Source organism: Aethalodelphis obliquidens, unplaced genomic scaffold, assembly GCF_003676395.1.
Source record: "Aethalodelphis obliquidens isolate GAN/ISIS:26980383/991018 unplaced genomic scaffold, ASM367639v1 scaffold33, whole genome shotgun sequence".
Classification (NCBI taxonomy): Eukaryota; Metazoa; Chordata; class Mammalia; order Artiodactyla; family Delphinidae; genus Aethalodelphis; species Aethalodelphis obliquidens.
This window is the reverse complement of record NW_020837977.1, coordinates 1,262,207-1,406,385: the sequence shown is the minus strand read 5'-3', so window position 1 is coordinate 1,406,385 and position 144,179 is coordinate 1,262,207. Positions and strand designations below refer to the sequence as shown.

Sequence of the window (144,179 nt, the reverse complement as noted above, 5' to 3'; positions counted from 1 at the left end):
AAATCAATCAATGTGATACCCCATGTTAACAAACTGAAGAATAAAAAACATATGATCATCTCGATAGATGCAGAAAAAGCTTTTGACAAAATTCAACATCCATTTATGATAAAACTTCTCCAGAAAGTGGACATAGAGGGAATCTACATCAACATAACAAAGACCATATACAACAAACCCACAGCAAATATCATTCTCAATGCTGAAAAACTGAAAACATTTCCTCTAAGATCAAGAAGAAGACAAGAATGTCCACTCTCACCACTATTATTCAACATAGTTTTGGAAGTCCTAGCCACAGCAATCAGAGAAGAAAAAGAAAAAAAATGAATACAAATTGGAAAAGAAGAAGTTAAACTGTCACTGTTTGCAGATGACATGATACTATACATAGATAATCCTAAAGATGCTAAAGATCCAGAAAACTACTAGAGCTAATCAATGAATTTGGTAAATTAGCAGGATACAATATTAATGAAAAGAAATCCCTTGCATTCCTATACACTAACAACAAAATATCCGAAAGAGAAATTAAGGAAACAATCCTATTCACCACTGTAAGAAAAAGAAAAAAATACCTGGGAATAAACCTACCTAAGGAGGTAAAAGGCCTGTATTCAGAAAACTATAAGACACTGATGAGAGAAATCAAAGATTACACAAACAGATGGAGAGATATACCATGTTCTTGGATTGGAAGAATCAATACTGTGAAAGTGACTATATTAGCCAAAGCAATCTACAGATTCAGTGCAATCCCTAGCAAACTACCAATGGCATTTTTCACAGAACCAGAACAAAAAATTTCACAATTTGTACGGAATCACAAAAGACCCCGAATAGCCAAAGCAATCTTGAGAAACAAAAATGGAGCTGGAGGAATCAGGCTCCCTGACTTCAGACTATACTACAAAGCTGCAGTAATCAAGACAGTATGGTACTGGCACAAAAACAGAAATATAGATCAATGGAAAAGGATAGAAAGCCCAGAGATAAACCCATGCACATATGGTCACCTTATCTTTGATAAAGGAGGCAAGAATATGCAGTGGAGAAAAAACAGCCTGTTCAATAAGTGGTGCTGGGAAAACTGGACAGCTCCATGTAAAAGAAGGAAATTAGAATACTCCTTAACACCATACACAAAAATAAACTCAAAATGGATTAAAGACCTAAATGTAAGACCGGACACTCTAAAACTCTTAGAAGAAAATATAGGAAGGACACTCTTTGACATAAATCATAGCAAGATCTTTTTTGACCCACCTTCTAGAGTAATGGAAATAAAAACAAAAATAAACAAATGGGACCTAACCAAACTTAAAAGCTTGTGCACAACAAAGGAAACTATAAACCAGACAAAAAGACAACCTTCAGAATGGGAGAAAATATTTGCAAACAAATCAACAGACAAAGGATTAATCTCCAAGATATACAAACAGCTCATGCAGCTCAATATTAAAAGAAACAAAGAACCCAATTAGAAAATGGGCAGAAGACCTAAATAGACATTTCTTCAAAGAAGACATGCAGATGGCCAAGAGGCACATGAAAAGCTGCTCAACATCACTAATTATTAGAGAAATGCAAATCAAAACTACAATGAGGTATCACCTCACACCAGTTAGAATGGGGATCATCAGGAAATCTAGAAACAACAAATGATGGAGAGGGTGTGGAGAAAAGGGAACCCTCTCTCACTGTTGGTGGGAATGTAAATTGATAGAGCCACTATGGAGAACAGTATGGAGGTTCCTTAAACAACTGAAATGAGAATTACCATATGACCCAGCAATCCCACTACTGGGCATATACCCAGAGAAAACCATAATTCAAAAAGACACATGCACCCTAATGTTCACTGCAGCACTATTTACAATAGCCAAGTCATGGAAGCAATCTAAATGTCCATTGACAGATGAATGGATAAAGAGGATGTGGTATATATATATATACAATGGATTATTACTCAGCCATAAAAAGGAATGAAATTGGGTTATTTGTAGAGGCGGGGATGGACCTAGAGACTGTCATACAGTGTGAAGTAAGTCAGAAAGACAAAACAAATATCGTATATTAACGCATATATGTGGAATCTAGAAAAATGGTGCAGATGTACGTGTTTACGAGGCAGAAATAGAAACACAGTTGTAGAGAACAAACGTATGGACATCAAGGGGGAAAAGTGGGGAGGGGTGGTGGGATGAATTGGAAATTGGGATTGACACATATACACTAACATGTATAAAACAGATAACTAATAAGAACCTGCTGTATAAAAAACAAATTCAAAATAAGTAACTAAATAAATAAAATAGTCAAACTCATAGAAGCAGGGAGTAGAATGCTGGTTGCTAGGGGCTGGGGAGAGGAGGGAATGGAAAATTGTTATTCAACATATGTAAAGTTTCAGTTATGCAAGATGAAAGAGTTCTAGAGATCTGCTGTATGAAACTGTGCCTGTAAGTTAACAATACTGTATGGTACTCTGCAAAAATTAAGTTAACAATACTGTATGGTACTCTGCAAAAATTAAGTTAACAATACTGTATGGTACTCTGCAAAAATTAAGAGGGCAGTGCTCATGTTAAGTGCTCTTCCTACAACAATAGCAAAAACAGACTAAAAAAAAAAAAGAAGCAATGTTGTGTGGAATGCCATGATCGTGGATAAGGCATTCCGTAAGTCCATGGATGGTAGTTTTAGCAGAAGCATTATATGCAGGGAAGGCATATAATGTATGTATCCAGAGAAAGTGTCAATTCCAGGAAACTAATACACCCACCATATACACACAGTCATCCTCCATCCTAGAGATAATAAGCTGACCTATGCATGAAATCATATTGCCACCAAGGGCAGATGGAAATCTATCACCACATGATGGGCAGTATGGACCGTGGAAACTCTGAATGAGCAGGTTCCCTTTGATATAGAGTAGGAACATATTTCTGTAACTAACATTGCAGAGAAAAGTACATTACAGGAGAATTACTCTTTTGTATCTGGAAACTATATTCTATTACCTTAAAATTAACTGTTGAGTCAAATAGAAATTTCCCAGTGACTAAGAAAGATCAAATTCAGAAAAATGTCTTCATAAAAACAAGGGTTTACACCCAGGCCTATCTCTAATTTCAGTATATACTTGGACAAATTGCTTTTATTGGAATGTTTCTGTGACATTTCGACCCTCCCTTGAAAATAAGGATAATAGCTACTTTCCTTATTGTGTTTGTTTTCCTGCTTTGGGTGAGGATTTTCACAGGAAAATGTATGTAAAGCACTTAGCCCAGAGCACACAATGTAGAAGCTTCTTAAGAAATTATAAAAGATACAATACTCATTTGATTTCACAACAATCCTGTAAAGTAGTTTATAACTAGTCTCGTTTTGTGGATGAGGAGACTAAGGCTGAAAGATCAAATGCCTTGCTGAAAGTCAGAAAAACTGACCTCAAAAAGATGTACCACGGGGCTTCCCTGGTGGCACAGTGGTTGAGAGTCCGCCTGCCGATGCAGGGGACACGGGTTCGTGCCCCGGTCCAGGAAGATCCCACATGCCGCAGAGCGGCTGTGCCCGTGAGCCATGGCCGCTGAGCCTGTGCGTCCGGAGCCTGTGCTCCACAACGGGAGAGGCCGCAACAGTGAGAGGTCCGCGTACCGAAAAAAAAAAAAAAAAAAAGATGTACCATGATTCACATCCAGGTTTTCCTCCTTACAAATAGTGTTTATCATACATATACTGAGTGTGTGTGTGCTTTCAAAATAACTACAGACTCATCACAGAAAATTTTAAAGAAACACAAAGAAAAAAATTATCTACTGCCCTTATATTTCTCATATATAAGTTACATATAAATATAGATAATACTATTAATAATAATTATAATAATAGCTAAACTTTATTGAGTCCTTCTATGAACCAGGGCTTTTCTAAGTATTTCACATGGGTTAAGCCCACTTGGTCTTGACAAATACTGGAAAGGGTAAGTACTATTCTTATATCTATTTACCAATGAGGAATCTGAGCCTGGAGATCCTAACCAGCTTTCCCAAGGCCATCAGCCTCAGTGGTGGAGATAACCCACACCTGGATCAGCTGAGACTAGAGCCAGAACCCCTAGACATGAGGCTGGTAACCTTAGTACAGACATATTTTCTTACATTGGAATAATACTGTACACTTTATGATTTGACTTTCCACTAAAGTATAACGTTAATATTTCTTTATGTTATAAATATACTTCTATATAATACTGTTTATTGGCAATACAGTATTACAAGTTAGAAAAATGCACCATTATTCGGTCAATTCTACATTGTTGGATGCTTACATTGTTGTTATAACACTTTGAGTGTTGTAACACTCAAAGAATAATTTTGTATATACATTTGTACGTGCTTTGTTGTGGACATGATCCAATGTTTTCATGGGACAAATTCCTAGAGTGGAATAGCTGGATAATTTTTTTTTTTTTTTTTTTTTGCGGTACGCGGGCCTCTCACTGTTGTGGCCTCTCCCGTTGCGGAACACAGGCTCTGGACGCGCAGGCTCAGCGGCCATGGCTCACGGGCCCAGCCACTCTGCGGCATGTGGGATCTTCCCGGACCAGGGCACGAACCTGTGTGCCCTGCATCGGCAGGTGGACTCTCAACCACTGCGCCACCAGGGAAGCCCTAGCTGGATAATTTTTAAGGATTTTTGTTACAGATTCCTTGCTTGTATTTCAAAAAATGGTACCAGCCATCTCTCCCACAGGCAGTGAAGGAGAGTCCTCTGAATTCAGGTCTTCTGATTCTTGCTGATGTCATACTGACTCTGTGATAATTTCTGTTTAATCCTTCCACTTAGCGCCAGAGAATAGGTCTGAGTCCAACCCGCTAAGAGGCTTCTTCTGTGTGATGTCCTTTTTATTCAAGTATTATCCCCCATTTGAAGCACATCTATGTAATTACTTGCGTAAATCTAGAGGAATGAAACTTAACATCTCTTGTGAGATTCAGATGGAAAATCTTTTAGCACCTGATGCCAAAAAGGAACTTTTATTCTTAAGCCCAATTTCTTATTCATGTGTTTGAACTGAAAAGGGTAGAATGCAAACTTTTGAATAGTCAGTTATAATAGATAACTGTAGTACATATTCGGTAATCTGGATTTATTATTAATCTCAAGAATGTCTTTTTTTTTTTTTTTGACATATCAAATCGTCGGCAGAGTTGAGATTTATTGATTTAATTAATTTAATTAATTTATTTATTTTTGGCTGCGTTGGGTCTTCGTTGCTACGCGCGGGCTGTCTCTAGTTGTGGTGAGCGGGGGCCACTCCTCGTTGGGGTGCGAGGGCCTCTCACTGCAGTGGCCTCTCTCGTTGCAGAGCACGGGCTCTAAGCGCACGGGCTTCAGTAGTTGTGGCTCACGGGCTCCAGAGCGCAGGCTCAGCAGTTGCGGCACGTGGGCTGAGCTGCTCTGTGGCATGTGGGATCTTCCCGGACCAGGGCTCGAACCCATGTCCCCTGCATTGACAGGCGGATTCCTAACCACTGCGCCACCAGGGAAGCCCCCAAGAATGTCTTTTTTTTTTTTTTTTCCCTCCTGCCATAAGCCTCTATCCAGAAGGAGCAAAGGCACAGGAAATTTCCCAGGACATCCACCAAGCCACTCAACTCAAGGTTGATTCCAAAGCTCTCTTCCTCTCAAAAGTTAGAGCTTTGTAGTCAAGAACTCTCATTAAATATTGCAATATAATTAGAGACTTGTTTGATTATTTTGCTATATGAAAAATATTCTCATCACAACTAATACCTACACAAATCAGGAATTCCCTTAAATTTCTTAAATTTAAAGTCAAAAAGTAAGGTATCTGTTGATGAGGATAGATAATGGCAAGGGTAAAAATCTGGAAACATTAGATTTTTCACTTTGCTTCTATATAAGTATACATGCAAGCAGATCTACCCACTTGTTCCTATGGAGATTTTATATCTTTTTGCCTCTCAATGCAAAGATCAATACAAAGATGAAAGTGAGTACTTCAGCCGCAAGTAATGGTTCACAAACTACTGGTAATCATTTTAGAAAGAATGAAGGGGAAAATATCAAGGAAAAAAGATTGCTTTCGCTTTTCTTTTCCTTTTTTTCCTATTAAAGTAAAGGTAGATGGATTTAGGCACATCATAAACTGGGAAAGAGTATTGGACTAGAATTTGGGAAAGTTTCCTTGGGAATTTTTCTTCTTACTCTTAACTTTGTACCTTCAAAGTACCTCAGGACCCTGGGGAAGATTCTCAGGACACAGCACCATCTATATGCCAAAATATCTTTATTTTCACATTCTGTGCTCAAGTATTTCATACCATGATACTCAGGAGCCTGTTTCCTACAGCATGGCTGTCTCTAAGGCCAGACATGGAGGAGTTAAAGGAGGCCAGGGTGCAGGAACAGCTGGAGATAATTACTTACAATCAAAGGGCACTGCAGAAAAGCAGCAGGAACAGCAGGGTGAGGTGTTCTGCCTGGCTGGATTACAGGAGGCATCTGGACAGAGGCAACTGGGCTTAAATACTAGTAAGGGAATTTTGCACTGTTTGATCTTCTTTTAAGACCTAAGAAAGAGATTGGGATTGGTTTGAACCTGGTTTAAAAAGCCCAAAGGTAGACATTCCTGCCATAAACAGTTTGAACTCTTGTCCTGTAAATGAGGATATGGGAAAGATGTGTTAGGGCCAAGGGGGCTTTGCGTATTAAACACAAGATCAAGTTTTACATCTAAAATTCTGAAGGATAATTTTGTACTCCTGTTTTCCAACGTGGACAATTAGTCTAAAATCCTGGACATCTGACTTTGTTCTTTGTATTCTTTTTCCTAAGATCTCTACATAAAGCATCCCAACTTTCAACTTTTTTCATCAATTCACTTTTTCTGCAGTCCTATATTATATTTCAGCCACTGCCATTTTTCCTCACAGGGCCAAGATTCATGAGGCAAATAAATATTTCTTCAGCGAAAGAGTGTATTGTAGCCAGCACTATTTTAAGGAGATATCAGATCTCTGAAGTCTTTAAATTGGATTTTTCTTCTCAGATACATTTTTTTCCATTTAATAACATGTATAAAATGGATTCACTGCATTTTATTCAGTACCTAAACCTTGACTCTTAGAGGAACCTTTCCTTGATGAACTCCAATCCGAAACTATGATCGCTCTTCTTTTGATTTATCTATAATGTTAAGAAATAAGCTCTATACTTTACAACATTGGATACTTTATCAGGTAACCACAGAATTAAGCATACCAAGTAACTTGAAAGAAAGCATGCTTACTTCAAAGCTGATGGCATTAGATGTTATAAGATTAAAATGGAAAATTGCCTCACGTACAAATGCCTGGAGCAGGACTTATACAGACAGGATAAATGACAGCCTTTTCATTTATGATATGGAATTTGTGGGGAAAAACCTTCATGGTGGAAGTCAGAAACTTTTAGACACAAATGCACCTAAGATGTGTCCCCCTTCCTTAGAAACTTTCAGTAGTTACCCATTGTTTACAGGATCGAGTCCAATTGCCGTAGAATCCACAGCCACATACCATAGTATGTTTCAAATCTGCCTCTGCTGCCTCTTCTTCTCTTTCCCCATCTTTGCCCCGTATGACTATGTTCCATCTAGCCCTTTGAAACTTTTACCTTTGAACTTTTGATCCTGTAATATCTTCAAATTCAAATATCCTACCCTAATTGCACAACCTGGAAATTTTCTGCTCCAGCTTAAAGGCCTAAAATCTTTTCCTCCCCAGACTATCCTTTTAACCAATCAACAAGAGCCTTTCCCTTTTTATCCCTTTTTCCAAAACAAAATTCAATGCCTTACCCTCACTGGCCCTGAAGAATGAATTGATCCGTTATTGGTGTATACATGGTAGTATGTACATTTGTCTATAATTCATTTGTCCAATAAATCAGGCATTAATTCATTCATGCATTTGTTTTAAAAAAGTGCTTACTGAGTCTTTTCTGCATAATGATAGCCAGTCACTGTTCAAAATTCTGGGAATGAAGCAGTGAACCAGACAGACTGACGATCTCAGGGCTAACGATCTAGCTGTGACCTTAAACTTCTTATAATGTTATAATTAGACACTTGCCTATCTGCTCATCTTGAAAGATGGACAACTTCTTAGTAATCTTCAGTGTTGATCAACAAGGCCTAGTAGTGTGGTTCATATTTAAGTACATAATAATATCTCTAATTTGATGCTCACTGTGTTCTAAGTAAAGATTTCATGCTTTACATGAAATTTCTCCTAGAATCCTCACAACAGCCCTGTACATTGGACACTCATTGGGCCCAGAGAAGGCAAGAAACATAGTTTCTTTGTCCCACAGTTATTAAGTAACAGAGTCAGAAATTGAACCCAAGTATGTCTGACTCCCAGAGTCAAGTGAATGAACAAATGAATGAAAGCAATGTTACAGTCAAAGGTCGGTTCTTTGCCCAGTGCTTCAGGTAAGGTGGAGAGGCAGTCGTTGGCCTAAGGAACAAAAATACATGGAGTGAGAGTCTCCGTGCTTAGCGTGGAAGAGTGAGCAACTGGCTGCATGTGCTTGAGGAATTTGAAGCTTATGCTAAAAATGTATCTCTGATCTACTTCATCACTAAAGCTGAATCCCTTTGGACTAGTCAAAAGTGATTGGCTAATTAACTCCTCTTTCATCTTCTTTATAAAAAATATTTCAGACTGCCTAAAAGAAGAAAACAAATTTAACCAAAATAAATAAATAAATCTCGGTTCTTCTCACCCTGGAACGTTCTCTCTAGAATTGCCCATGTGAGAATCTGCTCCGTTTCACATTAATGGCTGCAGTTCAGAATGTCTGTCCTTTTGGCCTTTGAGGTTCCACATTGAAACCATTCCTAGATCTTCTTGGGAGGCAGCCTCATGATATTCTGAGAGGGACTGTCATGGCCTTTGAAATTCCTGTCAGGAGCCCACCCCCCAGAGGAAGTTTCTTCCTTACACACAGTATAATTTTCACATCAGATCATAACAAATACACTCTTTAAATTTGGTACAAATCTTTTCAGCTCTTTCCCTTTAATGCTGTTACAGACATGTAGAAACTGCTTATTTATATGGATAAGATTTTTAAATGTAAATAGTAAGGAAGAGGAAACACACTAAGCCTGTAGGCTGATAGATTGTTATGTCTGAGCATCAAAGTCAGACCAGTGTTTCCTGATAAATTTTGTAATTCTCAACATAAAAAGGGAGGTTTTTTTTTTTCTATATATCATTCCTCTCGTAGTCTCTATTTTTGTTAAACATAACTACTAACAATAATATAAAGAACCTTCCCCATTTTGTTTACAAAAGTGGGTACAAGAAAAGTTCTGGTCACTTCTTTGACTCAGTTCACTGATTATTGACAGAATATAGAATTCATTTTCATCAGTTGATATTTTCATTTTTGCCTTTAACTCCCTTACATGATTTATTGAATATAGTAGTCTTCAAAATTTTTTATGAAAAATAATTTTCACTGGGGGCTGGGAATATCCTATTTTGCCCTTGACTTTGTTTTTCTCTGTGACGAGTCATCATAAATGTAATATTCTGGGCTTCTCTCCATGACCTCATGTACTCCTTCCGAAGGAGAAAGCAACTGCTCTGGATGGTAGACCTGGAACAATTAGGCATGCCTACCTTTGTCCTTCTTTCTTTCCTTGTCTTTTGGGCATGGCTGTCTGGAGATAATAAGAGTTTTAGTCTGCATGAGTGTGAATAACTTTTCATGGAGTTTGAAGCTCCCAATCTGTCCGACCAGACACAGTGACTCTGGATTCAGGCGCTGGACAGACAGAGGGGTGTCATTTTGGGGCCCATCCAAACTTCAGCATTAGTTTGGAACATTAGATTATATTTTGTGAAGCAGAAGTTTCTTAAAATTTAGCTTAAGAAGGCGTTCTGAATAAAATGTGAAGGGTTGTAACTTTAAATCCTAGTTCTAAAATTCAATGACATTAGGCTCTCAAATTATAAACTCTCTTCTGCTTCTCCATCTGTATTCTTTGTATTGGAATATCTGCCACCACTTTATCTAAAAAACATAAAGGCAAACAGTGCAATTGCATGAGAGCCTCTGAGTTCTTAGATGTTATATAAATAATTTCTAAATGACATTACTATTAGTATTCCAGATTCAAAGTAAGAGGCTACTTGGTCTGAACATAATATTTGCTCTACTTAGACTTGAATTCTGAGAATAAAGAGTTTTACATCTGATTTTGTTGTTCCCTAATCTGGCAATGTGAGGAATGATTGAAGCAGGGGTTTACATGGGGCAGAGATGGGCAGTGATTTGTGATATGCTCTCAATAGAATATTTTTTCTTCCCTTTTATTTCCCCAAAGGAAATAAATTGTCAGACTTTGAGAAGGTGGGGTTCTAATAAAATTCTTCCTGCATTTCATCTGTTGTTGCTTCTTGTTCCCACCCTTCCACCCCTGCCAGTACCCACATGTTCATGCAGCAAAGACCAGGATTTCTGGAGATTACTTTCAGAGTTCCTGTCTCACCCAAAACACATATTCAAAACTTCTTCTGGAAAGGTTATCAGAGGCAGTAAAGGATGTAGAGACATTACTATGTAGGAGTAATGGGGCATAAAACCAAATATTTATTCTACCCACTGAGCACCAGCTACACAACTATAGTTTAGGCAAGAGCGCCTCTGTACCTGACTCTAACGGTGAATGTACCTTCCAGATTTATCAAATATGCCTGGTTTGGAGATTAGTTCCCAGTAGGAGATTCCTTCAATTGAAGAGCACTTTGAATAAGGTTTATTTGATCCTCATCTCATCTTTACTTAAGTCTGGTTAGAAAGTATGAGAATGTATTTTAAATAGAGCCTTCATTCATTTTGATGAGATAAAATGCTATGGTGGTCTTACATTGATGGAAAGATATTTATTTACATCTCTGTACTCTTTCCCTCTGAGAAAAGAATATTTTACAATAAGATTTAATCAGCTCATACAAGGAAGTTAGTTGTTACAATATCACTGCCTTAGTAGGTATTAATTCTTTCAGTTTTATTTCTAGATGACCCAGTTAAGACTTATGTCTTTTCACTTCTGAAGTTTATTACTTGCTCTGCTTCTTAAAGGTTAGCAATACATGGTATTTTTTAAAATTTAATCTTCTAAATGCATTTTTTAAAAATTCAGTACAGTAATAAGGAACTGGTTAAAAATTACAAAAATAGAAAAGTATTTAGTCATTAAAATCACATCATCCAAGTATGTTTAAAATGAGAAGAAAATTAGGTGGTATAAAATATTAAAAAAAAACAATTTATGCAACTTCACACAACTTTATTTAAAAACATGTATATATACATATATATGCTACATATGTATAAATTAGGAAGATAGACACAAAGTGATACAAATAATTGCCTGGTAAGTATATGTGATTATTCTTTTAAATGTCTTGGTATTATATTTTTGCTGTTTAACATCTGTTGAATAAATATTACTTTTGCAATCAAAATGTGGCATTTTTTGAAAGTCTGAACTAAAGAAAAGTTTTGGGGAGCTTTAAAAAGGCAGATTTCTGCTTCAGCTGTTACAAACTACATACATTTTGTCTCATGTTTGCTTTAGCCATGAAGCCACATAAAATACACATTAATAGAACTCTAACGTATTAAGTATTAAAATTTTAATTTAAATGTGTACCACATATTGCCTTTTCCACCAATTGTTTACTTAGATATTTTATAATGAAAAATAATGACATGGAGAAAAACCAAAAAAGAATTGGAAAAGAGGGTACAAGTCTGCCAACCATAAAACCAAAATAATTGCTGTGTTTCTGCCTCAGATTTGTCTCTAAATTTTTCTTCTCTTTGTTTATAAGAAAGAACATGTCCTTAGGTGAAACATAGTTTTTGTAGCACTGTGTATTGAAAGAAATATCTCAGGGGGGAATCTAACATTGGATTCAATAATCACTGTGTAATTCAATTTATCAACAAATGTGCAATTTGCCATTGCACTTAACAAAATATTTACCTTTATTTAAAGAACAGAGGCATAATGCTAAAATGAATCTTAATGAAGGGAAGTTTTTTGGACACAGGGAACTCTGCTCAATACTCTCTAATGACCTATATGGGAAAAGAATCTTAAAGAGAGTGGATATATGTATATGTATAACTGATTCACTTTGCTGCACACCTGAAATTAACACAACACTGTAAATCAACTTTACTCCAATACAAATTTTAAAAAAAGAAAAAAAAATTAAAACCATAGCTGCTTCTATTTTCTTCCAGTTTTGTTTTAAAATTTACATTTAAACTTAACACTTACGTGCACAAATAATTGTTCTCCTTTACACTTTACATTTATAATTAATACTATAAGATGCGATAAATTTAAAGTGTGTGATTGGCTAAACTGTGTAGTAGGGATGTGCACATTCTAATCCCTGGAACCTGTGAATATGTTGCCTTATGTGGTAAAAGGGACTTTGCAAATGTGATTGAATTAAGGATTTTCAGATGGGGAGATTAGCCTGGATTATCTGAGTGGGTCCAAAGTCATCACAAGGATCCTTCTGAGAGGAAGGCAGGAGGACCAGCTGGTAGTAGAGGCTGTGATAGAACAAATATATTTATCTGAGTTTCAGATAACTCCTCTCTAAAATGATAATTGTGAAGATTGAGATAATGCATTTGAAATATTTTGCAAGAGGATGGTGTATGCATGTATAAGCATACAAAATATGTCAGCATTGGGCTTCCCTGGTGGCGCAGTGGTTAAGAGTCCGCCTGCAGAGGCAGGGGACATGGGTTCGTGCCTGGTCCGGGAAGATCCCACATGCTGTGGAGCGGCTGGGCCCGTGAGCCATGGCCGCTGAGCCTGCGCGTCCGGAGCCTGTGTTCCGCAATGGGAGAGGCCACAACAGTGAGAGGCCCGATTACGGCAAAAAAAAAAAAAAAAAAAAAAAATCGGCATCATTTTTTAAGTAAATATTTTTAAAGTACATATTTGTGTTTTATTTTCAACTTTTAAAGTAAATATGTGTATAGAAATAATCAAAAAATATAATCAAAAAAATGTAAATCATGGTTGTCTCTGGATAATAGGATTTAATGTATTTCCCATTCTCATATTTCTTATGTTGAACATCTATATTTTGTGACAAAAAATGTTACTTTAATAAGTACTAAATAAAAAATAAAACTATATTTTAAAAAAAAAGGAGAATGGAGCTGTGTGAGGGAGGGGCTGTGAACCAAGAAATGCGAGTGGCCTCTAGAAGCTAGAAAAGGAAAGGAAAAGGATTCTTCCCTAGATCCTCCAGAAGGGAATGCAGTCCTGCCAGACTTATTCGAGCCCCGTTGAGACCTATGATAGGCTTCCAACCTCCAGAAGTATAAGAGAATAAATTTATACTAAGTCACTAAGTTTGTGGTAATTTGTTACAGCAGTAACAGGAAACTAGTACATGTTACCATGTTTTACCTTAATACCAGGTTTTATGATGCATATGTGTATACAGTTTATAAGTAGTTACACTTATATATTATCTTAAATAATTTATTTTAAAATTATTTAAATTTTATTTACAAATTAAAAGTTAAAGAAATGTTCACAGTTGAACATCAGTGATCATTATTTCAGTATTATATTTCTTTTGTATAAAACCCCCAAAACTTAATATACTAAGAACAGTCATGGCTAAAGAGGAAGACCAAGCCTTCCTTAAAGAAAAGAGCTAAATGAGGGAGAATAAGTGAAATGCCCCTTCTATCTCCATAAATTGGAATAAAAATGACTTACATGACATCTTGTTTAACGTAAAACAGTTAACCCTGTTTTTTACAACAAACCAGCGAAGTAGAGAAAGCATTAGTCCAATTTTATATAGGCGAGAGTTACATCATAAGGCTGTTTCATTCTTACTTGTATTGAACCCTTACTATGTGCCAAATATCATGATAGGTGCTGAGGAAATACTAATAACAACAACAACAATGTGATTCTATTTATTTATCATTTATTGAACACTTACTCTGTACAGGTACAGTTCAAGATTTTATTCATACATTAACTAATTAATCTATAAAACAAACCTAGATAACAGAACAGACATAGTCTGGCCCTGAAAGTAAGCACAATCAATTGTTAAGGAAGAAAGTGTAGACATATCATCAGATACATTTTCCTGCCAAGCAAGTCCCAGGACAGAATTAAAATCACAATTTGGGAATCACAGGGAAGATACAGGTAACCCAGTCTAGGTAGAGATAGGGAAGGTTTTTCTGAGTTAGTTATTCCTGAATGTAATCTTGAAGGCAAAATCTGTCAGTCTCTCTTGGTTAAGCAATATAACAATATCACTAAACACAAAAATCTCATGGCTTAATGCAGCAAAGGCTTAATTCTTTTTTTTTTAATTAATTTATTTTACTTTATTTATTTTTGACTGCATTGGGTCTTTGTTGCTGTGCGTGGGTTTTCTCTAGTTGTGGTGAGTAGGGGCTACTCTTAGCTGTGGTGCACAGGCTTCTCATTGTGGTGGCTTCTCGTTGTGGAGCACAGGCTCTAGGCGGGCGGGCTCAGTAGTTGTGGCTCCCAAGCTCTAGAGCACAGGCTCTATAGTTGTGGCGCACAGGTTTAGTTGCTCTGCGGCATGTGGGATCTTCTGGGACCAGGGCTCGAACCTGTGTCCCCTGCAGTGGCAGGCGGATTCTTAACCACTGCGCCACCAGGGAAACCCACAAAGGCTTAATTCTTAATTACACCACAAGGCAAGGTAGATTAGACAACTTTTCACAGTGCCTTTCCTCCCATAGTGACTCAGGGATCACAGCTACTTCCAACTTGCAACACCACATCTCTGAGTTCTCTCACATGGCTGGAAGAAAGAGATGGAGAAGGTGCACTGAGTCTTATCTGCCTTGACTGGTAAATAATACACCTCACCTCCACTCCAGATTACTGATCAGAGTTAGTCCCATAGCCCGACTCATGTGCAAGGGCAAAGAAGAATATTGAACATTTGGTGACCATTACTCCCTGCCATAGTCAGACAAAGAAGATTGAAAGGAAAGGGTTAGCAAAAGTACAGAGGGGAGAAACATCATCATCTGGGCCAGGTGGACTTTGGTTTTCTTGAATGTGATATAAAAGAAAGAGTGTAAATGATAAGAACTTGAAAGAACAGTCATGGCCTAGATAAGGAAAGGCCCCATAGGAGATGTTAAGACTCTTGGGTTTTATCCTATAGGAGAGACAGAGGCACTGAGAAATTGTAAGTAGATTTGAACTCTGGGGATTGTGGGCTAAACTTGAAAGGGACAAGGCTGAAAGCAGGAATACCAATTATGAGGTTATCAAATAGGAGAATACTCACCAAAACCTAGATGATATAATAGAGGTAAAGGAACTGTTAGAGGGAGAATTGGCAAGAATATAAATATGGACACCAGGATGAAGAAGTGACAAACAGCTTCCAGATTTCAACTTTGGGTAACTGGTACTATCAATTTAGATAGAGATTATTGGGAAAAGCCTATTTGAAGAGGACAATGGAGTAGTTTATTCCAGACTTTTTAAGGTTCAGTTGCCAGTGGGAAATCCAAGCAGAGTCCACCAGCAGGAGTTTGGATAAAGGTCTAGAGCCAGATCCAAGCTTAAGATGAAGATTTAGGAATCATAAAAGTTTGGATAAAGGATGAAACCACAGGAATAAGTAGCACACAAACTGTGAAAATGAGATGAGCAGTGGCCTTGGAACTCAACCCTGGGAACTACCAGCATGTAAAGTGTGGGGAGAAGAAAGGGTCTCATGAAGATGTAAGAGAAGGTACTGCCAGTTATATAAGGAGAAGAAGCCAAGGCAAGTTTCAAGAAGAGTGGGATCAACCATCTTAAGCAGCATAAAGAAATCCAACGGGATAAGGACTGAATTTTGTCATTGAATTTGGGGATTAGAAGCATCCGGTGATAGCCTTACTAGTAAAGAAATTGGCAAGAAAGAGAGATTGCAATGGACCCGGCAAATGCTACATAGTGGATAAACCAGCCATAGGGTAGCCACGTCCCCCGAGAAGTTTAGGGACTTGTTCAGCACCCCATAACCAGAGCAAAAGTTCAAGATGGGCAGAACTGAAATGGAGGCCAGGTCATGCAGCTGCTTAATGGCGGGGCAGGATATAGTCATATTCACCAGAATACCTCAAAAATAACTGCAGTCATTCACCACATTTTCTAATTTACATAAGAGTCTAGATGAGTTGTTGAAGGGAATTTTCCAAGCATATATTCAAACACACACACACAATAAGGCTTGAAGAAGTACAATGTTTAGGTGATTTACTTTAATGGGAACTGAGCAGAGCACAACAAACTAATAATACGCTACTAAATCCAAGTGCATTTTAGACTTTTAGGGAGTACTTAATGGGACCAAGCAGTCTTAGCAAGTTAAATTGAATGGATGTATTTTTAAACAGCATCCTACATGAACATAATTCTATCATGTGATCTTTTTTTCGATAAGCAAGGTGCTGAGCTAATATTTAAGCCCTTGCTTAAAGAAGTGAAATACTTAGAGGGACAAAGTTCCCACTGCCTCTTGGGGGTCACCGAATTCTCTGTGGCCCTAAATAAAGGAAAGACCCTGGTTTTCATAGCAGGCTCTGGGAACATAGACAAGCTGTATGGCTCTCACTTGGTGGGGAGTGGAGAGAGATAACGCTGACCATGAAGGCCGGAACCAGATAATGAAGGGCTTTATATATCATGCTAAGGAGTCTGGACTTTATCTTGCCGGTTAGCAGAGAGCTATTAAAGACTTTTAAGTAAGGGATTATCATGATCAGATTTCTACTTTCTGGCAGCTACAGTGTGGAGGAGAACTGAAGGAAGACAAAGACTGGAGGCAGAGAGACCAGTAAGTCCTGCTTATTCTCTTTTTTCCCCTCTGCCTCAAGATTCCCACATACCAAGCCTCCAGATGCATTTTTAGTGTGAACTTGCTTTCCAGGGACAGCCTCCCTGGTCTGGGTATTCATTCCCTGACTACTGACAATGCGTGCACGTGTGTGCTCTTGTGCACGCGCGCACACACACACACATATGCACACCCAGAGCATGGTTTTCATTCTGATCCTTCTTGGGCAGCATCAAAACTTCCTGTTCTATCCCAATCATCCGGAAGTCAGATCAAGGAACACCTGGATATATTATATGAATAAAGGACCTCTTGTCTGTTGGGAAGACAAGGAAAGTGCATGGGATTTGGTCAAGAGATGGGGATGGGGCCATATGAATGTATGAAAATTACAGTCAAGCTGCTTAGATGAATTTGCTGGAAAGTGTTTTTATTTTCTATATCTTTACAGAGCATTTCTCATGGAATACCTGGAAAGGTATGCAGAATTCTAAAAGGCAGTAAGAGAAAGAAATTGAAGAAGAGAGGGAATTAAAAATGTATGTCCACACAGTAGACCTTGAACAAGAAGTCTCTAGTGCGGAATCTTGTACACGGATTGCCACAGGTTAGCCATAGAAGAGATGGCTAAGGAAAATGGAAGATCACTTCCTCCAGGAAAAGAAAAGAGTAAATGCAGTAAAATATTTGCAAATAATGATTCAATGCAAGCAAGTTTAAAGGGAGGAGTAACAGAAATTATCTATGTATCTGGTTCTAATGGTGCAAGTGTTTCTAGGTTATTAACAGCAGAAGAACAACTAAATTACAGACAGTTAATAGCTGTAAGTCTTGGGAGGCAGAAAATAATGTAGCCTGAGTGGATTGCTAAAAGATATTATACTTACAGAAAACTTTAACTAATATCTATGTGGTCTTTAATGTTGGAAGTACCGTCTTTGGAACATTCTTTTTTTTATCCCTTGGAGAACAAAGTAGTATCTGTGGTTTTTTGTCTTCCTCACATTAAAGTACAGGAGAGAAATGGAGATGATCTCATCTAAACAGTGAGGTAGAAAGAGGGCAGGGTCATTTTATATGTTATTGAATCACTAAGACATTCTTGAATATTGCAAATTTGAAACGTGACTGTTAATCACGATGGTGCAATTCATTTCAGAGGAAACTGTGGCTTATGTTGGTGCCACTTTGCACATCTGTGAGAATAAGGAGGTTGTACAGAAACAATTGGTATCAACTGCTCTCTGCCGTCCTGGGAGAAGACACAGGGTCCATTTCTTACCCTGGTGACATCTGTGATGTTGTGAGCAGATTGGGTGTATAGGGGAAGCATGAAATGACAAAAGAGAACATCCAGCACTGAAGCTGCTGGTGGGCATCAAGGTCAGCAGGAAGATGGAGATAAAATGGCAAGAGTAAACTAGATTATGCATAGTGCTGGGATTGAAAGGTCCTCTTTCACTGCTCAAACACTGAAAGCTGGAACAGCTTTGTTTCATGGTGTCAGAGACTGATAACTCTCCTGTTCACATAAAGTAGAGCACTAATCCTCATAGAGGTTGCTTCCACATAGTTTATAAACCCTCTAACCTCAATAGCTGAGAGATGATGGGGATAAGCTGCTAGGTTTCAGAGTGCCAGATCTTTGGACCTGAAACATTTCTTACTTCCTTCCTTTCCTTGTAAGGCCAGGACACTAGGTCTTCCAAGTGTCTGTACTAATTAAATGCAGGTCTAGTATGCCAAAAATGTTTTGAATGTAAAAGATTAACGAGGGAGAAAACTTTTGTGAAAGGAGGGAATTGAGACAAGAGAAGCCCCTCCTGGTTGGCATGGTTTTAAGGGGGAGGTAATCTTGAGGTCTTAAGAACATGAGCAGTGCAATTTTTTTTTAAGAGACACTTGGCTCCAATGGAAAGGAATGAACCAACTATTTCAGAGACTAAGACAGCAGCCACCCATGAAGGCTCACCATGATCGTGGGTGACAGATGAGCTGTAAGTGGACTGTCTGAGTAAATAAGGACAAGATTAAGCCATTCTACATTTGCTTCTTCTGGCCGTGTTACCTCTTGTTTTGTTTTAGAGCTCACCATAAGGGGAACCCACTGACCATTTTGACCTTTCCTTCCAGATTTGGCATTTGGAGGAATAAATCAGGATTAGCCCTGCCATTAAGCTTCAGACATGGTGCCTTTAAGACAAAAGTAAGACCATTACTGGCAGTTTTAGCACTTGGGACAATATTGCATTGCTCATTTGGAACAGTAAGAATTAATCAGTAGGAGAAACTCAATGTTCCTGTGGGCAACAATGCTCTCCCCCAATATTTTGACTATTACTTATTCAATCAGCTGAGTGGTGGGAGGTAAGCAAGGAGACAAAGATTTGTGTTTTGGTAACTTGCCAGCACTCAGATGTCAGCTAGCCTTCTGAGAAGCAGAAAGATTTTTTTTTTTTTTTTACAAAAACATTCAGCAGTGGTCAGACTGATGAACATATTTGGAGACACTGAAATGAGGTAATAATGGCAACAATGTTATTTTTACAGCATTGGAAGAAAGGAGGACAAGTACCAGCTGCCAAACTCATTGGTCACATTGATCCCTAATAAATCCTGGGTGAGCCTGCCTAATATTAGTCATAAGAGTTAAGCCTGTGAATCTGTTAGGACTTAAGACACATTACTTTTATTTGGGAGGGTAAGAAAAAAACCTTCTGGCATACGGTAAGGGGAGGGGTAATTTAGTACGCTTTCTTAATGTTTTGAAAAGCAGGACTGAGGCAACATTTGTTTTCTTGGATGAATATCTTCTATTCTCAAGAGAAAATGGCAATCTCTCATCAGAGAAAAAAGGGGGAAGTGCACCTAAGGGAAGAGAAACTTTGGAAAAAATCTTTCTTGTTTCAGAAAAGATTAAAAAACAACAGCAACACATAATATAATTTCCACATACACTGAATTCCCATTTACTGAAGACCAACTAAGGCATCATCCTCCCTGTGGAGTCACCTTTCCTTTTCTAATACATTTAGCAATTGCCCTTCACAACTCTAGTAACAGTGCATTATGCTAATTTCCCTATTTTACAGATGAGAAAACAGCTGTTTACTGTGATCCAACAACTTAATACGGCCAACAAAGACCATATAGCTGGTTAATTGTCAAAGTGGGATTGTGTATCAGGCCTGTTAGAGCCCAAGAGCCTAAATGTGAGGCTAAATTATGGAAAATTTCACCTCTTTGGAGGTAGTAGACTTGGTGATCAGGGGCGCAGGAAATGAAGTGGCTCAGATCTGGAATCTTCCAGATCTATGAATTGAGTAGATCTGGAAGATCTATGAAATGGAGGTCATCATTCTTTCATAGAGTTTTTGTCAGGGTTAACTTACATAACATAGAAGCAATGTCCAATACACCACAAGTGCTTAGGGGATTTATATGTGCACACTACTATATTTAAAATAGATAACCAGCAAGGACCCACTATATAGCACAGGGAACACTGCTTAATATTCTGTAATAACCTAAATGGGAAGAGAACTTGAAAAAGAATAGATACATGTATATGTATAACTGAATCACTCTGCTGTACACCTAAAGCTAACACAACATTGTAAATCAACTCTACTTCAATATAAAATAAAAATTAAAAAGAAAAAAAATTTTTAAAGTAGCTGTTTTTTGAATGACAATTATTGGAATATGCTTATTAGTTTTGTTTACTCTTTGACCAGTAATACCCAAACTTGGGGCCTACTCTAGACCAATAGGTCACCTATTTCTGGGAAGAGACCTTAGAATATGAACTCTCATCCATCGTCACTTACGATTCTTAGGATCTGGCTAGTTGGGGACATCATGCTTTGGGATTTTTGGTTCCTCTTCTATACTCCGAACTAACCAGTTGCTTAGGTAATTTGTTAAAGGCCACCCCATGCCACTGCTCTCTCTAGATCAGCCCTGCAAATTACAAACCAATCTTTATTTTCTCCCTGATCTGTAAAGATTAGTGATGCTGTACCAGTCAGATAAGTGTCAGCTCTGGTTCTCTTTGGCACTGAATTATATGTGGTTCAAAGCACACATTTAGAGGAAAAATTGTCTGAGGCCTTCACAGTGAAAGTGCTTTTCTTAAACAGGTCTTGTGTTGACACCCAGAAAGCAAAGTCTCTACAGAGCTTTCCCCCCTCCCCAATCATCTGTCAATCTTTAAAAAATCAATTCAGAATTTACCTATTCCAGAAATTGGTACTAATTGCCCTTGATTCCAACTACTTCCACATTACTCTCAGAATTTCAATTATGAGTCTATAAATATAACTGGCTTTTGGTTACAGGACAAAAGTTCTTGATAATGGCAGTTTAGTATGTCTCTTCAACTAAACTCTATAGTCCTTGAAGGCAGGAACCATTTCTGTTGCATATTAAATGTGGATGAAGATATGGTCCCTGTCCTCAAGGAGCATAATATCCAACTGAAGAAAGATGCTGACCTGCAACTATTAAACAATATTTTCCATGTAACTAGATGCACATTATAGTGCTCTGGCTATTCCATGAACCCAACTGTTGACTAAAATACTACGTTCAGGAATGTCATCAGCTTGCTAAGGAGACTCACACCTGAGTTTCATAGAATGTTTGCTATTTTGGAGGGCCAAGCAAATCACTACAAATGTTTGGAGTAAATCAAAATGATATTTACTTTTATATATAATCTTTTTTTTTTTTTTTTGCGGTACGAGGGCCTCTCACCGTTGTGGCCTCTCCCGTTGTGGAGCACAGGCTCCGGATGCACAGGCTCAGCGGCCATGGCTCACGGGCCCAGCCACTCCGCGGCATGTGGGATCCTCCCGGACCGGGGCACGAACCCGTGTCCCCTGCATCGGCAGGTGGACTCTCAACCACTGTGCCACCAGGGAAGCCCTATATATAATCTTTATCTAGAACTTCTTCTCAAAGTCCACTCTTTTCTAGTCCATGAGCATATTATTCTCTAGACAAGCATTTTTCAACTGTAGCTTATGTTTTATTACTAGGTCAGGAAATTTATTTAGGGGCCATGACCATCATTTTAAAAACATGAAATAGAATAGACAATGTCATAGACTGTATACTTAATAAAAAAAATGAGTTTATGAAAATTGTTTTCTGCACATGTACAGGGTCACAGTGTAAAATGTATTTCTTACTATGACTTGTAATCAAAAAGCATTTGAGGAACAATGCATCTAGTCAGCACCCAGAGAACTGAACAGATATTCTTAGGAAGACTATAGAAAAGCTTGATGTTTGCAACATGTTTTCCCATTGAAGAGAATCACGTTATGTTGTGGTAATGCTTTCTTTGCTAAGTTTAAATCTAACCATGGAGAACAAAACATCAGTCATGTTACTGATAAAACTCTACTGAAGACCTGGCTTAGATAGATGGCCACATCAGGAAGTGGGCTTCCTAATGCTTCACATCAGAAGTGTTGGAGTTACATGTCACCCAATTGTATGCAGAATTAGATAACTACAGACCTCACTGGGATCAAGCTCCCATAAATCTACCTCATGATGGACTCTCTGCACCAGAGAATCTAAGGTGCTAAGATCAGAAGGCCACTCTCAGGAAATCTTAAAGTGTGACTCACAGGGAAGTCACAAAAAATAATTCCAGACTCAACCAAGTAGGTAGTTCTCAAAAGAATCCCCGGAAGCCATGGGAAATCACCACAGTTGTCTTGAGCCTCCCCACCTGTAATGGCTTGTCCTCCACTTCACATGAATGCTTCTCACTGTCCAAAGTTAAGGGTCTAAAGATCACCCTGGCACTAGTCCTACACCCATGAAAATTTGAAACACAAGCAAATTTCCAGGCCTTTGAAGCCTTATGCAAAACATTTTTCCTAGAAACCAGTACTTGATAAATATCTAGACCTTGTGACAGTTACGAGGAGAAACTCCTGGTGACTTAGTTGCCAATAATTCCAGTACTATGTGGCATTATGGCTTGTTAACATGAAATCAGTTGTGAGCACTCTCCTATTCTGAGCAGAATACAGATATTTATTATATTGTAGGGTGATGTGTAACAGAGAACAAATTTGACTCCATATTGGATCCGTTCCTTTAGTTCTAACCTTTGTGTTCTGTTGCCTGTGCTTAGTCATGCAGGCTCTGCACCTTTTGTAAAAGAATGTTGCCTATAGCCTGAAATATACAGGATAGCACATTTCTCAAGGCTCTGACCTTTAAAGGTGTAACACTTATCCATTAAAAAGTTGCAGAAAAGAAAATAGCATTTGTCTTATTGGAAGTTTATAGGAGCATTGTGACCAGACCTACATGGACAGCTGCAAGAACAAAGGATTCCAGCACCAAGAAGTTTGTAACAACTAGCCATACTCCCTCCCTTTTAGTGTAAAAGGTGCCTGAATTCTAACTTGGGTAAGATGGTTCTTTGGGACACTAGTCCTCTGTCTTCTCAGTCTGCTGGCATTCCGAATAAAGTCACTATTCCTTGCCCCAACATCTTGTTTCTCAATGTATTGGCCTGTCATGTGGCAAGCAGTACAAGCTTGGACTCCATAACAGATGCACCTATGCAAAGTCTCCTCTCTCAGAGAGCAGCTTCTGCAATATCACTCCCTTGTTGCAAAATTTAGAAATTCCCCAAGTCTTCTTTGAGTCACTTTTCCTCTCTGATCATAGTTAAAACCTTATTGTGCACTACCTTTCGACCTCTTTGCATTCCGCACCCCAGAGCTGAGTATACCACCGCCTCTGTCTAACCACACAGTCTCCATTCTATTTTTTAAAGATATTTTTAAGAGAGTTTTAGGTATACAACCAAGTTGAGAGGAAAGTACAGAGATTTCCCGTATACACCCTGTTCTCACACATTCAGAGCCTCCCCATTAACATCACTCACTAGAATGGTACTTTTTTTTTTTTAACCAACAATGATCCTACATTGACACATCAGAATCATCCAAAGTCCACAGTTCCCCTTAGGATTCACTCTTGGTGTTATACATTCTATGGGTTTGGACAAAAGTATAATGACATATGTCCATCATTAAATATCATAGAAAGTATTTTCACTGCCCTATCCATTCTATCTTTATGAGCTAGCGTTTCTTACTGCTGCTGATAATGGAACGAAGGCCCATGAATTCTGCCTTCTAGATTTCATTAGTTTTGCTTAACCTGAAGAATCACCTCCAGCAGATTGCTGAACTGTTGGAGTTTTGAGCGTCTGTGCCCCTCAAGGCCCAGTCAAGCCCAGTACTTTTGCCATGCTTCCTTCCCTAGAACCTGAATTTTCCTGAGCTCTTTATCTCATCAGGTCTTGAATAACTCAGGAACTTTAATGTCAACAAAAATATTTTCTTCTGCCATAACATTTTTTCGGGAGCAGTGGAACATGTCTCTTGCATTCTCTTTATCCTCATCCTCATTTTAGGGAGACTTAGTTGTGTTTTTACAATTAACTTACATTGCCCCTTTCTTTCTCTGACACATAAAAAGCTCACTCTGTTTGCTGGATCTTCCAATCTTCTTTTTAGATATTTATTTTTCTAACATTCTCCTCTCGGTTTAGCCTGGATCCATAACTACCTGCATACCTATCCTTTATGAAGCGTGAATTCAATGAACTGAGAGTCTTCCAAAAGTATATATCTTTCAAACAAATGTGTCTACTTCCTCCACCCCATCGCCACATTGAATAATCCTACTCGGGAAGCATTCTCTCATCAGATGACCATCGAACTTAGCACTGAACTTCAATATAAGACATAGTAAATTATAGTGCTCAAGAGTCCAGATTCTGGAGCTAAATGACATGAGTTTGAATTTAAGCTATTTTCTTTCTTAGCTATATATATCCTTGGGCAAATCCTTTAAGTTACTTTGCCTCAGTTTTTTTTATATGTAAAATGGGATCATTAACGTTCCCTCCCTTATGAGATTATTATAAATATTAAATAAACTCATAGGTAAATTTCTGAGATTAGTTCATGATACATAGCAGGAGGTATTATGTTATCTTCCCTGAAACTTCTCTTATTCATACATTTCCCAGGCATTTTACCTCAAGAGAGAGGTGATCACTGGTGCACCTACTAATTCCTTAAACATGATTCTCTAGTCCGTTCTTCTGATATATATCTAACTTTTATAAAGTTGCTAGTTGACATTTGATTCAAGCCTTAAGGGAGCAACTATTGGCGGTTTTAAGGGTATGCTTCTCCCTGGTTTTCTGGATCCAGGATCCTTCTGAGAAAATCATTCCAGTGAGCTTCTGGAGATCTTGCTGCCCTTCCTCTGGTTGTTTACTTTGAACCCCAATCACCCTTTCTGATCAAGTAACAACTAGAATACTCTTACCTAATCCTATCTATAAGGACACTAAACCTGGGTGTATCACCTCTCCCCTTTCTTATTTGTCCAGACTGACCTCCAAGGTATTGTTTTCTGCTTATTTTGGTCTACCCTCTTTTGTAAGAACTTAACCTTGCTCCTAAGAAAATCTCTGTCTTCCTCTTAACCAAATGTTCTTTATTTCTCTTTCATTTTCCCAAAGATCATGTTTTGATAGCTTTTAAAATCCAATCCAATTCTTCTTTGTTACCAGAACAAACCCGGTTCTTGAAGACAGAGTATTCCTAGCACAGACTTTTCTATTTGCCTTCTTAACTTTTGGGTTTGAATAAATTTCATTAGGTGGCTTCTCTACCTCAAGCAAAGATGGTCTATCCCTTACTTAATAAGGGTTCCTCTACTGGGGGCTATTCATTGATGTAGTCACTATCCCTCTGAGTCTGAACCTAGTTACCTGAAGACAAGGGGTTTGGCAGAGCTCTTTTGAGACAAACCATGTGATGCAAGGTGTGAGCCTTCCACACTTCACCCCTTGACAACTGAAATGCAGATCAGGAAAGACTATACCTGGTATGAAGCTCTGTTGCTCAAGCAGAACTTAACTGTTCTGAAATCTAAAGCCCTAGCTTGAAGGCCTTGTTGGGAAAAAAAAAAAAAATACAATAAAGCTAAAATCTTTCCATACAACCTGTGCCTAAAGAGCCCGCACAATGATATATTACAGAAATAATCTCTTTTTCTATGATATTCTAATCCTTTTCTGGGTCTCATCTGCAATACAAGGCCAAGCTGTCCCTGTGTAATTTGTGGGCAGCAGCAACGACATGTACATGAAAGCCTGACGGCCAGCTCGCTGGGGTCTGTCCCAGCTAATAACCAGTTGTCCCACTGGAAAAACAGCACAGATATGCTGCCTCCAAAATACCAGGATACAATTCTAGAAAACCTGGATCTACAAAGCACTAAATAAATAAATCTTCAGGCTGCACCATCAGAAGCAAAGATAACCACATTTCATTTTGGTACCTAAATATCAGTCCTTGTATCCTTCTTTCAAAGTTAATAGACTGTGCATCACTCCTTTGGTCTCTTGAAACACTCAGATAATAACACTCTGTAGCCATAGGAAGCAGATGAAGATCAAAATATTTCTTACTGATAAAAGCTAAGCTGGAGGCTATGGCCTCAGTGTACATTTTCCTAATTCTTCACTCCATAATTACACCCAGTCATATGGTCACAGTGAGCTGGGCCACCACAAGACACCCCTGTATGAGCCTTCTGACCATGAAGCTTAGCACCCAGAGGATAGAGATCAGAACATAGACTTTCCATAGGCAGGCAGCTTCAAAAAGAGAACCTGGAATTATTGCCTGTTCTTCTTCTAAGTTGCTGGTCAGAAAATCCCATGAGAAGGCATAAGTCAGTGAGGGAGTGGGACCAACCACGTGCATGAGTCTACATGAGATGTTCCCTCATGGGGACATGAGGCCAGGCTAACACTTCAGATTTGGATTTTAAATAATTGTCTTAATATTAAAAGACCAGGAGTCTGGCTGGATAGGGAATTGTTCACCAAATCCCAAAGACTTTTCTAATATTCTGCCCCAGTAATTAAATGTAAATAATGTAGTGAAAGGCAGGTTAACCATTTATTTTACACTGCAATGTTTCTAGGTTGGACAATAAATCACATTAACCATCTAGGGCTAATGCTGATTAATTTTTTCTTGCCCACCTGTAAGACTTTATAAACTAGAGTGTCTTTAATTCAAGTTAGAAAACAGATTCATGGGACTTTTCCAAAATAGCTTTTCCAGAATATTTTAGTAAGAGTTCAACTCATATGTTAACATATTTTAAATGTTTTTGAAAGTGCTCTGAAAACTGTAAGATATTGCATAAAATATGATGTTGTTTTCAGTAAGTTTAGAGTTTTACACGGTGTCTTTTTTCTAATAAACCATATCTATTTCTAAACGTGGATGAATTTCTGTGTCTCATCTACTGAACTATTCACTGTCCTGGTCAGAGATTGAACCTGATTAGGTTGATGGGATACACTTTCTAAAAATTCTTAGAACACAAATGGGAACCTCTGCTTTTTTGAAATAATTAAGAAACATCAATAATCCCAACTACCTAATGCAATTACTATTGTCATTTTTTGAACTTTCCCTTTAGACTCTCCCTCTATTATGTCATTTCTCAATAAAACAAATTAGTCTTAGGTACTTTTCATATAAGAGTATTTATTTCTCAGCTGTAACCATTATAAAATCTGTGTTAGAGTTGTATACAAGCCGATTCCAAAATATCTTCCACTTACTCATGGCTGGTAGGATCACATATGACTGGTGTTTCTCTTTTTCTATGGAGAAAGTTCTCTTTGTTCAGGCTGTCACGTGAATTACTTGGGCTCCTTGGGGACTGTTAGATGCTGGTGGTGATTAATGGGAAGTTAAAACCCGTCCCATGACACCTCTTTCATCTTCTTCATGGGTGAGTGTTTGAAAAGGTACATAAACATCCCTACCAAGTAGGAGTCACTCCCAACAATACCATTATCTGACATTGAACCTTACAATTTATAAACTTAGGTCAAAACATTATGTGTAATTTCATTTGTGCCATAAAATTATTCTTGAATAAATAAAAATGACTTTAGCTTGAAGATTTCCTTTAAGTGAAATTTTGGGTAAATAGAATGCATCCAAATTCTCTTAATCATCTTTATGTGCCCAGACCAGATTACTTTTTCCTGGGGCCTTCATTATAAGACAAGTCACAAATAAGGTGATCTTGTTAAAAGAGACTGGGGTCTGCTCACAGGCACATGTACATTCAAAATGAAAATATCTAAAATAAAACTTCTGGGTTCCCTGCTGTTATCAGAGGAATCTCAGAGGTGTCTGTAAGCCAAATAATAATGAAGGGGGAGCAGTGAGAGTGAGAGAGGGAGAGAATAACAAAAACGGTTTTCTACTTTTACGAGGTTAGCAGGTGTTAATCACTCAAGTCCCCAGGAAGCCCTCTTTTCCCTCCACAAGAGTTTGCAAAATAGCTTTTGTGTACATTTTACCCCTTCTACTGTAACCAGACCCTGCATCACTCTCACTTTTCTGTGAAGTGATTGACTGATGCTGCCATGCTGGTCTACCTCACCCACTGTTGGAATCAGTGATCATTCTGGTCCTGTTGGCAGGCCCAGGACAGGACCGTGCTATGACAGGTATAATATAGAAATAATGTAGACCCTAGTGTAAATAATTAAAGTTGTATTTTGAGCACAGTTTACCAGTGACATCATTTATCAATATCACTAGAATTCTTCAACGAAATTACAGCTTTATATGTAGAATTTAGATGTCTACCATTCACGGCAGTACATGAAGGATGTTTCTAGGAAACATAGGTACTAGATTCATTAACATCAAGGGGCAGGTCTTTTTATGGGCGGAGGTATAGTTGATTTACAATGTTGTGTTAATCTCTGCTGTACAGCAAAGTGAGTCAGTTAGACATACATATACATATTTTTTTATATTATTTTCCATTATGGTTTATCACAAGATATTAAACATAGTTCCCTGTGCAATACAGTCAGATCTTGTTGTTTATCCATTCTCTATATAAAAGGTTGCATCTGCTAATCCCAAACTCCCAGTACATCCCTCCGCCACTCCGTTTTCCCCTTGGCAACCACAAGTCTGTTCTATATGTCTGTGAGTCTGTTTCTGTTTCATAGATAAATTCATTTGTGTCATATTTTAGATTCCACATGTAAGTGATATCATATGGTATTTGTCTTTCTCTTTCTGACTTAGTTTGATAATCTCTAATTCCATCCATGTTGCTGCAAATGGAATTATTTTGTTCCTTTTTATGGCTGAGTCGTATTCCATTGTGTGTGTGTGTGTGTGTGTGTGTGTGTGTGTGTGTGTGTGTGTGTGTGTATATATATATCTCACATCTTCTTTATCCATTCATCTGTAGATGGACATTTAGGTTGTTTTCATGTCTTGGCTATTGTGAATAGTGCTGCTATGAACATAGGGATGCATGTATCTTTTTGAATTATAGTTTTGTCCTGATATATGCCCAGGAGTGGGATTGCTGGATCATATGGCAACTCTATTTTTAGTATTTTGAGGGACCTCCATACTGTTTTCCATAGTGACTGCACCAACTTACATTCTCAAGGGGCAGGTCTTGATTCAAATAACTGAGCCTCTATTCTCTTCTCCTTCTGCGAAACTGAACCCATTCATGGATTACTTTCTAGACTCAATGAATATAACCCTAGTTGTATTGTGCCTTTTGGAGAGAAGTTCAGAGAACAAAAATCAAGGTTAAAAATGTGAAGAGGCCAACTGTTGGGCAAGTATAAATTAGTGAATAGAGAAACAAACTGACGTCAGTTTCCATATATCAGGAGCTCTTACTTGTATCAGTTTAAATAAACATGATGTGTTTTTGATTTAAAAAAATGTAAATTTGGGGGGAAAATGTCAAAGGAAATCTTTGTTTTCTCTTAACTGATATTTTAATGTAAGTAAATTATACGAATGTAATATAAATAATTCCAGAATATAGCTATTTCAAAATGGTCTTCATATCATGTCTTATAAGAAAAAAAAAAGAAAAAGAGGTTTGAAAACAACTCTTCCAAACAGAGTTGAGGGATAGTGTATATGCTTGTCAGTTTTTAACCAAGGTTTATAAATCTGAGATGCCCATCCATAGATTACCTCAGTAGAAACTGATCTTAGAAAAATGCAAAAGTCATCCACACTCTTTTAATCTATATTCTTTTCTCTTCATTTATTCCTTTGTCTCTTGATTTCCAATAAAAGAGTACCCTAGACCTATCTCGTGCAGGGAAAAACAACATATGTTTATAAAGAGTTAATAGAACAAATTAAATTGCTATAACATATACTACTGTCTCAAACTTTCTGGAGGATTATTTAACATCAAAAACTTTAAAAGTATGCCCTTACTTTACTTCTCAGAAATTCTACTTCTAGAGATCTATCTCAAAGTTGAGATGCATTAAATGTTGGTTACTGCAGTATTCTTTATAAAAAACAAAAATTGGGAGCAATGTAAATGTCTGACAAATCAAACCCATCAATGTAAATTTGTTGTCCTGAATGATTGTTCCAAAAATGTAGAAAAACACGTAATGACATAAGGAAATCTTTGTAATATATTGTGATGAAAAGCAGATTAAAAACAGTTTGTACAGTATGATCTTATCTCAGTCTGTTTGGGCTGCTATAACAAAATACCATAGATTGGGTGACTAAAACAACAAACATTTATTTCTCACAGTTCTGGAGGCTGGGAAATTCAAGATCAAGGCACCAGCAGATTCAGTGTCTGATGAGGAACTCTTTACTTGTTCACAAACAAGCTGTCTTCTCCCTGTGCCCTCGCATGTCAGAAGGATGAGAGAGCTCTCTGGGGTCTTTTTTGTAAGGGCACAAATTTCATTCATAACATCTCCACCCTCATGACTAATCACTTCCCAAAGGCCCATCTCCAAATATTATCATACTAGGAATTAGATTTCAACATATGACTTTGGGGAGAAAATTCAATTTTGCAAAAGAAACTATATACTTAATATAAAATTTTATATTCATGGAAAGAACTTCAGAAAAAATTGTCTTTAAGTTTAGAGATTATGAGTAATTATATAATAACAATAGTAATTTAGTGAACAGTGTTCTCTGTACCAGGCGCTCTTCTAAGTGCTTTACATGCACTGTTTAATTTAATTTAATTCTCACAACAACCGGAAAGATGGGCATTATTGTCCCACTTAGAAGATGAAGAAACTGAAGCCCACAGAAATTAAGAGGTTTGATCAAACTAACAATGACAGACAGAGGCTTGAGCCCTGGCAGTCTAAGCAGAGAACACATTTTAAATTACTATACTATAAAAACATCCCAATTTTTATTCATTTATGTTTTATATCTTTGTCCAAATTTTCTAGAGTAAACATGTATTATTTTATAACCAGGAAAAATATCTAATAAATATTGTTTTAAAATCATGTTAGGCATTGTACGGAAAAAGAAAAAACTCCTAAGTAAGTGTAGAATAATATTTCTATTTCAAGAAATAGATCTTCTGAAACTAAATTGATGGATTAGAGTCTCCTTTAATTTACTTTTGGGATGCAATAAAACCATGTAACTGATGAAATAACAAATGACAACATTTCTGCCTTACTAATCACCCTTTTTTTTAATATAGATGATCAACCTATCCAAGAAACATGATATTTCCATAATATGACTGTGTCTGTGCTTGCTTCCAATTTTCCCCCTTCATTTCTCCTTTCTAAAGAAGTGTAAACATCTCACGTAGACATATGACAACTTGTTCTCCTTATAAGTAAGGAGAGAACAGAGTACAGAAAATGATACCATTGTGGAATTAAGCGTATCATCCTTCTTTCAAAAGGAATTGGTCACAATTTGCTTTGTTGGAACGATCTGTCCCTTGTTACCAATTTATATTGCTCTGTGGGACTGTGTTAGAAAAACATTATTATTATTAGCAGTAGTGATACTTGGCAGCCATTCAGCACATTTCATCAAAGACTCTAAGAGCTTAGCCATCCATCAAACTTGCCTTGGTGTGCTCCTGGGAGGAGGTGGTATTATTTCTGTTTGGAACAGAGGTTAAGTGACTTGCCCAAGGCCTTGAAGCTAGTGAGATTCAGAGTTGGGAATTAAACCCTGGAGACTTGACATCCAGCATCCCACTCTCCTTCCTGGAACACATTCCCTCTGCCTGTCTGAAAGATGTAGGGATAAATAAAGCATCTAATAGAAAAATGGCTTGCTCCCCAGCATGTGTTCTTATGTTCAAGCTCTTCTGCCATTAAATTGAAAAAGCACAAGTACTTTCATTCAGAACGTGAGCTGGTACCTTTCAGTTTTGGCACTTGTTTCATTCATTCCTTCACCGAATATTTATTTAGCAGTACCACACGTTAGACAACAATTTAGTTTTTGTGAGCAACACATTCATGACCTGCAGGGAGTTTTCAGTCTAGTAGGAAATAAAGACGAACAGATCATTATAATAATGAGTGATGTTGGTTAGTGTTTATTACTGTATCATAGTCCACACTTGAAATGTAGATCCTTCCTCTTTTGCTGTATATTATAGATTTTAATGAGGCAACATCTGTGTCACAACAATTTAAAGCCATATGTAGTATATGCACGTGTGTAAAGCATATTTGGTTCTTTGATTTTAAGTAAAGTATAAATAGATGATAATAATTCATTATCATTTTTTAGACGTTGGTAGCAAATAGCTACTAAGACACGTTAGAGTTAGAACATGACTCCTGAGAGGCAAAATTCTTTTTTGGTATTTCCTTTTGCTGTAATAAAAAAACATTACCAGATTTAAAAATCTGTTGTTGGATTTGAGCTAAATACTTCCTCTCAGAAGAAGCAGTTGCATGTAGTATTCCTGATAACTAATCCATACATTTTTTATTGTAGCCTCCTAAGTGTCTGGCACTGAGCTATGTGCAGTGACATGTACAAGAGGCTGAGAATCAGACCCTGCCCTTCAGATGCTTATATTTATAAAGGGGTGAGTTTATAGACTAGGTAGAATTCTATGTTTCAAAATTTGTCACTTAACTTTTAAATTCTCTTTAAAGAAATAAAATTCCACTAAATCCTAAGAACGAGGAGTTTCCATGTTCCTATCTGTAGCAACCATCATTTTCCTACTACCTATAACCAACTGGAATGTTTGAATAGTAAGGAGTTGTACACAGAAGCAGAGACTCCCAAGTTAAAGTTTCAAAACTATGGTGGTATTTCATTTACTCTCTCCAAGCCGTTATTTCTGCCACAGTAAAATGAATATAGTAAAAATAACTGTTTAACATATCTCTGATGTTTGAAGGATCAAATGGGATCTTACACATAAAAACTCGCAGGTAAATTGTGAATATTATAAAAAGTAAGTAATTATAATATCCTTTGGTGAAATAAAATGGTTGGAATACATATAGTCCCTTTGGGGAGATATTCCTTGCTTGATATGTATAATAATAATAGTAATAATAACATAATTCTTATCATTTTACCCATATCTAAACAGATGAGGGCAGCATCACCCTGTAAACTCAATGTTATTTCTTTAAAAAAATTGCTTTAAAAGTCAAACTATGAGTACCTTGTGTCTAAATGCAAAAGCTACACATATACTGATTTATAGAACATGCAAATCTCAGTCACAGTAGAATATCTATTCATGATAAAGATGCTCAGCAAACTGGAAATAGAATATAACTTCCTTAATCTGAAAAAGACCTCTACAAAAAATGTACAGCTAACATACTTAATGTTTTCTCCCTAAAATTAGGAGTGAGATAAGGATGTTCCTTCCCATCATTTAGATTAGACATTGTAGTAGAGTCCTGGCCAATGCAATAAAGTAAGAAAAAATGTTAAAAAAACTGAAAAGGATAAATGTTAACTATCTATATTTGAAGATGGCATAATTTTCTATGTAGAATATCATAAGGAATCTATACAGACACAGACACATGCAACTAATAGTATTAATCAGATACAAGGTCAATTTATAAAAATCATATTATTCCTATACATTAGCAACAGTAAAACAAAAATTAGAAAATTAAAAAAAAACTTACTACTTAGAATCTAAACCAATTAGCATTTAGGAATAAATTTTAGATTTTTATACTAAATGCTACAAAATATTGCTGAGAAAAATGAAAGGGTGTCCAAATAAATAGAAAGATACATCATGTTCATAGCATAGAAAACTCAATACCATTAAGATGTTCATTTTTCCCAAATAGATAAATAAATCCAAAACAGTCTCTGTCAAAATTGCATCAGACCTTTTAGTAGGAATTAGGAAACTGTGTCTAAAGTTATGTGGAAATGCAGAAGACCTAGAATAGTCAAAACAATTTTGACAACAAAGTTGGATTACTCATATTTCTTGAATTCAAAGTTTACATTAAAGCTACAATAATCAAGACTGTAATATTTGCATAAAGACAAAGACATTCATAAAACAATGAAATAAAAGAATCTCAAGATAGTCAAGTCAGTTTATATAGTTGATAAATTATGACAAAGGTGTTCACTTCAAAGAGAAAAGCACAGACTTAAAAGAAAGGCATTGGAACAACTGATTATCCATATGGAAGAAAATGAACTTTGATCTTTGTCTTGTATCTTATGCCAAAATTAATTAGAAATGGATCATAGTTAAACATAAAACTATACGACTTACAGAAAGAAACATGGGAGAAAATCTTTGCAACTTTGGGATTGGCAAAGGTTTCTTTTGTACTAACCACAAAAGAAAAAGGGAAAAACATGATAAATTGAACTTCATCAAAATAAAAACTTGTACTCTTCAAAATAGTGTGTGTGTGACTATTTTTTGATTGGTTGGTGGTGAGGTAACAGGGCAGTGCTCCAAGAATCTTGTGCTCAGCCTGAAGTTACCATCCTCCACCTGGGTGGGGCCTTTACTTCCTGTTGAAGAACTCAAAGATATATTGTTATTACATATCCCTTGATGAGGAACTGGGACTCTGCTTTATCATGGCACTATTGTTTCTTGATTGCTCCCCCTTTGTTTCTGCAGTCCCTCACTTCCCAATTAGTAACTGTTTGAACTGGCCCTTTGGAACTCAAGGAAGGTCTGGGAGGCCGAAGCTTTTTTCCTACAAACAAGAAACAGGGACACAGAAAGTCTTCTGCACCCAGGAGGGCCCCACAGGGTCCTGCTCGATTTCACAATGAAATGTCCTCATTTGTACTGTCTTTAGCTGTTCTCGCTTTCACAGGTCACTGCTGAATTGCCTTTATTTCTGACTGTGAGACTTCCTCAGCTATTACTCCCAGCTGTAGCCCCTCACTCTTCCCCTGGTATAAAAATCTCCGCATGACAACCTGTAGGCTTTACCATCTTCAAGATATTCTTCGGCCACATTGGAATTATTCTACTGCTCTTCCATAATACTAAGGCCTGGTCAATTATGCCAGGCTATTTTGAGTTCATATGCATAGACCTGTAGTAGCTAGATGGGTCAATGGATAATGTACCTGAGGTAGGTGTGTAATGGAGACTGTCATGACCTTCAGAACACTTGTTGCTTGTTGGAAGATGGTACCATTATTCCATTGCAGTGGATTGCTTCTGTGCGCAAAATGTGGACCAATGTTCACAGATCTTCTGGGTTTTCAAGAAAGTGGAAATAAGGTTTTATGTGAAATTTCCCAACAGTAGGCCATATGTAGCCTGTGGACAGCTATATTAGTTTTCGTTTGTGGTTTTAACAAATTATCACAAACTCAGTTGCTTAAAACAATACAAATTTATTATCTTACAGTTCAGTAGGTCAGAAGTCTGACATGGATCTTTCTGGACAAAAATCAATGTGCTAGCAGGCTGTGTTCCTTTCTTAAGGCTCTTGGGAAAATGTTCTTTCCTTGCTTTTTTCAGCTTCTAGAAATCACCCACATTCCTTGGCTCATGGGCCCCTTCCTCTATCTTCAAAGCCAGCAATGTCATGTTTCTCTGGCCCATTCTCTGTTGTCACAGGCCTCTCTGACCACAGCTGTGAAAGGTTAACCACTTTTAAGGATTTGTGTGATTAGAACGGACCCATGTCCAGGATAATCTCCCCATTTCAAGCCCCTTAACTTTAATCACACCTGGAAATTCCCTTTTGCCGTGTATGTTAACATAACAGATTCCAGGGATCAGGATTATGGATACCTTTAGGGAGTCTTTATTCTACCTATAAATGGGCCAGTTGTAACCTCTGGCCTAGATATTCTATGAAGTCATCTCTAGTCTAGGATTCTTTCTACTCCCTAGTAAAGGGCTATGGGCCTCTTCTGCTTTCTGTGTCCTGGATTTACCAAGGTGCTGTCAAACCTGTCCAAGGGAAGGTTTATGGGATTCCCCCAGGCCTTCTCAGAAACCTGCAGGCACTCAGGGAAGGTCCTTGCTGCCTTTTTTTTTTTGTACCAGGGCAAGATCTGGTCTCAGGGAGCAGAGGGAAAGTTTTACTCTGGTCTCATCTAAGTGTGGTAAATGCTTAGCAACCTCAGGGCTAGGCTTTTGAAAGTTTGTTTCAAAACCAGTTTGTTTTTGCCTTGAGGCTCTGAGAGCTAAAGGGCAGCAGTGGTTTGACTGTCCTAAAGAAAGGAAGATCATCAGGTTACAGGAAATACTGCAGAGAGGGACTAGTTAAAATTCTACTATTTTATAAATTAGTTTTATTTTGCCAGTATTTTCTTAAGTGAGAGATCTGTGTGTGCTCAAGCAGACCACACTTAACTATTGCCCATGAGATTGAAAAAAAGAACAATTAGCAAGCAGTGCTTTAAATTTCCATTATTTCCAAGCAACTTAATGCCCACCGACAGACGAATGGATAAAGAAGATGTGGTACATATATACAATGGAATATTACTCAGTCACAAAAAGGAACAAAATTAGGTCATTTTTAGAGTTGTGGGTGGACCTAGAGACTGTCATACAGAGTGAAGTAAGTCAGAAAGAGAAAAACAAATATCGTAGATTAACGCATATATGTGGAATCTAGAAAAATGGTACGGATGAACAAGTTTGCAAGGCAGAAATAGAGAGACAGATGTAGAGAGCAAAACGTATGGACACCAAGGGGGGGAAAGTTGGGGAGGGATGGTGTGGGATGAATTAGGAGATTGGGATTGACATATTTACACTAATATGTATAAAACAGGTAACTAATAATGTACTGTATAAAAATAATAAATAAATAAAATAAAATAAAGTTCTATTATTTCAATTGAAAAAGTTGTAGTTGACATCCAGTTTTCCATTCTGCCTTGAATAAAATGTTTAATGATATGAGCATTTCAATAATATGTGAAATGTATTTTCCCATAACTTATGCTATTATGTTAAGCTTACAGTCTTATATAGACTAATAATTTCATCACCTTCACTCCATAAAATAAGAAGATTTTAAATAAATTAATAATATAACTTCTATATTTCCCTTTAAAATTTGAAGATCTATTTGCTGGACTTTCTAATTTCCAGTTTGCTGAAAGTCAATCTGACTACAACCACTACTTTTAGGATAGTTAGTGATTAGAAAAGAAGATTCATCATTTTATTTCAAATGCAGTTACCTATGAGTATATGAAAAAGCATTCAATGTCATGAATAACCAAAAGATGCAAATTAGAATACAGGACATTTTTTCACTTGATAGAGAGTTTTCAAAAGATAATGAAATCTGTATTGTCAATTTTGTAAAACAAATTAGGAAATTATTTTGGATGTCATTATGACAATAAATGTTATAAAATTTTAAAAAGTATGTATTGGTTAGAGTTTCAAGTAGCTTCCAAAACACATAATAGCTCCAACACAGTGGAGGTTTATTTCTTGTACATGGTGCAGTGTTGGAGCAGTAAACATGTGAGCAGAGACCCTCTCTACAGTCACTGGGACACCCAAGGTAACAGAAGTTCCATCACCTTTAATATGTGACTTCCAACCTTGTCCTGGGGACCGTTGTCATTCCAAACAACCGAAAAGGGAAGAGAGTATGGAGAAGTATGCATAAGCGGTTTATATGGGTCATTATTGCACTATCATTGGTTGAACCTCAGACTCATGGTCACATTAAGAGCAGTGGAAGGAGGGAAAGGCAGTCTGGCTGCATCTAGGAGGAAGAGGAGACCATGGGGAATAAATCAAATTCTCTGCTACAGTACGGATTATATTTGATCCAGCATTTCTACATTTATCCTAAGAAAATGTAAGGTTTGTGCCCAAAGATTGAGCTACAAAAATGTTTATTAAAGGAATGTTTATGATGTTGAACAATCGGATACTATTTGAATGTTCAGAAATAATTTGTGTACTGATTCAAAATACATGATGATGTGCGTATATATATCCATATATATGAGAAAAATAACTGACTATGGTACAAGAACAACTATAGTAACAAATGATGCTCTACATAAATATTTATTCACTCGGAAAAATATGTATGGCATATCATTAATTTTAAAGTGCTGATTATGAATAGTACGTAGAGTTTGAACAATTTTCATCATAACAGCATATACTGATGGGTGGAAAATATCCTGGAATGATATTGACCAAAGCTATCATAGTAGTTACATCTAGATGGTGGGGTCATAGGTGTTTTGATTTCCTTTCCTTTGTGTATTTGTTTCTTTTTTTCTAATTTCCCTAAAATTACCTTATATTTATTTTGTGGGGTTTTTTTTAAATAAAAATTACAGTCAACTGTATTGCACATCTTGCAATACAAAAGTTATCTCTTTCTATGGGTTATTTAAATCATTACTTAGATTTCTTTTGGAGAGTTACATAGACCACTTGAACCTGAGAATTCTATTTGTAGCTGGATACCTGTTCCCAGTCACTCTGCATTTGAGCACTACCTTGAACTATGTAAATAACTCTTCCATGTGGCAGGGGCTACATCCTCAAGATTATCTTTTTGTACAGTGGATTAAAGTACTTAAAAGTTCTTTTCAGTTGGGCTAACTTGCTCATAGCATCCAAAACAGAGTGTGTCTGCTGTAAGTAGCTGAAATGATTAGAAATCTCTCAGGTTATCACCCATCCTTTGTTTTTCAAAGCAGTATTGTACAACATAGTATGTCAAGAACCAAGGACACACTGGGAATGCTGTTCATGAAAGAATGAGACACTTCACTGTGACTGCTTGCTCCCAGGTACTCACAAGCTTTCTTTAATCTGGAACATAGCTAATTTTATAGTAAATTCTCAGCTAAATGCTTGTTGGCTCATTATTGAAGTGTCCCAGCATTTAATTTTGACTGTCTGTAAGCAAGGTGGTTTGTCAAGAGGTCTCATTTGGTAAATCAGAGCAGAGTCCTTACTTAATTTTTTCAATTGCTTCCTTAGATAAACTGCTCTACAGCACAAATACATATTTATAACTGAAAATATTAGGAATTTAAGAATCATAAGCATAGGATAGCAATAGGCACAGCAGCTTAAATAGCCATTGAGGATCTATTAATATTAAATCAGTCTCCTATCTGAAAAGAACAGTTCTCTGCTGAGTTATAAAGATCAGTAAGATGGGGCTTTGAGGAGGTGGTGTTCTTGGTAAATCTATGGGGCTTCAGGTTGCCCTCTGCACAAGGGCTCATGGCTAAGGGGCCGAGGGGGGGCTGAAATCCAAACTTCATCGGCTTCTCCAAGCTATATGCATCCTTGTGTGAGGCTGTGTCTATCTCGGCACTTGAAGGAGATTAGCACAAACGCTCTATTTTGTCTCTGCTGTCCCAGCCATTATTTAAGTCTGAAGCTGTAATACACCTTATTAAGCTTCTTTTACAGTTAGAATCAAAACATTTTTTTTATTACAGTACTGAAGGTTAAGATTAACATGAACCACTTATTGACTTAACCAGGGTCTTTCTTCCTTCCTTCCTCCCTTCCTTCCTTCTTTCCTTCCTTCCTTCCTGCCTTCCTTCCTTCCTTCCTTCCTTCCTTCCTTCCTCCCTTCCCCTCTTCTTATTATATGCCAGGCATTACACTAGACTTCAGAGATTAAAAAATGAACATCAGAGACCCTGCCTTCAAGGAATTTACAATCTGGTGGTGGCATCATTTGAAAAAATGACAATTACCAGATAGTGGAAGTGTGGGCAAGGCTCGCTCATGAAAAATTGCCGTGGCCTCAGCTTGCTTCACAATGTCTAGGTGATCAGTAAAGTTCTCTGGGTCAAGCACAGGGCATGATCCTCACTGAGTTGTAAGGTTTTTGGAGCACAGTTGTTAGTAAGAAAACCCCCAGGTTTAAACATTCTCTAAATAATGTCCCCAGCCCCCTTCTCAGCCCTTTACCCTCAAGATTCTCACCTCTGTTTTATTTAGCTTGAAATTCAGCCAGTCAGCTTTCATGTGAGTCCTTAGCTCAGCCAGGCACTGAGTAAGCTCTAAAGCTACACTGTCAGAATAGATGAAAAGAAGATGTAGTACAGAGTATCATCAGGGTACCGATGATATTCCAATATTTGCATTAAGTAACCATAAATATTTTTCATCAGATTTCAAAAATTCCCTGTGCCCAACCCAATTTTCTCAGGAATACCCAAAGAAATTTGGTAGAGGTATTTTATAGAGTCAGTGGGAGAAGATGGATTGATCTCGGCTGGAAAGAAGAGTTTAAATAAAAACGATGAGCTAACATAGGTCATGTGTTTCTGGGGCATTTTTTTGTAGGTGTATATGATTCTATAAAACTGAATTTGACTAAGTCTTTGCATAGTGACTTCTAAAAACTGATATTCTTTTTTTGTGCAAAATAGAAAGAATCGCCTTTTTTCTCCCTTAGACACGAGTGTAACAAGTAAAACAGAATGTCAAAATATTCTAGTTAAAATGCACGATGTCAGAGATTCAGCTTCATTGCTATTATGTTCGCAGCAGCATGGTACCTAAGAACAATGGAACTGGAGTGAACTCTTCCAGGCCCAGTCTGCTTTATTTGAGCCCAGCACTTTCCTTTGCACTAATTTCCCTGATTGACAGCAATATTGGCAGTAGGAAGGAATTTATGGGTATCATTAATGACAAGCAGTGGAAGCTTTTAGGTATTTTTTTTTTTTTAAGAAGGATTATGCCTTTCGAACTAATATGGTACGAGGACCTTTAATGAGATGGGGTTCATAGAACCTAAAATGAAAATCTAACATGTACCATTATATGTGTAGGTAGAGGCAGTTTTATAAATTTCTGAAGCATTTTATCAACTGGGAACGTGACAAAGATGAAAGGCCATCATGAGGATTTATTTTATTTTATTTTTTTTGTGGTACGCTGGCCTCTCACTGTTGTGGCCTTTCCCATTGCGGAGCACAGGCTCCGGATGTGCAGGCTCAGCGGCCATGGCTCACGGGCCTAGCAGCTCCGCAGCATGTGGGATCTCACAGACCGGGGCACGAACCCGTGTCCCCTGCATCGGCAGACGGATTCTCAACCACTGCGCCACCAGGGAAGCCCACCATCATGAGGCTTTCTTGCTCACCCTTCATCTGTGATTGGTTACTCAGTCAAAGCTCTCCTTGATGTCTGTGGTTCTGGGTCTGTGTTTAAAACCTGCACTTAATCGGATGCTTGGCAAATGAGATTGCTTTTAGAAACTAGACAGAAATGATGTGCTTAAATTCCAGGAGATGACATTAATGTTACCATAAATGGAAAATCAAATTGTCATCGTCTTAGAGGAGTAGAGAAGAAAAAAAATCTATTTATACCAAACACATCATAAAATTAAGTTACATCACACGAAGTATGAATTACTTGAGTCCCGAGAGAAAACCATTAAATATAGGCATATACAAAGACAGTTTTGACTATAAAAGAAATGAAACAAACTCAGGATCTGATTGGGCCATTACACTAAGGAAGAGTTGCTAAATAGACCCCCTATAATGGGAGGCTGCACATTTCTGAGATACCAAGGACATTTTAACTGCAGAAAATTTGGTGATAAAGGGAAAGAATAAGGGGATGGGAGGGAAGTTTCCAGAAACACCTTGCTAAGCACCATTTCCCATTTCCCAAGTTCAATTCTGATTACTTCTGCCATTTTAGAAGGCTCAAAGCCTGAAAATTTGACAAGGAAATAGACCAAACAATTGAACCCACATGTAAACTATTTACAGGTTTGCTAGCCCAGAGAAATGGGATGGGGAACAAACAGCAGCAACAGCAGATTCGAAATTGGCTATAAATTTCAAATAAGAAGTGTTAAGTTTCACATTGGGCATGGTATACCAGAATAAGCTTGCTTTAGAATTTATATATATATATATAAAATATAATATAATATAAAATATATATATATATATTTGAAAGAAGAACACCTTTCATTAGTTCTCTCAGCTTGTTGAAGAGAAATTGTAGCAGAGAATTGATACCCATGGAAAAGACCTATTACTGGGGAAAAGCATTTATATTTCCTGCTTTGTTACCATAAGTGCTTAAACTTAGCAGCTCTGCTGAAGTAAAAAGGGTTATGTTCCAAATGTACAAGTGGGGTCAGGCGTGTAGAACTCAAACACGGACTCTTTCTTTAGCCTCAGGCAGGTCCTTTAGTCTCTGTCGCTCAATTTCATCTTTCTACAAAGCTCAGTGGAAACTACACAGCCTCCCTCAACAAAATTGCCAATAGCCTAGGGATGCTCATGCCATCTTCAGGGGTCATCTGATACGGGGGGACAAAGCCAATGACTGTACACTGCCCAAAGGGATCAGGCAGTGCTTTAGGTGCTAGTCTTAACCCTACGGATATTGTCTTATTGGCCTTGGGCGTTCTGCACTCTATACTCTTGTGTGCTTGTGGAGGCAAGTTTTGACATGGTATAGCGGTTCCCCACTGAGTTACTATCAAATGTTTGAAGTTCTTTCTACATGTAAATATGCCCTGAAATTCAGCTGAGACAGTTACATTTTATTCATATTTTCACCCATTGAAATATATTTTGAGAATAAACACTGTGGTGGATAATGCACTTGATAATGGGATTAAAAAGGAAAATACATTGCCCAGTCTTCAAGGAGGTGAGGAGGAAACAGATGTAGAAATAAACATCACCATGTCACGTGATCAGAGCTAGCAGGGGTCATATGAAGAGGAATAATAACAGGAGTAACAGATTTGATCTCAGGACGTTGAAGGAAGCTGCACAGATATTTGAACTGGGTTTTGAAGAATGAGGTAGAATTCACTGTATGGGAGCTATATGATGGATGTTCTTATACAAGGTTAAAGACAGAGCAAAGTACCAGAGGAATGGAAAACATAGTGTGTTTAGAATAGTTTTTAATGTGAAATGGGGAGTGATAAAAGATGAGATCAGAAAGGTAGGATGTGTCCTGAACTTAAATAGGCTTTGAATGCAATTCTATTGCAGGGTCTCAACCTATTAGCTCATCATGGAATCAATTCAGTGTCTTCCCTTCCCAAGACTTCCCCCTTGCATTTATATCATTTCCTCTGAAACATAATTTTATACCTTTCTTCTGGATCATATCTCAACACATATACATGTACTAACATTTACTCTCTTCAAATAAAAATTCTTAATGCTAGGATTTATCCTCCTCATCTCTCTGTGCTACTGTCTATAACTGACTATAGCTAAACTTACCTTCACAGATAGTTCTCAAAAGTATTATTTACTTCTTTAATAAATACTTCAGTCTTCACTAGCCATGATGGTTAATTTTGTGCCAATTTGACTAAGCCACAGGGTGTTCAGATACTTGGTCAAACATTATTCTGAGTGTGTCCAAGAGGGTTTCTGGATGAGATTAACATTTGAATGGATACACTGGGTGAAGCAGACTGCCCTTCCCTAAGGTGGGTGGGCCTCATCTAATCAGTTGAAGGACTGAATAGAACAAAAAGGCCGACCCTCCTGCTCATAAGAGATAATTCCTCCTGCCTGACTGCCTTTGAACTGAGACATCAGCTTTTTCCTGCCTTCAGATTTTAACTGAAACATTAGTCCTTCCTGGGTTTCAAGACAGCTGGTCTTGAGACACTAGAACTACACCGTGGGCTCTCCTGGGTTCCAACTTGCCAATTCATCCTGAAAACCTTGGGAATTGTCACCCTTTATGATCATGTGAACAAATTTCTTATAATAAATCTCTCTTATATATTATATAAACATTAAATATAAAACTTATTGGTTCTGTTTCTCTGTATGTGTCTAATACATCAGCTAACACTCTGATTCTCAGTTTCCTTATCTTTATAATGAAGATAATAATATTATCTACCATTGGGTCTATTATGAGGAAATGGTACTACTAATATCTATGTGTGTAATATATGTGTGGAAATATTTATTTGGTGGAAATAAACATTACATAATTGGAAGCTATTATTATTAAAAAAAAGTTTCTGCCTACACTACTGTTTGGACTTCTCTGTTCACACTCTATCATTACATCAGACATCTCTTGTGATGGGCCTCATATTTTTGGATCATCTTTCTTTCTCCAGTTATTTTTGAGCAAACAGTTTAGCACATGTGCGACTCAGCAGCACCACGTCTTACCTATACCAAATACTTCTCTCATTTTATTAGCTTTATAGAGCTATAATTGACATACATAAACTGAACTTGTTTACAGTGCATGATTTGGTAAATTTTAACACATGAATACTTCTATAAAGCCACAACCACAATCAAAATAATGAACATATTCATCACCTCCAAAAGTTCCTCACTGCCCTTCAATTCTCCCCTCCTGCATCTCCCTGCCACCCTTCTCCAGGCTACGATTGACCTGCTTTTTGCCACTACTAATTAATTACCACTACAAATTAATTGGAATTTTCTAGAATTTTATATAGGTGAAATCAAATTGTAGTATTTGTATCTTTCTTCTTTCTCTGAGCATACTGTTTTTGAGGTTCATCTGTGTTGTTGTAGGCATCATTAGAACATTCCTTTTTATTGCTGATTAGCATTTCATTGAATGGATATATGACAATTTGTTATATTATCTACTGATAATCATTTGGATTTTTTCCAATTTGAGGCTATTAAAGCTGCTATAAATATTCATGTTCAAGTCTTTTATGGAAATATGCTTTTATTTATCTTGGGTAAATACCTTGGAGTTAAATGGCTGTATCATATGGTAGATATAGAATTAACTTTTTAAGACCCTGCCAAACTGTTTTTGACCAGGAGTGAATGAGAGTTTCAGTTGATTCATATACCTGCCAACACTTGGTATGGTGAGTCGTTTTAATTTTAGGCATGTCAATAGGTGTGTGGTAGTAGTTTACTGAGATTTTAATTACACTTCTCTAATTATTAATGATATTGAGCATTTTTTTATGTGCTTATTTGCCATCCATATAATTTCTTTGGTGATGAGTATGCTCAAATCTTTTGCCCATTTTCTAATTGTGTCTTTTTATTTTCTTACTGAATTTTAACTTCTTTATATATTATAATACAAGTCCTTTATAAGATAAATGATATGCAAATTTATTCTCCCAGTCTATGGCTTAACTTTTCATTCTCTTAACAATGTCTTTTTGAGGAGAAGATGATTTAATTTTGATGAAGTCAATTAATCAATTTTTACTTTTTGTAAATCATCTTCCTGGTGTGATAGCTAGGAAATTATTTCCTAACCCCAAATCACTTACGAATCATTTAGGTTATCTCCTATATTTTCTTCTAGAATGTTTATAGATTTTGAATTTACAGTTGAGTATGTGATCCATTTTGAGTTAATCTTTGTATATGGTGTGAGGTATGAATTGAAGTTCTTTTTTCTTGCTTTCTTTTCCTCTTTTTAAATATAAGATATCCATTGTTCCAGCATACTATGAATGGAATATTTGTGTCTCCCCCATCCAAATTCATATATCAAAGCCTAATCTTCATTGTGATAGTATATGGGGGGCAGGGACTTTGGGAAGTAGTTAGGTTTGGATGAGGTCATGGACATGGAGCCCACATGATGGGATGGGATTGAAGCCCTTATAAGGAGATGAAGAGCACACCCTTTCTACCGTGTGAGACTACAAAAAGAAGTCAAATGTCCACAGCTCAGGGAAAGGCTCTCAGCAGAACCCGACCAAGCTGGCACTATAATCTTAGACTTCCAGTCTCCAGAACTGTGAGAAATATGAACCTGGGAATCAAAGAGTGGAATTGCAGAATACACATTTTGCCCCCTGTAATCTTGGTTTCTGTAGGATTCAAAATCCTGGATCTTGGGTAAATGGAAAAGATGCTACCACAGAGAACACAGGAAGGATTCTGCTGAACTTGAAGAGACTGCTACCAACTGGTCAGTTCAGCCTTGCTATGTGAATGAGTCAGCAGACAAAGAAAGGAGTTACTATGTTGGTGGGAATAACTGATTACCATTAGAACCTAGGATTGCTAACACATAATGAGGACAGAAGAGAACATATATAAAATCCAGGGAACTCACAGGAGTATTTCTTATTACTTCCATGATCAGTAATACCTCTAAATGGGCAAATCCAGCAACCACAGCCAAACAGATGCAAAGCAATTAAAGACTCAGACCCTGTAGAGATGAAGGTCTGAGTCACTACTAAAGCAAACAGCCTAGTCTTGATGAAGGGCTGACCAAAGGTAAGGGGAATATAGAATAGGTGGGAGAGAAAGCTGTTGATAAATATAAATCACAGCCTCAGTCCCAGGTGCAGCAGTGGGAACTACAGCTTGCTCAACTAACCCTTCAGCATTGTCTTTTGTAGAAATTAACGTCAACCATTATCTTGAAGGTCCTGAATGATGCAAGGAACAGATATCAGACTTTCTTATTCCCCATCTTACATCTTTTATGTTCACTTTTAATTCCAATTATTGTTGTTAGCAACCAGATTTTTGCAAGCATAATCTAGCAATACCTCTTCTCTGCTGTACCTTGTATCTCTATTTTTCTGTTCTGACAGTTCTTTGATTATACTGAGTGCAGCATATCTCAATAGTGGAGTTTGTAAACACCTGGAAGTATGAAGAATGGACACCCCATGGATGACCTTTGTCTCATGACCTTTGATCAAAGATCACAAAGAATGATCTCTGTGTCCCATAGGCAGTCAGTTCTAAGGCATGTTCTACAGCTTCTCAGAAGATTCTAGGACAATTGAGTCTCCAGTGATGATGAGGTTAATGTATGCTTGTATTGACTTTCCTTCCTTCTCTGCTTCACTCTTCCCATTCCTCCACTCCTAGTTCCTGGGATCATGTCTCAAAATAAACTATTTTCACTGTAGCCTTTGTTTCAGACTCTGCTTTCTGGTTGGTTATACAAGCTCAAACAGTTGTCATTGGCATCCATGTTCCAATGGTCATTTCTCTGTCCTTATTCCACCTGTCAGAAACATTAGACTAGAGCTGACCACTCACTCTCTCTTTTGTAACACATTTTACTCTTTTCATTTCTATGATGGACACTGACGTGGTTTTTCTCCTACCTCAGTGGCTTCATCTTATTAGTCTACCTCATTGCTGCTAAATTTTATGTTGCACCTATAAATGTTGGAGTGTTTCAGAGTTTGATCCTTGGGCGTTTTTCAGTCCACTTTCTTTCCTTAAGACATCTTATCTAGTTCCCTGACTGGCACTGAGATGTCAATGAGTCCCAGTTTTGTATCTCTAATCATTATCTCTACACTGGCCTATAGACTTTGATACATATGCAAATACATATTTGATTTCTTCCCTTGGATATCTAACAGGCTTCTCAAAATTATCTTGTACAGAGCTGATCCCTAAAACTGTTTCTGATTCAGTCTTCTCAATCAGCCATCTATTGATCAAGACTAGGAGTCATTCACCTCTTTCATTTATATTCCAAGTCTTATCCATAAACAAGTCCCAGCAATTCTACCTTCAATATATACCATTTGTCCATCCACTTCTGTCCATGATCATTGCCTAATCCGTCATGACCATATTTCACCTGAACCACTGTAATAGCCTTCTTTCTACTTGGCTTTCCAACTCCTATTCTTGCTCCTTAGAATTCAATCTCTGCACAGTAGAGAGAATGATCCCTTAAATTCATTAGTTAGAACACGTTGTTTCCAGGCTGCAGGTTCTCTGCTGCACTTAGAATAAATCTAATGACTTATCATCACCTTCAAGATTCTTGAACTGGCTGCTGTCTGACTTCATCATTTACTGTGCTCCACCTCTCATTATGCTACAGTCACACTGGCCTTGTGTCTATGAACTTACCAAGTGTATTCTTGCCTGAGGGCATCTTTACTCTCTGTTCCCTCTGCCTAGGACAAGCTGCCATAATATCTTTGCGGAGCTTGCGCCTTCTTGTTATTTATCTCAACTCAAATATCACCTCTTCAGAGAGGTCTTCAAGTTTAGCCAAATACCCCACTCTCACGCCCACTCACTCTATATCATATTTCCCTATTTTATTTTTTATATATGTGTCATTACCCAAAATGAGCATGCTCACTTATTCATTTAATTGTTTATTGTCTCTTGCTCCCTTGGGGACGGAAGCTCCCATGAGCACTTACACTCTCTAACACTCTTCCCGGTACCTATGTGGAGTTTAATAAACACGTATTGAATTAACAAAAAAAAAAAAGATTTCACTTCAAAACAAGGTTTCACTTTTTAAAAAGTCTTAAAACTATGAATCTTACTCTGCCTTACTGCTAAATATTGACTCTTTGCAATTCTGTCAATTTTACATAATCTCACCTGCAGTTTTTTTATTTAGTAATTCCTCCGTAATTCCTAAATAATGGGAATTTGTTGCAGTGATTAAAAGGGGTATATGTACATAGCTATTCCTTATTTGCTGTCCATATTCACAAACATGGTTCTTTTGGCCCATCATGTATAGAAAATAAACTGAAATAGTGTAATGTAGTCAGATAAATACAAATTGAAGTTAGAAGGTCAACCTTTGGCATCAGATAATTCACTTGTAATACATTATAAAATGGGACTTGTTCTGCCTCTCTGTCAACTAAAGTTTCCAAAGGAATAAAGCAATAGAGGAAAATATCCTGACATTGCAAAAATGTCATTTGACCCCTCTATGCAAGATTTTCAAAGGTCCCCCCCAAACCCAGTTTTATGGTCTTCAGCTCACTCACTCAAGGGAATAAAATGCCTGAGTTTAAAGATACAAATGTCTTTGGAGAAAGCTGTTGCAATTTTTGGCGCTTTCCTTGCCCTCCCTCTGGGAGAGGATTGAGTGTTGCTTTCCCTTCATTTAAGCCATGAGAGAGGTGTTTCAAGCAGACCATCTAGAGAACCTGCTCAAGAATCCTGGAACTTGGGTGGCATGGTTGACCAGTATCTATAAGACAGTCTTGGTGGCGGAAAGAGTGATGACAACACTGTGAGCAAGGTGATGACAGGTGGGAGTTGTATGTGTTTCCCCTGGATTGAAGAAGGGCCCAATGGAAGAGAACAGACCCAAAGCTTGTTTTAAAGGAAGTCCTAGAGAGCTGGCTGAGAAATGTGAGACATCCCAGCAGCAAGAAGTCTGTGTATACCACAGAGTACAGAAGCTGAGGAGTGTATTGTATGTATCAAGCTGGGGGAGAGGCACCACCCAATGTCAAATGAGCCACTGTGAGACATTCTCCATAGAAATGATTCCTGAAGAATCAATAAAAGGAAGATTCAGCCTGAAATAACTGTAGTTAAAAATTGACTTCATGTGAGAGACTGAATACTTTCACCCTAAGATTGAGAACAAGTCAAGGATGTGTGCTATCACCACATCTATTCAACTTTGTACTGGAAGTCCTAGCCAGTGCAATGAGGCAAGAAAAATAAATAAAATATAACTTTAAAAGCATTATACTAAGTGAAAGGAGCCAGACACTAAAGGCTAGATGCTGTATAAAAAAGGTGAAACTAGAGGAACAGTTATCAGATCAGTTGCAGGGGATGTGAGTATGGGAGAGATTAGATTAGGAAGTGGCAAAAGTGAACTTTTTGGGGTGATGGGAAATTTCTATGTCCTGATGTTGTGGTAGTTACATGACTGTATGTGGTTGTGAACTCTTCTTAAGAAATTACATAAATCTCACTTACAAAGCTAGTTGTGCCAAGAGGTGTAATAGAGATATGGAAAATGGGTGGGGAAAACATAGACAAGGGAAATATAATCTTCAATAGGGTGGTGGAATGCTTTGAGATAAATACATGGTCTACATTTATCATCCCACATGACAATGAGCATCAAGTGGCCAAGTACTAAGAAATCTGAGCTTCTAAGGCTGAATGGAATATTGGATTATGTTATACAAATGCATCATTGCACCCGTATTCCTGCCAGTTGAATATATGCTCCCTGAAAGCAGAAATTTGGTCTCATTTATGATATTATCCCTTGTGCTTAGCACAATGTTTGGAAATTCACTGGCACCATAAATGCTTCTTGACTGATGGACTGAGCATCTTGTGGGAAATCACTTTTAAGTCCCCAGATACCAATCAGAAGATTACTCTTCTCAAAAAGTAGAAGAGTAGAATTTAAAGCATTTTGCCTATTTCCAACACCAAAATGTTTACTGTGCTTCAATTATATTCACCCAGTCTCCCCCAGAGGCAGATCCACACATTTTCTCCTGGAAGCACGTTGGTCTCCCAAGCCTGGATAAGTACCCATCAGGTATGTTCTTCCTAATTTGGTGCTTCTTACATTGTATGAACACATATTTATCTTCCCCTCTACCCGGATTATAGTCTATGTGACCAGGATCCAAGTCTGTATTATTCATCTTTGTATCGCAGAACTGAATACCAAGTCTCACTCGTACTGAATACGCTATAAATATGCATTGAAAAAAAATGAATACTTATAAACTTTAATTTTCCTTACATCAACAATTAAGTGAAAGGGCTAAGAAAACAGAATCTTAGTAGAGCCAAAAACATGTATCCTGCTTAAGAATTTCCTTAATCAGCACCCACTAGGGTCTGAACCTATTTTTATTTTTGTACCAGTTAAGTATAAAGTTAAGTAAGGAATAAGGCCAGATGGAGAATACAATATATTCTTGTGGATTTGTTTTAACCTCCCACTAGGAAACTAATAAGTTGAAGCAGGGACAGTGGTAGTAAGGAAAGAATAAAATATTCTCTGAACAATGGCTCTACTTAAATATTTCCTTAATAAATGCCACAGCATTTGGGAATTCATTAAAGGGAAGAACACTCTTTTCTATATGTTACCTGCAGCTTCAGCAAGAGGAGAGATAATTAAGAGGTTCTTTGAACGGAGCCCAACTTTCTCAGCAGCAGACTAATAGCTATGATTTTCCTAAAAAGGACTTTCCTAATAACCTATAAGCTTTCCTAATCCCTGATTCATGCCTGTTTTCTGTCTATGAATAAAAATAGAATAGTTCTGGAACCCAACCCGAAAGCGCTTAAAATTTAGAATCTCCTTTAAAAGAGAAGACAGATTGGCTCATAAGTATCTTCCCTTGCTGAATATTTTCCTTCTTGTCCCCTATTTCTCACCTTTTGCAGGGCTCCAATTCCAGATAGCAATTTTTAGCAGTACACATTCATAATATTTACCTTAAAATTGGGGTGCATTCTAAAGAAGTTGATTAATTTAGTTGAAAATTTTGATTGTGGTTGTGGTTGCACTACTCTGCTTATTTACCAAATGTCATCAAAATGATGACTGAAAGAGGTGAATTTTGTTTTACGTAGGTTATATTTTTGTTATAACTCAATCAACTGTGAAAGAATTGTTTTGGGATTTTGCTATAAATTGTGTAGAGTGCAGAATTGAAATCTAGGGTTATCTTACACAGATGTAGGTGTAGGTAGATGATAGATGATAGATATATAGCTAGAGATAGATAAACCTTTTGTTGTTTTCTCCATAGAAATGTTTATTTCTGGATATCCTGTATTTTACTTATTATTTTATATGGATTTTCTTTTCCATTTATTTATTAGGAGCTAAATTTCAGCAGTGAAGAAAGACTTTTTTTTTTCATCAAGGAACTTAGATTGTAGTTGTCATAGGTATATAAGAAAGCTATTGAGTTCATTACATGACCAATTTAATGAAATCACTTATTAGTTCCAATGATTTTTCAGGTGGTTCTCTTGAGTTTTTTTCCATGTGGGTAAATCACATTATTTGAAGATTTAAAAAATTGTTTCTCTCTTTTCCAGTATTATAAGACCTCATTTCATTTTTGATTGCATTACTTAGCATTTCCAGAAAGATGTTAAGTACTAACAGTGAACTGAGTACCTTTGCCCCATTCTTAACTCTAAATGAAATTACTTCCTATTCCAACATTAAGCATGATGACCGTTAGTTAAGATACCATACATATTTATATCAAGTTAAGAAATTATTCTCCTATTCCTTTTTTGCTAAGAGTTTTCTTAAAAGGAGTATTATTAAAATTTATCAATTGCCTTTAGATCATCTATCAAAATGATCTTTGATTTTGCTCCTTTGACCTATTAGGATAATTAATTGTATTGATTCTTAATATTAAATTATACTTGTACTCTCTTTTTCACATACTGCTGTGTTTATTTGCTATTATTTCATTTAGGATGTGCATCTATCTTCAGAAGAGAAATGTTCTTTTTTGTCATATCTTTTGTTAGATTGTGTTAATAGGGTAATTTCACTGTTATGTTATAAATTGAGAATTTTCCACTTTTCTCTCTTCTATGGAACAGATAAAAGCAATGAGATTTACCATTTTCTTGGAAGTTTTGAATAATTTGTCTATAAAAGAGTGAATCATGTACCTTTTGAAGAAAATTCTTTTACAGAATTTTACATTTCATGTTTATTGATTGACTAGATTTTTTTCTCCTTGACTCAGTTTTGGAAATTTATCATCTCCATGAACATCATAAATTTCATCAAGATATTAAAAATTACATGATATTCCCATATATGTAAAAAATCTTACCTACAACTTTGGTTATATCATCTCTTTTTTCATAATGTTTTATCTGTTTCCTCTCAATCTTGTTCATTCTCTGTGTGTGTGTCTCTCTCATTGTCAAGCCTTGTCAGATGTTTTTCTCTTTTCCTTTGAAAAAAGGAAAAAAACAGACAAGCTCTTGGACTTATTAATTTTATTTTTTTGTTTTCTGTTTCATTTCTACTCATATCTGTAAAGTTATATTTCCCTCCAAATATGTTTCTATGTGGTCTAGGATTTGTAGCAAAGGCTGTTAGTTGCCTACCCAATATTCAAGCTCATCTTTTTAGCTAAATAACAGAATCCTGATATTAATTTGGGTAGCAATACATGTTGTCTGAAAACTACATTTTTCAGTCTTCTTTGAAGTTAGGTGTGACCACGTTCCTAAAACCTGGCCAATGAAATGTAAATGGAAGGTAGTTGGTGGTACTTTCAGACAGGCTTTTTAAGGGAGTTGACTTTGCTGTCCCTAATTTCTCTTGCTGGAAGGTGGATGTTATGGTCAGAGATCCAGTAGCCACCTTGCCACTTTGAGAATGAAATCAGTGTTCAAAAGATTGTAAAGCAGAGGGATAGCAGAAGGAGCTTGAGTCTTTAGTATCATGTGAGACTCCCAAACCAGCCTTGGAATGCTTACCTCTGGAATTTTTCCAAATGAAGGAGAAATAAACTCACCACTATCATCCTGTTCTCACCATAATCTATTCTCAACGTAAGAGCCATGCTTACTCCTTTAAGGGAAAATCAGATTATGATCCTCCCTTTATCCTAGACATTATTATTTGTCTTGAATTCTATGTTGTTGATTATTGATATTGGATTTCTTGGTTTGTTTGATACCTTAGTTAGTAATATCTTTGACTATGCCTTAATTGTTAGCATTCTTCTGTCATTTAGTTTTAGGTACAACTTGTAAATTTATTATAAAATTTAACTTTTTGTTTCAATTCACTATTTAAAAATAGTGACTTTAACTGAATACTTATTATGTGCATTGTGCCATGTATTGTGGAAAGTACTGTTTTATTAATACTTATAATGATCTTATGTGATATTTTGTTCAATATTTTTCTTATCTCTTGCTTTGCTCAAGTTGTCCTTTAATCTCGGTAATGAGATTCATCTCCTGAGGGCCTGGACTAATAGAGATAGTCAGAGATTCTCTGGAATAGCAGGATTAGTCCTTTTTAGACCAGAATAGCTTGAAACAATAACATTGTTGTCAAGATGTTTACTATTTCATGTAAGAAAAGCCAATGAGCCATTCAAGTCTTGTAAAGTGAAGTATAAGCAAACTGTGAGTGGAAGCCTCAAATTATTGTCTAATATGTGAACCAGAGATTTAAGGTCAATAAACACTAACTATTAAAATCTGTCTTTTTCTGCAATAGATGTGCCACAGATAATGAAACTAGTGTAGCTTCTAGATTTTTCCCTTTTTTAAAACTTCCTGTAATTAAAGGCTAGTCTCACACTGACTCAGTGAGTCCCTAGCCAAAATGTTAAAATGTCGGGCCATGAGTTCCCTGGCTCCACATTTAAGGACCTGAAAATATGAGAAAAAAAGTACATAAAAGGCATAAAGAGGAGATAGAACAGATTCTTGGAGATTGAATTTTTAAAATCCTATTGTTTTTGCGAATAGGCACTTACTCACCAGACATAGGTGATTATCAATTTCTGCCAGGAATGTGGTAATAAATGCCGACTTCACTTGTCACTGATCTGCTTTGGGGACAGAGAACTGTTAACCTTGAAAGCAAATGCACACCATTTACATTCTTACATAAATCTAATTAAGAATTAACAAGGAGAAGAAAAGTTTCAGCCCCACTCAAAAAACATATATAATGTTACTCTCAATCTTTTTCATCAACAGAATATTTTGCAAAGCATTATGTCATTTTGCTTTAGAGATTTCAAATAGGTATCTTCTTTTGCATATAATTTTGCTATTGGAGGAAGGAGTAAGAAAAAAGTTATAAATAGAGGAGAAAACTTACATTAAGATCAGTGTTTAAAAATTGTGAAAGGAGATTAAGATGACAAGAGAATATTTTAAGTAGATGTTATTAATTTCAAAGTGGTGTATTTCCTTAGATTTAGCTTGACATGTAGTTAGTGACCTCACAGTTAGAAAATTCCTATTTATCTGAAAAAATGACAGAATGGAAAGTGTACAAACTAACCTATTTAACCTTAAAACCACTTTGTTATTGAAAATGTTAAAAACGATCACCTTTCAGACTTATTTTGGAATGGAATTGACCTAGAATGAAGTTTATGACTTTTGGAAAATTAATCTTGCTAGATTTTCTTTATGTTTTTAGCTTATGATGGTCTCAGATTTTGGTGACAGTCACATTAAAAAAATCATTACAGAAGTCTGCTTTTTGCTTATAAACAAAACAAAGAGAAAGATATTACTATGACCTTATCTTAATTCTCTTATGAATAGGATGAAACATATTATAACTTTTCTTTTGGAAATAATTATCATAAACCATAGCCCAAGAAGTTTTAAATTAAGTTTAAAAGCATTAAATGAATACAAATAACTCCAGATTTAAAAGACAACGTTTTTCCACAGGAAGAAAATAATGGCTGTCAAAGAGTCACCAACATTCAATTCAAGCATCATCTCATAAATACAGTGTCCCAAGATGCTGGGGGACTTATAAATATAAATAAGATATGCTCTCTATCTTCAAGGAACTTTCAGTGGAGGTGACATGCAGAGCCAAAACATGTATAAATCAAGGCAGAAAAAAATTCCCAGACTCCTTTGCAGGGACATCCCCTTCCATGTGAGCTCCCGCCCCTGCACATACAAACTCACACCTTAAAGGTTTTTCTCTGTTGATGTTCTTCAAGGATGGGTCTTTGGCTCTTATCCCCTCTAATGTTCTATATTTTCTAAGAAGTTTCTAGGTCAATGAGCCTCAAATATACAGCAACACAGACTTCTCCTTGGATCTTAAGTGAACCTTAAACACAAGTTTCCCCAAAGTGAAAGGATCTTCTCCCCAAGAACTGATTTTCTTCCAGTGTTCCCTGTCTTGGTGAATGGCACCACCACTCGTTATACACAACCCTGAAACACTGCCATCCCCCTCTCTCTCACTCTCCATTTCAAACCATCACTAAGTCTAGATGATTTTATGATCTCAGTATTTCTCAAATCTGTACACTTCTCTTTACCACCACTGACATCCCCATCACCCAAGCCACCAGTTCATACCTGAACTACTGCAATAGTCTTGTAACTGGCTACACTGCAGCCACTTTTGTTATCCTCAGGTAATTTCCCTGCTACAACCAGAGGGTTCTTTACAAAACCATGTCACCCACTTAAAACTCAGAGGTTTTCCATTTCTCTTAGAATAAAGACAAAATCTGGACACTTCCTATCACAACAGATACTCTTACCTCATTCAGCCCTTGCTTTATGTATGCCAAGTATCTCTGACTTTCTTTCGTTTTTTTTTGAATAAGCCAAAGTCACTCCCACCATGAAGATTTTGCATTCTCAGCTCCCTCTACCTTTTCCCCTTTTCATCTAGTTGACTCCTATTAGTCCTTGAAATCTCAGTTTGCCTGTCAATTCCTCAGAAAAGCTTATCCCAACTACCCAGGAAAACCCTAGTTATACATTCTCAAAAAACACTTTGTTTTCTTGCAGAGCTCTTTTCCTAGTTCACAACAGTTTATCCTTATATCTTAGGGCTATTATTTAATTAATAGCTGTCTTCCCCAGTAGTCTAAGCTTTGTGAGGGCAAAAACTCTTACAGGACAGAGCAGAGTGCCAAGTTCATGGTAAGTTCTCAGTAAACATTGTTGAATGAATGGATGGATGAAGGAATGAAAGAAAAGATGGATAGATGAGCAGAGAAATTATCAAGGTAAATTAAAGGTAAAGGGAGAATTTAATTCTCAAAGTAAGGTAGGATAGGTTTCTTGAGGTCATAGCTTTTGAGCTGAACCTCATAGACTAAGAAAATGGGGAAAGTTCTTCTAGGTTAACGGGAGAAAAGTTTTTTTTTAAGTAAGAAGATATAGAAGTTTTTAGATATTGTTGGCATGGTAAGTTAGCAAATGTGGCCAGAGTAGGAATTTGTGAGGCATTATATATACAAAGGGCATATAGTGACGTAGTAAGAATCTTATTTAGTAGACAGTGAGACACCAGTGAAGATTTGGAGGAGGAATGCATCATATTTAACCTGTTGAAAGATAAGTTGAATTTAAAGGATGGACTAGAGAGTCAAGAGATTGGAAAGAGAAATAGTAGTTGAGAGGCTACTCAGGAAAGAGAACGGAGGTCTCAGCTTGGACTGTGGAAGTAGTGTTGGAAAGGAGAAAAGGGCTAGATATATTTCAGAGAATGAACCAATAGTATCAATAGTACTGGGTGACCATTCAAATGAGAGGAGGAAGAAGGTGATGAGATTCAAGATGCTTTGATTTCTCTGCCCATAGGCCCATGGGAGGAGGACCAGAATTAGAAAGAATAACGTTGGTGAAATAAGTTCAGACTAGAAAAAAAAATTGTATAAACCAGTATAATATCATTATAAAGATTATTGTCAGAGAATATTGCAGTCCTACCCTTGGACCCTGGAGAGGAGACCTTGCCCAAGGACCCACAATTTAGAGAGCTCTACCCTGGTCCTGGTCTGGATATGTTTCCCTGTGGGATGAGGAATCCACAGATCTAAGAGGGATGTGCCCTGGAGTCCACTACTCATTGCTAAATCAGCTCTGGGTTCCTAAGACCCTAGAAGCCATGCCCAAATGGCCCCCAATCCACTTCTGGAATAGGTGCAGTCTTCCTCATTAGGTCCATCTTCCGATGTGCTCCCTCAGGCTCAAAAGATGCTCAAAGTATAGCTGTCTGTAAGTGTATGGATGCAGCCTGCACCTGAGGTATGGGGTTCTATACATGAGGCCCCACATGGTATTGGATAGAGCCAGGTGGTGGAGAAAAAGAGAGAGGGCAGGACTGGAATGGTTCTCACCTTTAGTTATGTTCTTGGGAGGAATTCCCAGAACTCTGAAAGAAGTTTAAATTTGAACCTGGCCTTTCAGGTTTTTATGGAGGCATATTTGCCAGAGTAGAAGAATCAACTATATTGAACTGTTAAAATATCAGACATCTAAAATGTCTATACTGTTGGTGGGAATGTAAATTGGTACAGCCACTATTTTAAAAAACTAAAAATAGAGCTACCATATGATCCAGCAATCCCAATCCTGGGCATATATCCAGAGCAAAACATGGTTCAAAAGTGTACATGCACCCCAATGTTCATTGCAGCACTGTTTACAATAGCCAAGACATGGAAGCATCCTAAATGTCCATCAACAGATGAATGGATAAAGAAGATGTGGTACATATATACAATGGAATATTACTCAGCCATTACAAAGACTAAAATAATGCCATTTGCAGCACTATGGATGGACATGGAGATTATCATACTAAGTGAATTAAGTCAGAAGACAAAGACAAATATCGTATGATATTGCTTAGATGCAGAATCTTAAAAAAATGATACAAATGAACTTATTTACAAAACAGAAACAGACTTACAGAATGAACTTATGGTTACTAGGGGGGAAGGGTGGGGGGGAAGGATAGATTGGGAGTTTTGGGGACTAACATGCACACACTGCTATATTTAAAATAGATAACCAACAAGGACCTACTGTAATAAGTAAATAAATATCAGCCATCTGTTAAGATATCAGGCTTGGAGATATAGACTCAAGAGCCATCAGCATCACTGACACCACGGATATGGAGGAAGCCACCTCTGGACCAAGTGCAGGCTCAGAAGTCATTATGAAGGGTTGGATGTGGGATAGGCAGAAAGAACGGAGCCAGCGAATGAGACTTAGATGGAGCAGTCCTAAATGTAGAAGGCTGCTCAGATGAGCAGTCAGAAAGGTAGACATTCATGAAAGCCAAGGGGGAATTTCAAAAATAGCAGGATTATTAATAGTATCTTTTTATAGATAGGTCAAGCTGGATGAGAACTGAAAAGTGACCAATAGATTCTAAATGACCTTTTAAATAATTGTTGCAATGATATTTTATGGGCAGTAATAAGATCCTAAGGGATTAAGAAGGAAATGAGATGTGAGAAAAAAAAGGGTCATAAGTAATGAACATTTTCTTGAAAAATTTAGTAGTGAAGGGAATAAAAGAGAAGAATGGGGAAGTTTTTATTAGGATAGGAGACAATCAGACTTGTAACCAATGGTGTAGAAGCCATGGAAGGTGCAAGGGAGGATAGGTAATTGATGGAACAAGCATAGCACACTTGGGAAGTAGCAGTGTTCATAAAGTGGGTTAAAGGGGGTACCGGAGTTAATCTAAAAATTAGTGGCTGCCATTATAAGTAAGTTTGGAAAGGAATAAGTGATAGCAACTGAGAGAGTTTGCATCTGGTGGTCTTCCTTTTTTCTGTGATGTACAGAGCACGTTAGGGTGCTGTTATGTGGGCAGTTTAAAAAGAGCAGAAAACTTCTGAAGTAATCACTGTTGGAAAAAAGAATAGTAAGTTAACTAATTCAATGAATTAGTGAGCAGCGTTGGACTAGTAAAGGCTGCTCTATACACTTGTCACCAAATAAAGCAAGTTTGGTCATGTCTCTCCTTGACAGCTTCATTTAGAAAGTCAGGAAATTCAAAAATAGAAAGTGGATTTTAGGTTTTCCATGTTTATTTATTCAACTATCTAATATTTATGGTTTTGCCTAATTAGCTGATTTAGACAAGCATGGAACCTATATTTGGGGAACTAACTGCACAGTGGAATTAGAATAAGGTAAGTAGTCAATAAAATTTTGAATACTTGTGAATGAATAGTTGAACCTTTTCTTGGGGATCTGACTCGGTAGGAAGGAAAGTGAAACCAGATTGTAAACTCTGAGATCAGGAACAACTGTAATGTTTTTCTGTAAAATCTGCATTGAATAGGTTTTAAATAAACCCTTGATCAAGAAATGAATGAATGAATTTGGTCTTACAAAAATTAATGAGTTGGGCATAAATGAATGGTTATAGAGTAGAGAGAAGTTAGACCTGGAAGTCTGGATGAAATTAAAGAGTAGATTTAATGGTAGTGCAAGATTGACAATGAGAAGCTCAAAATAAGGATCAGAGGGAAAATTTAGAGTTTGGCATTTAGGGACTAAAGAATTCCAAATAATGGAAGTGCTATCGTGTGGCTCTGTTAAAACCAAATGAGGGTAAAATGTGTTGGATTTGGTCCAGGAACTGTGATATCTGAGTATTGGGTGGTTGTTCTTACCCAATGAGGTAAGGCAGGTCTCGAGGGAATCTGGTGCATGTTTCAAGAACGCTGAACATGAAGGGGAGCTTCCTGAAGTTAAGAAAAATCCTGGTAAAAAAAAAAATAGTAGAGTCATATAGGCAAAAAAAGTAGGAAGGGAAATTAAACGAGGGTGGACACACAAAGACAAAGTGGCAGTGAGAAAGGAAAGGAGGTGGATCTTGATGGTATCTCCTGGTTCTGAAATATTATAAATTTAGGACAATGATCCACTTTCATTTAAGAGAGTTACCAGGAAAGCTAGTTCATCTGAAGAAATCCAGTTCTCCACTGCAGTGGAGGTGCCATGAGAGACAAAATAATGGCCCTCGTATGTTTTCATTTTTATCCCCAAACCTGTGAATATATTACCCTACAAGGCAAAAGGGATTTTACAGAAGTGATTGAGCGTAAGGATTTTAAGACAGAAAAATTATTCTAGGTTATCTCTGTGCAGTCAATCTAATCACATGTGGCCTTAAAAGTTGAGAACCTCTTCTGGCTTTAGTGAGTGAGAGGTGGCAGTGTGAGAATGATCCTGACACTTTGCTGCTGGTTCAGGGACCACGGGCAAGCATTGGAGAGAGGTTTTTCTCTAGGAGCTAACGGGTCCCCCCTGCTGACAGTAAGGAAACAGAGATCTTGAAACCGAGCAGGACCCTCTGGAGCTCCTGGGCGCAAAAGCCTTTCTGTGTCCCCCCTTTCTTTTCTTTCCTTTTTTTTTTTTGAGATTCCAGGTTTGTTGCTATGAATTCTTTTTTTTAACATCTTTATTGGAGTGTAAGGAAATAGGCTTCATTCAGCATCCATGACCCTCCCTGAGTTCCAAAGAGCAGGTTCAAACAGTTGCTAATCAGGGAAGGGAGGGGATGCAGAGACAGGGGAAGAGCAGTCAAGAAACAATAGTGCAGCCTTGGAGCAGGGTCCTGGTTCTCCCTCAAGGGATATACATAACAATATCTTTGAGCTGTTTTGCAGATACTGAAATCCCTACCAGGTGGAGAGGTGAACTGTATGCTGCCCACAAGCAAGTAGACCACAGACCGCTTGGAACCAGAAGGTTGATGATGCCAACTCCCACTTACCTCAGCACCAAACGAATGTCCATGAGCTGATCACGCCCTCCTCTTTGAACCATTACTATAAAACTCCTCACTACCACCTCCAGGTGGGGACACAGTTTTGAGGGCATTACCTCTGTGGTACCCTTTGCCTGGCAAAGCAATAAAGCTATTCTTTTCTATTTCACCCAAAACTCTGTCTCCAAGATTCAATTCTGTACCTGTATTCTGAGGCCGAATTTTGGCATCAATATCAGTTCTACAACTGCATAGAGTCATCCCTTGGTATCCCTAGGGCATTGGTTCCAGCACTTTGATTTTGCCCTGGTGAGACCCATCCTGGACTTCTGATCTATAGAACTGTGAGATAATAGACTTATGTATGTTGTTTAGGCCACTAAGTTTGTGATCATTTGTTACAACAGCAATTAAAAAAAAAAAAAAACAAATTCAGGGGCCATTATCGAAATAGAGATTTTATAGTAATTTTCTGACAAAAAAGTGGGGATTTTAGAGAAAACATATAAAATATTTAGAAGGATATTGATAAAGACTTCTCAGGTTTCCAAAAATGCATGGATAATTTATTTTTCAAAGGTCACACTCTTTCACAAAATTACACAGGGGTGAAGGATCTCATATTACATGCTTTAAAATAGAAATTATGTAATAAAATATGAAATGTCAGTTTGACAATTAGTCCTAAAAATGTTTTTATAAGCTAAAATGAATAATATTTTATATCAAAAACCCACCACAAATGACTACTTTTTGTAATTAAAGAAAAACTTTTTTTTTTAATGAAATGGGGTGAATATCCATTGCAGAATATACAGTTTGTTCCCTATAATCTTAGGTTCTGTAGGATTGACAAAATTAAAATGATTGACCTCTTGGCTACAATTTAAATCTAGAAAGGGTCTAGAAAAGGCTTGGTCTTAGCCCTGGAGCTTAGTCCAGCTCATATGGCAGTCTTGAAAATTGCTCAAGAAAAAGAAAGAAAGAAAAAAAACTACCTCTTTGTACCTTTTATGATTTCATAGTAAAGATAATTTTCAATCCATCCTGTTTCCATTCTAGTCCTACATGCCCCACTGGTCTGGGAAAAGTTTTCCTGACAGAAGGATGAAAACAAAAGGGAATTTGCCTGCATTTTGCTGATGTGCAGGCAAGATCTTTCCCAGAATTTCCTTCTGGCAAAAGCAGATCTTTCAATTTACATAAAAGTGACTGTGTTTTTCCTTTTACTTCTACCCTTTTGATTTACATTCTTCCTTATTGACTCACTTCTTCCTGGCATGTTAAAAATCACTCCTCAAATTCTAGAATGACTAAGAGTACTTTCTGGCTCTTCTTCAGGCAATGCTTCTTCATGACCACACTCTCTAATTCCAGCCGTTTCACCCCCATGACTGGCCTGAAGAATGGGGCTCAATCTGGGGAGGTCCCTGTGCACCTCTTCTCTCTGAAAGTGGGGGAAGTAAAAACATATTTATGACACAAGACCCTGTATGGTATTTTAGTGCCTAAAATATTTTAAAATAGTATTATTTTTATATAAAAAAGCAAATGTATTAAAGTTTTGGTATACAAGATAGTAAAATGTCAATTTTTAGGAATAATGAATAAGGAAGTTTTGAGGAAGACTTAGAAACAAAATAAATTCAGTAATTTTTTTGTTTTTTAAACTGATAAAGGAAAGCAGAAATTAATAATAAAAGGATCATAGGTTTGGGAACTAGGTAGAGCTACCTTTGATGTGAACTCAAATTTTGTAACATATTAACTCTGTGACCTTGGACTTAATAATATTTAACCTTTCTGAGGTTCAGGTTTATGTCTTCTGTTGTTCCCATCTGTAAATGGGGATGGTGACACCTACCCCATTCAAGGCAGTTGTTGTAAGGATTCAAACACACTAATTCCTAACACATTGCCATCCTGTATGCTTGTTGAGGGTGGGAATAGTGTCTTCTCATTTTGTTTTTCCCATGCTAAAGACATTAGCCATCTGGTAGACACACAAAAGATGTACATTGAATGGCTGAGCAAGGGCAGCAATGTGAATAATCCAGAATAACAGATCATTGGAATGAATGTATTCCTAGTGGGGAAACTTACCTGTGGCTTTCCAAGGAATGAGATTTACATGATTCATGGATAGCCAATATTTGCAATTAGATTGCATTCCATGGGAACATATAGGTTGAACAGAAACCTACCCAAGACCTTGCTGAGCAATTAAGGGACAACTGGCCTGGGACTAAAAACCCTAACAAAAATAAATAGAAGTCAATAACAATGCCAGTCCCTTTATATGCATTCTTTTCTTTTTTTAAGCACTAGAATCAATGGATCTAGGCTGTCATCCATTTACTATCGTGCTGCATTGGGAGCTTATCTTGCACCATGGAACTCTTCTTTTGGAATATCCAAAGACAGGGAGTATATTTGGTAGGGCAGTTTGGTAGTTTGGGGATTTTGATTTTTTTTTCTCCATGAAATCCCTGATCCCAGAGTCTGGAGAAACCTAAAAGCTAGAACTGAGCAAAGATTAATTGGAATGGTGGCTTCAATTTATTCTGTCTCGTTCCCACTGTTCTTACAACAGGTTATTAACTTATTTGGAACTCTGTAGTGAGAACATCTTTGAGCTAAAACTTGGGATCATTTTTAAGAAATAAAGATGGTAACTAAGAGTAAGAAAAATGACATTACCAGTGATCAGGAAAAGACTTATCTTGAAAATAATATTATAGATTATTACTAGCATTATTTTTAATGTACTTTTTACAGCCAATATGTCTTGCATTCAACCCAAAATGACTCATAAATATTTTAAGGCCATATGGTTTGAGAAGAGTCAATCAAATTTAAACAAAGCACTTGTTTTAAAATGGCATATTTAAATGTTCAGCTAAAAGAATGAGCTTCCTTTAGCCTTAGAATAGCATCATGCTTTCTTTAGTGAAGCCAGTTGCACCAGGGAGTGAATATGAATCACTCTTAATTTCATTAGTCTATTTATATTACTGCCCATTATCTGAATCATCAAAATATGATGATGATCAGGCTTTTGCTTTTAAGGAGCGTGATTTTTCTTCTTCTTTGTTTTGCAATAGTTCAAGAAATTCATATTGTATCTTACTTGTGAGTGCCTACTATGAGTGGGAAAAGTAATTAAAGACTTGTGATGGCAAAAAATTTCTTTACCTGATGGCATAAACCCCATGGATTTAAGTGATTTAAAGGACTTAGCTTGTTATTTTGTAGTGGTAAATATGATGAAGAAGAGAATTGGATTTTTAACAGAAAACAAAATAAACTTGTTTATATCTAATTAAATTGATTCATTAGCTATGTTATAATAACTAACACACTAAGGAAAGCATTGTTAAATAATTAAATACAGAGGCAGTCAATGTTACAATATTGCATTGTTTTAATCAAAGTGTCAGCTCCAATAATGTAGATGGCCCTGGGTTGTGGACCTAGGACAAATAAAGCTGAAAGGATTTAAGCGGCAGAGATGTTGGAAAAGCAGAGAAGTAAATAATAAAGAGACGGTTCAGTGCTCAGGGCTGAGCTAGTGTTCTGGTACCAGGTCCAAAAATTTGGCAAGATAGGAGGAAAGGGAAGAGCGGAGGCTTATAACTTTTATTATTAAAATAAAATTTTCCTTGGAGATCAACATCCATTGGTTGAAATCTTAGTTCCACAGATTGCTTACAGCCTGACCTCAGGGTCATATCAGAGCTAGTTTTCTCATTTGCAAAAGGAGATAACGCTTGCCTCTGATGGTGGTTTCATGTGTTCCCACCATTAGGTGTTATCTTTGGACTGATCTCTCTTCTCCAGGAACTTACATTTGAGTAGATGAGAGAATGTGTACTCAAGTAAAGACAGTAGAGTGTGATGGATACAGTGTGTCTGCAAAGTCCTCAAATGACAGAAAGATTGCTTGGACAGGTGAGAGCAACCTGCACAGAGAAGGAGACATTTAATGCTATATATCATTACTGATTATCCAAGGTCGGCACTTGTCTTAGTCTGCTTGGGCTGCCACAATAAAACACCATCACTGGGTGGCTTAAACAACAGAACTTTATTTTCCTACAGTTCTGGAGGCTAGAAGTTCGAGATCAGGGTGCCAGCATGGTCAGGTTCTGGTGAAAGCTTCTCTTTCTGGCAGACCCACTGCCTTCTCCCTGCGTGTTCATGTGGTCTTGGTCATGCTGAAGGAGAAAACAGTCCGCCGTCTCTTCCTCTTCTTATAAGGTCACCAGACCTATAGGATTGGGGTCCCACCCTTATGACCTCATTTAACCTTAATTTCCTCCTAAAATCTCTGTCTCCAAATACGGTCACATTGGAGGTTAGGGCATCAGCATATGAATTGGGCTGGGGGTGGGTGCAAGAGAACACAATTCAATCCACAGCAGTATGTAGTTAGAGGCAGGCGCCAAGGCTGTAAAGACTAAGGGACGATGGATACAGAATCTACACAGAGAGGCTGTGCAAAAGGAATTCACAGGCAGGTCGTCTAGTCCACTAGCAATTCTTCACCAGAGTTGAAGTTCTTCACGATAAGGTAACAGTTTTTCTCAGATTAGGACATTTTGCATATTTGCAACTTTTTAGGGCAAAAAGCAGTCTCTAATGTCAGGCTTCTGGTGCAGCTCAGTGGGAGCATATGATTGAAGAAATGATGCTGATATAGAAAGAGATGATGGAGAAAGGGGAAGAACCACTGTCCCCTCCATCTTTGATTCTTACATGGGGCCGGATACACTAACAGATGTTCAATACATGTCAGTTTAATTAACTTGGTAGGAAAATCCAAATACATAAAAACCAATTTGTGTTTTTGACCCAGTGATAACAGAAAGTGCCTTCTTTTCAGAAAAAGAAAAGAAAATTGCTGCCTAATATTTCAGGAAAGGTGAGGTATTTGTTAAAATATCTGAAGTACAATGCTTATTCTACAGAAGCTCATCCTTGCTGAACTCAGTGAAGAGTGGGTGTAAATAGAGTGGGTGTAAATGTCCTTTCCACTGTCTCTTCTGTGTGCACAGGAGGACTGCATTGTGCCCCACTCCTTCAAGTTTGATTGGGATCACGTGACCCAGGGCTGGCCCATGGGATGTGGGCAGCTGTGATACAAGCTGCTTTCAGGCCTGGAACTTAAATATTCCTTGTGTGGCCCTCAACCTCTCTCTTCAGTGTTGGTTACACCCTGACTTGGAGACCACATGATGTACATTGTGAATCTGTCAGATAGAGGAGGCTCAACTAACCTGAACTGGCTTTATACCAGTGAGAAGGAAATGTTTTATTGTGTTAAAGCCACTTAGGTATCAAATATAGGTTAGCTTATCCTAATACATTACCCTTCCCATGTGTGAGGAAATGTGTTTTCTGTTCTGCTTAGTTCTATTTTATGTTAGTTTTCAAAAACGCTGGTCCCAACGAATTAAACTGACTTAATGACCCCTACTGGGTCCTGATATGTAGTTTGAAAAACACTCTTTTAAAGAATACTAGCGTTCAGATAAGGCAATGTGATGCTCACCATTAAAACAAGTGGGTTGAATTACATTCTTAAAGACTTTGGCCCTATGGTTCAGACTGATCACAATTAGATGGTTTCATTGTCTTCTTAGGTAGGTAAAATCCTACCCCAGTCTTCTCATCGATTGCTAATGATGGGAACCAACTCTAGAGACGTGCATTTTCCAAAATGAGGCAAATAATATTAAAACATCATAAATGTTAATTACACACTCCATAGAAAGGACAAAGGAAATAAGATATGAATTTTGAAATGATTTTGTGGTTTTTTTTTCTTCTTGATCTGTGATGGCTCAGACTGCCTTCTTGGGTTTCATTTTCAATCACCATCTTCAATCTAGGATTCCCAAACTTTTACTCATATCTATGGCTTCCTGGAGTAGTCTGCCTGTGGGACATCCCCAGGAGTTGCTACAAGTCCAACTGCTCTTCCTCCTGGAGGCTTAAATCCTCCGGGATAAACGTGAAGCCAGTTAGGTGTTGACTTTTTAATTTACTCCAATAATTAAGCTCTACGAAAAGTTGCCCATTCACTGGGGAGCCAAATCTTTTCTCCCTGTGCTCATGGCATCCCCAACCATGAAACCGTTCCATGAAACTTTGAAACTGTTCTCCAACAGAAGAATGTTGTCAGGGTAGCACCCTCACCCCCTTTTGTTTGTTTTTGTTTCTTTGTTTAAAGTAATATGTTGGTCAAGCAAGACAGTAGTGGGCTTGGAGACAGCAGATCTCTATCACTTCTGAAAAACGTAGGAAGTCTGGATAGCCTGGTGTATCCTAGGCTTAGATATGACTCAGCTCACCCTCCTATCTGTGGGTTTCAAATGATTTTAAACCCTAAGGAGATTTTTTGGTCTATCCTATCTCTACTTGAACTGTTAGGAAAGTTGGATGACAAGGAGCCAAGTAAGATTTCTGCTCTTAAGAACCTTTATTTGTTTTTCATTAGACCATCTTAATATTCCAACATAACATATGCAGAGCAAATTTAAAACAGATTCTGACCTAACTTCTTCACAGGTTAAAATCCTCTGATGTTACTTAGTTTGGTGGGAAAATGGTTAGTAAATGTTTTTGCCAACATAGTTAAAAGCATGTGGTCACAGCCTTATGTGAAGATTCCACATTCTGTGGATTTGTAGACTACAAATAGAAATGTAAGAAAGTACATAAAAATCACGAAGTGCTAGATAACAAGCAAAGGTACAAATAATTAATACTCAACTATGATGTTGCCATTTACAACAAGACAGAGTCTACTGAGAGTAGAAGTGATACATGTATGTTGGACATTTAAAAACAGAAAGACAGAAATTATGGTAAAATTTAAAGTGCCATTCTGAGAGGACTTATTTTAGTTACCATAAATTAATCCCTACTACTAGTTCCTTTATGGATTATGAACAGTGATTATTGTTTAAGGTCACTGATAACTGGGATGAACTAGCAGTAAAGATAATTAGGTTATGATAGCCATGATGGCTGTTGACATTTGGGAAGAAGTAGAAAGCACCAGTTATAAAGCAGTGGGAATCATCTGAAGCACACGGCCATAGATGTCCATGATATTTCCATTATGGAGAGCCAATTGGGGACAGAAAGATTTCAAAGATTTTGAAACCTCTGCCAAATGAATTAGATATTCTTCCATTTACATAAATAGAAAACCATCAAAAAAGGTGTTAAAGCAGTAGAAGGCCCTATTAATTTGAAATTTAGATAGCAAGCCTCATGGTAAAATATTGGATGGCTGGACTAGAGGCTGTAAGTCAGAGGTAGCAACCTAAACTTAGGCAGGAAAAGTAGAAATGGAGAGTCGTGAGTAGAAAGGATATATAAGGGAATGCAAATGTAGAAGTACCAGGACTAGGTGACCAACTGAGTGTGAAAGTGAAGGAGAAGTGGAAATTAAGAAACGAGCCCAAGATTCCTTTCATGGTGACTGGGTAGATGGTGATACAATTAGAAGAACATAGTAAACAGATATACACTACTATATATAAAATAGGGAAACAACTAGGACCTACTGTATAGCACAGGGAACTCTACTCAATACTCTGTAATAACCTATAATGGAAAAGAATCTGAAAAAGTATGTATATATATACTTATATATAGATATACATAAAACTTTGAATCACTTTGCTGTACACATGAAACACTGTAAATCAACTATACTTCAATTAGTAAAAGAAAGAACATAGTAAAGAAGTGGGTTTGGGGATAATGATGATCAGTTCAGTTTTGAACCGGTTGAGTTAAAATTTCAGGTTAAACCAAATTCAGGTTAAACCAAAGACGATGGTCTTTGAAAACCAGGTCAAAGAATTCAACTTTGATACAGTAATTAGACAAGCTCTATTGAAGACCTAAATTGTGGAATAATAAAAATGGTATTAAAGTATACTTTATTGTATATACAGATACAAGTTTTAAGAAAAAAATAGATTAAGAAAAATCTATCTTTGAGAAGCTGCTGATGTAGGCATGGTGATAGCAATAGAAGAATTTAGGAAAGAACCACAGAGGGGAGATTTGACATCATGTCATGTAAGGAACACAGATTCCCTGACATATACAACATCGGTGCCTGAATAAGGTCACTTCTCCAGATAAAGTAAGTCCTGCAGGTGGAAAGTTTGGCAAGAGTACTTAATCGGGGTGGGGGGGTGCCTTCATGAAAATTATAAAAGACATCCTCTCCTGTGGTTGTCTACAGCCCCATGTTGGAGCTCAACACCTAGCATGGAGAGTGTGGCCTGAATTTCAGCTCCCACTCACCCTTTTGACCTAACTTCCCTTTGCAGTGTGGGTGTTGTGCCAGAGGGAGGGTAAGCCTAGATAAGAGAAAAGGAAGGGAGCCATGTTTTGTTTTTACTTTAAGTGGATAAAAGACTCTCTTGGGGAAGGAAGATTAGACCTTTTCAAAGGGCTTTACTGGGCAGAATTATGACCAGCACATAACTATTTCAAAATGGCAGGTAAATGTTTAAAGTAAATAAAACTGCTCAAAAGCATGACTGACTTTCTTGGGAGACAGTGAACTCAGTCATTGGAAGTAATAAAATGGACTCTGGATTCTTAATTGATAAATATTTTACAGAGGAATTCTTCAAGAAAATTCTTTCAAGCCTGTGATTTGATGATTACTTGAGTGTTATGACCAATAAATCTGTGACCACAGAGGCGAGCTGACTGGCTGGAATGGAGGAGACAGAACTTGGGTTGGCTCCTGTAAGAAGAATATTTTCTCAAATACAAAGATTTGGGGAAAAAAATAGAAGAGCCCCCTCCCTGCTCCCACTTACCTTTTAATATTTACATAGCTGTATAATGTTTGCTCAGTTGACTATGATTTAACAGAGCAGCTTTGTCGTAAAAGTCCTACTTGGATTGATAGATTATTCTAGTAGAAGTTGATATGGATGAAATCTTGATTTGACTTCAGCCAAATTATGTGTCTGCATCCCCCAGATTTTCTAATGTAGGTAATTGGATAGCTAGTGTTTGTTGGTTTCTGTTTCTGCATTCAATTGCTTTGAATTGGTATACTTCACATCTAGGACATCCACTTTATTTCAAAAGGGGGGTCTTCAGTAAGACCCAGCTGTAAATAAGTGTACAGGTATCAAGTATCTGTATTTAACTGAAGTAAGAAAGTAAGAACAATAAATATCAAAAATCTTGTTTTCATTGAATATTAATTGACCAACTAATTTAAGGAAAAGAAACTTATTTTTGAAAAAAATTGTAAGCTTATAAAAATCAAGTTTTTTTTCAGACTTCAGCAGTGAAGAAAGTTGAAAGAAAATGGAGAAAGGAAAACAGCTCACTAAGAAGGAAGAAGAGGAACCTGAACCAGCAGGTTAGTTTCACAGTTCATATTGCTTCTGTCTTTTCAAAGGATAAATAGAAGGTCAGGAAGATAAAAATCCAGTTTTCTGGTTCAGGGGGTTCCTGCACATCTCGGAACATAGTCTACCTTCCAATTCACAGCTCTCATTGGAGATTAGAAACAGGTTCTAACAGACCAGTGTACCTAAGAGTTAATAGCTTTAGTAAAGTAGAACATTGGGTCTACCAATTATGTAAACCAATACCTACCTATAATGACAGCAGTGTAATCAGAATTGTCAGAAATGGAGGAAAATAAACTTTTAAAAGATCAGAAGTACTCAGCGAAACAAATAACTTATCACTTAAAAAAAATGGATTCTCATTTAATTTATGGGAAATCCGTTCATCAAGATGAAAATAATAAGCAGCAGCAGCAACCACCACCCAGTGCCTTTAAAAAAAAAAATCAGTTGTTGTCAGCTTGATCTAACCAGCTAGCTAACTAAAATATTATTTCCATTTAAGTAGCTTTACTAAGTGACCAGAAATGTGCATCTTTATGATAAACCAACTATTATTGGATTTAGCGTACTATCATTGCTACTTAATTGAAAGTAATTTATGTCAAAGTGGAGAAGAAAATTTAAATAATATTTACTCTTATGTGGCAATCTTTCATAGTCTATTGCCATTTGGCAGGAGCATAGTCTAAAACCAGGTTCAGTATTGTAAGGTACTATTGTATCGGTTATCTATTGCTGCATAACAAATTACCATTTGAAGATGGGGGCCTTGTTTCCTAGTTCCCATTGCTGCAAATGTTTGAGGTATCAAAAGGGTGCTGACTCTTTAAGTACTCATTGCATCAGACCATTGCTGTGTTCTCTGTAAAGACCAGAAGAAGGCCTCTCTCTCCACTCTGACCAGGTTTTGTCCTTCAGGCCCCAGAGCAACATTGTTTATGTCTGTGCCTGACAAGGATCTTCCAAAGGACACTTCCTTTATCTTCCATTGGCAGCCCCTCCATCACAGGATGTGTTGGTTAATTTTATTTGTCAACTTGGCTGGCACCATGGTTCCCAGATATTTGGTCAAACATTACCCTGGTGTTTCTATGAAGCTGTTTTGGATGAGATTAACATTTGAATTGGCAGACTCTTGAGTAAAGCAGACTGCCCTTCCTAATGTGGGTGGGCCTCATCCGGTCCGTTGAAGGTCTGAATAGAACTAAAAGATCAGCCTACCCAGAACAAGACAGAATTCTTCAGCCTGCTGGCCTTCAAATCAGAACAGCAGCATTGGCTATCCTGGGTCAACAGCATGCCTGGGTTTTGAATTTTCTACCCTCTATGACTGTGAAAGCCAATTCTTTATAATAAATCTCTTCATATATATATATAAATACATATTTATGTCTATATCCATATTTATGTATACACATCCTATTTGGTCTGTTTCTCTGCATAACCTTGACTAATACATGGGTCATATTTATTTAACGCGGGTGGGCAGCACACTGTGCCATTCTCTCCTTCCTGTCTTGGTACCAAAGTATAAATCCTCTCCCTCCTCTTCTTGGTCTTAGTCAATACTCCTCAAGTGACTTGATATGCACATCTCTAAAGTTTATTCCATTTTGGACTGCTTTCCTAGGATAGATTCTGAGAAGTGGAATTCTTGGGTCAAAAGCTATGAGTTATTTAAGGCTCTTCATTCATACTGGCAAATTGCTTTCCTCAAATATATCATTATTTGGGACTTCATCAATAATGAATAGTCACATCTGTATAGCATATTGTTATTCTAATTAGCATTTCTTTGATTGCTGGCCAAGATGAACATATTTTTATGTTTTTTAGCCATTATTATTTCCTTTTATGAGAATTGTCTTTTCATGTCTTTTTATTCATTCTTTTAAGGATGAGGATCAAGGACATTAACCCTTTATTTCATATAATTTGAAAATATTTTTCTCATTTTGTTGCTTGCCTTTACATTTTTGTGAATTTCTTTTCTTTTTGTAAAAGAAATATATATTTATTGTAGAAAATTTGGAAAATACAGAAAATCACATAGAAGGAAGTAAAAATTACTCCAATTCCCCTGGAGATGGCTATTACCAATATTTTTCTACAAATTCTTCTAGTCTTTTGTTGTGAATATAGATAAATATATATACATAAATATTTCATTTTTAGGAAAATATAATATTTCACATTTTGCATGTAAGATTTTCAGTTTTTACTCTAGAATATATAGTGAACACCTTGCCATGTTATTAAATATTCTTTTATAGCATGATTTATTTGACCTATTTCCTGTTGGAAATTTTTGGTTGTCAGCAATTTTTACCATAGGAAATAGGAATGAACGTCCTGGTAAATAAATCTCTCCAACTATCAGTAGTATTAAATAATAGAATTATAATTTCTTGTGAAAAAGGAGACATATTTTAAAAGCTTCTGATACATATAACCAATCTTTTCTCTGAAACAATTTATATTCCTATAGTAATATAAGAAAATGCTCATTTCTCTATATCCTAACAATACTTGGCATGACTATTAAAAATAGCACCACTAGAAAATGACTTTGACAATATGTAGGGTAAAATGAGCATCTCTGATATTTCACCTTTCCCTTGACATCCATTCTTCTATTCATTCCACTAATAATTAGTGAGTCCTACCACAGACCAGGCACAACGCTGACTTCTAAGAAAACAGTAATACCCACTCCTCTTCCTGAATCATTATCTTCATTTCCTGGGTCAAAAGAAATTCTTGGCATGTACTTTTCCTCTCAAGTATCTAAGTATCTCAAGGATACATTGTATCTCCCCTATTTCTCAATTATGGTGCAGTTACTCAAATAGGACATTCTGACCAGTGTCTGTTCTATTTTGGCCAGTACTCTATAGGATAGTTCCATCTGAGTAACTTTTTTTTTTTTTTTTTCTGATACATTCCTGATTTTTGTTGAAATCCATGTAATACAGGAGGTATGGACAAACCAGTTGAACAGTAAGCCTCTGGGAGAAATTGTGAAATAAAATTGAAAAGCAATTTCGTATTACAGAAAGAGGATAGATTTTGAGTAAGAAAGATCTTAGTTTTCACACCTGCACTGTAACTGTGGACAAATTACTTAGTTGCCTCTTTTGTGAAGTATGGCTTGTATAATGCTTTTCTCATTGAATACAAAATTCTCGAAAAGTAGCCACAGAGCAGAGCTAAGAATTTTTGGTATGTTTCAACCAAACTTTGTTGCTTGGGCTGCCTCATTTCAGTAGTCTTATCTCTAGCTTTGCTGCCCTGTGTCTTCTGAGGAATCCTTAGCCTTCCCTGCTGGCACTGGAAGGTGTGGATCTCCACTTGAGGTTATTAATGTGTGCTTTCTTCTCTAGACAATGCCTTATGTTATGAACCTACCTTCGCCCTGCTCAAGCGCAAACCCCTGCTCTGACTGGACCCTGCTTTCCCCAGTGATAGTTTTCAAGGAAACCTATGAGCTCCTTGTGGACAGAAATCATGTCCTGTGTTTTCTCTGTATTTTCATCCTCAGTGCTTACCTTGCACAATGTCTGGCACCCTGCAGGTGCTTGATGATTATCTATTCAATGACTATGCATCTGAACTTGGATGCTAAAGGCTCATGTGTTAAATCCCAGGAGTAATTTTATTTTTCTCTTTTGAATGCCTTTCGTTTGTTTCACCTGAAGATATCCTACATACTTATCAAGACTGAACCCGAATATCACCTTCCCTGGGAGGCCCTCCACAGGTCCCTGATGAAATAAATTACTCACTTCTCCATGCTCTGAAGCACTTTGTCTATTTACTCTCTTCATCTTCTCGTTTGGTAGACTCTGATCTCCTATTTATCTTTGGATTTCTAGTGCTCAGTCGACAGAAGAAAGAGTTCAATAATTGTTTGTCTGAGTTGGATGGAGAGGAAGCCTATGTTTAATTGTTCCTATGACTTCCAATTTCAGGTTGTATAAAGGAGAAGTCGATTTAAAACGTACTTGAAGGACAGTAAGTAAAAAGAGGCAATGTGCAATAATCGGGTAGCACAGGGGGTGAGGAGATAAACTAGGTTTGATTGGTGGTTCTGTAGTTTATGGGTGGATGTATAGAGACCAACCTTCCCCTTTCTCTGGCTCCCTCTGGTCTCTGCCTGGTGCCAGCAGAAAAGCCACTAGAAGTGGCAGCACATTCCATATAATTTAGCAAATTAGAAATCATGCTCTAACTTTAGAGACATCCATTGATGCTAGAATTCCAGGCACCATGGCAGACTCATGGAAGATATTTATACTTTTCAAAACACACTTGGAAGCCCCTGCATGGAACTGTCTTGCTGAGGCAAGTCCATGGGCCTTCCTTATGTAACTCATTAAAGGAAATATGTGGGTAACCAGAGCTGCAGTTGGAAGGCAGAGGGGTAAATAAGGACCAGCTTCAGAATCGAATTGGTTATCTTGAAAATCTGTCACTTCACCCTTGCAATACCTCATAACTTTGTGTTATTAGTAAATTTAATTATCATGCTTTTGATTCAACTTCTCAATCCAAAGATTGAGGTGTTTTTAAAAAGACTGGACTTTAATTTCCTAAGTTTTTTAGGAGATATTTAACCCTTTCCCTGTCAGCATTTCTGAGAAATTTTCATTTATCATATATGGCCTTAGACCATCATGGAATCTGCAGGCATTTTTTTCCCTCTTAACTCCTCATTTTATACCTGAATGCCCATTTTCCATTTATCAACTTTTTGAAACAATGGACAAAACTTAACTCAAGTATTGGTGGAGACAGTTTTCCCAAGGATCTCTGTCGGGAGCTCCATTTTTCACGGAAAGCCTCTTACACTCCTCCTTCACTGTGGGGCTGAAAAGAGAAAGTAAACATTATGGAGGAAAAAGGATTTAGTCTTGGAAATGTTTTGTTTCTCTCAGTACTTCTAGTTTGACCTTGGGAAAAAGGAGTATATGTTATTGTTTGCAGACATCAAGTAATCTGTGGGTTTTGAATTTTCTACCAGTTATCTATCCACGTGTGGAAGCAACATACGTGGGAAAGGAAAGAATAGGAGACTGATTAATTTTTTTAAAAAATAAAACTGATGAGACAGACAGCAAATGATATTCAATCTTATTAAAGAGACTAAGCACAGACCTTAAAAAAAGAAAAAAAATCCTTACATTCCTTGCATTGGGATTGTGTGATATGGTTCCACAATTCAGGGAGATTGGAAATTACAGAACATCTGCAATGAAATTGGTTTTCTGTGGAAAACTGATGAATCACTTACTGCCAATGACTAGAAGAAAAAGCACTTGTTTATGCCCTTATGTAATGAATTTTTATGAGGTGAAGTTTGCTGCTTATAAAAAATACACTTTAAGCTGCTGTAGATGTAAAATAATAGAATTCAGAATTCAGAGCAATGCATTACTGCAAAGACAGTCACTAGCAGAATATTATCTGCTTACAAAACACCAAAACAGGGCTATTACTTCTATAATGGAATTAAAAAAAATCTCATCTACCCAGTTGTATTCTAGAAGAAAAAGTATTTAAAGAGACATAGCTGAAATTGACAGCTCCAAAATTGCATGTATTTTCAAAGAAATGTTATTAATTCTCTTATTGTGCTCCTGAATTCCAACTGTTTTCCCCTCAAAGCAAGAATACCACAGAACATTTTAAATTAAAAATGGCACTCCTAAGACTCACCACAAAGACAAACTGGGGGTGCTGGCCTCTCTATGGTGTTACAGAAATGCATGTAGAAATCTTCTCACAATAATACCATTAGTTGCTCTGCTCGATGTTTGTTAAGGGGTTCATGATCAAACCCCAAACTCTCCTGCCTTCTTCAAACACTTACTGAGCACTTGTATTGTGCCGGTCACTGTTTTCGGCTGCAGTGTTACAAAACAATGAGCAAGATACAGTCTCTATCCTCACTGAGCTCACAGTCTATTTTGCCATTTAAGAAAGAGAGTCATCCAATTGAAACTAAGGAATATTCTGGTAGCTTTGAGAAGGGGCACTAAGAAATATTGCACACAATACTGGATGGGGGTCCTTACTCTCAAAGAATTTATTTGCCCTTTGTACTTGGTCTGGAGCTAAGCATTTTTAAAGCAAATGACCATACTTTTCATGAGTGGAAAACAATCGTGGTGTTTTATAATTTTTGCTGATTAAAAAGGCACTCTTAAAAATTGTTGGCAATTTGAGAGAACAGAGGCTGCCAGGAGAGGATGGCATTTCCTGAGTGCTTAGGGAATATGTTTACCAGGGAGCCGTCCCTGACACCTCACAGGACAGTAAAGTCTCTGGCTCCACTAATTCAGAACTGTGACTAGATGAAGGCTCAGCTGAAGTTCAAGCTTGCATTATGTCTTATTGGCAACCAAACCATAAAAATACCTCAGAAATGTCAGCATTTCTGTGTCCACATCTGGAAAGAATACAAACTCCTGGGTCAGAACCTGCGTCTTGACTCTTAGTTGAGGACATATGGTCATCTTACAGGCTTAGGTGAATTGATAATATAAAGTATTTATGTCAATTGTTTTGATCTGGTGTGCTAGTTCTAGATATTTTAAAGTAACTAAACTACATTCATTTACAAATACTGTGCATGCATTTGTAAGTACCATACAAATACTTTTGGAAAAGGGAGTGGGAACTCTACCTTTTTGTTGCCTACATATTTCTAAGTGCTTGAAAAAAATGTATATGCTATATGGAGTTAGAGATTTAATATGTAATTTATAAATGCATTAAATAATTCAGACTCTTTTAAGAGTTGTGGGTGATTGGCCATAAAAAGGGCAGACTATTTATTGTAATGCAAAAATAGCTACTCTAAGGTTTTTAGGATCTTGTATCTCCTAAATTCACATAGTTAAAGGACTAGTTTACTAGCTGTACAGATGTTTACCTTTGAATTGAACTGAAACAAAACTGGCCAGGAGATTTTAAAGAAATAAGTAACTTGTTTTGGTGTAATTAAGTATTGCATGCTCACTGTAGAAAACTGGGGAATACAGAAAAAGTATAAAGAAAAAAATCAAAATTGAATTATTTATTGTAAGTATATGTGCCTGTTTATCTCATAGTTGAGATCATATTGTACTTAATAACCTACTTCTTTCTTCATTTTAATATTATATTGTAAGCATGTTCTCATGTAATTAAACGTATGTATATTTTTGCATAAATTTTTTTCCATGGTATTTAAAACATTGTGTTAATTAAATAGCTCTACCATTTTATTTATTTCCCTTTTGTTGACCATTTGTGTTGTTTCACATCTTTATTATGAATAGTGCTATACTGAACATCATTTCAGTAAATCTATATCTAAAATCTTATCGTTTCCTTGAAATAGATTCTTAAGGTCAATGGATATAAATATGTCCACATGTCCACATCCATCTGATTTTAAAATCAGCTTTACTTCCATAGATTTATGTTTTATTGGTTCTGGGATTTCAGCATGAACCAAACCTGTTAATGAGAAGAAGTTACTTTACTGCTAATGAGAAGGAAAGAGAACTACCCATTCAATACTGTACTCCCTGGCCTCAGAAGTGACTTAGTTTAACCTCATTTGACTTGTTTTAATTGCCAGAATAACAACTCAAGACAGGATTCCATGAAGACCCTTGTATAAAATTGTATTTACTTTTTTTTTTTAATGACATTTTAAAAACCATACACTTTTTCTTGAAAACATCGAGAGAAAATAAGACCAGTTAAATATCGAGAGAAAATTACGACCTGGAAACATAAAGGCCTATTCTGTCTTGTTACATAATGTACATACTCTTTGAAGGAAAAAAAAAAAAAAACATATACGAGAAATACTTGCCAAATTACTTGTGGTGATGAGTACAAATGTACACTACACACTAATTTTGGCTGCAGGGAACCCTGGAACATCAGTCCTATAGACAATATGGCCTATTGGTTTGGCTAAAAAGTCTGTTTGGAATTGTTCTGTTGCTGAAAACATCTTTTCTTAATAGAGTAACACTTCACTTACTGAGCGCTGTTAGGAAAAACAGCTTCCAAAGGAATCAAGGTTTTGCCTTTGAGTGCCAACACATTTTGAAGGCTTCCTCAAATACAGCAATGTTAATGTCACTGCCTCCTTAACCAAATGATACAGATTGTAAAGTACTTTTATTGATGATCCGAGGTCATTTTTTTAAGCCACAATTACTATTCAGTTATTCTTCAGAGTCCGTGTGTCCCTACTTTAAATGTTACCAGATTAGGGTTTTTAAATTCTTTTTTTCTATTGATACCAGGTTTTCTATTATTTCTTGTTACTGTAAACATGCTTGCTTTTTACCAGTGTTCTCTATCTCTCGTCTGTTATTTTTCATCTGTTGGTGAAAGTTCATTAGAAATCTATTCAAAATAAAGCAGCCCCTAATGGGAACTCAAAGAACTACGCCATGGGTAGAGCTTTGGTGCATGAAATCTATGAAAATCGGTTTGAATTTCTCAAGGCTTTGCTGGCCTTGGCCATTTCAGATAGTGATGCCAGTAATGTACCACAAACCTAAAAGAAATCATAAGAATCGTGGCTTGTATCTACTGATTATTTGCTGTAGCCTTTGAACTGGTTTTCTTGCTCTCGTAACTCTTCACACATTATCATTGTGATCCTTTAAAAGAATGTAAGTTTGATGTCATTTCTCTGTTTAAAACCTTCCGGTGGTTTCCTCATCCTTAGAATAAATTCGGGTATCTTTTCACCCTGGCCGGCAAGGGCCGGCTCCGGATCCCCTTATCTCACTGCCTCATTTCCCACCTCTCTTGCTCGCTCTGATTTCTTGCTGTTCTTTGAACAGGTGATGGTCGCTCACCTGAGACCTTGGGCACTTGCCATTTTCTTATCCTGGCACCCCTTCTCTGCTTGGCTCTCTCCCTCTTTTCATTCAGATCTCTCCAAATTTCAGCTCCTCAGAGAGGCTTTCCAGGAGCATGTAATTCAATACAGCGTCCCTTGTCACTCTCCATTCCCTTAGCCTGTTTTATTTCCTTCAGAGTACTTCTCACATCTGAAATGATCTTACAACATGTGTTTATTGTCTATCACCCCTCCAAGAATGTAAACTCCATGAAAGCCAGGGGTTTTGTTTTATTCATGAACACATCTCTGAGTACAGAAGAAGAATGCCTGTAGGGGCTCAAGAGATAATTTTTGAAAGAATGATACGTTATTTAATTCCCATTACAGTCCTAACAGGTTGACACTACTGAATGCCCATTTCCTAGTGAGCAAATTGAAACTCAGAGAAGTTAAATAAACCTGTCCATACCCCATAGCCGCTAAGTACTGAAGGTGGGGGAGCTGGGAACAGGGGAGTGGGTCATGCCTTGTGTTCGCTTGGAGGGATGTATTTGAGATACGATCACTGAAGCCACTTGGATACACTAAACACACAAGTAGCAAACCTGACTTGAGAACAAGTTGCACGGGAGAGAAAAGAAAAGTGTTAGTGTGGAAGTTCTTATTTTCTCAAAGGGGGACACTCAGGGATGAACGTTAATGTAGCTAAATGCGACCCAGTTCTCGTGAACTTTGGGCCCTGAGGCCGCTGGGGGGTGGGAACAGAAGCACCAGGGTTCAGGTAAGTCTCCTGGCAGCCACAGGGCAGCAGGGACTAGATAGAGTCTGAGGCTGTCACAGCAGCTTGGCCAGCAGGCCTGCATCTCTGAGGGGAGGTGAAGCTCCCTGAGGCAGCACTAAGTGTACACCCACTGATGAGAAGGTGAATGCCAGCTGCCCTTAATGTGCTCTGTGCCAAATATCCTTAAAAGCAGGGAAAACAAAAGAAGAGAAACTATAAAGAAAAAAGACAGAGAGACGGGAGCGGTTGTGATACCCACTGGGGTAGCCACCGGCTCCTCCTTTGAGGATGGCCCTGTGGCCTCACTGTGGTAAGTCAGGTCCACAGGCTGCCTCAGCTCTCAGTTCCTTCAGGGTCCGCCCTGGGTGCAGAGCTGCCAGGCCTGAGGTCATGCCCTCCCCTGAGCGGCCACATCCAGTGTCTGAGAGGTGGAGGTCAAAGGCCTGACTACTCTGGCCCCGCCTAGGACATCCTGAAAGACAAAATGCTCCAGAGATCTCCTCAGGGTTGGCCGAGGCTGGCAGGCCTGGCTTACAGTTGTTTCCTCTGCTATTCCTGCTTCTTCACCATTTCCTTTCACAGGCGTGGATCCCTAATCACTATCTTGTATTGATACTTCTAACCCTTTTCGACATCTGTTTCTGCAGAACCCAACCTGTGATGTTAGGTTTGATCGCTGGCTAACAAGACGTCTCTTGGTACACTGGAACCCAGAAGCAGCCTCTGGCTATCCAATGATGAGCAGAACAGCCACAGTCTCTGACCTCATGGGGGGGTATCACTTAGTGGCGGTGGCAGATGTTAAATGAAAAAAGAAAAAAAAAATTGTACTAAGTGCCATTAGGGTCTGTAGAGAAGAAAACCCTATAATATTGACAACCGTTAGTTAGCGTAGGTGTATTGTGTTTTCATGTTAAAATTATGACAATGTGGGCACCTACTCAGAATTCGCTATCAAAGTAACACCATAACAAAATTGCTGGTAGAACAAAATCTTGTTAACTTTATTTCATCCTTTCAAATCTGCAGTCTCAGACGACCATTTACTTATAATGTCCTTATCGAAGTAGATCACTGGTAAAATAGACTCCGGGATATAGAAGGCAAAGGGAGATTCTAGTTGGGATCTACTGCTTTCCCCTTTCTGGCGGCCACCATTCTCCTGAGAACACCTGTGGTGAACTGCTTCCTGTCCTCCTTTAGGTGCATGGGGTGTTCGTGAGGGTATGTCACCCACATTTGAATGATCGGGAGCAGTACTTCTCCATCCTGGTTTAGGAATGTGCACATAATCTCGGGCTGACCAATAACTGTGAGCTCCTGGACTTTGCCAGAACTATTAGGCAAGAAGCTCTCAGGCCAGTGGGATCAGAAAGCTGGTAAAATGGAAGTCTTGAGCTTCTGGTGACCGTCATTTGGCCTGAGAACGAAGCTGACTGAATCCTTTAAAAGCTGGCTTCAGAGAAAAACTTAAAATTACAATTGACACATCAGATCTGAAAGTTTAAAACAACAGGTCTTACTATTGTCATTTTATGATGTTATGGTGTCATTTCTGAAAATAAATGCCCACTCATCTCAGAGTCACCACAATCTTTTATTTTTAGAGTCTAACCTCTTTCCAGGAAGTAGTAGAATGAAGGAGCATTCTTAGTGGTCATTTGATAAAAACTATCCATTATTCTTTTTTTTTTTTGCGGTACGCGGGCCTCTCACTGTTGTGGCCTCTTCCGTTGTGGAGCACAGGCTCCGGACACGCAGGCTCAGCGGCCACAGCTCACGGGCCCAGCCGCTCCACGGCACGTGGGATCCTCCCAGACCGGGGCACGAACCCGCGTTCCCTGCATCGGCAGGCAGACTCCCAACCACTGTGCCACCAGGGAAGCCCTATCCATTATTCTTGACATTAAAAATTAAATGCAATGATTAAAAAAAAAATATGTTACCATTTATATCATATGTTTAGAATCATGTGGTTTCCAGTGTGAGCAGAATTTAGTCGTGCCTGGAAAGGAACAGAGGGCAATGGCTGAGAAGCACATGTCCTCATAAGACATACCTAAATAGTATGCTTAGGATGATTCATGCTAAGGATTTAGACAAAATACAGTTCTCCTCAGAGGAAACAATTTTAGCTTCTAAAGGGCATTCACTTCTGTCATCTCGATTCCTGATTTCAGTGGTTGCAGGCTGTGGACCTCTGTGCCGCACTTAGGACAAGCAAAGGACGCATCAAATAAGAAGCTACTCTTCACACAGTAGTAACAGAAAACATGCTCGCAGCCTATGGTGTGAGGCATGGTGGGCCACTCCCCACACAGAGAACACTGTCTGCCGCTGGTGGCCAGCGTGCTGTCACTGCTTGGAGCTCTGGTCAGAGGGATACACCATGAAGAGAGCTTGGCTTTCAACTTCTGGATACTGACAAGTGGTAAGAGGAAAATCAGAAACTCGGCAAAGCTGTGCCAGAGGAGTTCTCTATTCATATACTCAAAGCCTACTTCTCGGACATTTTGGGGCCTAGAAAACACAGAACGGATGCCCAGCAGACGCTCGGTCAAAGTTGCGAACTTGCCCCTTTGGAGGAAAATCAAGAAATTAATCAACCTGCCCAGCTTCAAAAGTCCAACCACGAGATTCATGCACTGCTTGGCTTTCCTGAAGGATGCTACGTGACGGTTTCGAAACAAATCGTAGCATCGTTCTTCTAACCACTTCCCACCGATTGTACAGACGGCATACCACAGCTTTTGATTTTTGCTCAGTGGCTGGTATCTCAGGTTTGGGGAAAAATCGTTCTTGTACTGAATATTCAAAACTGACTGTCCCACGGTGGCATTTTTAGAGTAGATGGTGAATCTCCATAAGAAAAGCCACAAGAATGCTTTCACCTCTGGTTCAAAGCGGGCTAACAGCCCTGGCTTAAATCCATGAAAGCACTGAGTAAACTGGGACCAAACGAGTTGCTCCAGGGCCTTGTTTAGTTCAAGTGCATCCAACTGGCTTATTCTTAGCACTCTGTCTGTCCGCTTCATATTCTCATCTCTGGAAGCCATGCCTTCTCTAAAGGTCTCTAGGAAAAAGTACAATTAGAAACCATCATCAAACAGTTGCAATCTTGTACTATCTTCTCGACTTACACTTGGAAAACTGTGACACACAAATGACACAGGACACAGAGGAGATGGGCTTTCAGTAGCATCAAAGCAGCACAGTAAACAGTCACTTCTTACTTGGAACTTCTTCCTCTTTCTTCTCTCTCTCTCCTTCCTCTCTTCTTTCCTTTCTTCTCCTATCTTTTCTTTCCATTCTTTTTTCTGGCCCTCCTAATCAAAGGAATAACAAGTTTTAGCACGTTGCATCTTTTTTCCACAAACTTTCCCCTAGGTAGTCCTCCTGGGTGAGATATTTTAAAGGGAGATGATAAAATCCTGAGGCTAACAGCGATGAGGCTGAATAATAACATGACCTATTAAATACATGAACTTAATAAATATGATGAACTATGTGGAACGTTGCAATGGATGGTAAGTCAAGACCTCAGTTTAATTTCCAGCACTTCTACTGACTCTGAAGGAATATTTTCAACAAGTCATTTAATGTGTCTCAAGAACATTTTACATTTGTAAAGGAAGTTAGGAGAAAACAAAATTAACCAGTAAGTATTTATTATTCTAGCACACACTCATAGAAAATAAATAGTAGCACAAAGCAACATGAATGCAGCAATGTCATTATTAAGGTGCACATACAGTTTTCTAAGAAAAAGAAACTATGATGTAAAAATAGACACTGAGATCATTTCATAAAAACACTAAGGAAACAAATAGGTGCTATAGGGATAAAAATCTTTTAAAATGAAATAGAAACAAGCTGATTAATGGTTAGCTGGGTATGACTGACTCATTCAAAATGCATTTATTAAATGCCTATTTTGTGCAAATCAATGAGATTAAACCACCCAGCAGCTACTGTTGTTAAGGAGTTTAGAGATTCTACATTTTACTTTAGGTATTTTACATTTTATTAATGAACTGGAAAATCCAATATATGACAAGAAATCTCTTTAAATTTAGTTTCTAAAACAGGCCCTCAACACACAGAGCTGGATCATGATCTCTGGGCCGTCAAAAGGCCTTTGCAAGGCCCGAGGCACTAAGGGAACACTGAGCTACAGATGGAGGCAGGGATCCCCGTGAAGTTCACTCTCACCAACTGTGCAGCAATTGTGACCTTGGTCAAGTCATTTCACCATGCCTCTGCTTTGGTTTCTTCACTTACAAAACTAAGGACCGGAGACAAAATGACCTCTAAAGTTCTTTCAAATTCTATTATAATTTTTTACAAAATTATACAAAAACAAACAAAAATAACTACTAAATAATAGGTGGTTTAGTGCTGTTTTCTTCTCAAACCAGATCCATGACAGGAATGCTTCTCACTGATAAATAGGGTGGGTGATCTCAACTTTTTCCCCCTTCCTGCAGCTCCCTCAAGACTTGACTTGGCAGCCTATAAGCTACAACAGTGCGGATTTTGGCTGCAAGTTCTGTGCAATCCTTGCCTCACACTAGCCAGGAGCTACAGGAAAGAAAGAAGGGGATTAGGACAGAGTGCCCTTTCTTCTCTGTTTTTCTAATCCATTCACGACTCTATCCCCTCCCAGCCTTTTCCTCATTCTGGCTGCTCTCAGCTCCCCGCTGGATGACATCTAATTGGTCTATCTTACCTTTTGCGTCCTTCAGTGCATTTCCCACACCGCAATCCTTCTAAAACACAAGCCTCCCTAAACCTACCCCCAGGCTGCTTTCCTTCCTAATGCTTCAACCTCTAGTCACAAAGTGGCCCCCTCTCTTGTTCGCTAGTGGACATTTGCTGTCTGTTCCCATCACCTGGAACAGTCTGTTCCCATTCTTTAACTGAAAAACTCACATGAGACTAAGTTTTTAAGTACTAGCTTAGGGACCACTTCTTTCTGACCCTCCAAATATGAGTTACCTGCCTCTCTAGCTGTTCCTTTAGCACCCTGTCCTTCCTCTTTCTTGGCCTTTATGTATTTACTGTTCGTAAACTACTTTTTTTTTTTTTTTTTCCTGTACGTGGGTCTCTCACTGTTGTGGCCTCTCCCGTTGTGGAGCACAGGCTCCGGATGCACAGGCTCAGTGGCCATTGGCTCACGGGCCCAGCCGCTCCGTGGCATGTGGGATCTTCCCGGACCGGGGCATGAACCTGTGTCCCCTGCATCGGCAGGCGGACTCTCAACCACTGCACCACCAGGGAAGCCCCGTAAACTACTTTTGAACTATTTCCTCCACTAGAGGATAAGCCCTGTTGCGAAGATTCAGTCTTGTCACAGCTGAATCTTAGCAACTAGCGCAGTGCCTGATACACAGACCGCCTCCTGCAAATACTAGATGAGTGGAGTAGTGAACACAAAAGTCTAGGGTGGGTGAAGGGTAGAAAATACAAATTCCCATCCAAAAACCTTTAAAACTATTTCAAGTTACCATATCCAGACTGTTGATTACTACTTCTTTCAACATGTTTCTTGTGCATCTGCTGTTTCCCAATGAATGTGTCAAAGCCAGTGATAAAATGGGAGAACAGACAGTCTCAACCCTTGCAGAGATTATAATCTAGTGAGTGGGAGGAGGGGGAAAGGAAGAGTGTGCTGCACAAAATAACACTCAGGCAATTACAATAAGGTGTGATAGGTGATGTGCAAGGGGAACTTCAGAACATTTTGCTTGCAGCTAGACCTCAGAAGGCCCAAGAAGGCTTTGGGGGGAGGCAAGATCTCTGCAGCTACCTGAAGGATCAGCAGTGTCAGGCAGATACAAGAAGGTAAGAAAACCATTCCAACAGAGGGAACGCTAGATGCCAAGGACAGGAGGGGTCAGGACAAAAGATCAGGCTGGAAAGGAAAGCAAAAGACGGAAGCTAAAGGCTCTAAAAGCCGGGTTGAGAAGGCTGCATTTTATCAAGAAGGTAATGAGGGAGCCACTGAATGGCTGTAAGCAAAGAACTAATCATTGCATTTTAGACAGCTTGTTCTGGCCACATGGAGAATGGATCAGAGGCTGAAAGACTGGAGGCAGAGAGACCAATTAAGATGACTGTTAACATGATTTAGTGAGAAACTAATGATGGTCTAAATTAGAAAGGTATCAATGGGGATGGAGAAAAGCAGGTACCTTTGAAAGCTTGGAGGTGGAAGAATGGACACGACTTAGTGAGAAGTAAGCCAAGAATAACTGACTTGAGTAATGAAGTGGATGGTAGTCCAATTCTCTGAAATAGGAAACACATGCAGAGATATAGATTTGAAGGGAAAGATAATAAATCTGTGTAGTTTTAGAGATCTGAGGCTCCTGTGAGACAGCTAAGTGGAAAAGCTCAGTAGGCAGTTATGGGGATATGACAGAGAAAATCTGGGTGGAGATTTTGAGTGTGAGCCCCCTCTCATGGGACCGATCTATTTTAAATTTACTTGATCTATTTAAATGCTACGATCAGGAAGGCAGTGGTCTAAAGATAGGTAGATCTTGTCCATTTACAGCACATTCGACTTTCTTTGTAACAACATCATCTTATTCTCATGGTTTCCTACTCCAGCTACTGTGGCATTTCATGGGTTACGTTCACTGCTAACGCAAACCTTTGGCCTTTCAATCTTTCTCTGCTGGGGTCTTCGCATCACACTCCTGTAGTCTCTCTCTGTGCTTCTAGTCTAGCGCTCTTCAAACCTCGGCCCTCATCATGCGGAGGCCTTGTTAGATTGCGTCCCTCAGTTCCAGATTTTCTGATTCAGTAGGCCTGGAGTGGGAGCCAAGAATTTGCATTTCTAGCAAGTTCCCAGGTGATGTTGCAAATTACTGGGCTAGTCCATTTCCAAGCTGAATTCATAATTTTGTGGTCATATCTATCACCCATACAGCTCAATGCTGCATGCTGGTCTTCCCACTCATTTCTGCTTGGTTTTCATTCCTAGATCTACAGAGGTTCTTACAAATCTTCACTGATTCAGGCTTTCTCTTTCTGCTATTAAGTAGTCCTTGTGAGACTGAGACCATTCACAGATTCCACAATTTCTATGAACATCAATACATCCTAGCCCTGCCAGATGCCTGGGATGCAAAGATAAAGTCTTGTCCTGGCTCTCACTTTAAAGACTCCCACCAAGGTCTGCACAAGGGAAGCAGGCAAGGTGATGGACAAGTCAGGCATTAGCGAAGGTAGATGGTATTGCAAGGTTCTCAAAGACACTCCATAAATCTTAAAACTATCTCAACAGAAAAGAATCCCAAAATTTATGTAAAAAATCATCAGTGATTATTTTTCTCACTTTCTTCTGCAGTTTACAAATCTTCTCTAATTAACATAACATTTATGTAATTAAGAAAAGAAAAAACTAAAACACTATTTGAAAAACCTCATAAGCAAACCAAACTCTATAAAGTTACTTATTCTTATTTACCAAATCATGTCTTTTTTACCTCATTATAGCCCCTGGGATAAAGTACAAACTTCTTAGACCTAACCTAACTCAATTCTGTCTCCATCTCTGTAACCATATAACCCGTTATTCACCAAAGAACCTTTAATTGCAGACTATCCTTCGGTCCTGCCTTTGTACCTTTTCTCATGTACCTAAAACACTTACCTTCCCCAGCAACTCCTCCTACCGCCCTCAACCATCTGCCCTTCACATTCCAACCCAGTTACAACATTTTCCACGAAACCTTCATAATTACCTCCAACTCCCACTGTCAGCATTTTTAACTCTGACAACAATTGTCCGTGTCACATGCTTGAGCCCTCAACTCTTTGTACTGTGATTTCAGTAGTGTGAATACATCTTCTCTCCCTAACTTGACCATAAACTAGTTAAGGGAAAGTGCCTCATACTTGCTTCTCAAAGTGCTTGCCACCCACAAAGTGACTTTGATACCTAACTCAGTTTTCCTCATGCAAAATTCTATAAATCCTTCAGGATAGGTGGGAATACGGTATATGCAACTCTTCTACTGTAACAGTATCAACAACTCGGCGTCTTCCCCAGGTTTCGTGTTCTGTGGTCAGCAAGATAGGGGAAATTCTCTTATTTGTAAAAGTACTCCTGAAAAAGCTCCGATCATACTGGACATCGATATCAAGTCCAACACTACAAGTCCCCTCCCCTCACCCCTTCCCTGCCCCCAACTTAAACTGGATGGATTGCTATTCTTCTCAGTTGAGGGTCAGATGAGAAGGATGGCTTGTGTTAGAGCACCAGTTGTGCCAATTTATGTATCTTCAGATATTAGAGTCACAATCAGTTCTTAGTAATCTTATAGAATTTACCACAAAGACAGGCACACAGTAGTTGCTTAGTAAAGATTTGCTGATCCCATATGCAGTGGAATGAGTAGTTTGGTAGTGAATCTGTACTGACTGAACATTGCTGAGAGCAGATGAACTGGAGGTTGAGGGGACCTATCTCTTCTCAGGTCCCTTACTTGTATGTAGGGAGAAACTGCTCAGAGAGAGTGGCTTCTCAGAGGAATCATCTATTTCAACTCCCTCATTTCTGGAGGAATCATACTGACGGACATTTAGTAAAGACAGGAATTTTTAATGGCTGCCAGAAAAGAAGACTTAACACACTCTCTAACCAATCCAGTATTTAACAATCCTTATTATCAAAAAAATTCTTTCTTATCCCTTCTGTTACAGTTTAACATTTTTTTTTTCTTTCCTTTTCTTCGCCCCAGGCCTGGCCTCGGGGCAGATTAAGAACAGCTGGGCTCGATCTCCTCCCTACAGAAGACTCTTTACTAGAGCAGAAGACTATTATTAACTACTCTTTGGCCTTTGCTCTTCCAGATAAATAATTTGTTTCTCTGTTTTTTTTGTTTTAGATTTTAGTTTCCAACATTTTAGTCATTTTTGTGACTTCTTTTAATTGTAAACATAGATCAGACACTGTCCATTATGCACCATAGTTTGTTAAAGTAGAATAGCCTTCCTATTGCTCTATATTCTTGTCTGGCAACTGTGACAGGGTAGAAAGACCAGATTTAAAATCAGATGGACTTGGACTCAAGTTCCAGCTTGGTCATTTAGTTGCTATGTAATCTTAAAAAAGTCATTAGCATCAGATTCTTCTAGAAGTTGGAAATGAACCACTACCTGACAATGCTGGTGAGATTAAAGCAGATAATGTTATGAAAGTGGTTTGGAAACGGGAAAGCAGTATTGTTATTGTACTATTGCTACTTTGGTTAGGGATGAGCATAAGAAGAAAAAGACTCGGTGGATTTTACCAAATCTCATCTGAAAAGACTGAAATCTTCATTATTACTCATCTAATACCTCAGTCGACCTGTGGTAAAAGAATGTTTTTTTCCCCAGGAAGTACTGACTACACCATTAAAACATAATTGGGGCAGCTACACAGTGAACGTGATGGCACCTTGATGTGGGCATGTGTGGGGGCCGTACGGGAAGGGGAGAGACATGGTCCAGTGGAACTCATCACACCCTTCACTTGCATCTTATCTGAGAGGAGATGTTGGGGTGGGAATCCCGAGAGAATGGGGGTGGGTGCCAGCATGACCTGCTCTCTGGGCTGTTTTACCTGCATCCACGTGGCTGTGCCTGTTGATCCGGAAGCAGAGAAACCTCCAGAATGCACACCGATAGCACCTGACTCTACGGTGCTTCGCTGAACAGGGCCTGATACAGGCAGTCCAAGACGGGCGTCCAACCTTGGTTCCTCACCAACACACCCCATTCAGTTCCTCCCCCCCTGCCCCCCGCTGCCTTCTGGCAGGTCAGTTATTCTAGAATACTGGCTTTAGAGAAGGGCAGTGCTCAAGAGCAGAAGAAACTGATGAAATCGAAATAACTAGAAGTTCCATTCATCTGATTATAGAACTTCTTCCTTCCACTGTCATACAATAATATTTGCCCATAATGGGTATAGAGCACAGAAAAATGCCACAAGTGCCTTAAAATCACATAAAGTTATTCTCAGTCTAATGTAAGAAGTTGGTGTTTCAGTGAATTCGAATTCTCTGACAAATGGCTACTCAATTTAACCAATATTTATGGAGTGCCGACAAAATGCTGGGCATTTTCCTAGGTACCAGAGATTCGGTCCAAATAGTTAAGTCTCAGTTAACTTCTTTTTAGTCAAGCATTTCTAAAGAAATAGGATGCTATGGTAATCAAGACTAGCCATTGATCTCTGAAGCAAAGAATGGATCTCAAAATAGGAAAACACTATAAAGGGTCACAAAACTCCCCGGGGCAGAAAAGAGAAAAATTGCATATAATGTTGTGCAACATCCAGAAATATGCAAGCACTGACACTGGCCATGGTCTATCTGGGAAACACAGGGATGGGTTCCAACAGGAGCTGCCTCCTTCGTTATTTAATTCCCATCAATGTCTTTGCACTTGTTAGGAAATAAAGAAAAAAGTCGCCTGCTGTGACCAGAGCTTAAGGGCTTGGCAGGAGAGACTGGCTGAAGAGTCAACACCCTGCAAAAAGACCCTGTTTTAAGGAAATTGCATTGATTTTGTAGCCATGAGTAATCACTGAAGAGAAGAGACATAACAGGATATAAATTTTAAAAGATTAATCTGATGGTGGAGTTCAAGAAGTTGAAGAAAAGGAAAACTGCAATTCTGGAAGACCAGTTACAGGACTTCTTTTTTTTTTTTTTTTTTTTTTTCCTTTTTGTGCGGTACACAGGCCTCTCACTGTTGTGGCCCCTCCCGTTGCGGAGCGCAGGCTCAGCGGCCCAGCGGCCATGGCTCATGGGCCCAGCCACTCCACGGCATGTGGGATCTTCCCGGACCGGGGCACAAACCCGTATTCCCTGCATCGGCAGGCGGACTCTCAACCACTGCGCCACCAAGGAAGCCCCAGTTACAGGACTTCTGCAACCTTTCAAGGGCCTTAACTAAGGTGCTTATTAATAACTTTCTGAACAAGTCATAGTAATTTAACTTGCTTCACTGACAACTATGAAAATAAAAAAGATTACAGTGTCCTCACATTTTTGAATCAAAAATCCCCAACTCTTCTGGTAAACCAATGCTTTCCTGACTGTTACATTGATCGCTAACCACACCCAACTATTGGTCAGTCTACTTCTACCTTCAAGAGTTTAAGTATTAAAAATCCCATATTATTGGTTCTTGTAGGTTAGCATCTAATTTCACAAAAGTAGGCTCAAACTTGAATAGTTAAAAAAAATACAAGCTAATCTTTTTTCAAAAAAGTTGGGATTGTTTTGAATTGAAACAAATACCATCAGATTTAATTCAAATTGATTTTTCCAGAAGGCCAAAATCAGGTGATGCTTTTTCCTACTCTGCCGTGAAATCTCATTCTTTTAATACACAATCCGATCAACCTCTTCCTCCCCACTCCCCATTTCCCAAACTATACTAAGTTAAGATTCTAAAAAGTTAACCCAGGGGGAAACATGTACGGCCATGCAAAGAGACTTATACAATAATTAATTAGAAGCATAATTGGCACTAAATAAATTAGTGTTTAGTGAAGGATGCTATGTTAAGGATATGTGAAAAAGAGGCTTAAGGCAAAAATCAAGACCAGATAAAAAGTATAGCACCTATGAGGGTTAGTGTCATTAACTTGTCACATAAATATGTTTAAGACAAAATGATCTAGCACTAAAAACTATTAAAAAGGTCTCCTGCTGGTATTTTATCACTAGACAGGTCACACTGCTTTTCTTTCACAGAGAAAAAAACAACTGAAAATTCGTTTACTAAGAGCAGCGATATATAACCTTATCCCTTAAATAACTCAGGCTTTCTTTTTAAGCTTTTCATTCCCCAAATAAAACTCTGTCATCTATATTGCATTCCAAAACCAAAACAAATGACTGTATCTCACTAAAGAGGGAAGCAGCATTTTTCAGGATGTATTCCAGAGCTTTTATTGAGTATAGTACAAATTATGAATGAATATATTTTATTTAAAAATATGCTATTGACAGAAATCTATCAATAATAATGTGGGTATTGTCAAGGGTCTGTCAATATTAATGTAATTATGATTAAGGGGATAACATGGATTTTTACCTATAATACCAAGTAACATCTCCTACATTACTGCTATCAATATACACATTATTATTGACCTGTTCCGAGATGCTCAGTACTAGATGTATTACCATTAGGCATGTTTGTCAATGCATACTGCCGACAAAAATTTTACACTTAAATTTACAGTCCTGTAAACTTTGTCAGCAGAAACATGTGATTCCCACGTAATCGCTAAGGTTTCAAACCCATCCATATGCACCCCCGCTCCCTGCCAGACTATCCTTTTCTAGATCCACAATAATCAACTAATTTTTAGTATAACAATGTTGCTACCACACTATCCTAAAGGTTCTAGTAATCAAAATGGAAGAGACCATTTTTGCCTTTTAGGTTTTAAAAAAAAAAATTTAATCAGCATTTCATATTAGGAGGTTATATGAAAAAAGTTCTATAACCCGAGATCTTAAGCTTTGAACCTATACCCTACTATTTTATTTCCTTTGTGTAGTCAGATAGATTTACTGTCCATTGTATTGAAATCAATACTAATAAATGGGACATGCATCAAAGAGAGATTTAACAGGACACTGATTCCCAGAACACATTTCAAACATGAGCAAAAGAGAAAAAGCTATGGCTGGGACCCATTAGAACACAGTGACCTCTGGCACTGTGAACAGGCCTAGAAATCAACAACTGTAAGTTCAAATCCCACTTCTGCCACAGGCTTGCTAAGTGACTTGTCACTGCTCTTTTGTTCCTCTCTTTCATCAAATATGAACTAAGTCTCCATAGTTTACAGATATCTGATGATACAAATCCCAATTGTTCTCATTTGGATACAGACAAGACATGCAGAATTTGAAAATTCCCTTATGGACACTAGATCTCTGAATTACTCTTAACTTAAATGCAATCCTCATCAATTTCCAAATAGAATTTTTCTTTTTGGGGGTGCTAGTGGGTACGCAACAAAATGTCTTTAAAATATATCTGGAAGGATAAAGTTCCAAATAGTATACATTTCTCAAAAAGACGAACAATGATAAGTAACTTGCCCTATTAAGAGGGGAAATACTCTTTTTATTTGGAGACAGTTGGGAATTCAACTCAAAGACTACAGTCTTCAAGACTATAATTAGTCGTACACAATTGAGCACCTTACCTATTTCACTTATGGTTATTTACTCAAGTATCTACAAGTAACACAAAATACTTTTTTTTAAACCTGAGAACAGAATTGCCCATTACTTCGGCCTCACTTCACAAATACATTTTTAGGAAGACAGCACGGCACTCATCATCTTTTCTTTCAGAAAGTTGATACTTCTGAGTCTTTGAGAAAGAAAGCACATTGTGGAAATAAAGAGCAGATGTCTGAGTGAACGTGGGTGAGGGGAGTTAAACTGCTTCTGATTAGTTCTGTATTCTAGCCCAGGTTTACCAACAGGCTGTGTGACTCTGGGCAAGTCATTTTACCACATTGTGCTCTTTAGCAGTTAAAAAAAAAAAAAAAAAAAAGCACTGTAAAAAGTCTACCTCTCTAGAATCCTTATAGGATTTTAGGAAACCTTGGAAGAGGAAGAGAAAAAAATAAAAGAACAGTCATTTCCAACTGCAGAAATGGTTCATGTCGAACATGAGTTTGGAAAAGGCTAGAGAAAGCGGAGAAATCAGAACGGTGGTACCCATGAGACAGACTCAATACTCGTGGAAAAAAGTAGCGAAGCCTGATGGGAGAGAAACCCAACCAATCTGTGAGTTTACAACTGCAGTAAACCTGTACCACTTACTTTCTGGTTATGAAGTGCTAATAAGCAACGACCACAGCTAAGTGTCCTTTGCAAAATTAAATATTAAATCATTTAATCCTTACAATATTATGAAAGAGGTTCTTTCAGTATTTGTGTTTTAAATCAAGGAAACTGAGGCACAGCGAGATGAGCTGGCTTGTATGAAAATCACACAGGCAGAAGTGGTGGGGCCATGCTCTGTACCATCATCCTCTATGGACAAGGTGATGATGGACCTAAAAGATGAACATAAACACTTCAGTATGGCACTGCAGGACATGCAGATGGGGCTATTTTAAGTGGCTAAGTACTAAGAGATGAAGATTGCAGGCATGAACTACAGCAAAAATTGCAATCCAAGGATGAACAAACAGCAACTACATGAAACTTACAGAGCAAATAGATCTTTAAGTACTCTATAAATCTGGAAAAAAACCTGAGGATATAATTGCCTAAGAAGAGAATTCTAACTGACTTTAAGATTATTGGAACACAGGTTTAATTGCACATTTTATGGCACTTGAGAGAATGTGAGAAGAGCCATGAAGGAACAGAGGTATTAGCAATGGAAAAGGAGGAAGTACCATGGGATACATACTATGTATGAGGCACTAGACATTTTCTTTACAGTTCTTTACCTCATTTAATCCTCATAACACAGTAAATATTAAGCCCATTTTAAGAAGTAAAAAATTAAGAGAAGACTGACAACCTGTTTAAGGTCAAGCTGGTGCTTAGTAAATCTCTGGTAAACACTAGAGAAATGGTGGAACACACAAAAGGAAGTTAGTAGTATGAGTATTTGGTAAGCCTGGATCAAATTCAATCCCACAGAGCTCAAAACAGAATTTTTCCCTCATGACCTTTCTGAACACCAGCCTGCCAGTCAAGCTCTCAGGACCGTAGACAGGAAGAAATTCAAGGAATCTGGTAAAGCTGCCCGAGTTGCCTGGGATGCACCTCATCTACTTTCCCTGTCTTTCCGTGTGGTCAGAGAACCATTCAAAGAGACTCAATATCAAATCTGAACCAAAGGAATACGGGGGTGAAAAAAGGAGGTGCAAACATTCATTTAACTATTATGAACATACACCATACACAAGGTAGAGGCAATGCCAACTCACCTGCCTGACACTGTAAAGGAATGGGTATACATAATCAAACAGAATTACTCCAGAGCTCTTGGTTTTCATGTTTTTATAATAAGAAGAAAGAAAAGAAAACTGGGATGAAATTTTATCTCACCTTATTGACAGGCAGGTAAGAAGGAAGAGTTCTGGAAAATAAAATGAAACAAGATAAAAAGCAATGTAGAAAAGGGCATTTTGATTCCAAGGTGGGAAAAGGTTGGGAAGTTAACAGCCCACAATGGGAAGTACAGAGGGTGCTAGACATCCTCTTCCCTGCTTCCACGTCCACATCCAGAAATCACAGCGATGGCACTTGCAGTGCCAGGATTACAGATGCGGGGCAAGTGCGGGCAGTTTGGGGCTTTCCTCCTGAGGTTTCTTCCACCTTCCAAAGGAACTGAGGAGGAACACGGAATGTTTAGAAACTGCTGTCATTTCACAGTGAAGAGAAAAAAGGGAAAGTCCAATTTGCTTCTAGGTTGTCCAACCCAGATAATCAAGGGAGGGAAAAAAAAAAAAAAAGAGGCAGTGATTCAGAGCAGAACTTTCGTCCAGAAATAAAGATTGTGCATACTGCATACCTTTTCCTGTGCTAGAGGAACCGGAGCATGGTGGAGTGCAAGAGGCAAAGAAACTTAAAATATACTTGATGCTGTGAGGAAAACGTGGGGCCAGGCCTTGGAAATTTACTAGTAACGTGAGGTTAGGTAACACTGCTAACATCTTTATGGTTCAGCTACCAAAAATGGAAAATGGAAAACATCTGCCTTCCCTATTGCAAAGACTACTATGAGCTTCAAATATAAGCAAAAATTTTATGGCTAAAATTTTAAAAAGTAGGGGGAAAAGAGAAAAGGAAGTACGACTCTGATCAAAAAGAAAGAAACTTAAAATTTGTATCTATTAAATAAGGTTGAATATAGACACGTTTGTGGCTTTTGGTAATGAATTAACTGTGAACATATACACTTTATTGTTTAAAAAACTGTAATAATCAAAGGAATGCACCTTGAATACAAATGAAAAATTAACCAAAGAAACAAAATTTTAATGCTAGAAGGAAACAGATCATCTAGTCTAAAATATGAATTTAATCTTCCTAACGGGATCCCAGTTTTTCAAGCAGAACAGAAAAAATAGCTGTTCTTGTAAAATACTGCTGAGGGTCTGCTTGTTTCATCTCTCCTCTGCATGGCTCCAGGAGGACTTTCTACAGAAGTCCTCCTATGGAACAGTTTTAAAATCAGATTGAGGTGCTACTCCTAATTTCTAAAAATGAGGAGAATAAGGCTAAGAGGTAGACCTGGTCAGGAGTTGAACTCAATTCTCTTGATTTAGTCTAGCATGTTCTCTACTATGTCCTGTTACTTCTATTTTCTTTCCTTTTTTTTTTTCCTAAGGAAAAAAATAAGGGGTTCTCCTTTTAACTTGTAAATAATTCCTAATTCCACTCTCTCTTTTCTTCCAAATCTCTTTATGGCCCAAAACCATTCAACTCTAATCTTTCTGGATACAAGTAATGGATAATATGGGCAAGATCAGGAAGAAGATAAAGTGAAAAAGAAAAAGGAAGCGTCAGCCATCCCAAGATTATTCTGTTCAGGCTTAACTAAAGGTAACTCATCATGGGAAGGTATTTAGACGACAAACTGTGGTGTGGATGGAACCTCAGCCTCCCTGTAATTGCTTGAAACTGTCCAGGTATATAGTGTTCCAGGGACATCATAGAATACAGACGTGTTGTGAACGGTCAACAACTTGGTCTGATTCTGTGAACAGCCCTTTCACTAAATGTAGTATTTTTGGAAAATGGGACCTAAAGAAATAAGTAAACAAACAATGAGTTTTAATTAAAGGCCTCAGAAGAACAATGATTTTTACATTCTATCTCTTACCAGAAATCAATGTTAAACATAACACGCTCATCGCAAGCAATTTTCTAAGAAAATTCTCAATAACTTTTTCTCCCCAAGAAAATTAAAACTGCTTTTGAGTTCATAGTCTTTCAGAAATGTTGGAAACTTAAGCATACTCAACTTTTTTGGTACCAAACATAACATTTTACATGAACCATCAGATATTAAAGTTTTGACCCTGAATAATTCTTAAGCCGTTCGTAACAGTTAAATCTCACCACCGCCAAGTGCGGGGAAAAGATTTCCAAGTGCGTGTCTAGAAAGTCACTTCGCAGAATGCAAAGGAGCTCAAGTCTAGCTGTGTTTCTTTTTTTCTTTTTAATGGTGCGATCCTAAGACTATTTTTAGGAGTTTACGTTTGTCTCACTGCCTGTCCCCAAATCAGATTGTGACTGCCTCTTCCAGGAAGACAATACAACAGGGAAACAAGTAAAAGGCGACAATTACAAGGTCGTGAAACTCCACGCCCTCCCAGCTGTAAGCAAGACCTCAGGTCCGCACTCCGGCTCTCTCGGGCGACACTGACCTTAGGAGTCTGCGAAACGCCCCGCTCCAAGTAACTGTTCCTGAAACATTCTTTGGGAAGCTTGGCTTTTCCTAGCAGAACCTGGGCTCTCCAAGCTTCCGGAACTCGCGGGTTTACGTAGTGACGCAGCACCCGGAAGTGCCTGAAAAAAAGGGGAAACTAAACCAACGAGAACCACGCTTTAGCGCGCCGCGGAACAGCGAATGTCCATGTGCCGAAGGCCGAAGGGCCGAAGAGCCGAAGAGCCGAAGAGCCGAAGGGCCGAAGAGGACATCCGCGCGCGGTGATTGGTCGGCTGGCAGTGGAGGAAATCCGTATCTTATTGGCAGGAGAGTGGCGAACGCGGGGGGGCCGCGCGTGGAGAGGCCTCGGTGTCAGGGGTCGCTGGGAAGCAGGGGCTCTCGAAAGCAAGGCTTTCCCTGCCCTCGGGCGCCGGCAGCTGGCCTCCGGACAAGCGCCGCCGAGTGGCGGCGGGGCGCCTCCGCGTCTCGGGGGCTCTTCGCTTGCCCCGGGTGGAGGGCCTACCGCGGGATAGCTCCATTGGGAAGGGAGACTCCGGCTAGCGCGGCAGCGTCCGAGCTGGGGCAGTTTTGCGGCGCGGCGCTGCCTTAGGGGTAGGGGTGGGGGTGGGGGGCGGGGCTTGTTGGCCTCTGCAGGCTCAGGGAGGCAGGTGGCCCCGTCTAGTCGGCCATCCACCCTGCAAAACCGCGGCTCGGGAGGCCCAACCGGGCGAGCTGGACGCGCTCGCAGCACTGGGGACCGTGAGCTCCCGGCCGCAGGGTCGGTGTGAATCACCCCAGAGCTCTTAGAAACACCGACAGCCAGGTTGCCCAGTTCTGGGGAAGTGAGGGGGGATTTCTAGGACTGGGGCCCGACGGAAGGTATTTTTTGAGCGTTCACCAGGCAATTATGTGTAGTCGGCGTTGAGAATCGCCACTGCCTACTCATGGATGGCACTGTCGGGCTGGTTTGAGTGAAGTCAGGTGCGTAAAGTTTCCTGCACACAGTAGGTCTTAAAAACGTTTGAGCTCGTCTACCCTGGCCCCGCCTTCTCGCCAGGAGTAATCAGTCCTACAATAGCTGTATTGATAGACATTGGAGAGCTCATCCTGTAGAAGCAGTGATGCAAGAAAGCTTCGGGTTTTTTTTTTTTTAATTATCCCGTGGAACACTTGTTATTCAGAATTTAAAACATTATAGATAAAAGAACATTTCTCAGTGAAGTCTAATACTGTTCAAATTCATTTTTACCTGAAAGATACACAGTTAACACCACAGATAGCTGGAATTTTCTTGTCTTCCATACATTAAGGAGTTCTCAGGTCAGGCCTAGGAGGATGATGGTGATGGTTTCTCCAAATAATGAAATTCCCACTATGGGAACCAAGAGTACAAGTGATATAGAGTAGGAGCTCCAAGCTGAAAGGGTGTGTTGTTCCCTTAGGTACAGAAGGAGAGGTTTCTGCAGAGCTCGAGTCGGCCAGCTAGTAGCCACTAGCCACCTGAAGTGTGGGTAGGCCAGATTGAGATCTGCTCTAAGTGTAAAATGCACACTGGATTACTAAAATAAGGTATGAAAAGCAAAGAATGGGAACTGTTCATTTGTTATATTGGTTACATATCAACATGAGAATGTTTTGGAAATTTTAAAATTACATATGTGACTCCCATTACACTTATATTGGATAGGGCTGTTCTAGCTCTTTGAAGAAGACCAAGTCTTTCATGTAGCAGTTGTGAAGGAAGGCAACCATATTGTACTTCTCAGGTGGACCTACATCTGTACTGTGCTTCACTTAATTTTTATGAAAGGGAGAAAAAGGGACCAAAAAAAAGACTAACATAGGGGACATTTTTAGAAAGCAGTTTCTAATTCATGGAGCCTTATGTATGTCACGTGAACGTCACGATATCCATTGATAATAAAAATGATACCAAGCTGTTGAGAAATTTGAATTATGTTTAAGGAATCTGATTAAGAGGGCAAAACGTGTAGAACATTTAAAATTTCTATTGAAAATGTTTCACATAGGTTCTGGGTTTTGCCATTTAATCTCTAGATATAGTGAACGTTTTTAGTTTTCCAATGAGCTAGTAAGCTGAGGTTTCAGGGAAACTTTGTTTCCAGTTTTGTATATTTGCTTTAAAAATATTTTTTTTTCATTCATTTATTTAATAAAAGCCTGCCGGGGGCCAGGGGTATTGCTAAGCAGTGTTGATGTAAAGGTTAGCACTCAGACACGGCCCTTACTCTCTTGGAGCTATAGTGGTTATCAATTCAGAGACAGTGAAAAAGTACATAATAACCAAGGCATAGTGTATTTTGCCATTGAGTAAGTGCTTTACCTCTGTAAATTCAACACATTGTTTTAAACCCAGAATTTATATATTCCTGCTGACATTTTAATGAAGAGTCTTATTAGGACTTGACTATGGGCTTAAAGTATATTAGTAAAAAAATCAAAGTATACTTAATTCATCTGTTAATTATGAGAACTCAAGAAAAAATTAAACTATTCACCTTTAAAAAGAAAGAAAAGATGAAAAAATTACAATAGCATCTTGTTTATGATACCTTCTTTTAGCCTTTCAGCAACTTTTAGGTTCTAAGGAATTTAATAATAGAAATGGAAAGGCAACATTGATTTATGCCCCAACATAGTTTAAAATTGCTGACTTTAAAAACTTAAATTTATTTTAGCATATTACAGAGTTCTTAAATCAATATATTTGAGTCTTTTAGGAAAAAGGTAAACATAAATCTTATGTTAGTTTACTACTGCTGCTGTAACAAATTACCACAAAGTTAGTGGCTCAAAACAACACCAGTACGTTATCTTACATTTCTGTAGTTGGAAGTCCAGCTCGGGTCTCCCTGGGCTAAAATCAAGGTGTCCCCGGGTCTGTGTTCCTCTCTAGAGGGTCTAGGGAAGGATTAGGTTTTTTGTTTATTCAGATTGTTGACCAGATTCAGTTCCTTGCTATGGTAGTATTGAAGTCCCTGGTTCCTTGCCAGCTGTCGGCTGAGAGATGTTCTCAGCTTCTAGAAGCCACTCACATTCCTTAGGTTGTGGCCCTCTTCAAAGCCAACAATGGTAGGTTGAGATCCTCTCATCCTTCTGATTTCTCTTACCTTTTCATCTGTTGTTTCATCTCTCTAATTTCAGTTTTTTAAGACTCTGGTTAAGTTGAGCCTACCTAGATAATCTAGGATAATCTCTCCACGTCAAGGTCCGTAAACTTAATCACATCCTTCAAGTCCCTTTTGCCATAGTGAAGTAACATATTCATGGGTTCCAGGGATTAGTGCATGGACATTTTTAGGGGAGGTTATTCTACCTACCACAGATCATACTTGGGTCCATGCAGTATATCCATCATTTCTTATCAGTACTCTCAGTACTTTAGGATGGAATAATAATGTTTATAATAACAGGTAAATTTTATCATATGTATAATATGTTCCAGGCACTATTCTAACCCCTTTTCTGCATTTACTCTTAGTCCTTAGAAATGCCCTAGGAGACAAGTACTGTTTTTATCCCCACTTACAGAGAGGGAAACAGGTACAGAGTGGGGAAGTAACTTCTCACAGCTATTAAGTGGTAGAATGAGGATTTGAATCTACATGGTCTGATTCCAGGGCCTCTGCACGCTCTGAACCACAACATTGTAGAAATTTGTGAACGTCTGGATTTACTAAACATGCTTTAGTGATATAGTGACTATGAGTTTAGGCTCTGGTATCACAATGTGTGGATTTATATTCTACCTTTTACCAGTTACTGGACGACCTGGACAAGTTACCTAACCTCCCTGGTTAGGTAACTGAATTATTAACTGAATTCATGACAACACTTGAGGATTCAATGAGGCACTATATGTGAAGTACTAGAAAAGGGCCTCCACGTGAGCTGTTGCTAGCTATAATTATTGGTGACAATTCAACTTTTAAAAACAGTTTATCGTGAAAAAGGAATGTTTCCTTTTGTAAATTCAGTCTCTTTATGAAATAAAAACTGAAAGTTAAATTTTTCCTTTTTATAAAATTTTATTTATTTATTTTATTTATTTTATTTTTGGCTGTGTTGGGTCTTCGCTGCTGCACGTGAGCTTTTCTCTAGTTGTGGCGAGTGGGGGCTACTCTTTGTTGTGGTGCGTGGACTTCTCATTGCAGTGGCTTCTGTTGTTGTGGAGCATGGGCTCTAGGTGCGTGGGCTTCAGTAGTTGTGGCACGTGGGCTCAGTAGTTGTGGCTCGTGGGCTCTAGAGCGCAGGCTCAGTAGTTGTGGCACATGGGCTTAGTTGCTCTGTGACATGTGGGATCTTCCGGGACAAAGGCTCAAACCCGTGTCGCCTGCACTGGCAGGGAGATTCTTAACCACTGTGCCACCAGGGAAGCCCTAAATTTTCCCTTTTAAAACACCACAATGCTGTCTCCTTTCCCAGCTTCTAATTTCTCTCCACTGCTGCCTCTCCTCTGTCTTTCTGGTGGTGTTACTTTCTAGTGCTACCTGATCGAACACTTTAAATACTTTGTCCAGACTCTAGTTGCCCCAGGGTAACATCCAAATTCCTTAGAAAGGCACCAGGACACAAGCTCCAAATACCCTCTGCTGCCATTCCTCTGCCTAGTATTTACACATCCACCATTTCTAACTTCTCACTGTTCTCTTTTGCTATTATTATTCTTGGAGGGAAACATGGCAGATGCTGGGTCTCTGGCCATAACGCCTTCTAATACTACTCCAAACCTTACCCTCTTCTAATAATCTTTGCTGCCATTGCCTTAATTCAAACCCTCATGTTCTCTGCATTTTATTTCCTAACAAATTTGTGGCCTCCTTATCACCCTTCAAGCTTACTCTCCTCCCTGTTCACCAGAATAATCTTTCTAAAGTACAAAACTTCACACATTGTTACTCTTCTTCAAACCCTTCATTGTCTCCCCCTGACACCAGTTCCTGCAAATATTATTCCTTTCCTTATGTCTCTTAACACCAGTTAGGTGCTTCCACTGTTGCATTCAAGGTATGCTTATTTAAGCACTCGTCTTTCCTTCTAAATTATGAACTCATTGATAGGGAATAAAAGATGCTTTTGCTTGCATGAATTTATTATACTATCTCATCATTGCCTATTTACATCTCTGTCTCTTGTCACTGAGCTGTGGACGCTTTAAGGGGAAGCTTGTTGTTTTATTTCTCTTTTCTTCTGTGCCCAAGAAATAGGAGGTGCTTAGTAATTGTTGAATGAATGAATAGGGAAAAATAACCCCAAATACATACAATGGAAAAAACGCTGCTTAAATCCCCAAATGTATCCAAAGCAATTTATTGGGAATATATAAGGTTCTGATTTTAGAAGAAGCATAACTGGTAGTTAAGAGCATGGACTCTGGAGACAGAGTGTTTGGCTTTGAATTTTGGCTCTGCCACTTACTACCTGTGCACTCTGAACCTTGAGTCTGTTCTTTGTCTTTAAAACAGGGATGATAATAGTAACTATCACTTAGGGTTAATAGAGCCAAGTGAGCTTGTGTTTATGAAGTGTCTATAGTAGTGTCTACCACATAGCAAATATTCTATAAGTGTTGGTTAAGTTAAAACACAATAGTTTATGTTCTTATTACTTTTGATAATAGCTAATGTCCTTATAATACAGTGATAAAAACAATAAATAGCCCAGTGTTTTGTAATTGTTATATCTAACTAGCGATTTTTTAGCTTTCAATGATGTTTAATATCTTGTTATAGAATGATATATTCATTAACCATTTAGAGAGTATTTGTGTATGATCCCTCTCCTGAGTAACTGACATATTTTCTCTATGTATTATTTTTCTGTTACCTGCTAAATGTAACATATTACTACAAACATATGGCTTGAAACAACATGAATGTATCATCTCACGGTTCTATTGATCAGTAGTCCATCATTGATTTGACCAAGGTAAGGTTAAGTTGTCAGCAGAGCTGTATTCCTTTCAGGAGACACTAGGGAAGAATCCATTTTCTTGTCTTTTCTAGATTCTAAGAGGTGTCCACAATCTCTGGCTCATGGACGCCTTTCTCCGTCTTCAAAGCCAGCAATGTTGTAGCTCTCTAACTAATCTGCAGTGATATCTCTTTCTCTGACTACAGACAGGGAAGGTTCTCTGATTTTAAGTATTCTTGTGATAAAATTAGATCCACCTCCATAATCTAGGACAATCTCCCATCTCAAGATCCTTAATTACATCTTTGAAGTACCTTTTGCCATGTAACTTATTCACAGGTTCTGGGGGTTCGGGTAAGGGCATCTTTGTGGGACCATTATTCTGCCTACCACACTCTTGTACTGTGAATGAATCCCTGGGACTACCCTGGTGGTGCAGTGATTGGGAATCCACCTGCCAATGCAGGGGACATGGGTTCGATCCCTGGTCCAGGAAGAGCAACTAAGCCTATGTGCCACAACTACTGAGCCTGCACTCTAGAGTCCACGAGCCACAACTACTGAAGCCTGTGTGCCCTAGAGCTGCAACTACTGAGCCCACATGCTGCAACTACTGAAGCCCACATGCTCTAGGGCCCACATGCCGCAACTACTGAGCCCGTGTGCTGCAGCTACTGAAGCCCGCGCGCCTAGAGCCCGTGCTTCTCAACAAAAGAAGCCACTGCAATGAGAAGCCTGCACACTGCAACAAAGAGTAGCCCTCGCTCACCGCAACTAGAGAAAAACCGCATACAGCAACGAAGACCCAATGCAGCCAAAAAAAAAAAAAAAAAAAATCCCTGATGAATGAGAGGTACGTGGGCTATACTTTCTGAAAATGGAGACAATATTAACTAAATTGTGAACAGTTTTGTCAGTATCATTTATCATCTATTCTTCCAGTGGTTGGTAAGAGCCATGTCTTCTTCACAGGGTGCTAAGGTACTGCAGGGGTCACTGAGCAGTGTCCTTGTTTTCAAGAACTTTTACTCTAGTGAGGAAGGGAGAATCAAGTTGAATAGCTGCTATGGGCTAAGCACTCTACAATGGATTTCAGATACATTAGCCCCATTTAATTCCCACAATAACTTTATAAGGAGTGGTAGGCAGCCTAGAGAGGCCCTCAGTGACCCCCACCACATAGTATTCATGCCCTTGTATAATCTTGTCCCTTTGAGTGTGGGCTGGATCTGGTGACACTCCCAAGGAATGCAGTAGGACACTAGTGATAGGATATCATCTCGGAATTAGGTTATAGAAGACCTGTGACTTCCCTCTTGCTCACGCTATCTCTGTTTCACTTTTTCTAGCTTGTTTTGATGAATTAAATTGTGATATGTTATATTGCCCTGTACAGAGGCCAAGGAACTGAGGGCAGCTTCCAGCCAACAGCCAGAAAGGAACCAAGACCCTCAGTCCAGTAGCTTGTTAGGAACTGAGTCCTACCAAGGACCAGAACATGAACTTAGAAGTGGACGCTTCTCTAGTTGAGCCTTGAGATGCCTTCAGCCCCAGTGAACACCTTGACTGCAGCCTTCTGAGAGATCCTGAGCCAGAGGACACTGTTAAACCTCACCCAGATTCCTGATCCATAGAATTATGAGGTAATAAATATTTTTTAAAGCCATTAAGTTTGGGGGTAATTTATTATGCAGCAATAGATAGCTAATACTGTTTTCAGTACAGATGACGAACAAAAAAAACACTTGGAATGTTAAGGCAAGTTTGTAGTTCTCTCACTTATTAGTGAAAGCTCTTTCCACTGCAAACAATGATAATATAATAAGAATACTGGTAGTAGCTTAATTTACTGAGCACTTACTAGGCTATGAGGCACCTTTCAAATTATTTTACATATACATTATCTTAGATTATTACAACAACTCTATAAGATAGGTATTATAATTATCTCCATTTTATAAGTAATAGAATTGGAGCTAAGAGAGGTTAAATAAAGGACATGCCCAAGATCTCCAGTTGACTAACAACATACTGGCAAGATTTGAACCCAGTTTGTGTGACTCTAGAGTTTTTCCTCTTAACAACTATAGTAAATTGTTCCCTAAGGATCCATGTTATAAGGCAAAGGTGATGGGTGCAGCTGGAAGAAAGGGTAGGGCTCCAAGAGTTCACAGCTAGATGAAATTAATCCTGATCTGGGGTACTAGGAAATGCCAGGGTGCCAGGAAGGCATCCGATCTGACTCTCGGAGACTGGGTAGGATTTAGGTGCATGGCTCTTAGAGGAAGGAATCTGAGCAAAAGAGGTGGAAAAGCATGAGACACAGATGAGAAAACACTACGTCACACCGTCTAGAGCTGGGCAGGATGAGGAATAGTGGGAGATAAAATTAGAAAGGTAATTTGGAGCCTGGTTATAGTTATGTAAAAAGATTATGAATATTTTTTAAGAAAAAAATCGATTCTTGAGTGTTTTGATAGTAGTTTCAATCACCTGCCTCTTAGTTTAAACTATAGAATGGAACTGTTAGAGAGGTAATATTCCAGTGAATCTGAAACAAAATCTGATTGTATGGATTGTGTGGAAATACAAAATTTAGTTCCAGTGAAGTGCAAAAGAAAAATAGAACTACACGGAGAACACTTTGTGTGGTTAAATTTCTTAACACATTCAAAGACGTGTTCAGTTTATATTTAGGTTCGGTAAAACTGCAAGAGTATCAAAATTTGTAGGCCTTTTTATTTCCTTGTAAAAACAATACTATTAGTGGTTATACTCAAAGCACATTAAGTATTTCACTAAAAATAGAGCCTATAGAAATAAAGAACAAAAAAACATTATGATTGTGTTTTCAGTTACCTGGGAGTGGACCTTAAAAACAGTACTATGGAAGGGAGTCATATGAAGCAGGGCTTAAAATATTATCCTCTATTTTTCTCAAAACATCATTCAAGTGCACTAGATGGAAATTTAATTTTGTAAGATGTCTGTACTGTTCAAATTTGTTTATGGTGTGAGCTTTCAATTTAGACAATTTATCATTACTTGGAGAGGAACTTTTTCTCTTAAGCCAGACTGAATTTCCTTTCCAGGGAATAGATGAATCCAGGAAAAATGTTTCCACAGCTCATACCTAGCCAAAAACAATGGCCATGGAGGAATGGAGAGCTCATTGAATAATGACAAAAGGAAAATATGTAATCCCCTTTCCTGTAGCCTTTCTCGTGTCCTTGACATGTCTCAAAACTCTCCAGTCCATAGATTCAAGCAGTGTACATTTTGATTCTCAAATGTAGGGGTTGAACTTCTGTTTCACAACAGTATTAAGCAAGCAATTACAAATATGAAATACCTACTGAGGCCTGACTCTGGTTTGCCTGACAGTTGTGTGACCTTTGGAAGGTCTCTTAACTGTCATGAGCCTCGGTTTCTTATTCTCTCATCTGTTTGACATGTCCTCAAAGATTCCTTGATTCCTTTTGGTTTTAATGGATTTGGATTCTGAAGGCCAAGTTTTCATGACTGCAGTTTCAACTCAATGCTATACTTAAACACTTGGGTCTCCATATATATTTTTCAAGCCACCTTTTCTATGTCTGCAGGTTTTCTGCAGTAACATAATTACATCCATAAGGGAGGCTAAATTTGGCTCTTCTTCTGGTTGATTCTGGTCTCATAATTTAGGAGCTGATACTCCCTCCACCTCTAGGGCAGATAGATTCTATACCAGTGCTAGAGGAATAAGCTTGAAGTCATTTCCTTGTAAAATCTCTCTCCTTTCTGCATGTATTTAAGTATTTGTGCTGTATATCTTACTGCCATAACAGAGGTGGTCAGTGAGGAAAAGAGAAAAAATATATGGCAGTAATTTACCCTGGCACCTTTAACCTTATCATCCTCAGCGTCCATCCCGAGCCCACAACTCTCAACTTAGAGCACTGCTGTCAGTCTTAGAGGCAGGAAATTTCTTCAGAAAGAAGCCTCTGAAACCATGACAAGCTGTTCCGAACAAGAGCTATTTACTCATTACATCAGAAGTTCGGGACTGGTCTGCAGTCAGTATTCTCGTATCCCTCAGAAGTGTAGGGAGTAGAGTAAAGGTGTATATAGGTGCACTGGAATTTCACATAATTTCTCAACAGCCTGGAAAGCATCCAGAAGTCCCCATTCTTCCTGAGTTTCCTGATTAGTGTGTTGCTCCTGCTGCGACTCATTTTAGAAGGATCTAGTAAGAAACATTGCTGCTGATTATTTCTGGGTCATGGAAATTCCCTGAAAGTTGGATAAAGGTGATGCTATAAACTTACAAGACCTGAGCTTAGCATTAAGGAGACTTGATCACTTATGTCCACCATATATAGAGTTGAGTGCTCCTAGACAAATGGCAGAATTCTTGAGGGCCTCAGTAGGTCATGTGACTTTGAAGAGTATGGCTTAGATAAATTTTGAGAACTCTTTTAGTTCTAAATTTCTACAGTTCTGTGAGTAAATTGCCACATGCCTGTAGATACTTTGGATTAGACCCAAACACCAGGGCAAATGAATATCAAAGGTTAGTGCTGCTTAGCTGGGCTTCAACATTATCCAGAATTGTAGAGGCTTCGGTTTACCCACTTTGATTCCAAGAACTTCTGAAGAGAAAAGTAGCCCAGAATGAATGTAAGGCTTGCTCTTGCTATACCATCTCTAAGTGCTTTGTTTTATAATAGTCAACTTAGATTTAATAATTTCAAGGTGTTCTTTTCAGCCATCATAACAGAAAGGCAATATAAAATCTATGATTTCTATATTTACTCCTTTCAAATTCCATCATTTTAAAAGTATGCTTATCGTTAGTAAAATCCTACTAAGTTTCACTAATCCAATGACAATGACACAAGATTTTTACTGCATATGTGATGGTATATTACATATATTACACTTCGGAAGGATACAAACACTTATGAGAAAGCACTTGCCCTTAGGCATCTTGAGTACTAGGAGAGGAGAAAAACCATAAAGAAGCAAAAATATGAACAGGAGTGAAAGAGTCAAAAACCCCAGGAAATTTTGCAGAATAGAATTAACTAAAAAGGAAAAATGTATGCTTTGGTTTTCTAATAAAATAATTTTGTGAATACTTTGTTAAAGATTATTATACTTAGAAGCAGGTTGAAATCTTTCTTTTCCCAACATGCAAAGCTTTCTTTAAAGATAAACGTTGCAGTGGTATTTTTAATTATTGAGGTTGGGTACTTATTTCCTTCTTACAGTCATGTGCTTCCAAAGGGATTTGGAACACAGAAGCATTTCATAGCTGTTTAGAGAAATGAGAACTTAGGTCTTTTTAATTACAAGCATTACTTCCCAGTTCTATCTAAGTTCAGACTCTATCCTCTGTAGTATTGAAACTTCCAAGTTGTGTTACACCAGTATAACGTATGATCTGTGTGCCTGGATCTTCCAAACATTGCTGAGTCTCTAGGATACATTAAGGCAAATTTGTTTCAGCTAGCTTTGTCCTGAGTAATTCTTTTCTGTGTGGCTTGTGAATTACCAAATAAACATGTAATTTAGGAAATACAATTTTATAACATCCTCCTCATTCCCAAGTAATTGTAGCTCAAACACAATATAGCAATAATGTACCTATTATTGCTGTCTGGCTATCTATCAGCTGATTACCTGAAGCAGTGTCTGAGCATGTTAATCATAAGCTTAAGATGACCAGAAAGTGCTCATTTGGGGGGTAATCATGATGGATCCTTGCTCACTTATCAAAATCTTATACTATATCCAAGTATGTTTAAGTAGTGTTTGGTGAAGGCAAATATTTCTGTGTTGTCATACAGAATTTTTTAAAATAATGCTAATCTTTAATAAAGTGTAGGTGGCTTTTATTTCAGATTAAGGGTAGACTATTTCCCTCTATTTGATGAAATAATATTAATGGCTAATATTTATATAGTACCAACTATTTGCCAGACACTATTCTAAGTGTTTTACAGGTATTGGTTCACTTCATGTCCACAACAACACCATGTAGTAGGCATTATGATGATCACAATCGCATTTTACAGATGAAGAAGATGAGGCATAGAGTGATTAAGTAAATAGTCCCAGATCATAAAGGTGACAGTTCAGAATTTGCACTTAGGCACGCTGACTCCCGACTCTGGTATCGGTGCTCTTAATTACTGTGATATGCTTTCTCTCCACAAATCAGCCTGCACCTCAGCTCCCCTGAATTTTGAGGCCTGGAGCCACAGTCTGGGACTTAAGCAACTGTAGCCAAATTCTGCTTTTCACTTAATCACTCAACAATAAATGAGTGAGATGGGAAGAACTAGGTTGTGGCCAGCGCTGGCTACATAATTTGCAGAACTCAGTCCAAAATGAAAACGTGGGGCCTTTTGTTCAAAAAGTAGGATTAATGATAGTAAAATATAAAGCCTTTTCCCTTCCTTTATGGTCACACTCTTATCATGAAATTTTTCATTAGCCATTGAATGTCGTTCTAAGTAAAGAAAAATTAAAAATTGAAATTATTAGCATGAATTTTGCCACTCATCTTTGTATTGTGCGATGTCTATTTTCAGTGCAAATAGAAGAGCTTTTAACTTTTATGTGGAATCACCAAAGTTGCACGATGCTTTTTTTGTAACTTGTACCTGAATATCTTTTTTTTTTTTTTTTCTTACCAGAACAGTGGAAACTGTGCATAAAACTAACTCAGTTGTTTTTATTTTACTTCTTGACATGTACTTTTTACCAACACTTTCTCCTTCTGGCTTACTGATGGGTAAGCAAGGACTGAAAAGAAAAGGGAATGTGAGTTGTCCTGTTTTTTTCCATTCTTTCTATCTCATAATTTTCAATGTAAAGTAGTTCATTAATAACCGGAACTAGTGTAAGAAAGGATATGATAAAGTTCCTTTGTTGTTCATGTTTCTTGTAACACCATTGTTTTTCTGTCTTTTGGAAGCAGTTCTGGTTCAAACAGGAAGCATAGCCTCGTGGGGTTCAGTTGTAGAAGCAACACACTTACTGTGTACTTGATTTGCATCGCTCTTAACTTTCATTTATTCTGGGTCTCCTGGAGTCCAGTACACATGGACACACAAAGCAGTACATGTGAATTGGGAGGTAAGGAACAGTGCAGGCTGACATGCATTTGCTTATATCTCCTCTGCTCATGTGTGTGTTCCATTGTCCAATCCCATCGAAATTCACTTAAAAAAAAAAACAACACAAGTTCAAATATGAGATTATGGAGAATTTCATGATGGCAATAGCAGAGTCCTTTTGAAGGCAGGGCCCTGCACAGGTCACATGGCTGTGAAGTAAGCCAACTTTGGGCCATTAGATGAGATGGAAGCTGGATTGGACTGAAACCACTTTTCCAAGTCAACCCCAAACATCCCAAATATCATATTAAAGATATAAGGGGTTTGGCCTGGGAGAGTTAGGTGTGGTCACAGGTGATCAAAACAGGCCACCATGCCTACACATAGAGGATAAGAGTGCTAGGAACATCTTTTGTTCTAATATTTGGTCTTTGACCTCAGTTCCTGACACAGGGCTCCTGAAACTCTTGAAATTTCCTGGGTGGTAGGAGTATCTTTTGTTCTAATGAGCCTCCTGGATGGGGACTGGTCACCAGAGAAGCCAAGCCATGATTAAATTTGGAATTTTCAGCCCCACTCCCATTCTCTAGAGAGGAGAGAGGGTCTGGAAATGGAGTTAATAATTGTTCATGCCTATATGAGGAAACCTCCATAAAACCCCAATAGTATGGGGTTTAGGGAGCTTCCAGGTGCGTAAACACATCTACATATTGGGAGAGTGAGTCATGCCAACTCCATGGATACAGAAGCTCCTGTGCTCAGGACCTTCCCAGACCTCGCTCTGGATATCTTTTCATCTGGTTGTTCATCTGTATCCTTTATCATATCCTTTAACACACTGATAAACATAAGTAAGTGTTTCTGAGTTCAGTGAGCTGTTCAAGGAAGAAAAAAAACAAAACAAAAAACAGGCTACTGTGCCTACAAAGACAGTGGAGTTGGCTGGCTACTGCTATTGGGTTGGCCAAAAAGTTCGTTTGGGTTTTTCCATAACATCTTATGGAAAAGCCCAAACGAACTTTTTGGCCAACCCAATATATTGAAATGAGGCCCTGCTGAAGAATGATGAAAGATGGCCTGCCATTAACAAATGGATAACTGCTGAGTGTAAAAACTAGAGAGCCTGGGTGGTTTTAGCATATTTAAAGGGCAGGTATAGTCAAATGGCAGAGAGTAGAATTAATTGGGAGAGTTGCTGAGATGTTTGAACCCTCATCCAAGGCAGATCTGTTATGTGAAGGTCAGAGTCCTAGTAGGAAAAACTAGGAGTTCAGAGAAGTGGGAGAGGGCTTTCTGGGTGTTCCTGAGGATATTGACTCTACAACCCTTCTGAACCCTCTAGATGTGTAGAGGTGGCCTCCCTTCCCTTCTGTAGAAAGAGCTGGCACTTCAGCTGTGCTGGAAGATGCTGCAGAAGCCTCTCCCCACAGGGCAATTGGTGCCTTGGTCAGATTCAGCCCTCACTGCCTCTCTTGGCTGCCAGACCAATAACTACAGATTGTATTTTTAAGAGTGCTTGGTCAATGGACCAGAATGAAAACCTGAATAAGCAAGAATTTATTAACTTGGGGGCACTTTCTTGGGAAATAAGGATTAACACCCTAGCAAAGACTCTAGACATGGGGCATGTGTGCTACTGTGGTGACTTTTAGAGACCTAGAAAAACAATGGGCAACTCTCAGTAAGTTAGAAATGCCTGAGTTGGCCTGGAAGATGGTGGATGAAGGGAAAAAGTATGCTTGAGAGAAGTGGGCACGTTGGAGTGGATATATTATGAAAAACCACAAAACCCACCATGAGATTATGTCCCATGAGAGAGCCAAGAGACGACATGAAAGCCACCAGGAATGTGCTGGAGAGCAATGTAGACTGGCGACGATGACCGTAATCAGCCTCCATTTCAAGGTAGTAGGAGAATGAATATGGTTGGTTGGGCACCTGGGTTCTAGCCCTCATTCTAAAATAATTGGGTGATTCAGGAAATATATGAAAGAATATCTAGGCAAATCACTTCAAAAATGTCATTTCTGAGAAGAGAAGTCTTTATGGCTTCCTCAGTCCATCAAAGTCTATGCCTTACTGCCCTCAGCTCTTCACACATTTTTTTTTTCAAATTGACTTATTTTCCCCAAATGTCTGAAGAGGTAGATAATATTATTCACTTTTTAGAGATTAGGAAACAGAAGCTAAGAGAGTCTAGATGACTTACCATGTTTTAAAGTTGACAAGAGAGAGAATAACTTAGTATTGCAAACTATGAAGCCAAGTGGCCTATGTTTGAATCATGGCTCTGTAATTTACTAACTCTATGACCTTGGGCAGTGACCTAAGTCTTGAGACTCAGTTACTTTAACTGCAAAATGTGGTTAAGGCTAACATTTGAATTATGGATTATTTGGAACCTTACCTGTGAAAATCCAGGTAAAATGCATTAATACTCCTCTGCATGTAGCATGTATTTAGTAAGTATTAACTCATAATAAAATACATTTCTTTTGCTGTTAGTGGTGGACTTGTCACTTACATCTCAGACATATATCATTTGCCTATCTGGTCTTTCAGACCTCGTTTTTATTTTGGAATTCTAGTTCACTGGAAGATATGACAAACTATAACTGTTTGTTTTTATTTTTAAGGAACAAATTAGTATACAAGTATGAGGAATTTTATCACTTTCTATCCATTTCCAATATCAAAATTGACAAATCGATGCAGCCCAAATTTGAAAATGTGCAGAAAGGAAGATTAGATCACTAGATCTAGACCACTAGATCACTTCATTTATTTTCTCTTTCAAAAATATATTTTTTAAAACAGCAGGATAAAAAAGGAAAATCATGTTCGAGAAAGGGCTGTTACCCTACTACATTTACTCAGTGATTGATTGCATTTTCTCCCAGGACTTGAAGAATAGAAGAGAACATGAGGGTTGATTGCATCAAAAGTGTGACACGAAGAAAGGAATCAAGAAATCACATATATGTCTGCACAGAAGTCAACTAATAAATCAAAAGCATGTTCTTAGCTAAGTCAGATGTTTCTTTGAAACAGCATATGGTGCAATTCTAACATACTCTATATTCAGCTACCTAATAGGCTGTTGCTTTCAACTAGTGAAAAATCTAGCAGCACAAATGTTTGTAAGGCTGGTAAAACATTTTAACTTTATTTTATGCCCTGATTAGCTTTTTTTTATTTTTGTATTTTATTTTATTTATTTATACAGCAGGTTCTTATCTGATTAGCTATTACTGGCCTGATGATTACGTTATAAAACCTAAAATCATAAATGGAGAAAATAACCTGTTGGCAAGAGTGAACCCTACTTGTTACAACATCCTATATTATGTGTTCATAGTTTCTTTTTAGCAGTTACTTTGATATAAAATTTAACAAGTTTTCTTTCATCCCATATTAAGTCTGTATTTTTTTAAAAATTGTGGATTTAAATTTCTGCATCACTTTTAGAATTGAGAGTCATAAAATTAACATATGTCATAATCATTTTAACCAAATCAAATCCTCATGAGAGTATCATGTCCTAATCAGGAAAGAATAAAGATTATAACCTTTAAAAATGTTAAGATGACTGTATCTTACTACAAAAAAGTAAGTCAATCCCATTATAATTGAAGAAAACTAGTTCACATGGATTTTTAAACTTTCAATACTAAAAAGTCCCTGACTGTGTGAAGGTTGCTGTGGGTGTATATAACTTTGTAGCAAAGGAGAAACTTGTTAGACTATAATTAATTGACAAGTGTAGGAGGAATTTGTCTCAGTCGATCATTATTCTATTTTTCACAATTATATTTAATTGCCATTGTATTGTAATGTCAATGTTAGTCAATGTCAAATCTGAAAGCTATATTCTATCCCCATCCATCCCTTGACCAAAAAATGCAACCACGCATGTTTGTTGGTTACCGATACCAAGGAAAGCCAGTCTTCCACAGGAAATTATCAAGCACTGTATTTTATCATACTTAAAAGGAAAGGAGGGCCAGAGGATATTAGTGAAAAATTGGGGAGTAGAAAACTGAAAAAGAAGTCACTGGTTTAATTTTCTAACCAGTAATCAGCAAGTTATTCTGAATGAAAACCAAAGTCTCTCATTTCCAGTGACCACACTCGGCAGCATCCAGGGAGTTCATGAGAAGGAATAGTGGACTCCTTCATACATGTGGAGATACTTAAGTGCTCGGAGAGGGCCCTGGAGCTACTTTGCCAGGATTCTGAAATCCAGGTTCTCTTGCTTATTTATTCCTTTCATTAAGTCTACTCATTATTTTCCAAGGCCACTAATTCTGTATGTAGTGTCTGTTCACAGCACTTAATATTTCATAAGAGCCTGGTGCTATCAGTAACAGCCAAACAAATAATGGAAAAGCTATGCTACAAAGCCAAGTGGTCAAATGTGAGGGAAATAGCTATATGGTGCAGAAGTACAGTGGCTGTTTCAGTTGTGTGATTTTTTCCCCATCTGGCTCCCAAGTAAAATAATTGAAGAAAATAAAAAAGGAAATGGCACTAGTGAAATGTTCTCTCCCTGATAGACACTTGGCACACACACTGTCTTCATCATTTTTCCACTGGTCCAGGCCCAAGACCAATTCTGTTCATAGCTGAGAAATATTAACGAGCCTTGAGACAGTAACTTGCTGACTCAGTGTCAAGCCATCCCATATGGAAGACCTTGCCCCTTGCTTGTGCCCCAGTTGCAATAAGGGGTGTTGTCAAGCCTTTGAACAAAAATGTGACCTTTCCCTGTCTCCTTCCTGCTTAATTTCTCTATGACTTGTTCTTCTCCCTGAATCTTGCCCAATTCTACCTAATACCAGACTTCTGGATGCCTTTGCATCCTTTCCCATTTGCTTACTTATTCAGACTTCTTATTGCCTGCATGTGCTTCCCACTAATAATTATGTCCCACCTTTAGCTGCTGGGATCTTCCTGCCTTGAATTGCCTGATTGCTTAGATTTCTCTATTTGCCATAATTCCCTAACATGCCAAGTGTGGAATCAGAATTATTCCCTTTTCATACTTTGGGATCTATCTTTAGTTGCCTCCTCTTTTCATTCAGGTTTTTTCAGCCTGGTTTTACTGTCTGATGTTCCCTGTGTGCTCTGGTTCTTTGATTATGGGAAAGAGGAAGAAAAATGTGGGCAGAGGGCCTGGAAACATGGCAGCAGTGAGAAATCTGAACTTCAGAGTTGTCTCTGCTTTGGAGCTGTCCTGGATAGATTCTTCCATCCTTTGTTGCTTTCTAACTGTAAGGAGAAGGGATTTGTGAAGTCTTGATTAATTTGAAGCTAGTGTGTGTGACAGCTCACAGATAGTGATTTCGACAGCTATTTTGAGTCTATCCACATGTCAGTAGCTGTAATTGCAAGCTTCTTTTCTTGTTAATTCCTGGAGTTGCCTCTCTCCTTCCCCTGCTGTGAAATTTTGTCCCTTTCCAAAACAGAACACATTTTTTTTTTCCTGATGCTGAGAGCACACTCATTAATTTCTCACTTAGTGATGATTCATTAATCATGGAAGGGCATGTGAGCTGCAGTTAAAGCAACTCCTTCAATTTAATTTAACAAACATTTAGAGAGTTTAATGCGCAGAGCGAAGCGCTAAGCACAAGACCCAAAGAGACCCAGTTTGGATGATATGTAAATTATTTTTTTCATCAGGATAAGTGTTTAATAAACTTTTCTGAATCAAATCTAATTGGTATGGACTTTATTGTGGTTTTATGTTTAGATAAAAGTTTTAACATAAACTTTAGTTATAAACATAAAGAAATGTACTTGGATTGTTTCTATAGAGAATCAATACGTTTTATTTAGATAACTTACCTACAGTTCATATTTTCATGAAAACAGTGCCAAGTCAAAAATTAAACCCTGCAAAATACCACAGCTTACACTTTCCTTTTGTACACCCTTTCTTCTCTGTTGATACCATTATGTAGGAGTAATACAGAGATAGAATCGGGAAATGGTTAGAAAAGGAGAGATCTTTGAGCAAAATTAGGGTGTTTTGGGAAATAGTCATTTTAACTTAATTATATCTTATATAATTTAATTATATTGTAGAATCAGGAATGATTGACAGATAAGACCTAAGGTCAAGTTCATTTCCATCATTTTACAGGTAAGGAGTCTCAGACCAAGGGAGAAGACATGATTTGCCCAAGATTGCCCAACTAGTTGGAATTAGAAACCAGCTCTTTGGATCCAAGTCTGGAGTATTAGTGATGACTCTCTGAATGGTGAGAACCAAAAAACAATTCTAACTGACTTGGAAAGTTGTTGGTCATGCCTTTGAGAAGTGAATGGATTGCACTTATGGCTTGATCTAAGGGTCCCAACTGTCTTAGTTTCATTCAATTCTCTTTCCACTTTCTCCATCTCCAGAATCAGCTTCCATCTTTGGTGGCCTCAGTTCCTCCTAGTGGTGACAGGCTTTATCCATGCTGCTGGTAAAGATGTTCTTAAGTAGCCACAGAATCACGAGTTCCTTGCTTACTGACTTAATGGAAAACATGAAATGAAACTCATTCCTATCATTTGAACATCAGTCAGGATGCTGATTGCCTCTGCTTGGATCACATGGGCACCACCATGAAAGTCACCAATGCCCAAAACGTGAGGGATCATGATTGGCCAGACATGGCTCACATGTCCACTCTCTTTGTCCAGAGAAACCCATCTGCTACTAAGGGCAATGTTGGGAGAATGTACTGGACAGACAAAAATGATGGCTTCATAGCTCACTGCATTAGAAAAAAATCTTAGAAGATTTAAAATGACAAGTAAATAAAAGAAAACAGATATTGTTGAAACCTAATTTTATACTTTTGGAATATTGAAAAAAAGTTGGAGATATTGATTAAGCTATTGTTTGCTCTATTAGGTCTTATTGCAAATAATGAATAATTGTTATCAGCATAGTTCACTCTCCTTTTTCCATAAGCCTCCCTCATGCCCACCATGATCCAAACCTATCCACTAATAATTAGCAAACCTCACCTTTACATTCTCTCTTTATCCCTCTTATTTTCAACTGTAAAACTCCAGGTAAGCATCAGAGAAAATTCTTATTAAAAAAACATTTAGGGGTTCTTATTGTTCATATTCTTTCAATTCTTTGATATTGCTTATGTTTATTACATTATACTAATGAGTTAATGAAGAATGAGTAATTTGCTTAGAACATTGCTACACACAGAGAAAGTGCTATAAGTTTTTTTTTTTTAGACAAATTAAAGCTTTTTGAAAGTTTATCCTTCTGAATATAATTATTTCTGTGCCTGTGCATTATCAAATTCAGTCCTTGTAGTTCAGTGTGTTCAGACTCATACAACACACATATTCATTGAACACTTAGGAAGTTCTTTCTAGAATGAGTTAGCCAATAAATGAGTATATATAAACATAAACCCATACACACATTCATAAACAAATACCTGACTTTGGGGCAAAGGGAGTTAACAACACTCAATCACTTCTAGACTTTACTGTTAATCTGTAATTCTGTCTCTGTGAGGTAGATGTTATTCGTATCTAAATGATTAAGTAATTAGCCCACTATTATATTAAGAGTACCAGATTTGTCAGCTCGTATGGGGTTTAGTTCCAGCTCTGCTTCTTACTAGTTTACTTACCTTTGCTAAGTCTTAGTTTCCTCATCAGAAAGATGATAATAATAGGATCTAAACGTGCTTGGCAAATAACAAACAATTGGGTTTGTCTGATTCAAGTTTTTCTGAGGAAACGTTAAAGAATTTAGTAAATAATTTCTGTGTTAAAAATCAAAAGAAACATAGATAAACTATGGCTTCCCAGTTCCCTTTTACCTCGGTTCCTCCCATTAAGTTGGGTGTTCTAAACTAGATCTTAGACTTTCATTCAATTCCTTGAGCTCCTTATTTCCAGTTACTTTCACTCCTGCTTCTTCTTGGTCATCCCACGCCACAGAAATTCTCTGAGCCTGGAAGAATTTTGAATTCCTCTACCTCTGAAAGACTACCTAATAATATCTCATTCTCACCACTGTCTCTCAGTTTACTAACTCACTCATTGAAAACTCCGGGCCTAGAAATCTCTTCACTCTCCCTATTAGTTTCCTTCTCTACCACCTATGCTTTAGGCTTATTTTCTCTGAGAGTAGACACCGTCAATATCCCCAATTCTCTTCTCCTATTATCTGTTACTCTCTGTGCGCAGTGACCTTCAATCTCTCTCCGTCTCCCCAAACTCTATGCTCCAGCAGAACTGAAAGTACTGGAAGTTCCTTGAATGTGCCCTGCTGTTATGGGTTTTTGTTCCTTTGCTTGTGCCACTCTCTACTTGAAATACCTGTCATACAAAGATACATTTAATTTTAAAGTCTTTCTGGGAAAAATCTCTATGAAGACTTTCATGATCACCCGTCTAGGTTAAATCTATTACTCACCCATTTGGTGCCCCACAGTGTTCTGTATCCATTACAGCAAGGCACATGTTCTATTCATTTCCACTTATTTGATTTTTATATCCACCTTCCATGACTGCTTAATTTCTGTATGCTCAGCATCAGTGTAGTGCCTCACATGTAGTAGGCTATTAATAAGCATTTATTGGATGAATTTATTAAATGACTTAAGCAAGGGGAAATACTGTCTCCCTGGAAAAATTAAAGTTTTTATTTTTCCAATACCAAGGCACATACAACTCTACCCACCTTTCTCTGCAGCTACTTGGAAGTACAGGGTCAAGCGTGAGAAATTATCAGCTTTGTTAACTTTCATTTTTGGAGGATTTGAATTCTTTCTTTTACTTTATGTAGAGTTTCACATTCATAACTTTAGATTATGTGATCTAAAAAAGTAAGGTGTGTGTGTATGTGTGTGTGTGTAGAAAGATAAGTAAGTATTGATAATTTCAACAAGTACTATTTCAGAAAATAACAATATCTTTCTTGACACGTTTTGATACTTATAGGTGTACCAGATTATCAGTTTTTCAACATGTTGTAAAATAAGTAAGTTGAACATTTCACATGAAGAAAATTTTCACATGAAGAAAATTGTATTCCAGCACTGAGGGTAAATCTCTCCCTTTTTGAAATTTATAATTATAGTCAGTGCATAGAAAGGTAAATATCTTGAATAAATCTAACATTTAAATCTGTAAATTTTAAATAATTTTCTTGACACAAACATTTTCTATGGCTCCTGAAAATACTTAGTCAAACATTTAGAACAAATACATAAATGGTATTGTGCTAAACACTGAAGTCTAAGGTCTGTGGTCTAGATTTTTGAGAAACTTAGGGAAAAACATTGAGATATACAAATTCATTATCATATAGAAGAAGAATAACTAGAAAAATACAAGCCAAACCACTTACGTAAGTCCTCAAGTTTGGTAAATTGATTTTCACACCAAAGACTTAGCTAATTATGTCAAATATTGGAATGTGTTTCAAAGTTTTATAAACAATAATGAAACAGATAAATGGTATAATCTATTATAATAAAGATATGTATCGTTGTGGTAGAATTTGCAATCAGTATCTTTAATAACATGTGCACATGTTAACTTGGGGGAACTCTTGGAATGAGTGAATTCATGGTTTATTATACAATTGATTTATCAAACAGAACATAATTCATACTTATTGTTATGTTTTGTATAATTATCAGAGATCTGCTGGTATATGTTTAGTAACTATTCTTTGGGGGGAAAAAAAGTCCTGATTTGCAATGTTTGCCTATTGCCGTGGTGTAAATTCTCCTACCACAGGCAATTTAAAGCTACCAACGTGAGGTTACCTAACACAGTTAGGAAGAAAAGCACACATTTGGCTCTTGTGAACTCTACAAGCCAGCTCTATCTAGCACACCACTGCCAAACTCTTATGCTTCTGTAGATTTTCAGTAGAAGCTCACTGTTTTGATGCAGCTACATCTTTAATTAAATGATAAAAGAAGCCATACATGTGAGGCAGATTACTTCGAAGAGCTGTACTCAAGGATTCCTTTTATTTCTCTGAATTCCCTCAAACAATTAAAGGCAACGGAGTTCAAGTTGTGCTTTTGTTTATTTCTAATTAAGCCTGGGATGATAATTTTCTAAGAATTGTATTGAAATTTTCAAATCCAGGAAAGCTTTACCCATCCATTCTGTTATCTGGGCTGCTTGAACATTGCTCTTAAATTGGGGCCCATAGGTCTCAGAAAATGAGAAAATATCAGCTTCCCAGCAGGTTCTGTTTGAATGTACATCTATAATTGATGAGATGTATTCACATATTAGCGTTTGCTTTTTTTTCTTCAGCTTTTGAAACTTTTCCAGATGCCATTATGGGTTAGTTCCTAAAGATTAGGTCTCTGAATAGATGCACAAAGGCTTTGCTTAGAAAGGATATGACATTTCTTCATCTGTAAGTTGGAGACAGCACTATATTATGGAGGAAAACAACTTAGATTTTTATGGTCACTGTCTATTGTATAGAAAATACCCCTGCTTAAATAAGCAATATTTTAGGTAATATAAGTAAAACTCGTGCAAGGTCACTAGTTACTGAAACTAAAGCTTGTTTGAAGGTTTGTTTTTAATATTCAGATGGTTGCAGCTTTATCTTTTACATATATTTAGTGTCTTTGGGATTTTTTAGAGTGATGTACAAGCAAAGGTATGAGCATGAAAAATGTTTGAATCAAATAAAACCAAATGTCTTTCTGAGCATTGAAGTTTATACATTTTTATTGTATTTTTTAAAATTAATTAATTAATTTATTTTTAGCTGCATTGGGTCTTCGTTGCTGCGCGTGGGCTTTCTCCAGTTGCTGTGAGCAGGGGCTACTCATTGCGGTGGCTTCTCTTGTTGCAGAGCACGGGCTCTAGGCACGCAGGCTCAGTAGTTGTGGCTTGCTGGCTCTAGAGTGCAGGCTCAGTAGTTGTGGCTCATGGGCTTAGTTTCTCCGCAGCATGTGGTATCTTCCCAGACCAGGGCTTGAACCTGTGCCCCCTGCATTGGCAGGCGGATTCCCAACCACTGCACCACCAGGGAAGTCCCTTTATTGTACTTTTATGAGTTTTCTAGAGGGGATTGTCTTCCAGAACACCCTAGTTTCATCAATCCTGAAAATATTTCTGCAATAATAACCTTACTCTTCAGGTTTCTTTAGACCTGTTTCCCGAATTGTGTACCAGAGCACACAAGTACCTTGATGGTCCTTGAAAGAAAAGGGGAGATTATACAGCCAAGTATGAAACTGGTTATATACACTGGCCCCTATTAAAGAGTCAAGATGCACATAAGAATATTAAAGACTCTGAGAAGTCCTGCAGAAAAAGAAATTGTTAATATTTGCTTTAAAGCTTCTCCCAGTAATATTGACCCAGGACCATCTTTTTATGTTATCCTATTAACATCCATAAAGCATACTTTTAGGAATATCTTCTTTACAAAATCTTATAGAAAAAATATTGAACTTATCCTTTTCTTGTCAATATTATATGACACACAGCTAACTTAAAATTCAGAAACAAGTTTCTAAGTTTTCTAAAAATTGAAAATAACAAAAATTGACTCAAGAGATATAGATATACTAAACAAAACAATGATCATGGAAGGAACTCATTACATTGTTAAATTAGGGTCTTGGCTATAAAAATACCAAAGAATTTCATGGATGAATGTTTTCAAACCTTCTAAGAACAGGTAATTCCTACGCAATTTAAATTGTTTCAGGCATAGAAAATAAAGCATTCCAATTCGTAAAAGAAAACCCAAACTACTATGACACTGACTCCAAAATCTGACAAAGACACCACAGAAAAGACAATGATAAATCATCTCACTTATGAATATTAATGAAAGACAGTAAATAAAATCCAGAGAACAAAATGCAGCACTACATTAAAAGAATAATATGTCATGATCAAGTGGGGTTTATTTCAGGAATGCAAGACTGTTTAGCAATATGAAATCTCCTAGTACAATTGACTACAGGTCAAAGAAGAAAAACCCTTCATAAAATAGGAAGAGAAGCATACTTGTTTAAATAAAATGATAAGCATATCTCAAACCAGTTTCTAGCATTGTTCTTAGTGATGAAACACGTGTAAGCACACCCCCTGAAGTCAGAAATAAGTCAGGTGTGTGTTGTTTTCCTATTATTATTTACTATTTTTCTGGAAATATTATAGACAGTGAAATTAGACAAAGGGGTGAAATAATGATGATAAACATCGGAAAAGAAGGGGCAAGATTATCACTATTTAAAGATAATATGATTATATATTTGAAAAACTCAGAGAATCAATAAGAAAAAGTACTATTAGAAAGAATAGAGGAATCCAATAATGTGGTCACAAAATATATACAATGGCTTTGATAAAAAAATAAATGGGAAAATGATATAGGGAAAATATTCCAATTATAATTCCAACAATAAAAAAGTAGTAACAAGCCAAATACCTCAGAATAAGTGTAACAAGAAATATATAGTTGCTAAATGAAGAATGAGATTTGAATAAATGGATACATACACCTTTTTTTCTGGATAACAATATGCAATATTAAAACTATGAAAAAAATCTAATTCACATATATAGCCATTGTAATTCTAATTAAAATCCCAGCAGAGTAACTCTGAAATTCACCTAGAATAATAAATATGTAAGAATAGGCAATATATTTCAGTATTTTTCAAGTTTCTACCATGAATAATATGATGTAAAATAACATTAGCCAAGTAACAGAATATTCCTAAGATCTCACTGGCTTAATATAATAGAAATGTATATGTTGTTGAAGTCACAGTTGGTGAGGGTTTGCCTTGCTAGAGGTGCCTCTTTGTGATTGTTCAAGGATCCAGGCTTTTGTTATCTTGTGGCTCCACCTTTGTTTAAGTCCTCCGAGTTCTACCCGTTAGAGTTTCTTCTTAATGTCTTTGCCCATAAACACATATCACTCCCAGGCCAGATCTTAGACACACAGTCTTAACCTTTTGTGGAGCTAGGAAATTAGATCTAGCTGTGTATACTGGAAGATAATAAAACGTATTTTGACAAAACAGAGCAATCTGGCAACACTTTTATAATCAGAAACCAAAAAGCAGATTCTAAAATACATAATATGCATCAACTGTATCTGTCTTAAATATCAACAATCCAATTAACTAAGGGTATCAGTTCTTTTTAAAATACAGACTTCCCCTCTTAGGTTGAATAATACTATCTTACAAAGAGAAACCAATTGTTTGTAGCCTTATGGTGTGTAGAAACATGCCTTAGCATTTGTGCACAGCTGGTCTAATTGGAGGAGCTAAGTGGGTAGATTTTCTAGTAGTTCTCAGTGCTTTCAAACTTCGCTGAAATTTGTGTGGCCTTGGTGCTTTCTCCTACATCTGGAACATAGAATGAACAAAGCACATGGAACTCAATCTGGCAAATGTGTTGTACTGATGACATCTTGAGAACATGGGTGTCTTTCAACAATTATTACGGTCTGTGAACACAGATTTTATGTTGTATGAGCTATGAGCTTGGGAAATTATACGAGGATGTTTCCTAAACATATATTCTAAGTGTAGCCACTTCATAGTATTTTTGTGAGAATCAATTGCAATCATGTGTGCAAAATTACTGTTTTGCATAAGAAATGTACAATTTGGCAGATCTTTTAGATCTTTATTCTTTCCTCAAGTATAAATTGAGCACTTAGAGCACCAGACACTGTTCAAGGCACTGGGCTTGGTGCCATGCATGAAAAGGGACACACTTCCTGCTTTCAAAGAGCTTCCGGTTGGGGGTGCATGGCATACAGGGGACATAAGTGAATATATAAACAAGTAGAAAAGATAATTTGATAAATATTATGAGTGACATTAAACAGCCTAATGCTCTAGAGACTGGAGGGCAGCAGGGGCTGACTATAGAGCTAGGTAGGCGTGGTATGTTCCAGAAGGCAGAGCTTGTGATGACACCTGTATCATGAGAGGTGCAAGTTTAACAAAAACTCTCAATAAATATTTGCTGAATGAATGAGTTTACTTATTTATTTTTGATTCACCTTTAAATTCATTTTACATTATGAAGTAAAAGGTAAAAGGTTTTCAACAGCTGAAATAACTGTAAATAAGCATACAAATGATTTTCCTGATCTAAATGAAGTTATATGTTTGGACATCAGGCAGAATGACAGCTCAATCTGTCAGCTTTTTAAATGAACTAGAACTTTTGAAAAGAAATATAATTTTATAATGAATGCAGCACTTAAAATTAGCCACAAATGTAAATGTTATGGCTTCTACTTCTGGCTACTCTCCCTGGGTCTCTGCTTTTGTGCTCACCCTGCTCTCTTCCTTTACAACACTGTTAGTGTCATCATTCTTGGTGACTTTATCCATGTAGCTCCTCCATCCTAGCAATTAAACAACTATACCTGTTTTCTCATCTATAAATTTGGACTCATAATTCCTTCCTAGTCACTCAGAGGACTGATGTAAGAATCAATTGTCATGATTTATGTGAAAATACTAAGTTATATAGCATTATTTTATATTTTTCTAGGCTTGTAGACCATTCTAATGCACCAATGCTGTAATTTATTAAATGAGTATGTTGCTGACTTTCTCCACAATTTCCTTCATAGGAAAAGAAAAACGTACTTCTGGTTAATTAAATGCATATCTAAACTTTAAATAAAAACCATTTCCTACACTGGGCTTCAAGATGGGGGAGTAGTAAGACGTGGAGATCACCTTCCTCCCCACAAATACGTCAGAAATACATCTACATGTGGAACAACTCCTACAGAACACCTACTGAATGCTGGCAGAAGACCTCAGACTTCCCAAAAAATATATACTTTTTTTTTTCCTTTTTCTCTTTTTGTGAGTGAGTATGTGTATGCTTCTTTGTGTGGTTTTGTCTGTATAGCTTTGCTTTTACTCTTTGTCCTAGGGTTCTCTCTGTCCCTTTTTTTTTTTTTTTTTTGTTTTGTTTTTTTTTTAGTATAGTTGTTAATGCTTGTTAGCATTGGTGGATTTCTTTTTTGATTTGGTTGCTCTCTTATTTCCTTTTTTTCTTTTTAATTTTTTTTATTTTTTAATATTTTTTATTTTAATAACTATTTTATTTTCTTTCTCTCTTTCTTTCTCTCTCTCTTTCCTTCTTTCCTTCCTTCCTTCCCTTCCTTCCTTCCTTCCTTCCTTTCTTTCTTTCTTTCTTTCTCTCTCTCTTTCTTTCTTTCTTTCTTTCTCCCTTTTCTTCTGAGCCGTGTGGCTGACAGGGTCATGGTGCTCCATCCAGGTGTCAGGCCACTGCCTTGGAGGTGGGAGAGCCGAGTTCAGGACATTGGTCCACCAGAGACCTCCCAGCTCCACATAATATCAAACAGCGAAAGCTCTCCCAGAGATCTCCATCTCAATGCTAAGACTCAGCTCCACTCAATGACCAGCAAGCTACAGTGCTGGAAACCCTATGCCAAACAAATAGCAAGATAGCAACACAAACCCACCCATTAGCAGAGTGGCTGCCTAAAATCATAAGGTCACAGACACCACAAAACAACCACCAGATGTGGTCCTGTCCACCAGAAAAATAAGATCGAGCTTCATGCACCAGAACACAGGCACTATTCCCCTCCACCAGGAAGCCTACACAATGTGCTGAACCAACCTTAGCCATTGGGGGTAGACACCAAAAACAATGGGAACTACAAACCTGCAGCCTGCGAAAAGGAGACCCCAAACACAGTAAGTGAAGCAAAATCAGAAGACAGAGAAACACACAGCACATGAAGGAGCAAGGTAAAAACCCGCCAGACCAAACAAATGAAGAGGAAATAGGCAGTCTACCTGAAAAAGAATTCAGAATAATGATAGTAAAGATGATCCAAAATCTTGGAAATAGAATGGAGAAAATACAAGAAACCTTTAACAAGGACCTAGAAGAACTAAAGAGCAAACAAACAATGATGAACAACACAATAAATGAATTTTAAAATTCTCCGGAAGGAATCAGTAGTAGAATAACTGAGGCAGAAGAACGGATAAGTGACCTGGAAGATAAAATAGTGGAAATAACTACAGCAGAGTAAAATAAAGAAAAAAGAATGAAAAGAATCGAGGGCAGTCTTAGAGACCTCTGGGACAACATTAAATGCACTAACATTCAAATTATAGGGCTCCTAGAAGAAGAAGAGAAAAAGAAAGAGACTGAGAAAATATCTGAAGAGATTATAATTGAAAACTTCCCTAATATGGGAAAGGAAATAGTCAATCAACTCCAGGAAGTGCAGAGAGTCCCAAACAGGATAAATCCAAAGAGAAATATGCCAAAACACATATTAATCAAATATCAAAAATTAAATACAAAGAAAAAATAGTAAAAGCAGCACGGGAAAAACAACAAATAACATACAAGGGAATTCCTGTAAGGTTAACAGCTGATCTTTCAGCAGAAACTCTGCAAGCCAGAAGAGAGTGGCAGGACATATCTAAAGTGATGAAAGGGAAAACCTACAACCAAGATTACCTTACCTGGCAAGGATCTCATTCAGATTCGATGGAGAAATTAAAACCTTTACAGACAAGCAAAAGCTAGGAGAATTCAGCACCACCAAACCAGCTTTACAACAAATGCTAAAGGAACTTCTCTAGGGAGGAAACACAAGAGAAGGGAAAGACCTACAATAACAAACCCAAAACAATTAAGAAAATGGTAATAGGAACTTACATATTGATAATTATCTTATATGTAAATGGATTTAAATGCTCCAACCAAAAGACATAGACTGGCTGAATGGATACAAAAATAAGACCCATATGTATGCTGTCTACAAGAGACCCACTTCAGACCTAGGGACACATACAGACTGAAAGTGAGGGGATGAAAAAAAATATTCCATGCAAATGGAAATCAAAAGAAAGCTGGCTTAGCAATTCTTATATCAGACAAAATAGACGTTAAAATAAAGACTATTACAAGAGACAAAGAAAGACCCTACATAATAATCAAGGGATCCATCCAAGAAAAAGATATAACAATAATAAATATTTATGCACCTAACATAGGAGCACCTCAGTACATAAGGCAAATGCTAACAGCCATAAAAGGGGAAATCAACAATAACACAATAATAGTAGGGGACTTTAACACCCCACTTTCACCAAGGGACAGATCATCCAAAATGAAAATTAATAGGAGACATGAGCTTTAAATGACACATTAAACAAGATGTACTGAATTGATATTTATAGGACATTCAATCCAAAAACAACAGAATATACTATCCTATCAAGTGCTCATGGAACATTCTCCAGGATAGATCATATCTTGGGTCACAAATAAGCCTTATAAATTTAAGAAAATTGAAATTGTATCAAGTATCTTTTCCAACCACAATGCTATGAGACTAGATTAATTAATTCCAGGAAAAATTCTGTAAAAAATACAAGCACATGGAGGCTAAACAATGCAATAATTAATAACCAAGAGATCACTGAAGAAATCAAAGAGGAAATAAAAAAATCCCTAGAAACAAATGACAATGAAAACATGACAACCCAAAACCTATGGGATGCAAGAAAAGCAGTTCTAAGAGGGAAGTTTATAGCAATACAATCCTACCTCAGTTAACAAGAAACATCTCAAATAAACAACCTACCCTTACACCTAAAACAATTAGAGAAAGGAGAACAAAAATACCCCAAAGTTATCAGAAGGAAAGAAATCATAAAGATCCGACCAGAAGTAAATGGAAAAGAAATGAAGGAAACAATAGCAAAATCAATAAAACTAAAAGCTGGTTCTTTGAGAAGATAAACAAAATTGATAAACCATTAACCAGACTCATCAAGAAAAAAAGGGAGTAGACTCAAATCAATAGAATTGAAATGATAAAGGATAAGTAACAACTGACACTGCAGAAATACAAAGGATAATGAGAGATTACTACAAGCAACTATATGCCAATAAAATGGACATCCTGGAAGAAATGGACAAATTCCTTGAAAAGCACAGCCTTCTAAGACTGAACCAGGAAGAAATAGGATATGTAAACAGACCAATCATAAGCACTGAAATTGAGACTGTGATTAAAAATCTTCCAACAACAATAGTCCAGAACGAGATGGCTTCACAGGCGAATTCTATCAAATATTTAGAGAAGAACTAACACCTATCCTTCTCAAACTCTTCCAAAATTTAGCAGAGGGAGGAACACTCAGAAACTCATTCTATGAGACCACCATCACCCTGATACCACAACCAGAAAAGGATGTCACAAAGAAAGAAAACTACAGGCCAATATCACTGATAAACATAGATGCAAAAATCCTCAAAAAAATACTTGCAAACAGAATCCAACAGCACATTAAAAGGATCATACACCATGATCAAGTGTGGTTTATCCTAGGAATTCAAAGATTCTTCAACATATGCAAATCAATCAATGTGATACACCATGGTAACAAACTGGCAGATTAAAACCATATGATCATCTCAAAAGATGCAGAAAAACCTTTTGACAAAATAAATACCCATTTATGATAAAAACGCTCCAGAAAGTAGACATAGAGAGAATTTACCTCAACATAATAAAGGCCATATATGACAAACCGACATCCAGCATCATTCTCAATGGTGAAAAACCGAAACCGTTTCCACTAAGATCAGGAACAAGACAAGGTTATCCACTCTCACCACTATTATTCAACATAGTTTTGGAAGTCTTAACCATAGCAATCAGAGAAGAAAAAGAAATAAAAAGAATCCAAATCAGAAAAGAAGAAGTAAAGCCGTCACTGTTTGCAGATGACAAGATACTATACGTAGAGAATCCTACAGATGCTCAGAAAACTACTAGAGCTAATCAACGAATTTGATAAAGTAGCAGGATACAAAATTAATGCACAGAAATCACTTGCATTCCTATACACTAATGATGAAAACTCTGAAAGAGAAATTAAGGAAACACTCCCATTTACCACTGCAACTAAAAGAATAAAATACCTAGGAATAAATCTACCTAAAGAGACAATAGACCTGTATGCAGAAAACTGTAAGACACTGATAAAAGAAATTAAGGATGATACAAACAGATGGACAGATATACCATGTTCTTGGATTGGAAGAATCAGCATTGTGAAAATGACTATACTACTCAAAACAGTCTACAGAGTCAGTGCAATCCCTATCAAACTACCAATGGCATCTTTCACAGAACTAGAACACAAAATTTCACAATTTGTATGGAAACACAAAGGACCCTGAAAAGCCAAAGCAATCTTGAGAAAGAAAAACCGAGCTGAAGGAATCAGGCTCCTTGACTTCAGACTATACTACAAAGCTACAGTAATCAAGACAGTATGATACTGTCACAAGAACTGAAATATAGATCAATGGAACAGGATGGAAAGCCCAGAGATAAACCCACACACATATGGTCACCTTATATTTGATAAAGGAGGCAAGAATATACAATGGAGAAAAGACAGCCTCTTCAATAAGTGGTGCTGGGAAAACTAGACAGCTACATGTAAAAGAACGAAATTAGAACACTCCCTAACACCCTACACAAAAATAAGCTCAAAGTGGATAAAAGACCTGTATGTAAGGCCAGACACTATAAAACTCTTAGAGGAAAACATAGGCGGAACACTCTATGACATAAATCACAGCAAGATCATTTTTGACCTACCTCCTAGAGAAATGGAAATGAAAACAAAATAAACAAATGGGACCTAATGAAAGTTAAAAAAGTTTTGCACGGTGAAGGAAACCATAAACAGACGAAAAGGCAACCCTCAGAACGGGAGAAAATATTTGCAAATGAAGCAACTGACAAAGGACTAACTTCCAAAATGTACAGGCAACTCATGCAACTCAATATCAAAAAACAAACAACCAAATCCAACAATGGGCAGAAGACTTAAATAGACATTTTTCTAAAGAAGATATACAGCTTGCCAACAAACACATCAAAGAATGCTCAACATCACTAATCATTAGAGAAATGCAAATCAAAACTACAATGATGTATCACCTCACACCAGTCAGAATGGCCATCATCAAAAAAATCTATAAACAATAAATGCTGGAGAGAGTGTGGAGTAAAGGGATCCCTCTTGCACTGTTGTTGGGAATATAAATTGATACAGCCCCTATGGAGAACAGTATGGAGGTTCCTTAAAAAACTAAAAATAGAACAACCATATGACCCTGCAATCCCATTACTGGGCATTTACCCTGAGAAATCCATCATTGAAAAAGAGTCATGTACCATAATGTTCATTGCAGCTCTATTTACAATAGCCAGGACATGGAAGCAACCTAAGTGTCCATCGACACATGAATGGATAAAGAAGATGTGGCACATATATACAATGGAATATTACTCAGCCATAAAAAAGAAAGGAAACTGAGTTATTTGTAATGAGGTGGATGGACCTACAGTCTGTGATACAGAGTGAAGTAAGTCAGAAAGAGAAAAACAATTATCATATGCTAACCCATATATATGGAATCAAAAAAAAATGGCTATGAAGAACTTAGGGGCAGGACAGGAATAAAGATGCAGACGTAGAGAATGGACTTGAGGACATGGGGAGGGGGAAGGGTAAGCTGGGATGAAGTGAGAGAGTGGCATGGACATATATACACTATCAAATGTAAAATTGATAGCTAGTGGGAAGCAGCTGAATGGCACAGGGAGATCAGCTTGGTTCTTTTTGACCACCTAGGGGTGTGGGTTAGGGAGGGTGGGAGGGAGACACAAGAGGGAAGAGATATGGGTATATATGTATATGTATAGCTGATTCACTTTGTTATAAAGCAGAAACTAGCACACCATTTTAAAGCAATTATACTCCAATAAAGATGTTAAAAAAAATTTCATAGCACTGCTTTAAAACATAGTGTGTGAGTGAATACGAATGATGATTCTCGGATTTTTGTCCCCTCAGCTGCTTGTCATCTTTGTGTTTTCATGGAAGTGTTTTTGGAAATTTTGTTGATTATCATCCACTTCATGAATATGAATTCTTGGGGTTGAAAAGATCACAAAGCAAATAAAAACAAATAGAAAAAAAAAACCAACAACAGAGCCTATCTTTGTGTTATGAATTCTCTGATAGGAGTGGATAAGCTGATCAAAGAGCGCCCTGAAATACTGTTCCATAAATAGCTTACAAATAGCTTGATTTTAGAGATAGAGCATTCTAGAAGCTGAGTGATAAGGATCTTGTCTATCTTCAATATGCCTTTTAAATGTTATAGGTTTAGAGTTTAATATACTGTACAGGGCAATTTAGTCAGGTAACATGAAGTTACTTTTGGTAAAGTGTTTTTGGCAGAGTTAATGGCAACTTTGTTAGGAAAAACTAGGTAATTTCTCAATTCCACTCTCAATTATTCCAGAAATAGCTGTGATTTTCCACCAAAAGCTTTTTAAAGAACCATTGGTGAAAGATTCTAGCACGGATGGAGAACTCTTACTCAAAATTAAGCCCTATATCAAACATTAATATAGATATTTTTTTAACCAAGGCTCCTTATTTCCTAGGAAATGGGGCTGTGCTCATTTCCATTCTTTCCAAGTGGGTGTCAATTTTGGACCTGTAAGCATAAATTGAGGCCAATTCCTGGATGTGCTGTCGGTAAAGTACCTATGTGTCAACAACCCTCTGGAATAGTGTGGTTCAATTTCCCCCAGAAGAAGCATTCTTTTTAGGGAGAAAATTTATGTTGATGATTTTCAAATTATTGGAACTCCTCAGGCAATTTTCCAGCTGGCCAACCCCTATATACTGACTTGAGAAGAAGTGCCAATTTTGGATTTTTGGCAGTTGCTAGCATGACCTGGTCAACTTCAAGAGGCAGCTCAGGGAGAGATTTCAGCATCACATTTTAACACAATTACTAGTTTGCTTCTGGATGGAATCCAGCACTTTATTTTTTAATATATGAAGTTCAATATCTGTTTAAAATCACTTTCTCTTTATGTTCTATTTGTGAGAAACTGAAGAGTCTCTAAGTTAGGAAAAATCTAAAACAAAATATTCTTTCATTTATGTATTTTAAAACTAATTTCTCTGATACTTCCATTCATTATATGATCATTTTGTATTTTTAGTGAAATTATTTATTTGTAGATGCAGAGTAATAATAATGATTATCTTTAAACTCTTGAGCAGTCTATAAATACTATTACAAAGGAATGAGACTGTGTGCTTCTGAAAGAGAACTGTGTTTCCTCTACATTATAGCACTACAGGGCACCACAGTGCCTAGCTTTGAAACACACACACACACACACACACACACACACACACACACGCACGTACACAAAGAGGACCAAATTTTCACAATACATATCCAACCTCTGGGAGCAGAAAACATTTATTACTAACAATGATAGAATGTAGGTGGGATTGAAAAATTCTAAATTGATGGGGAATAGCTTACTGATGCCAAAGAAAAGAGAGACATAAATAACTTTTGAAAGCGTGACCATGAATAGATTCCTGAAGTTAACCAAGACTTATTTACACCTGCAAGATGAGGATAATAATACTCAACTTATATGATAATTATGAATATTAATAAAACACCGTGCCTAGTACCTAGTAAATATTTAACAAATGGTAACATTTCTGAGAATCAGTATGGGCTTTGATGTCAAATTGTCCTGGGTTTGAATTTTGGCTCAATCGTTTACTAGCTGTATTATGATAGGGCAAATTAATGAACTGGGCCTCATTTTCCATCTAGTGTTAGATGAATAAATGAAAAGTATACAAAGTCAAGTATATAAAGTGTGCAAACCAGATGTCAATAAATGTTGTTTTTATGATTAATAAAACATGATCAGTTTGAAGATGCCCCAGTGGTAAAATTCGGTGGCACCAGCTGGCTCAGTGCTTTTCAATTTGCCTCCCATGGTGCTTGATTACTGGATGGACATTCTCTCCACGCTGTTTATGTAAAGTGTAAAATATATTGTTTTTCCACATGAATTTTCATTTGAAGAGAGAGTTGTGTCACTAAGAGAAGCTTAAAAAACATCCTTTTAGTCCAAAGGCATTAATTAACAGATGCAGTGGTTGAAACTCAGGAAAGTTAATAATGAAGCAGTCAGGACTGGAATTCAGGTCAGCAGAATTCTGACTCGAAGTTGTATGATATTTCCACTATTTCATTCTCAGTGGTAGTTTAGTTTTCACTTTAATTATATGGCTTCAGGAATCGAGACAATATCTGCAATTTTTTCTTGAACTATGTGCTAATTAAAAGAACCATGTGCTAATTAAAAAGAAGTGTTTCTAAAATTTGTTTTAAAGAATTACTGAAAAAGAAATGAAAATAGTATTATTAGGTGTATTAGTCTAGATTTTCCAGAGAAACAGAATCAATAGGAGATACACAGTTCTATCTATCTGTCTATCTATCATCTATCTATCTATCTATCTGGAGAGATCTATTATAAGGAATTGGTTTATATGCTTATAGAGGCAAAGAAGTCTCAAGACCTACATTCAGCATAGCTGGAATCCCAGGGGAGCCAATGGTATAATCTGAGTCTGAGTCTGGGGGCCTGAGAACCAAGAGAGTCTATGATGTTAACTTTAAGTCCAAGTTTGAGTCCAAAGGCAAGAGAAGACCCAGGTCTCAGCTCGAAGACTATCAGGCAGAGAGAGCAATTCTCTCTTTCTTTGTGTTTTGCTCTATTCAGGCCTTCAATGGATTGGACACGGACCACCCATATCGAGGAAGGCAATCTGCTTTATACAATCTACCAATTCAAAAGTTAATCCCATCTGGAAATGCGTTCACAGACACACCCAGAATAACCTTTAATTTAACATCTGAGCACCCCATGGCTCAGTTAAGGTGACACATAAAATTAACCATTACACTAGGTAAAATACATTTTTATCACTGATTCCAAGTACAAGGATGCCTAGTTTTACTTCATTTCACTTTATCATGCTTTGCAGATGTTTCATTTCTTACAAATTGAAGGTTGTGGCAACCCTCCATGGAGTAAGTCTACCGGCATCATTCTTCCAACAGCATTTGCTCACTTCATGTCTCTGTGTCACGTTTTGGTAACTCTCAAAATATTTCAAACCCTCCACTGGCAAAATGATGATGACTTGCTGACGGCTCGGATGATGGTTAGCATATTTTAGCAATAAATTATTTTTTGAATTAAGGTATGTACCTTAATTTTTTTTAGACATAATGCTATTGCACACATAGATTATATTATAGTGTAAACGTAGTTTTTATATGCACTGGGAAAGCAAAAAATTCATGTGACTCACTTTACTGTGATATTTGCTTCATTACAGTGGTCTGGAACTGACCCCACAATATCTCCAATGTATATTTGTATAGATTTTTAAGATGTGCATATATTCTCCAATATCAATATTCACTCATTCTCAATACATGAAAGTTTAGTTTTTCATATGGCTAAAATAAATTTTCTACATATTCTAATGTGTTCATTCCCCAGTATATTACTTATTTAACATTGTCTGAGTCTGTTTTATGATAATTTATTGCTTAAATAACATCTATCAATTTGGTCAATATTATTTTATTATGTTTAGAATTCTTGTTATTCTGATATTGGTTCAGGGTATTTGATAGTAGTTTCCTTAAGTCTTGAGTTTCCCTTAAGTTTCCTTGGTATACACAAATATTCTGAAGTAAGGAGATCAAATAACCCAAATGGGTTTATTTTGAGTCCAGAAGAAAAATAATGTCATGACATTTATAAGAAATAAAATAATGGCAAAGATTTTCTGTGGTCATTCATACATAGCAAAACAGAAAAGTGTGAATTAATCAGATCATCTGTGCATACTAACCGACTCCTTAAGATTATTTTACCGTCCCTTGGCAGAGAGAGGGGGAAAAACAATACTTTCTTTCCTCTCTTCTTCAATATTTGACACTTTATGGAATTATAAAAACAATTAGGAAAGATTTCATTCAATTTTTACCTTGATGGTATTTGATAGCATATTTCATCCCATAGTTGATATATTCTGACACCTATTTATTAAGATGTATATAAAATTTTCCAAAAAATTGAAAGGTAGCATGTTAATAGATGCATTTCAACCTTTAAAGTACCAGTTTTAGTAACTGTCTAAATATTGAAAGTGTTACTCAATTAAAACTCCTCTGAAGTTATGTTATATTTCTATTTGAGCAAATCATTATTAATTTCTACTTCACCCAATTCAGCATTTTTGAGTATTTGACCAGGACTTGGATGAGGTTCACAAAAGTTTTGTGAATATCAAAAATTGCATCATGATAGAAATTTAATAGAACAAACTTGGAATAGTTTGGAAGTACTTTTCTATATACAATACTTTTGTTTAGAAAGGTGATCACTAGGCTATCTTCCTTCATTTCCTTAAGTCTTTAACGCTAACACCCTCTTTCTTTTCTTTTTTTTTTTTTAACATCTTTATTGGAGTATAATTGCTTTACAATGGTGTGTTGGTTTCTGCTGTTTAACAAAGTGAATCAGCTATACATATACATATGTCCCCATATCCTCTCCCTCTTGCATCTCCCTCCCACCCTCCCTATCCCACCCTCTAGGTGGTCACAAAGCACCGAGCTGATCTCCCTCTCCTGCTTTAAACATTCAACTCTTCCGGATTCTATGACACTACATTGCTATCTGGGAACATCAAAAATCCACTCTTGCCTCTCAGTGGGAATGCACACAACCAAGCCTCAAGACCTCTTATGGCATCTCGCCTCCACTGGTTTACATCCTTTATTATGACTTTTGCAATTTGATCACATAATAATTGACTTCTACATTGCTCTCAGAAGCTTTGTTATGAGCTGCCCCAGGTGCCTGATATTTAGCAGACAGGTCCTTCTCCTCTCATGCCCTAGCTCCAGAGGGTCCAATATAATACATTTCCTCTGGTTTTATTCCTTGCTTTGGTGCTCTGCTGTCTCCACTGGCTTTACTTCTTGTTTCATAAGCTTGCCTAATGCACTTATTTATTTTTCTCCTTTATCACACCACCATGGCTCACAGCCTCAGGTGCCTCCTTGCAGCTGAATCCATATCAGCTTCGGTCTCTCTCTTGGGCTTCCACCCACATTTTTTTTTAATAACTATATATTTTATTTATTTATTTATTTATTTATTGGCTGCATTGGGTCTTGTTTGCTGCATGCAGGCTTTCTCTAGTTGTGGCGAGCAGGGGCTACTCTTTGTTGCAATGCATTGGCTTCTCATTGAGGTGGCTTCTCTTGTTGCGGAGCACGAGCTCTAAGCACGTGGGCTTCAGTAGTTGTGGCTCGAGGGCTTAGCTGCTCTGTGGCATGTGGGATCTTCCCGGACCAGGGCTTGAACCCGTGTCCCCTGCATTAGCAGGCAGATTCTCAACCACTGCACCACCAGAGAAGCCCTTCACCCGCATTTAAAACCACCTGCCAGACATTTTTGGGGTGTTTTGCTCTCACCTCAAATTAACAGGTTTCTCCTACTTCCATTCTTCTATATCACTACCCATGACAACAATACTATCTTTGTAATCTCTCTAAGTTGTCCTCTTTCTTGTTCTGCATTTAAGGCTTTTACTAGATTGTTCTTTTTCTAAATTCTCTTAGATATGATGTTCCTTAACAGTTCTTGCTTATTTGACCTAATCTATTGACTGTTAATTCTAATTCATCAACAATTTGCCAAATGAAGTCTCTCATCTTATCTCTTCCAGGTACTTCAGCTAGATTATTCCTCCTAAAGCATCGCTCTATGCATATAACTGTCTAGATCAAAACCATCAGTGATTATATCTCTGCTCAGTTAATTGGAGTCCACATTCCTTATGCATTATTTAAGATCTCAAATATTCTGGCCCCATCCCACCTTTTCCACATATCACACATGACTCCCTCTTTCCAAACACAATTTATTTGTAATGCCCCAATATGCCTCACATATTATTCTCTTCACCTTTGCACACAGGATTTGCTTCACCTAGAATGGTCACTCTCATCATAATTGCTCTAAATTTTGGTCATTTTAAGTCATTCTTTGGTCCAACTAAAGTTCTACCTCTTTCATAAAATTTCTGAGAGGTAATTTTTTTTTTTGAACTTCTAAAGAACTCCTTTCACTCATTTGGCAAAATTGTCAACACAATATTAATACACACTATCTTAGAGGCATATATTTTTTCTTCTCAAAAATAATGTATGTTCCTTAGGAGTTTCATTTTCCCATTTCTATATTAATTTGTACATAATTTGTTTTGATATAATAGATAAATCTGCTGTTGTATTTTAGTCTCTTATCAGCTTCATATCCTATTTTAGATCTAGATTTTATCCTAAAAATCATTATTTTTCAATAATTTGATTTCTCTTTTCTGAAGTACTGCACAGTGGTTCAGGATTGGGTGCTGAAGTGTCCAGGTAGGGAAAGGTCAACTGGTGAAACATCTGCCCTTCCCCTATTTCTTATTTTAAAAATCTATATTGGGAGTTTTTATTCTATGGTTTTACCAGCACAAAACTCTATATTGGAAAGGTGAAACTCAAAGTCACATGGACATTTAGTATTGTTTATTTTAACATTATCTTTATTAAATAGGATTAGTATTTTAGATATATTTCACCTAATAAACAAAACTTTACAAAATAAATTGAGGGAGTTTTGTCAACTGAGAGCTCAAAAGATTAACTGTGTGATGTATCTAACAAAAAGTGAAAGCATGATTTTTATTGCATTGTAAGAAATTTAGAACAATTCTGTCAGGATAAACACTTTTCCAGTATGAGACACATCACTTGTAGGAACACTGACAGAACCTGATAGATTTAGAGGTTAGTACATGGAATGTTGAGGGAAGTCAAAAACCATAACTTTGAGAAATGACAATGTATTGGGGATAGTATTTAGCTCAAAAAGAGAAATACTCATAGAAATATGGTACATATTTTGAAGGGCTATCTTATGGTTGAAATGTCAACTTGTTTTGTGTGATTTCCAAAGGCAGAACCAGAAACAATGAGAGTTTAGAGGCATATTTTAGCCCAACATCAAAAATCATGTTCTATTGGAGGGTCTGAAACATGAGATGGACTGCTACATAATGTATAGATACTTCCATGTTGTTGAAAATATTTAAAAAGAAATGTTTATTTCCTTATCTTTATTGATGTTTCCTGTGCACTTAAATTGTACTTTTATGACACTACTTTCTACCTTGCTTAATAGTTTAGTAAAATATTAAGAGTAACATACACGTAGGTGTGTATGTGTGTGTGTATCTTGAAGCTCTTTTTTTAACATTAGCTGGGGCTCCAGAGGTTAAAAAACATATAATCCTTGCCAAGTCCATAGAAGTTCTGGATGAGTTAAGAATCTGGGAAAGCAGTTCCACTAATGTTAGTAATCAGCCACTTTAATTTACTGTATGGGGTTAAAGGATTGACAGAGAACACCTTTAGAGAAAATTATTCTTTAGTAAGAAAGGGGAGTAAGATACTTTACTCTTACCTGAAGCCAGTGAGTAGAACTTTAAAGTTTATTTATATCCCTGAAGTTTAGGGAACTGGTGTCTGATTCTTGACAAGAGAATTCTAAAGGCAAAAAGAACATAGGCAAAGCACCTGTTTGGCAGCAAAGACAAAGGGAAAGAAGACTGCCTTGCAAGCCAACTACACCTTCAGATTTGCAGAATGTTTGTATAAATTTTTCCTTAAGCCAAATAGACCCATGGGAGAGAGACATTGAGGGGAATACTTTTTCATCCACAAAGATCACTGGGAAAATTCAAAGTTTCAGCTGCTGGAAGGAAAAGAGTCGTCTGCATCATGCAAATTGCAATTGGAGATATCTAATGGGGTAAACTCTGAGAAACCCAGTGAAGAGTCCAGAAGAGTCAACCCTGAATATATGAAACCTAAAGTACATGGATGATTTTCGATGACAGTACCAATCACCCACACAAGCCTGGGGGGAGAGGGTCATTTCCCCTTGTCCCTCTCTCCCTGAGCCCCAGGAGGGACTGGATACTGTGACTTGAGAGTGGATCTCAGTAAAGTCACTAGCTAAGGGAAGACCTCCTCCTCTGCTAACTTTCCAAATTGTGGTAGCACTAAGCTAGATGAGGGAAGACCTCAACTGTTGACAGTTCAGAATTTTGATTACTACACTGGATTGGACATTTTAATTACCAAACTGAGACTGTTGCTATGAATACAATGAGGAGAGGACTATTAATTATACAAGACCAAAAGTGATAGAACTTGCTTCAGGTGTCATCAGGGGGCAAGAAAAGAATTAGCCCACAGAGTTATTTATTTATAATAAATAAATCTGAAATCTATGAATTTGTGAGGCATGTGTCCATGAAGAATGTCATATAAGCTATACAACCCTCTGGGGTAGGAAATGACAATATTTCATGATTTAAATGCTCCCAGCTGTATATTTGAGACCTCTTCGATTATTCTAGGCCAGAGGTATATTTTCGATATAGGAAAGGACATGGAGAGGCATCCTAAATCTTCAGGGTACTCTCTGATTTATATCTTGTGGTTTATCTCTTTTAAATTACTAGTAAAACTTGAGATGAGGTAAGATCTCTGATTAACGTGCATCTAATTTCACAATCAGCCTTTATGGGTTACTTAAAAACTGCATTTGCATCTTTATTCCTGTCCTGCCCCTAGGTTCATCAGAACTTTTTTTTTTTTTTGATCCCATATATATGTGTTAACATACTGTATTTGTTTTTCTCTTTCTGACTTACTTCACTCTGTATCACAGACTCTAGGTCCATCCATCTCACTACAAATAACTGAATTTCATTTCTTTTTCCATTGTATATATGTGCCACATCTTCTTTATCCAGTCATCTGTCGATGGACACTTAGGTTGCCTCCAAGTCCTGGCTATTGTAAATGGATCTGCAATGAACATTGTGGTACATGACTCTTCTTGAATTATGGTTTTCTCAGGGTATATGCCCAGTAGTGGGATTGCTGGGACATATAGTAGTCTGATTTTTAGTTTTTTAAGGAACCTCCAAACTATTCTCCATAGTGACTGTATCGATTTACATTCCCACAAACAGTGCAAGAGGGTTCCCTTTTCTCCACACCCTCTGCAGCATTTATTGTTTGTAGATTTTTTGATGATGGCCATTCTGACCGGTGTGAGGTGATATCTAATTGTGGTTTTGGTTTGCATTTCTCTAATGATTAGTGATGTTGAGCACACTTTCATGTGTTTGTTGGAAATCTGTATATCTTCTTTGGAGAAATGTCTATTCAGGTCTTCTGCCCATTTTTGGATTGGGTTGTCTGGTTTTTTTTTGATATCAAGCTGCCTGAGCTGCTTGTATATTTTGGAGATTAATCCTTTGTCAGTTGCTTTGTTTGCCAATATTTTTTTTCCCATTCTGAGGGTTGTCTTTTAGCCTTGTTTAAGGTTTCCTTTGCTGTGCAAAACCCTTTAAGTTTCATTGGGTCCCATTTGTTTATTTTGTTTTTATTTCCATTTCTCTAGGAGGTAGGTCAAAAAGAATCTTGTTGTAATTTATGTCATAGAGTGTTCTGCCTATGTTTTCCTCGAAGAGTTTTATAGTGTCTGGCCTTACATTTAGATCTTTTACCCATTTTGAGTTTATTTTTGTGTATGGTGTTAAGGAGTGTTCTAATTTCATTCTCTTACATGTAGCTGTCCAGTTTTCCTAGCACCACTTATTGAAGAAGCTGTCTTTTCTCCATTGTATATTATTTCCTCCTTTATCAAAGATAAGGTGACCATATGTTCATGGGTTTATCTCTGGGCTTTCTATCCTGTTCCATTGATCTATATTTCCGTTTTAATGCCAGCACCATACTGTCTTGATTACTGTAGCTTTGTAGTATAGTCTGAAGTCCGGGAGCCTGATTCCTCCAGCTCGGTTTTTCAAGATTGTTTTGGCTATTCGGTGTCTTTTGTGTTTCCATACAAGTTGTGAAAATTTTTGTTCTAATTTTGTGAAAAATGCCATTGGTAGTTTGCTAGGGATTGCACTGAATCTGTTGATTGCTTTGGGTAGTATAGTCATTTTCACAATGATGATTCCTCCAATCCAAGAACATGGTCTATCTCTCCATCTGTTTGTATCATCTTTAATTTCTTTCAACAGTGTCTTATAGTTTTCTGCATACAGGTCTTTTGTCTCTTTAGATAGGTTTATTCCTAGACATTTTATTCTTTTCGTTGCAGTGGTAAATGGGAGTGTTTCCTTAATTTCTCTTTCAGAGTTTTCATCATTAGTGTATAGGAATGCAAGAGATTTCTGTGCATTAATTTTGTATCCTGCTACTTTACCAAATTCATTGATTAGCTCTAGTAGTTTTCTGGTAACATCTTTAGGATTCTCTATGTATAGTATCATGTCATCTGCAAACAGTGACGGCTTTACTTCTTCTTTTCTGATTTGGATTCCTTTTATTTCTTTTTCTTCTCTGATTGCTGTGGCTAAAACTTCCAAAACTATGTTGAATAATAGTGGTGAGAGTGGACAACCTTGTATTGTTCCTGATCTTAGTGGAAACGGTTTCAGTTTTTCACCATTGAGAAAGATGTTGGCTGTGGGTTTGTCATATATGGCCTTTATTATGTTGAGGTAAGTTCCCTCTATGCCTACTTTCTAGAGTGTTTTTATCATAAATGGGTGTTGAATTTTGTTAAAAGATTTTTCTGCATCTATTGAGATGATTATATGGTTTTAATCCTTCATTTTTTTAATATGGTGTATCACATTGATTGATTTGAGTATATTGAAGAATCTTTGCATTCCTTGGATAAACCGCACTTGATCATGTTGTATGATCCTTTTAATGTGCTGTTGTATTCTGTTTACTAGTATTCTCTTGAGGATTTTTGCATCTATGTTCATCAGTGATGTTGGCCTCTAGTTTTCTTTCTTTGTGCCATCTTTGTCTGGTTTTGGTATCAGAGTGATGGTGGCCTCGTAGAATGAGTTTGGGAGTGTTCCTCTGCTAGATTTTAGAAGAGTTTGAGAAGGATCGGTGTTAGCTCTTTTCTAAATGTTTCATAAAATTCGCCTGTGAAGCCATCTGGGCTTGGTCTTTCGTTTGTTGGAAGATTTTTAATCAGAGTCCGGGGTGTGTGTGGCATTTGGATAGTGGCCTGTGCTTGCACACAGGATTCTTGGTGGCTGCAGCAGCAGCGTTAGTATTTCATGCCCATCTCTGGGGTCCAAGCTGATATCCACGGCTCATGCCCATCTCTGAAGCTCGTTTAGGTGGTGCTCTGAATCCCCTCTCCTCAGACACCCTGAAACAATGGTCTCTTGCCTCTTAGTTAGACTTTTTCCCAGACTCTTTCCCGGCTAGCTGTGGCACACTAGCCCCCTTCAGGCTGTGTTCACGTAGCCAACCCCAGTCCTCTCCCTCATATTTGATCTCCGAAGCTCAAGCTTCAGCTCCCAGCCCCCGCCCGCCCCAGCAGGTGAGCAGACAAGCCTCTCAGGCTGGTGAGTGCTGGTCAGCACCGATCCTCTGTGCGGGAATCTCTTCGCTTGCCCTCCGCACCCCTGTTGCTGCTCTCTCCTCCGTGGCTCCGAAGCTCCCCACTCCGCCACCCGCAATCTCTGCCCTCGAAGGGGCTTCCTAGTGTGTGGAAACCTTTCCTCCTTCACGGCTCCCTCCCAGAAGTGCAGGTCCCATCCTTATTCTTTTGTCTCTGTTTTTTCTTTTGCCCTACCGAGGTATGTGGGGAGTCTCTTGCCTTTTGGGAGGAAGTCTGATGTCTTCTGCCAGTGTTCAGTAGGTGTTCAGTAGGAGTTGTTCCACATGTAGATGCATTTCTGATGTATTTGTGGGGAGGAAGGTGATCTCCACGTCTTATTCCTCTGCCATCTTGAAGGTCCCCCTTATGGTCTCACATTCTCACTTTCTATTATGTTAAGTTAAATATGAAAACTTTCAAGTGTTGTCTGAGGATGAGTATAAGTTTATTTTAACCTTTATAATTCACAATTCTATTAAATATTTTAAATATTCAATGTTTAACTATTCACAGTGTGGGCCTATCATTAAAAATTGCAATTTATGAAACACCATTCTCTTAAATGTGCTTTTTATAATGAAATATTTCAAAGGCCCAGAACTGACTTATTCAAGCAGTATTTTTTTTTTTTTTTTTGCGGTACACGGGCCTCTCACTGCTGTGGCCTTTCCTGTTGCAGAGCA

At 37.7% G+C, this 144,179-nt stretch overlaps 1 protein-coding gene and 1 long non-coding RNA gene across 8 annotated transcripts; one reads left to right on the top strand and one right to left on the bottom strand.

Moving 5' to 3' along the window:
- Positions 1–35,747: 35,747 nt before the first annotated feature.
- On the bottom strand, positions 35,748–98,002 carry PEX2 (peroxisomal biogenesis factor 2). Of its 6 annotated transcripts, none has more exons than XR_003437317.1 (7): positions 97,871–98,002; positions 83,577–83,762; positions 75,570–75,661; positions 60,280–60,369; positions 54,617–54,687; positions 52,942–53,064; positions 35,748–36,009 (listed from the first exon to the last, which is right to left on the bottom strand). XR_003437317.1 is itself a non-coding variant. In XM_027127878.1 (3 exons), exon 3 carries the CDS (start codon positions 83,490–83,492, stop codon positions 82,575–82,577), a length of 918 nt encoding a protein of 305 aa, XP_026983679.1. In that variant the 5' UTR covers positions 83,493–83,762; positions 87,095–87,252; positions 97,871–97,971; the 3' UTR covers positions 82,327–82,574. The 6 variants fall into 6 exon arrangements, 4 of the variants coding, with proteins under 4 accessions (XP_026983679.1, XP_026983680.1, XP_026983678.1 ...); XR_003437316.1 differs by having other exon boundaries at positions 54,617–54,684; positions 97,871–97,999; XM_027127878.1 differs by lacking the exons at positions 35,748–36,009; positions 52,942–53,064; positions 54,617–54,687; positions 60,280–60,369; positions 75,570–75,661 and adding an exon at positions 87,095–87,252 and having other exon boundaries at positions 82,327–83,762; positions 97,871–97,971.
- A 479-nt stretch (positions 98,003–98,481) lies between these two features.
- LOC113631437 (uncharacterized) lies at positions 98,482–125,748 on the top strand. Of its 2 annotated transcripts, XR_003437320.1 has the most exons (5): positions 98,482–98,853; positions 99,315–99,441; positions 105,203–105,449; positions 117,061–117,178; positions 125,557–125,748. It is a non-coding gene; the product is annotated as an uncharacterized LOC113631437 (long non-coding RNA). The 2 variants fall into 2 exon arrangements; XR_003437319.1 differs by having other exon boundaries at positions 98,482–99,441.
- The last annotated feature ends 18,431 nt before the right edge of the window (positions 125,749–144,179 follow it).

What these genes read in the sequence shown, in the direction of transcription:
- PEX2 (XM_027127876.1), bottom strand. Translation starts at nt 83,745, where the DNA reads ATGGAAAGAAAAGATAGGAGAAGAAAGGAAAGAAGAGAGGAAGGAGAG. An exon ending in GAAAGAGGAAGAAGTTCCAA is followed by an intron (nt 83,510 to 83,669) that starts GTAAGAAGTGAC and finishes ACTTTTTCCTAG; the next exon opens with AGACCTTTAGAGAAGGCATG.